Source organism: Callorhinchus milii, unplaced genomic scaffold (assembly GCF_018977255.1).
Source record: "Callorhinchus milii isolate IMCB2004 unplaced genomic scaffold, IMCB_Cmil_1.0 Scaffold5, whole genome shotgun sequence".
Classification (NCBI taxonomy): Eukaryota; Metazoa; Chordata; class Chondrichthyes; order Chimaeriformes; family Callorhinchidae; genus Callorhinchus; species Callorhinchus milii.
In genome coordinates this window covers 55,203,376-55,316,138 of record NW_024704746.1, presented here as the reverse complement: position 1 = coordinate 55,316,138, position 112,763 = coordinate 55,203,376, and the positions used below count along the sequence as shown (strand labels likewise).

Here is a 112,763-nt window from a genome sequence, read left to right as displayed (position 1 = left end):
GCATCATCTTTAGAACACAGAGAGGACTCTGGCAGTGTTTCTCACTTCCTAAAATGAATTAAATCAATGTTGTTGGGTTCCAAGTTATGGTATTGCTTCAGGTCATTGATTGGTGAAAAAAACTCACTAAGTGCAAATTTCATGGTTTATTCTTTCTGATGTGCCAGATAGGATAAGATTGTGTGTGGTGTCCTTCATCATGGACCCGGAACGTTGACCCACTTTTTTTTCTCGATAGATGCTGCCTGAGCTGCTGAGTGTTCCCAGTGACCTCTGCTTTTGTTTCTGGATTATTTTGCTATGTTGGGTTACTCAGTCTCCTGCATTTCAGAATTATGTATTGTAAAAATGTATGCCGTAGTGTGTCAGTCTGGTTCAGTTGGTAGCCTTCTCACTTCAAAGTCAGAAGGTTGTGGATTCAAGCCACACATAGGTACTCATAGGGTCTGAGCTGACACTCCAATGCAGGGAGGGGGTGCTGTTCTGATAAGACATTAAACTGAGACCCCCATCTGCTTGTGCAGGTGGAAGTTCCCTTGGCACTGTTCGAAAAGTAAACAGAGTTTCTTTTGTAGTCCTGGCCCAAATAAAATCGGTCATTCACTTCATGGCTGATCGTGAAACATTGCTGTGCACACATTGTCTGCCATCTTTGCCACAAACCACACACAGTTACTGAACTTTATAGTATATTCTGTGAACCACTTAGGGACATCTTTCCAATGTGAAAGAACACTATTTGCTGCACTGTGAACTTATCCGGCAAGCTTACCTCCCAATTTTTAATTAACATAACAGTAATTGTATTGTGTGGGTGTACAACAACAACAACTTGCACTTATATAGCGCCCTCCACGCCGGGCGGTGTCTCAGAACGCTTAACAATGGTGGAGGCCAAGGCCAAGCCAGGGAAAGGGGGAAGGTGACCGTAGGCGCAGTCAAAAAGGAAGGTCTTCAGGTGGGACCTGAAGATGGGGAAGGAGGAGGTGAGGCGAAAGGGTTGACGGAGGAAGTTCCAAAGTTTCAGGGCATAGTGATAGTGGCTGAAGGCACAGCTGCCAATGATGGAGCGGAGGATTCGGGGGCCACAGAGAAGGCTGGATCCAGGAGAGCAGGAACAGCGGGTATTGCTGGGGGGAGAGAGGAGGTTAGAGAGATGGGGGTTGCCAAGGAATGGAGGGATTTAAAGACTAGAGTGAGCATGTTGAATCCTCTCTGTGGCAGGGAGCCAGTGAAGATTGGCAAGGACTGGAGAAATTGGGGCATGTAGTTTGATGCAGGTGAGAATGTGGGCAATGGAGTTTTGAATGAGCTGGATTTAGTGAATAGTGGAGGAGGGGAGACCGGCGAGGAGGGAGTTAGAGTAGTTCAACCGAATGGTGACAAAGGCATGGATAAGGGTTTCGGCAGTTTTGGGGGTGAGGTATTGTCAGAGAAGGGCAATGTGGCGGAGGTGGAAGATAGCGGTGCTGGTCAGGGACTGGATATGGAGGAGGAAGGAGAACCGGGGATCTAACCTGACGCTTAAGTGTAATAAGAGGGATGGGAAAGAACATGAAGGTGAGAACAAAGATGTTGCATAAAGGTGAGGCAGAAATTGGAAAAAAGAATGAAGTAGAGTGAATGTGTAAAGGAGGGGAAAATGGCAAGAATAGGAAACAGATGTAGAAGAGATTGAAAAACGGGAATGAGATAAAAGTATAGCAAGTTTAGTAATTTATTTTGATTCGCTTGCATAAAATAGAACCAGAATTTATATATAACTGAGTTAACAACTTCTGCAAAATAGATATAACAACAACTTGTATATATATATATATATAGCACCCCTCACACAGGGTAACGCCCAGAGTGCTTGACAGTGGCGGAGCAGGACTCCAAGCTGGGGGCAGGTTTGCGTAGGCACAGTTGAAGAGGAAGGTCTTTAGGCATGACCTGAAAATGGGGAAGGAGTGGGCAAGGTGGAGGGACAGAGGAAGGGTGTTCCAGAGTTTTGGAGTTCAATGGCGGAAAGTGGCTGGAATGAAGGGCATGAGGGACAAGCAGTAGACAGGAGCAGACTGAACGGAGGCAGTGGGTAGTGGGCTGGGAAGTTAGCAGGTCAAAGAGGTAGGGAGGTGCCAGAGCACAAAGGGATTTAAAGACAAGTGGTCAGGGACTGAATGTGAGGTCAGAACTGATGCCTAGGTTGCACAGTGGTTCGGTGAATCTTGAAATTGATCCATTTGATAATAGGGAGCCAGTGAAGCCTGGCTAGAACTAGTGTGATGGGGGTACGGGGGTGCAGATGGCGGAGTTTTGAATTTTGGATTAACTGGATTTTGTGGATAGTGGAGCTGGGGAGACCGGCAAGGAAGGTATTTGAATATCCGAGGCAGGAGGTGACGAACGCATGGACGAGTGTTTTGGATACATTTGGAGTAAGGTACGGTCAGAAGCAGGCAATGTGGCGGAGGTGGAGGAAAACGGTCCTGGTCAGGGACCGGATATGAGGTATAGAAGTAAGCTATGAGTCGAACCTGACACCTAGGCTGCGTACTGGTTCGGTGAATCTGAGAAATAGGACGGGGAGGTTGAGGAGGTCAGAGCCGCAGGATAGAAGACGTTGATGGAATCCAAGGAATATGGCTTCCGTCTCGTCAATATTTAGCAGCACACACACAATCTTAACCACATATCTTATCTGGCATTTCAGAAAGAATAATGGCAGTTATCTGAATAGGAACTTCATTGTTCCATATAGTCACTGATATTTCCAAATAGTTATTATTCATGAAATAACTATTACTTTTGGTTTGGCTTTGTTTCAATGACAACAGTGTTTTAAAATCCAAATATCTGGTGCCAAATATGAGGTTTTTTCATTTATCATCCACTCTATGGGAACAGTGAGAAATCATGGTTAAAATGACTAAGACATCTGAAGTTTAAATTGCAGCTTTAACATGAAAGCAATGATGCAAGATAAAAGGCCAAAAAATGTTTGGTTATTTTAATTTTTTTGTTAACTTTGCAATGACAGGGTTTAAATAATATCTGGTGCACATAATTATTGAGAACTGAAGTGTGGTCCTCACCTTCAAAGCCCTCCATGACCTTGCTGCCCCCTACCTGTGTGACCTTCTAATCCCCTATCAACCTGCCTGCTCCCTCCACTCAGTGGGCTCTGGGCTGATTCACATCCCCACCTCACCCACCCCACCATTGGCCTTCTCCCACTCTGCCCCCACCCTCTGGAACTCCATCCCGCAGTCCTTCCTCCTTGCCCCACCCTTACCTTCTTGAAGTCCCATCTTAAGGCCTTTCTCTTCGACCATGGTTCGGTCACCCTCCTTCCCCCCTGGCATTGCACCCTCCCTGATCTCGCTCCCCAGCTCGGGTCCGAAACACTGGTTTTCCAGCACCTTGGGATGTCCTCCCGACATGAAATCGCTATACAAATGTAATTTTGTTGTTGTTGTAAGAGCTTCAATTTATTGTCAATCAGGACCCCAGGCTCTTTTCAATTTCCTTATATATTATTTTCCTTCCATTCAAATAATAGTCCCTTCCTGGATTTTTGATCCCCATGTAAAGTACTTTACATTTCTCCACATTGAATTTTATCTGAACCAATATGCTTAATTGCCAAGTATGCTCAAATCCTCCTGTAACCTACCTTGTTCAGCTTTGTGATCTACCACCTTCATCAATCATAGAAACATACAGCACATTCAGTGTCTGTGCCGGCTCTTTGAAAAGTGCTACCCAATTCAATCCCACTCCGCTGCTTTTTCCCCATGGCCCTGCAAACTTGTCCTCCCCAAATAATTATCTATTAGCTTAGTGTCATCTACAAACTTAGCCAATGTGCTTGTGACTCCTAGTTCCAGATCATGTATAAAAATATTAAACAAAAGAGGTCCCCAAACAGACCCTTGTGGAACTCCATTGGCAACATGAACTTTCAGTACCAGCCTTCTTTACTTTCAGTACCAGCCTCTCAAGAGGAACTGTATCAAAAGCCTTCCTGAAATCCAGATATACAACATCCACAGCCTTGAAAAGGTTTCAACTTTATTCAGATTCACAGCCTAGGTTTCTCTCTCCCTGTCCTCAATTCTCCCTGTCCTCAATTCTCCCTGGCCTGAAGGCTCCCTGGCCTCAATTCTCCCTGGCCTCAATTCTCCCTGGGCTTTTAACCCTCCAGGTGTTTGCCATTAATTTCCATATAGACTGGGAGAAGCAGAATAGCTCAAGTAGGCAAGGCAACAAATTTCTAGAATGTATTCAATACAGTTTTTTGGAACAATATGTTTTAAAACCAACAAGGGAACATGCCATACTAGATTTGGTGATGAGTAACAAACCAGAATTAGTTTACAATCTGACAGTAAGGGAATATCTTGCAAATAATGACCATAATATGATTGAATTTGATATAAGGGAGAAGGGAGAATCACAAATCAAAATTTTAAATAAAAATTAGGCAAACTTTGAAGGGATGAGAAATTAACTACAGTAAGTTGGGCTGAACTGTTAATGGGTAAACCACAGACAAACAGTGGAAAGTATTCAAATAAGTATTTGGTATAATACAAAACCAGTACATATCCCTAAAACACAAAAGCTTCACTTGTATACTTCAACAACCATGGTTGATAAATGAAATAAGAGTCAGCATCAAGCTAAAAGAAAAGGCTTACACAAATGCAAGAAAAAGTGAAAATCCAGCAGACTGGGGAACTTATAAAAAGCAACAAAGAGATGCAAAGAGACGAATAAGAGGTGCAAAAAGGGAATATGAGAAAAAACTTGCAAGCAATATAAAGGGCAACATTAAAAGTTGTTTTAAATATATTAAAATAAATATATTAAACAAAAGGGAACATGTCCCATTAAACACGGATATTGGTGAGACCTACCTTTTTCACAGCAGAGGAAGAGGACAAAATACCAGCAGTACAAGAGAACCTAAAAATAAGCCAAAGAGAAATACTGAATGGAGTTAATATAAATTAAACAACAACTTGGATTTATATAGCGCCCTCCACGCCGGACGGCATCTCAGAGCGCTTCACAGTAACGGATCCCGGGGCCGAGCCAGGAGGAGGGGAAGGAATGTGTCCAAATCGTGGTCGAAAAGAAAGGTCTTCAGCCAAGACCTGAAAATAGGAAGAGAATGAAAAAATGGTAATGGAAAAATTAATGGGACTAAAGATAAACAAATCTCCAGGATCTGATAGATTCCATCCCAGACTACCAAAAGATATAGGGAAGGAAATTGCAGATATATTAGTCATAATTTTTCAAATGTCACTCCATTATCTAAGAAGGGAAGGATGGAAATATTAGGTGACTACAGACCTGTCAGCTTAACTTCAGTTGTGGGGAAGTTACTGGAATCTCTCATCAGAGACAGAGTGACTGAGCACTTGGACAAGTCTGAGCTAATCAAAGAGAGTCAGCATGAATTTGTGACGGATAGGTCATGTCTGATGAATGTAATTACATTTTTTGAGGAGGTCAATAACATGGTGGATAAGAGAGTGCTATGGATGTCATCTACATGGACTTTCAGAAGGCATTTGATAAGCTTCTGCACAAGAGGTTATTAGCAAGAGTGAAAGCGAATGGAATTAGAACCTTGTAACATGGCTTGATAATTGATTGGGAGGCAGGAAACAGAGAGTAGGGATAAAGGGAACAACAACAACTTGCATTTGTATAGCGCCCTTCAGGCAAGGTAGCGTCCCGGAACGTTCTCTGATTGGCGGGATCCGACAAGTGGTGTTTCCCAGCTGTCTGTACTGGGGCCTCAACTTTTCACCACATATATATATATAAATGGATGAAGGAATAGTTTTGTACAAAAATTTTCAGATGCCTCAACGTTAGGAGGCACAGTAAATGTGCAGATGTGAACAGAAAGTTACAAAGGGACTTAGGTAGATTAAGTGAGTGGGCAAAACTGTGGCAGATAGAATTCAATGTGGGGAAGTGTGAGGTCATCTACTATGGATCCAAAAATAACCAAACAGAATATTTTCTAAATGGTGAGAAACTAAGAACTGTGGAGAAGCAAAGGGTTTTGGGGCCCACATACACAAATCATTAAAAACAAACTCAAAGGTGCAACACATTATCCGAAAGGCAAATGAGATGTTGGCTTTTATCTCAGGGGGACTGGAATATAAAGGATAGGAAATGATGCTTTAACTAGTTAAAGCCTTGGTCAGACCCCATCTGGAGTGCTGTGTTCAGTTTTGGGCACTGCATCTCAGGAAGGATATATTGGCTCTGGAGGGGGTGCAACACAGATTCACAGAATGATACCAGGGCTTAAAGGGTTAAATTGTGAGGATGAATAAACTTGGTTTCTATTCCCTTAATAACATAGTAGTACTTGCATTTGATATAGCACCTTATCACATCTTTGAGATGTCTCAAAGCGCTTCATAGAATATACTTGAGTTTAGAAGATTGAGGGGCGATTGAAGTGAGTTTTCTAAAATACTAAAGGGATTCGATAGGGTAGATATAGAGAAACTATTTCTTCTGGTGGGGGAATCCAGAACAAGGGGGCATAATCTTAAAAATAGAGCCACACCATTTAGGAGTGAAATTAGAAGACAGTTTCTCACCCAAAGGGTACTGGATATCTTGCTGTGGATGCTGGATCCATTAACATTGGGTAATTGGAGTTGAAGTACAGATCAGTCATAATCTTATAGAATGGTGGAATAGGCTTGATGTTCCATTAGATCTTCTTGATCACCGATTTACCCCTAACTACATTCATCCGTTTTACATCCAAACTTAAACAGCATTGCTGCCTGTTCAATTGGGCATTACAGATTCAATTGTACTATTCTGGCCAACAATTGCCCAAATAGAATTGATCATTCACTTCACAGCTTTTGTGTGTCATTGCAAATTGGCTGATTCACCTACAAAATTCACACTCACCACACTCTACAGTAGATTCTGTGAAGTTCCTTCAGATAATGTCCAAATGAGAAAGACACAATATTAAAAATGTAAGTTTGTATTCTCTCCAGAAATAGGTAAACAGGATGCACTTTGGCAGAGAAAGTGTGCATTTCATTCCAGGCATAAAAAATTCCATGTGTAGGTGGTATACATATTTGGAACTCTCAATTTGGTTTGAATATTCGTAAGCATCGTGATGTGTTTCATAGTGTGTCCTTTGTTGTCACATAACCAGAAACACAGAATTCCATAAAGTATTGCAACACGAACAGAGGATATTCACCCCTGTGTCATTTTTTATACTCCACAAGCTCTATGCCCCCTTCCCATTTATCTGTTCGTTGTGCATGCTCCAACAGAAACCAAATGTTTGTTACAATTAGTTTTCACAAGTCTGTAGCAAATAAAAGCTATCCTTTCAATAGAATCAGGCTGTATAAAAACATCATTTTGCATTAGCACTGTGACTGCTTTTAATTGAAAGTTGTCGAGTCTCTATATGTATTTATATTTAAAACTTCCATCAATCAACAGCAGAGACTTGTCACTCCTGGAAGGCTGTTTTGAAAAAGCTTCTTGAGGTGAACAGGAAGGTGGTCACTCTCATTGGGGATTTTTTTCATACTAAAAAACAAATAAGGACTTTGAAGCTGGAAGGAATTTGTATGGTACATTGAGATCAAAGGCCTTCATAGAAGTGCAGGTAAACTTCTAAAATGGTTTCACTGGTAAAGCTCCAGGCCTGAGAGAATAATAATAATAATCCTTGCATTTGAAAAATAGCGCTTTGAGACGTCGAGAAGACTAGGTTTAAAATGTTATTCTAATTTAAGGGGCACTCTAGGTTTAACATTTTATTCCAATTGAATCTATAAATGATACAGTAGAAACAGTAGAAACATACCATGTGAAGCCACACCAACAATCTATTATTACATCAACTTCTATTTTTTTCAACACAGGTTCTTTAAAAATGCAATACCCGTGTACAATATTTCTAATAAACATTTTTTTACATTCAGAATTTGCTTTCTCGCTTATCCCAAAAGCATTGACGGAAACGGCTTTGAATGGCAGCACCGGTAAGTATATATTTTTGCTTCTTACTTAGAAGCTTGATTTTTAGATCATAGTACTGGATTTTTGTAATTTGTTGTACCTATCATGTTAATGGCTCTCAGTACTGAGGAATGAAAAACATTTCTATTCTGGTGAGTCGTCCACAAACCATCAGACTCCCAGACAAGTGTTATGCAGCCAAATGCAGAGTAGAACTCAATCTAATATTCCCTTAACATCATCACAGAATCTTTTGAATGAAAAAGTTCCTTCAGTCCATCCGATCTCATATTTCCAGAACACCCTGCATAAGAGATACATCACATGATCAAGCTGCTTTTTAAATGAGAAGCTAATTTTTAAATGCTTTAACACAACCTCAAAAGAACACACACTGCTGCTTCATGGTGACTTAGTTTTTCTCACACCAGCTATACTTTCACCATTTCTGAGTTCCGAGTGACTAGGTTGAGTTTGGTTAAACATATTTCACACACGAACCGTACAGTCAGTAGAGCCTAATTTTCATTTCATCAATCAGGTGTACCAAACCCCAGGTCTCAGAGAGAAGGAACAATGTCCTGACCTAATGCAACCTCTCCACATCTCCCCGACACTTGAATAACTAAATGTAACATTAGAGTCTTCTTACAATTTTCCCCTCTTATCTTGAAAATACTAACTTGTTGCTGGGATATAGGCTTGTGGGTGCCTATTGCCCTCTGGTACCTTGTTTTTATGAATATTATACTTTCAGAAATTTTGAGATAATACCAAAATTGGACTTTCTGATTTTTTTTCAGTGTCTTGTAGCACATGGGGAAGAGGAGCATACAGGACATTTCACGATCGGTTCTACCACTTTACCTCAAACTGCAACTATGTTCTGAGCCGCCAATGCAAAGGTGGCGCAGACTTTAACATACAAATCCGCCGAGACACAAATGGCAACTTGGAACACATGTCGATCACTATAGAAGGTGTTCTTGTTATTGTTGAAGACTTGAAAATTACAGTTCAAAATGCAAAGTAAGTTTTGCTCTCATTTGCTATTTGATTTCAGCTTCAAACCATTTAGCGAACATTTCAGCATATCTAGGGTTAACATTAAATATTAAGGTAACTATTTTTATTGGATTACAAAATGAATCATGGGATGAAAAATGTGTTATATGGGATACAATAAGTGTTACCAGTAATAATTATCACACCAACTAAAATTAGGCTCAAGCTAATGTAGTGTTTGGGATCCACAAAATACCAATGTGTTCTTTGGGGAAGCTCACTAACAGGGTTGACCTTGCAATCACAAGGCCGGCTGGCTCACTGCCCACCCAACGGCTGATTTCCACTGTGAAAGAAAAAATAGCTGACTTCTGTGTCATCACGTCCTGTGAGACATCCTCTTAATAATAATAATAATAATCGTTGCGTTTGATATAGTCTTCCAGACGTCTCAAAGCGCTTCACAGAATATGCTCTAAAGTGAATTGACTGTATATTTGTGGGTGAAATGCGCCAGCCAATTGCACACAGCAGTGTCCCACAAACTTTATTATTGTTTTTTTTTCTTGACATAAAAGGCACTATTTCAAATGCAAAACTTTACTTGCTGAGGTCAATAGAAGCTGTCACCCCAGATAAGATTGACTAATTTAGCAGATACTGGGCATGGAATCTAATGGGGCTTTCCTTGTGTGCCCCTGCTGAGAAAACATTAATTTTATTTGAATTTCCTTAATTCAGTTGAGGATAGCTTTTAACATTTGTCTATTTTCATAGAGTACAACTGCCTTATTATGACAAGGTGATCATAATACACAAATATGGAGTTTACACCCGGCTTTCCAACATATATGTACTCTGTCTCTGATCTGGAACAATAAAGATGCATTGTCGGTAAGTTGTTTTTAAATATTCCTTTTTATTCTGTTTTAATCTTGTTTGAGTGCATATTGCAAATCAGGTGAACGGAGAACTTGTGGCTACTGAGGTTAAGACCATAAAAGCATTTCAATGGGAATTAGATGAACATTTGAAGAGGAAGGACAAAGAATTAGCATTGGAATATTTAGCTCGAGTGTAAGAGCTGGCACTAGCATAGGTTTGTGGGTGCCTATTGCCCTCTGGTACCTTGTTTAACAACAACAACTTGGATTTACATAGCGCCCTCCACGCCGGACGGCGTCTCAGAGCGCTTTACAGTTCAGGATCCTCAACCCAGGGGGAGGGGTGGGAAGGTGACCAAAGGCGCGGTCGAAAAGAAAGGTCTTCAGCAGAGACCTGAAAATGGGAAGGGAGGGAGCGAGACAAAGGGAGTGAGAAACGCAGTTCCAGATCCTCGGGGCATAGTGGCTGAAGGGTGGAGTGGAGGACTCGGGGGATAAAGAGGAGGCCAGACCCGGAGGAACGAAGGCAATGGGTACTGTTTTGAGGAGAGAGGAGGTCAGAGAGGTAGGGGGGTGCAGAGGAGTGCAGGGACTTGAATACGAGGGTGAGGATCTTGAAATCGATCCTCTCTGGGATAGGGAGCCAGTGCAGTCTGGCAAGGACTGGGGTGATTGGGGTGCGCATTTTGTGCGGGTGAGAATGCGGGCAGCAGAGTTCTGAATGAGTTGGATTTTATGGATGGTAGTGGATGGGAGATTGGTGAAGAGGGCGTTAGAGTAGTCCAGCCGAGAGGTGACAAAAGCATGGACAAGAGTTTCAGGGGCTTTTGGGGAGAGGTATTGGTGGAGACGGGTGATGCGTTGGAGGCGGAAGAAAGCGGTGCTGGTGAGGGACCAGATGTGGGGGAGGAAGGATAATTGGAGGTCAAACCTGATGCCTAGATTGCGTACAGGTTCGGAGAGTTTTAGGGGGAGGTCGGGTAGGTGGAGGAGGTGAGAACTGTGAGATTTTAAATGTTGCCGAGAGCCGAAGATTATGGCTGTCAACGTTGAGCTGAAGGAAGTTTGCGCTCATCCAGCCCCTGAGATCTGTCAGGCAGGCTGACAGAACATCAGGAGACTGGGGGTCGCAAAGAGAGGTGGAAAAGTAGAGTTGGATGTCATCTGCATACATGTGGAAATGTACGCCATGTCTGCGGATGACATCCCCAAGAGGGAGCATGTAGATCAGAAAGAGGGGGCCAAGGGCGTTTGAAGATGAGAGGACCTTTGTGAGGGTCTCAGGGAATAGTCTTTTCGAAGGGCGGTAGAGGATGGTTGAGGGCTTGGTGGAGGAGAGAAGGATGTGAGAGGAGAAGGAGATGAAAAAGTGGTCTACTCGCATTTTTGAATTGATCCTCCTTACTTGCCATGAGTCTCTTTCAAATGAGATAGGACCCTCAGTATCACATGCTTCAATACTTGTGGTGATAGCTAAACTGGTGGATGGAATTGGCATCCAGAGCAGGGATGGCTAACTTGCGGCCCACATGAATATTTTACGCATGCGTAATGCCTGCATGGGGCGCAAATTGGCCATTCTTGATCTAGACTAGTATCGCCCCAATGGTGACCGTAAATAGTATAACAATGAGAACAAGGGAATACCTGAAAAGGAAAAATGCCATCACCTGGGGAATTAGAAAGAATTCATAGGTCGGAACTCTACCTCTTGTTAAGATGTGTGCAATTGTGTTGTCTCTGTCACTTTGAGAATTAATCTGTAGAACTGCCCCTTGCTTTTAATACTCTTCTAAAATTTCCTAAAAGATTAAGAGGTGTCTTAAAGAAAGAGTTAAAATCACAATGGTCAAAGACTATTACTGCTGCATCCATAGTCTCTGGTCTGTGAAGGAGAGGTCATGGGAGTTCATGTGGAGGATGTAGCTAGCTCATACCATTACTGACTGACCATATGAATTGTGGTCATGTACTTGAGCGAATGATCCGCATGCTGGAGAATGATTGTATGAGTTTGGAATCTATTGTGGGACTGGGACAGAACCATATCTGAGAATGTTTTATCACTTTTGCAGTGTTTTACTAGAGGAATGGATTATTGATTTTTATCTGGTAACCCGACTCGTTATCACAAAAGAAACAGGAATTGGCATATATTTGAGTAAGAACATGACTGACACAGTTAATAAATGGTTTTCTGCATGTAGAAGCTAGACTTTTGGGGGTTTAAAAGATGGAAGTTTAACTAATTTCTGTGAAGAAAGGTCTGGAGGAAAGCCAGTCCACAGACTTAGTGCAAAATCTTCCCAGAGAAGGTAATTGATCACTACCCACCCTCTGTGCTAGTTACTACTTCATTATGTTATCATAATATCAAATTGTTGTTACTGTACTATACTTGACTGTAATTTCAATTGAGATTCTGTTATGTATGTTTGTTAACATTTATGTTTAAAGAAAAAAAATTGAAACCATGACTGCCATGTCTTATTGTCTCACAAGAAGCGCTTTGGGACGTCCTCCTGACGTGAAAAGCGCTATATCAAATGCAAGAATTATTATTATAAGAAAGGCTTTTCAAGGTGGAGTCACATTTTTTGACCTTAGCATTTTGAAAAAGTCCCACCAACTCTATTGTTCCCAAAGCATTTACCAAATCAATATTTGCTTTGTTGTATAGGTAAATCAAATCATGAAATGTCAAAATATGATTGAAAGGTATATAGAAAATAAATATCTATTGTCTGAAGGCATATTTTATGCTTTTCATAAATATCACTGCATACACCTATATGGGCAGAAATGCTCATTCTGCCTATTTGCTTACATTTCAGAAGGTTTCACCTATTTCATTTAAAGATATAATGCAAATTTCTACACCAAGAGGACACAGATTCTAGATATGGACATTTTGGTCGGGTGTCTGACACACCATCACCATCCTTAAGAGTATCCAAACCTAGCTAAGATTTTCATGCATCGCACTTACACATGGAAATCCCAGAGATAGATTGTTGGAATGGAATACGCACTCTCTCCCTGGAGGGGTGCATCCTGCTGACCTAATTCTGGAAAGTTTCAGGTGCAGGTTGGCAAGAGCCATGGCTTGGGCACACCAGAGTGTATGGTAAGGTACTGCTGGAGCCTAACCAGGTAAAACTGCAGAGCTTGCCATTGAATTTGCTGTCCAGCAAGCTTTCCCCATCTTATCCAGCTAGGACCACCCTACCCGCAGGCTTGCAGGGTTAAAAGTGGGATGATTTCCTGCCCCCAGTGACTGATCTGCTCTTCCAAGTGCTGCCAATGAGCTAGCATTTTCCTGTGCTGTTGTCAGCAGTGCTCTGGAATACTGTGGATCCACCTGGCTCAGTAACTGAATAATCAAGACAGCCACAGAGGGCTGGCTTGACATTGATATTCTGTTGCCAGGCATGTCACACTGGAGCCAGTTCAGCTCTAAGGAGATCCCGCTTACCTCCCCCCAAGGAGGATAGTCACTAGTTGGTCGTTCAACATCCAACCAGGTTTGAGCCCTCACTAGCTGGATGGTAGGTAGAAAGAACTCCCTTTGAACTCCCGGTGGGCAACACATCTCAACATGAAATACGTGAGGGCATTGCCAACATCTGCTGCTGAGGCATACATCCTTTCCCATTGACAATGTTTCCATGAATTGGAGATGCAGAGTTTAAGCTGCAGCTACTTGGCTCTCTGGATTTCATGAGCCAGTTTAATTAGGTACTGTCCCATTCATTTTGATGTTAAATCAGTCTCCATTTTTTCTTACCAAGACAATAGTTTCTTCCCAATTGTTTTGACCCCGCATCCAATTACGGAGGTTTCTCTCTTTGTCTGAGGCATGGAGGCTCAGTACTTGTTCTTTATCTTTTCCTAATCTGCAGTCTATCTTTTACTATGATAGCAACTTTGTCTCCTTGATAGTATGCTGCTTTTGCTGGAGTATCTACTCTCCCATTCCCTTGAACACGTTCTTCCCAATTTCCAGTGTCCATTTGTGTGCCATACTTGAATTAATAGCTTTGTTTGAGAGGAAGCGGACATTTTGTAGGGCAATGCGAATAGGGGCACTGGTGGAGGAGGGTGCAGGAAGGAGGAGTTTGGGTAGCAAGGCAACTGTAGAGTTTGAGGTAGGGTAATAGAGTGGGGAAGGTTGTAGATATGGATGAAGAAAGAGGGGATTTACCTTCCGGAGGTGGGCCTTGCAGAGGCAATGGGGCAGTTGGGATGGCTGCTCTGGGACAAACATCAAAGAGTGCTGCAATACACCTGGCAGAGGATGCCCAGGCTAGGGCAGAGCGAGGCATTAGGCAGAGGTGGGAGAAGAATTGAGTGGGAGTAATGAGTGGTGGGTGGATGGAAGCATGGGTATTTTGGGAGGGTCCAGGTCAGGGGCAGCAGCCTAAACGCACACGCTGAAACGAGGAGCAAAGAGATCAGTGGGGCATGGTCAGGCTGCAGGCATGGAGGGCTAAAGGAGACAGTGCAGAGGGGAGAGAGAGGGAATGCTACTCAGCTTTACAACAACAACAAGATTACATTTGTATAGCACCTTTCACGTTGGGAGGACGTTCCAAGGTGCTGGCTTCATTTATTAAGTTAGACAAAGGCCCAATCTAATAAATAATTTAGAGATAATAATCCTTGCATTTGATGTAGCGTCTTATCACTTCATCAAGATGTCTGAAAGCGCTTCCAGGGATATGCTGTAAAGTGTCAATACATATTTTGATCATGTTACTCCTAATTTCTCCTCACCTCCGCTCTGTTTCTTTTAACAACTATTTTAAATCGGTATCCTCGGGTTACTGACCCACCCGCCAGTGGAAATAGTTTCTCCTTGTTCATCTTATCGAATCCCCTCATAATTTTGAAAACATCTATTAAGTCTCCTCTTAACCTTCTCTGCTCCAAGGAGAATAATCCTAGCTTCTCTAGGCTCTCCTCATAACTGAAGTCCCTCATTCCTGGTATCATCCCGGTAAATTTCCTTTGCACCCTCTCCAATGCCTTGACATCCTTCCTAAAATGTGGTGCCCAGAACCGAACGCAGTACTCTAGCTGAGGCCTAACCAGGTATACAACAATGTATTTGTTCTGTCCCCGAACTATCTCCTAATTGAAGGCTTCCCATTACATGTTAGCTGTTTTAGCTGCCAATCTATCTTTCCAGTCCACCTTGGCTAGGTCCCTTTTAAACTCATTGAAACTAGCCCTCTTCCAGTTGAGTATCTTCACCTTTGATTGCTCTTTGTCCCTTTCCATAAGTGCTCTAAACCTAATAATGTTGTCCAGATGCTCTCCTACTGAAACCTGCTCCACTTGCCCCACTTCATTCCCCAGAACTAGATCCAGCACTGCTTCTTTCCTTGTTGGGCTGGAAACATACTGATCCAGAAAATTATCCTGCACACATTTCAAGAATCATTCCTCCTCTACACTGTTATTTTGCCAGTCTATGTTAGGATAATTGAAGTCCCCCATTATCATTATTCTATTGGTTTTGCATCTTTCTGAAATCTGCTTGCAGATTTGTTCATCTATCTCCTTCCCACTATTTGGTGGTCTATAGTAGACACATAACAGAGTAACAGCTTCTTTGGCGGGCTCCTTAATTCTAACCAAATAGATTCTGTTTTTGGACCCTCTAGCACATCCAGAGCCGTAACTGTGTCTTTAATCAATATTGCCACCTTCCTCTTTTTCCTTCCCTATCCCTCCTGTATACATTGCAGCCAGGAATATTCAGCTCCCATTCCTGCCCTTGTTTGAGCCAGGTCTCTGTTATTGCCACTACATCATAACCCCATGTGGCAACTTGAGCCTGAGCTCACCAATCCTATTTGTCACACGCCGTGCACTTACACACACGCACCCCAAGACCGACTGAGTCTGCTCTGCTTTCTTCCCCATCTAATCCCTCCCTTTTCTGGACTACTCCTTATTACATTGCTATTCATCTCTCCGAGCCCTCTATGCAACTTATTTCTCCTATCTGATTCTACACCCTGATTCCCTTCCCCCCTCAATATTAGTTTAAACCTTTCCCCAGTACTGGTTAGCATTCCTGCGTGGACATTGTCTTCAACCCTGGCACCAGGGAGGCAACATACCATTTGAGAGTCACATTTTTGGTGCAGAAACGTCTATCTACTCCTTTCACCATTGTGTCCGCAATGACAATTGCATTGACACTCTTGCCTGTATCCCCCTGTACACCCATTTGCTTTTGACTTCTCTCCCCAGAAGTGTCATCATCACCAGTGTTCAGTACAGAGAACCAGTTGGTGAGTGCTACGATCTCAGGGGATTTCTGCACTGCCCATTCCCTCTTCCTACCGTGCTGGGCTGTCACACACTCACTCTCCTCGTAAACCCTCTGTGGCTGTGGGGTGACCACCTCCTGAAACATTCGATTCATGAACTCTTCAGTATCCCGTAAGCTCCTTGGTGACACCAGCCTCTCCTCGAGCTCAAAAATCCTGAGCTCAAGCTTGAGGCACCTCCTACGCATGTTTGTCCAGGGCACACAAAGCATCCTGGAGTTCCCACATGGCACACATTGTGCATGCAGGGTCTCAGCTGCCCTGCCATATCACCTGACATATTTTATATTATTTTAATATAACTATAACCTATTTCATAATGAAGCACTTCTTTCCCCCGCTGCACCAAATACCCACTCTCACCAAATTCCTTAACAGAATTTTCATACTGTTCCACCTCATTCGGTTCTTTCCTCCCGCTGCTGGGCTCTCTGCTCAAGTAAAGGAAGAAATCGAGAGGATACAGAGACGGACAACCAGAATGTTTGAGGGAATGGACTATGAGGAGACACTAAGTAAATAGGGCTTGTTCACGTTGGAACAAAGTAAGTAGGAAGCTTCAGCTCAAACAAAGCTCTCACTATCCATGACTGGATGAGCACATTGATCTTCTTGGGCTCACAGAAACCTGGTTGTCCCAGGTGAAAATAGAAACCTCATGCCCCTAACTGAAGCCTCCCCGCTCGGTTACACATTCTACAACACCACCCGATTTAATCAATGTGGCAGTGGGGTTGCCCTCATCTTCCAAACCTCCCTCAATTTATCCCATGTTCCTCTGGTTCCTCCCTCTCCTTTGTACCATCCCTCCCTTTTCTCTTTGAAAAACCTCATGGTCAACCACACCCCAAACCACCTGGCTCATTCCTCTTGGACATCACATCTTTCCTCTCATCCCTCTGCTTCTGCACCAAATGCCTGTTCATAATGGCCAATGTCAACCTTCACCTTACCTCCTCTTTACCCCATCTCTTTAGATTTTGTGCCCCCCCCCTTAGACATCAACCTCCACATAAACTCCCAACCCATTACCATGGCCACCCCTCAATCTTGTCATTACCCATAACCTTGACACCTCCAAGCTCTGAATCACGGACAAGACCATATACAACCTTTTCCCCCCATTCCTGACCATTGAGGAGTCCTGTAGTTCAATGGTTAGAGCACTTGCCTTGCAAGAAAGAGACCTGGGTTCAACTTCTGGCGAAATGTTGGGCAAGTTTCAATTCCACGTGCCTCAGTTTACAATAACAACAACAAAATTATATTTGTAAAGCGCCTTTCACGTTGGGAGGATCTCCCAAGGTGCTGGACCACCAGAGTTACCTAGCAGTAACAACAACAACAACAAGACTACATTTGTATAGCGCCTCGCACGTTGGGAAGATGTCCCAAGGCGCTGGACAGTGTACAGCATTTCAGACCTGATCTGGGGTCAGGGGGGGAGAAGGGAGGGGAGGGAAAGGGGGATGGCTAATGGCATGGTCGAAGAGGAGGGCTTTGAGGTGGAACTTGAGATAGGTTAAGGAGGGGGCGAGGCGGAGTGACTGGGGAATGGAATTCCAGAGGTTGGGGGCAGAGTGGCTGAAAGCTCTCCCACCAATGGTGGGGCGGGTGGGTCGGGGGACGTGGAGCAGGCCGAAGCCGGCTGAGCTGAGAGAATGAGTGGGTTGGTAGGGGGTAGGAGGTCACAGAGGTAGGGTGGGGTGAGGCCACGGAGGGTATTGTATGTGAGTTGTAGTGTGCAACCATGGAGGTTGATGTTGCCAGATCCTGAGGTGCAGAGGCACTGGCGTGACCCAATCAGGAGGGCCTCAGTTTTGTTCACATTCAACTGTAGGAAATTTGCCCTCATCCAGGACAGGACAGCAGTGGTCCTGGAATTAAGGGTGGAGCAGAAAGATAGAGTTGGGTGGCATCTGCATACATCTGCCTGAAGCAACATTCCTGTACAGGGAGGTATGACTTAGCATGAGGCTAAACTGCAATCCATTAAACAAAGGGTACAGCTTTTAACACCCTTTCTCCTGGTTATGTTGACATACATGACTAGTGGGCAATATTAATAAAGAATTACTTAACTTGCAGAATTGATGAATGAAAAGCAATCTTGTAGAATTGGAGAAATCAGTAGAATCTTTGCCTAGCTTATTGTTTCCATGTATTAATTGTAGAATATGTGGTTCTATCCCACTTGTAGGAAAATCTGAGATATGGAAAATTCAATAGCTATTAACTGGATGAATTAATCATAATTGTGCTGCTAGATTTAGTGCCTTCATTTAAAATTCCTTTTATTTTGAAGTTCTGTAATTCAATGCAATAGATTCCAAAACAGGTTCAGCTACATTCAAAGAAAATCTTCAACCCAAAGTGAGAATGTAGAAACATCATGAATCATGGAACAAGACAATGGCATTCTGCCCATGAAGCTCATTCTTTCCAAAGTCAATGTACTTTACCTCATCTATTTATTCTAGGTAATCAAAGTGCTGAAGAAATACACCCTGATCTTCAAAGTTAACCTGCATAAGAGCACAATACAACATACTTTTTACAAACAGCCTGTCAATATCCCTGATTTTCAAAGATAAATAGCTTTGTTAAAGGCGAATCATGTCTAATAAACTTGAGTTTTTTGATGAAGTAATGGAGAGGGTGGATGAAGGTAAGTGCAGTTGAGGTAGTTTATATGGATTTTCAAAAGGTGTTTGATAAAGTGAATAATAATAATAAGTTAAAGGGACAGTGGCAGCATGGAAACAGAATTGGCTGGGATACAGAAAGCAGAGAGTGGTGGTGAACAGTTGTTTTTCTGACTGGAGGGAAGTGTGTAGTGTTGTCCCTAGTATTGGGACCATTGTTCTTTTTGATCTAAATAAATGGCCTGGACTTGAGTATAAGTTTGCAGATAATACTAAGCTAGGAAACATAGCAAATGGTAAGGAGGATAGTAGCAGACTGCAAGAGGATATAGACACACTGGTGAAATGGGCAGACACATGGCAGATGAAGTTTAATGTGGAGAAATGCAAAGTGATTCATTTTGGGAGGAAGAATGAGGAGAGGCAATATAAGCTGATGGTACAACCTTAGGGAGGGTAAAGGAACAGAGAGACCTCGGGGTTCATATAGTAAATCTTTGAAGGTGGCAGGACAGGTAGATAAAGTTGTTAAAAAAAGATTACGGGATATTGGCTTTATAAATAGGGGCATAGAAAATAAAAGTCAGGTAGTTACGATAAACCTTTATAAAACACTGGTTAGGCCTCAACTAGAGTAATGTGTTCAGTTCTGGGCACCACACCTTAGGAAGGATGATAAGGCATTGGAGAGGGTGCAAAAGAGATTTACTAGTATGGTACCAGGAATGAAGGACTTCAGTTATGAGGAGAGGCTAGAGAAATTAGGATTACTCTCCTTGGAGCAGATAAGGTTATGAAGAGACTTAATAGAAGTATTCAAAATTATGAGGAGAATCAATAGGGTTAACTAGGTGAATCTATTTCAACTGGTGGGTGGGTCTAAAACCCAAGGACACCAAGTTAAAAGAAACAGAGGGGAGGTGAGGAGAATTTTTTTTCAAGAGCGAGTTGTTCAGATCTGGAATGCATTGCCTGAAAGGATGGTGGAAGCCGATTCAATGACAACTTTTAAGAGAGAAGTAGATAATTATTTGGGGAGGACAAGTTTGCAGGGCTATAGGGAGAGAGCGGGGAGTGGGATTGAATTGGATAGCTCTTTTCAAAGAGCCAGCACAGACACAATGAGCTGAATGACCTCCTTCTCTGCTGTATAATTCTTTGATTCTATGACATGTTTGGCAAAGAAATATCAGAATCAAGCTAACCCTCTATGAAATTCTTGATAATCCAGTTCCTGAGCCAGTGGGACCTCAGTACTCCAGGTCACTACTGATGACAACAGCCTGGTTCATCAGCAGGACTTGGAAAGGCAGATCAATCGTGCTCCTGTTTATCCTGCAAGCCAAAGCACTAACGAGTAGGGTGGTCTTAGCTGGACAAGGAGATTGAATGCTTGCCAGACAGTGCTTTCAATGGCAAGCTGTGTAGTTTTAGTTGGTTAGAAACCAACCCAATGCATTCTCTGGGGTTCCCAAGCCTTGAGTCTTGTCAACCTGCACCTAATACTCTCAGGAACTAAGTAAACAAGATGCTTCCTTCCAGGGTGTGCAATCTATCTCTGGAATTTCTACGTCTATGTGGGATCCATGGAACTCTGTTTGATTTGGATACTCTTAAGCATGGTGATGGGTTTCCGCATGTGTTAGATACCTGGCTGATCAAATAAATGTTAAAACAGAGGAGGCATGGAAATATCTTGTACAGAGAGCTCTACAGGATACATACCTGGGCTAATCACTGGCACATAAAGTTCAATACAGCTAAATGCAAGTAAGTACAAATGGGTGGCAGTGTTTGTTTCCTTTTTCATGCACAAGAAGCCAGCCAGTCCACATCAGAAGCCAAATTTGATCCAACATTTAGTAACCATATGTCCACAAGATAACCTCATTATAAGTGAATTCACACATAATAATGCGCGTTATAACTAGAGTTGTCCTGTATTTCTGAAAGGATGAGATTAAATCTTCTGAAGGGCCTTCTTCATCCCAACTTCACTTGAACCACAAAAGGTGGCAATCCAAATAAGGGGTTACAATTGATTTTAACGTTAAAGACAGCGAGTAAGACAGCAGCACCAGAAACTCTGAAAGTAGCTGACATTTTGGGAGACTGAAGAAAGCTCTACCTTCCTCATTTCATGGGACACTGGCACAAGTACTGGGACAGGAAGGAGCTTTACTGCTGGGGTGGGCTACACCTGAACCAGGCTGGGACCAAGGTCCTAGTGGAAAGGATAAATAGGACTGTAGAAAGGGCTTTAAACCAGTAAAGGGATGGGGGGGGAGGTAGACTTAACAATAAACTAAAGATAAGAATAAGACGGGATAAGAACAAAGTCAGAGTATAAAAAGTGCTTAAAAAAACATAAATAGAAGAAAAAGGGTTATGGGAAGTAAACACAAAAAGTATGACAAGACAAAAAGTGTGAGAAAAACACCGTCAGGCCATATGGGCAGAGTAAGGCCAGTTACCTGAGTAAGTGTTCTGAACACAAATGTACATAGCATAAGAAATAAAACAAGTGAGTTAGAAGCACAAATTCAGCTTTGTAGTAGCCATAAGAGAGACCTGGCTACAAGCTGGGCATGACTGAGTGCTAAATATTCCAGACTATAAGATCTTTAGAAAGGACAGGGAAATTGGGAAAGTAGGAGGAGCAATATTGATAAAAGACACAATTACAGCAATAGAAGAAGGATTTTAGTAAGGGTTTTTAGGCTGTAAACACTATGGGTAGAATTTCGCCCACAAATATATACTCAATTCACTTTACAGTCTATTCTGTGAAGCGCTTTAGACGTCTAGAAGACCTGAAAAGCACTATATTAAATGCAAGGATTATTATTATTAAGGAACAGCAAAGGAGGCAAGACTCTGGTATGAGTTGTCTACAGGCCTCCAGATAGTAGAGATGTGGTGGTAGTGGGAGGGGAAATGTATAAATACAGAGATCATGGAAGCATGCAGCAAAAACAAAATGGTTATAAAAGGAGATTTTAATTTTCACATAGACTGTGAAGAAAAAGTGGAAATCCAGCGGAATGGGAGACTTATAAAAAGCAACAAAGAAAATAATAAGAGGTGCAAAAAGGCAATATGAGAAAAAACTTGTAAGAGATATCAAGGGGAACACTAAAAGTCCTTATAAATATATTAAGAGAAAGAGAGTGGTAAAGGGGAATGTGGGCCCGTGAACAACAGATGCAGGTGAGTCTATCATGGACAATAAGGAAATGGACGGCTTGTTGAATGAATGCTTCCGTTTTTATAGTAGAGGAAGAGGACGAAATACTAGGCGTACAAGGGAACCTAATAATTAGCCCATAAGATTCTACATATAGATGATACAACTTAAAGGGGGTGAAGGAAAAGAGAGACCTGAGGGTTCATATAAGTAAATCTTTGAAGGTGGCAGGACAGGTAGATAAAGCTGTTTATAAAGCCTAGTATACCATATGTTTTTTTAATAGGGGCATAGAATACAAAAGTCAGGAAGTTATGATGAACCTCTATAAAAAAGGCCTCAGCTAGAGTACTGGGTTCAGTTCTGAGCACCATACTTCAGGAAGAATATTAAGGCATTGGAGAGGGTGCAACGGAGATTTACCTGGATGATACCTGGAATGAGGAACTGCAGTTATCAGGAGAAGCTAGAGAAACTAGGATTATGCTCCTTCGAACATAAAAAGTTAAGAGGAGACTTAATAGACGTTTCCAAAATTATGAGGGATGAACAAGGAGAAACTATTTCCACTGGCGGCTGGGTCAGTAACCCAAGGACACCGATTTAAAATAATTACTAAAAGAAACAGAGGAGAGGAGTTGAGGAGAAATTTTTTCATACAGCGAGTTTTTCGGTTCTGGAATACATTGCCTGAAAGGGTGGTGGAAGCCGATTCGATAACAATGTTTAAGAGAGAAGTAGATAATTATTTGGGGAGGACAAGTTTGCAGTCTATGGGGAAAGATCAGGGGAGTGGGATTGAATTGGATAGATCTTTTCAAAGAGTCGGCATGGACACAATGGGCCAAATTACCTCCTTCTGTGTTGTATAATTCTATGATTCTAAGACGAAGATAAATACTAAATGGATTTAATATACATTAAAAAATGGTAATGGGAGAAAATAATGGGACTAAAGATAGATAAATTTCCAGGACCTGATGTATTCCATTCCAGGGTTTTAAGGGAAGTAGGGGAGGGAATTGCAGATGCATTTGTCATAATTTTCCAAAGCTCTCTATATTCAGAAATGGTGCCCTTGGATTGGAAAATTGCAAATGTCGCTCCATTATTTAATAAGGGAGGGAGTGAGAAACCAGGTAACTACAGATCTGTCAGCTTAACTTCATGTGGGGAAGTTACTGGAATCTCTCATCAGAGACAGAGTGACTGAGTATTTGGATAACTATGAGCTAATCAAAAAGAGTCAGCACGGATTTGTGAAGGGTAGGTCATGTCCGACGAATCTAATTGAATTTTTTGAGCAGGTCACTAACATTGTGGATAAGAGAGTGTCTATGGATGCCATCTGCATGGACTTTCAGAAGGGAATTGATAAGATTCTGCACAAGAGGTTATTAGCAAAAATAAAAGTGCATGGAATCAGTGGTAATCTTTCAATGTGATTTGGGAATTGGTTGGGAGACAGGACAGAGAGAGTCGGGATAAAGGGAACATTCTCCAATTGGCAGGACATGGCACATGGTGTTTCCCAGGGGTCTGTACTGGAGCCTCAGCTTTTCACCTTACATATATATATCTCTATAAATATATGAGTTGGATGAAGGAATAGAGTTTTAAATCAAAATTTGCAGATTATACAGTTAGGAGGCACAGTAAATTGTGTAGATTGGAGAAGTAGGTTACAAAGAGATTTAGATAGATTAAGTGAGTGGGCAAAACTGTGGCAGATGGAATTCAATGTATGGAAGTCTGAGGTCATCCACAATAGATCCAATAATGGCAAAAACACAATATTTTTTCAATGGTGAGAAACCAAGAACTGTGGAGGAGCAAATAGATTTGGGTGTCCATGTACACAAATCACTTAAAAACAAGCTCACAGGTACAAAAAGTTATCCAAAAGGCTAATGGAAATTTGGCCTTTATCTCAAGGGGACTGGAATATAAAGGAGAGGACATTATGTTTCAATTGTTTAGAGCCTTGGTCAGACCCCATCTGGAGTGCTGTGTTCAGTTTTGGGCACCTCATCTCAGGAAGGATATATTGGCTCTGGAGGGGGTGCAACGCAGTTTCATCAGGGTTAAATTATGAGAACGAGTTGTTTAAACTTGGTCTCTATTCCCTTGAGTTCAGAAGGTTGAGGGGTTATCTGATTGAGGTTTTAAAAATAAGAAAAGGATTCGAAAGGGTAAATATAGATAAACTATTTCCTTTGGTTGGGGAATCCAGAACAAAATGGGCATAATCTTAAAATTAGAGCTAGGCCATTTAGAAGTGAAACTGGAGGCAGGTTTTCACCGAAAGGGAAATCTGGATCTCTCCCGCAAAAGGCTGTGGATGTGGGAGCCATTCAAATCTTCAAGAGCGATGTGGATAGATATTTGTTAGTTAAGGATTTCAAGGGATATGGGGCAAGGAGGAGAGGTAATTCGAGTTGAGGTATAGATCAGCCACTATCTTATAGAATGACAGAACAGGCTCGAGGGGCTGAATGGCCTACTGCTGTTCCTATGTTTTGTTAATTGTCAATTTACTCTTAAAGGAGTAGCCAACTTGCATTTGAATTAGTTTTCATGCTACTGCTACCAAAGGGAAAATTAAAGCCAGGAATCAGATCTGTCTGATCTGCAATCCCCACATTGCAGGCCAACATGATTGACCTGTGCGGATATTATTCATAAGTAACTTCCAAGCAACTTCAATTGGCTTCATTATTTGTGCTGGACCTGTGGGATCTGTGGAGTGGATTCCATGCCCATCCCCCCCACCACAACCTCCCACCTTCCCGCATCCCCCAGCTTCAGTTTAAAGTAGTAATATAAACAGAAGGCTGAAAGCAAATGAGTCAAGTTTGACAGGATTTTTAAACTGCACAAAGTGCTGAGCTGCAGAACCTCAGCAAGAAGCCAAGCTCTCCCTCTGGTGGCATATTACAAACATGAATATTAATATTTTAGTCTGCAATAGTTTCTATGCATGCAGAAGGGTCAATGGAATGCTTTAATATATTTACTTGACTATCTTAATTCACTTGTATTTATCTGTTTTTTTGTGTATTAAAAATATTAGTAAAGTTTCCCAAAGAATTAATGAATATTTTTATCCCTTTGCATTGAATCAAATTTGAGATGTATGAACGACGTAATAAGGCGCTATACCAAATGCAAGGATTACTTTATTAACATTTGTTAAAGGCAAAAGGATGTTATTGAATTGTCATCTAATCTTAAATGTTATAAAAGCAGAAATTGGATAGTTATTATATCTCTTAATTATTCGCAGCCAGTTATTCCCGGTTTCTGTTTTAAAGCTACAAGTTAGTACCAACGTGAAGGCAGATATTTTGTGTAAAACTTCACTATTGTAACTTCATGTAGTTCTGCTTCAGTGACTATAAATGGAAATACAATTTAATGCTCTGCAAACAGCACAAAAAGGGAAATATTCTACCCATGATTTTAAATTATGATCTATAAAAGCATTAGGATTAAATGTGGGATGCAAATATGTGAGTTAGTGCTAGTGTTAGCTTATTCCTAAAATGCATAAGGTGAAAACAAGCAAATATACTTGTTTTATTTTAAAAGTGAGGTTTCCTCCTTTGCATTAATATAGTTTTCACCATGAATATGGAGCCATTCACCTTCAAAATACATAGTCACACTACTTTACTGTACCTGTGAAGCACTATGAGAAATTTCAATGAAGTGATAGGGCACTTTTGCTGCAAGGATTATTATATCTGTTGAGGCAACTGCAACCTTTGCTCATTTACCTTGGTATCCCCAGCATAACTAATAAAAATATCTGTCTTACTGGGCACCATTCAACAACCAAACTAGCCAGTGCTGGTCTAACAGGCCTTCTCAAGAATGATCAGCCACCTGTTATTATGCCCTTTGAGATGAAATAGCACTAGTGGAAGGTTGGATCTCCCTTTCTTAGAAGGTGCTGGGGACAGATGGGGCTACTCCTAAGAACCTATCCTGAATACCACGGTAACCAGGTGCATTAATGACTTGCCTTCATTGGAGAAGTCAGTGAGTTGCCCAGAACTAGCAAATGAAATACAACAACAACTTGCATTTATACAGCGCCCTTCACACGTTTGCGCCCAGAGCGTTTGACAGTGGCGGATCTGACAACGAGCCAGAGGAAGAGGGAGAGTAAGAGGGGAGGTGACCAAAAGCACGATCATTAGGTGGGATTTGAAGGTGAGGAGCGAGGGGGCAAAGCGGAGGGATGGAGGGAGAGAGCTCCAGAGTTTCGGGGAATAGTGGTTGAAGGCACGGCTACCGATGGTGGAATGGAGGGCACGAGGGACGAACAGGAGGCCAGAGCCTGCTGAGCAGAGGCAGCGGATGGTGGAGTGAGTGGTAAGCAAGTCGAATAGGTAGGGAGGTGTGTGGAGGGTGGGGGCTGATGTTGTGGGTTCTGATGTCTGTTCAGTGGTGTGTTGGGCATTGCCAGAGGTGGCATTCTTCGGATAAGAAGTTAAACTGAGTCTGCCTGTTGATAGAGATGTTAAAGATCTCATGGCACAATTCCCTGCAGCTTAATGGTTAGACCACACGCCTCGTAAGCGAGATGACCTGAGGTTGATTCCTGGGCAGGGCGAAACTTTGGGCAACTTTCCTAACGCCACACACTTCTCTTTACTTAGCAGTAAGTAGGAACCTGGTGGTTAGTCGATTGGCGGATCGCTTTTCTGGGGGTAATGACCTCTTTAAAAAAAATTGGTCACTTAATCCATGACCGTTTCTGGGACGCTGCTGTGCGCAATTAACTGCCGGGATTCACCCACAAACTATATAATCTACTCAGTATATTCTGTGAAGCGCTTTTTAAAAAAAATCCTCTGCACCCACCCTAGGGCTCGCATCAGGGAACACCATGTTCCTATTGGGTTGGCTGCCCCAGCCCCAGCCTATGGGCTAATGTCGTCCACCTGACCGCTCCCTCCCCCCTCCTCCCTCCCCCCAAACCCTCCCCCCTCGGCATCTCTCCCGCTCTGTCCTCCTCTCTCTCCGTACCCCTTGCCTTCTATCCTCACTTGACCCTCCCACAACCTCCCTCTGTTCCAGCCTGGGAATCCTCCGCCGGGCTCACCGTGGAACTCGGCGTTGGCTGTCCAGCAGCAGCCACACCGACTGCCCCATTCCCCACCACTCTCGCCAGCCACCCCAGACACAGACCCAGGGTGCCAACCTCTCCTCCCTCATCCCCATCCCCCCCACCTCTGCTTCACAACCTGGACCCTCTCCCTCCCCACACACCCTTCTGTCAACCACTCCCTCCACATCGGACTACAAAAAGTCCACTCCCTCTGTAATAAGGCCCTGGTCATCATCGATCTCATCCTTGATGAGAGCGTTGGCATCATGGCCTTAACTGAAACCTGGCTCACCCCAAGTGACACCTTCCCCCTCACGGAGGCCACACCACCCGGCTACACCTCCCACCACCTAACGGCCGTGGCAGAGGTGTAGCCCTTATCTCAAGGACACCACTTGCCCTATCCCCCTACTCCTCTGGCTCTTTCCCCTCTTTTGAGCACCTCACCTTCTCCCACCCCTCCCATCTCTCACTCAAAATCCTCCTCCTCTACCGGCCCCCTAAAACCTCTCCCACCTTCATCTCCGACACTTCTAACCTCCTAATATCTCTCTGCCTCTGCTCTGATCGTCTCATCATCCTGGGCGACTTCAACCTGCACTTCACCCCCTCCTGCTCTACCTCCTCGGACTTCTCCTCTCTCCTCTCTTCGCTCAACTTTTCCCTCCACATCAACTCCGCCACTCATGTTCATGGCCACCCACTCGACTTGGTGATCACCCGGGACCTCAGTGTCTCGGATGTCACCATTACCGATAAGGCCATCTCCGATCACACTTAATCTCCTTCACCACCTCCACCCCTCTCCCTACCTCCACCAGACCCACCACCATCTTCTACCGCCCCTGGAAGAAATTACCCCCACAATCTCTAACCGCTGCCTTGGAGTCCTCTGAACTCCTCTCCCTCTGGCCTTCATCCTTCACCGAACCCTCTTTTGCTCTCACCCTCCTCCACAACACCCTCTCCTCCACACTCAACACTCTTGCCCCCATCACCTCCCATACTGTCTCCTACTCTCGCTCCTCCCCCTAGTTCACCACCCACCTCCGTTCATTGAAGAGCCAGGTGCGGGCCGTTGAACGCACCTGCCTCAAATCTGGCCTAACGGTCCACCGACAAATCTGGCTGGACCTCCTCAAAACCTACCGCTCCACTCTAGCCTCGGCCAAGTCGTCCTTCTACTCCAGGATAATCCTGGAGGCGAAGAACAACCCCAGGCTTCTGTTCTCCACCACATCCCGACTCCTCCGTCCCCCCCGCCACCCCGCGCAGGTCATCTCCTCCAACCTTCACTGCGAGGAGATGCTGGATTTCCTTGAATCCAAAATCAAGGGAATCCGCTCCGCGATCACTGCCCCTCCAACTTCCACCCACCACCCCTTCCATCCCACACTCCGAATCCTACGCATCCTCCCCTACACACCTTCGAACCCGTTTCCCCGCCCTCTGTCACCAACCTCATCCTGTCCTTGAAACCCACCACCTGCTCCCTGGCCCCCATCCCCACTCCACTCCTTATCTCTCAGCTCCACCTCCTTGCCCCACTTCTCACAGACACCATTAACCTGTCCCTCTCCTCTGGCTCTGTTCCCATTCCCCTCAAAACTGCCACCATCACTCCAATACTGAAAAAACCCTCCCTTGATGCATCGCAGCTATCAAGCTACCAGCCCATCTCCAAACTCCCCTTCCTGTCCAAGGTTCTTGAAAGAGTCGTCGCCTCCCAGTTGCGCTCTTTCCTCTCCACCCATTCACTTTTTGAACCCCTCCAGTCGGGTTTCCGTGCTGCCCATAGCACGGAAACTGCCCTGGTCAAGGTCACCAATGACATCTTGACCATCTGCGACCAGGGCTCCCTCTGCCTCCTCGTCCTCCTCGACCTATCGGCAGCATTCGATACGGTCGACCACTCTATCCTCCTCCACCGCTTGTCCTCCCACCTCAACCTTCAACGCCCTGTCCTTGAGTGGTTTAGGTCATACCTCTCCCACCGTCTTCATTTTGTCTCCGCTAATGGCTTTACCTCCACCCCCCGCATTTTCTCGTGTGGTGTCCCTCAGGGCTCTGTCCTCGGTCCCCTCCTCTTCACCCTCTATATGCTCCCCCTTGGTGACATCATCCGCAGACATGGGGTTAACTTCCACATGTATGCGGATGACACCCAACTCTACCTTTCCTCTTCTACCCTCAACTCCACGACCACCGATGTCCTGACAGCTGCCTGTCCGACATCGAGTCCTGGACGAGAGACAACTTTCTTCAGCTCAACGTGCGCAAAACTGAGGCCCTCCTGATTGGCTCACGTCAGCACCTCCGCACCTCAGGGGCTGACAGCATCCAAGGCTGCACTCTCCACCTCTCAAAGCCAGTCAGGAACATTGGCGTTCTGTTCAACCCTGAGCTGTCCTTTCTCCCTCATATTCACGCCACAACTGGCACCGCCTTCCACCACCTCCGGAACATCGCCAGACTACGGCACTACCTCACCCCTCACGCTGCTGAAACTCTGGTCCACGCCTTTATCACCTCAAGGCTGGACTATGGGAACTCTCTCCTCGCCGGCCTTCCCGGCACCTCCCTCCACAAGCTGCAGGTCATTCAGAACTCTGCAGCTCGTGTACTGTCCCGCACCAGGCTTCGGACCACATCACTCCCACCCTCGCTCGCCTCCACTGGCTCCCCATCCCCCAGAGGATCAAATTCAAGATCCTCATCCTCACCTACAAGGCCATTCACGGCCTCGCTCCCTCCTACCTCTCTGACCTACTATCCCCCTACTTACCTGCCCGTACCCTCCGTTCCTCTGGCTCCGGTCTGCTCCACATCCCCCGCCCTAACCGCCCTACCATCGGTGGCCGGGCCTTCAGCCTCTCAGCCCCTAGGCTCTGGAACTCTATCCCCCAGTGCCTTCGCCTTGCCTCCTCCCTTTCCTCCTTCAAGGCCGGTCTCAAGACCTTTCTCTTCAACCGTGCCTTCACCTCCCCTCTTGACTCTCTACCCCCTCCTCGCTCCCTCCCTTCCCTCCCCTCTCTCTGACCATTTCCCCCCAAGGCTCGGGTCCCGACCCAACTGTCCAGTGCCTTGGGACGTCCTCCCGACGTGAAAGGCGCTCTATAAATGCAATCTTGTTGTGTTGTTGTCTCAAAGAAATGATAACAACAACTGCATTTATATTGCACCCTTCACGCTGGATGGCATCTGAGCTCTTAACAGTAGCAGACCCCGATGCCAAGCCAACGGGAGAGGAAGGTGACCGTAGGTATGGATGAAGAGGAAGGTCTTCAAGAGCAAACAGAAATGGGGAGAGAAGGGGCAAGGTAAAGGGATTGAGGGAGAGAGTTTCACAGCTTCAGCCTCTCTGCCCCACACTCTGGAACTCCATCCCACGATCCCTTCACCTCACTTCCTCCCTTGCCTCCTTCAAGGCTAGTCTCAAGACCCTTCTTTTCGACCGTGCCTTTGGTCTTCCTCCCACCTCTCTGCCTTCCCTCACCCCTACACCACCCCTCCCCCATGCTCAGACCCCGACACCTGACTGTTCAGTGGTTTGGGATGTCCTCCTGACATGAAAGGCCCTCTATAAATGTAATTTTATTGTTGTTGTTGTTGCAGTGGCTGAAAGCATGGCTGCCGATGGTGGGCAGAGGGTCCAGGGAACCAGGAGGAGGCCGGAGCCAGTCGAGCAGAGGCAGTGAGTGGGTAGTTGTGTCGGGAGAGAACAGGTTAGAGAGACAGTGGGGTGCCAGGGCATGAAGGGATTTAAATACAAGAGTCAGGATGTTGAAATCGATCCATTCTGTGATGGAGCCAATGGAGCTTGTCAAGGACTGGGGTAATGGAGGGTCGGAGTTTAGTGCTGGTGAGAATGCGGGCGGTGGAGTTTTGAATTAGTTAAATTTTGTGAATGTTGGAGCAAGGGAGACCAGCGAGGATACCATTCGAGTAGTCGAGGCGGGAGGTGACGAAGGTGTGGACCAGGGTTTCAATAGCTTTTGGAGCGAGATAAGAATGGGAGCGATCAATGAGGTGGAGGTGCAGGTCCTGGCCAGGGACCGGTGTGCAGTATGAAGAATAGCTGGGGATCGGGTTCAGTGAGTGTCAGGGAGAGATCGGGACGAGTGAAGAGGTCTGAACTGTAGTGTGAAGAGGTCTGAACTACAGGATTAGGCGCTATATCAAATGCAAGGATTATTATTATACTCAAAAAGAGAAGGGAGTTTCTACCAGTGTTCTAGCCTACAATCCATCCAGATAAAATTGATCATTCACTTCATTGCTGTGTGTGTGGGGGACATTGCTGTGCACAAATTGGTTGTGTGTTTGACCACAAAATACACAATCATGCCACTTTACAGTATATTCTGTGAAGCATTTTGAGATGTCCTCCCCATGTGAGAGGTGTTAAATTAAATGTAAGGGTCATCATTTCTACTGCTTTTAGATATCCAATTGTTTCCATTCCAAATCAAGGGTGTGTTAGTAGCTTCTTTATTTGTCAATCCAAGCTCTCAATAATCCACCACATCCTTTGTCCCACTCTCAGTACTCAGTACTTCTGTACTTCCTGCCGTTTTTCCTTTTGTGTTCATTGTCAATTTACTCTTAAAAGAGTATCCAACATATCATGCCTCCCAGGTCTCTTTCAAAGCCCCTTGCCAAGTTGTATCCCATCCATTAATTAAATTGCACAAACAAAGTTAATCTTCAAAATGGTCTCAGTTCAACCAATTTCATTAAACATTTGCTGAAAAAATACGGCTTTAAAAAAGCTTTCCATATAATTTGCTTTCCATATGAGACGAATATCTTAAAAAGAGTCAGCTACAGAGTCAGCTTCATGGGACAGAAATGATTGCTCTTGAGGGAGCTGGCACAAACACGATTAGATGAAGGCCATCTATATCATAGATTTTTATGGTTCTCTGTCACTAATTCCCATCACTAATTCATGTGGCACTATCTTACTACAAAACATTATCAACGTAGACTGAATCATGTCCTAAATGATTTTTCAACATATCACTGATTCAGCAGGGTGACAATATCAACTTTTAACATTAAAATGAGAAAGGTTGTGTTTGTTTTTCCAGATTTAATACAGAAATTTGATTTCTATCCAGAATAACATTATTGATGCAATAATTAAATTAATATGATCAATGAAAAAATGTAACTCCCATGTAACTCCTCAAATTATAGTGTAACATTTCAATGGATTATAATCTTGACACAGTACTTTAGGGTAGAGTTAGCTCAAGATTTCTAAATGCATTTTCAATAAACTTATAATAACAAAAAAAAGCCTTTCTATGCTTCTTTACTACAGCAGGAGAAAAAAGTATGCAGTATAATTCCTCATAAATCAGCCTTTTGGGATATAAAATACTTCTCCACATCCAAATGCCTGAGGGTGACATTTTCTGTTTTAATTGGAAGTATCTGAGGTGTGTCTTTACTTGTTGTGCATCGTCTCGTAAGTCATACGTTTCTTAAATGCTTAGCAAAGACAAGGTAGGTAGTCAGAATTATATCGTAAAATGTGTAAATTAAAATGCATATAACTGTAAACATATCCGACAGTGGTTTTGTTTTATTTGTGCTTTACTTTGTGATCAACTTATACTAGTTCGGATTTGTTTTAATGCTTTATAGATTTTACACAAGACACTGATTTTTTACAACTTGAACTGAAACAGTTATTTTTGCAATATTTTCTTCACAAAAGTAGTATTAAACTTCAATTATTTATCTGTTACAAATATTCTTGTAAATGTGGATTATAGCTAAGATTACTATTCCAATTTTAGAGGTAGGTTAACAGTAAAATCTGGGTATTCCTTCAGACCTTTGTTTAACATATCAAGCATGTAAAAGTACCAAGAGCATTATACCGTTGAATGTCTATGACCTTTATTCAAATTAATTTGCAATAATAATTCAACAAAAGGTTTGTAGCGGAGAGTTTCAAATTCAAATTAATGTGGCTCCTAATTCATAAACTACTTTAGTGTGAGTATAATGAAAATTGTTAATTTTTTTCTTTGTTTAGAATAAAATATGCTTTTCTTATTATATAAGTATATATAGGGGGAAAGGGGGTAATATATTTTTTGAAGAAAACAAGTCAATATTAGAGCTTTTCTCACAGATCCTGTGTTGGATTTGATATAGTGTCTTACCTTATCTCTAAAATGTCTCACGGCACTTTACAACACTTCCCGAGTGTGGTGACTGCAGATTTAGAGTGCTGTAGGTATTTGTACTTAAACATAACCACTAAAAAATTACAAATGTGATGATGATGATAATAATAGTGATATTCCTTACATTTGGTATAATGCATTTCATATCAAGAGCATGTCTTAAAGCTCTTTGCAGGATAGACTGTGAAGTGATTGTGTGTTTATATCAGTGAATTATCAAGATAGCAATCTGGATAAACAATTGCCTCAGTATGAACGAAAGGGAGGAAAGTATCCATGGATTTCACTCCTTACTGCAATCCAGTAATCTCTGCTGGCAGAGCACCTGCATACCACCTTCAGAAGAAGATTAAAGAAGATTTAACCTTAGATTAGACCTCTGTTGCGCAGTACCAATAGTTAATGTCTACATCAAATTTCTTTAAATGTTGGTTGAGCAGGCTTGGAGTTCTTCAGGCAAGATGTATGCTTCACATGTAATGGTACGATTCAAAATTGGAACACATAACAGTTTAGGACAATAAGGTGCTTTATAACTTTGTTCAATGTGAAACTGAGCTACACCGACCAAGACGGTGCCAGGTTAAATTTCCATGTTACTGCATTTTTCACCTAATTATGTGCACAAATGTTTCTCCTTAGGTGGTCTTAACAACAAATATGTCCAAAAGATCTAAATGTGCCCAGAAACAGGCTTCAGTGTAATAGATGAGTGGCAGTTGAAAGATTATATCAATAAGAAATCTAACAAAGTATAGTTTAACATTACATTTTTTGAAAAGTATCAAAATAAAGTCTACTCAATAAAAAATAAAATAAAATTAAAAAAGCAAAAGTAAAATGTCATCTTGTTTGGTACAGATAAATAAGGAATTCAACTAAAAGTGAAAGCTCTAAATTTATTTTAAAAAAGTCCTGGGGACTGAGTATATAATAATAATTATCGTTGCATTTGATATAGCATCTTATCACGTCTTCAAGACGTCTGAAAGCGCTTTACAGGAAATACTGTAAAGTGGATTGTCTATATTTGTGGGCGAAATTTGGCAGCCAACTTGCGCACAGCAGTGTCCCACAAACAGTTATGGATTGAAGTGACCAATTTATTATTATTTTTCTTGAGGGATTATTATTAGGCATGTGGAGTAAGGAAACTTGCCTAAGGTTTCGCTCTGCCGGGAATCGAACCCAGGTCTCTCGTTTGAGAGGCGAGTGTATTTGTGGGTGAACAAATGTGAGCATAAATCAGAACTACACCCGAGGGAAAGTATTTCTCTCCTACTATTAATGAAACAACTCAGATGTGATTGCAATCAGAACTTGTTCTGAATTAATGTGCTTTAGTGAAGTAACATTCACAACTCTATAGAACATTCCCAGTTACCCTGGTAAAATTATTACCAACTACCAGAAGGAAAAGAAGTTGGGAGTTNAAAAAGATAGCATGAGATATTTGGCATTTATCAGTTGTTCTCATCTTTTATGAAGTCTCTATAATGAGTCTCTATGTCAGGCTCTGCCCCTGCATGAGGAGTGCAAGTTGTTGATATCCTGAAACATAAAATATGGTTTGCAGTGTGTTCTAAACCCATGACTTGAGTAAGAAATTGGGCTGTTTTCAATCATTCTGTTCACACTCTCTGAAACTCCATCCCAGAATCCCTCTGCCTTTGCTCCTCCCTCCGTACCTTCAATATCAATAATTTTAGCCATGATTTCTCCCTCCTTCATTCCCCTCCCAGTTCAGGCTGTGTGAAATACTTTGAAACAGTAGGAAATTGTTAATAATTGTTGTTATTAATAAACATTTGAGGCAGAAGCATATAAGAGAATATAAGGGAAAGGGTAGAATTGGGATTAGAGAAATTAGCTCCAGTGGATGAACTAGAATCAATATAGCTCGATGGGCCAAGTGGACTCTTCAGACACTGAATTTTAATTTCATTCCATCATTAAAAGTTTTGATTTCCAGTAAGGTTGTGACTGTTTTAAAATGAGGCTCACTGGACAGGACACAACACAGGAAGACTTTTTATTAGAAACTGAGGATTCTCATCAACAACTTTACTGAGAATTTTATGTTATGTGTTTATTAGGATAATTATTATTTTACATAAAATAGCAGTTTGTATACACTGTGCACAACATTATTCACTGATTATTATTATTAACACAGTTCATGGTGCTGCAGAATTTTTTTATCTGCAAAATTGTTGGCCAGGTAATGGGAAAAAGTTGTTTCTCTTTTCAAATATTGGATTTTTAATGTCTACTTAAAAAGGGAGATGGGACCTTGTTGAATGTCTCATACAATGGACGGTACCTCCCACAATTCAATGTTCTCCAACCTACAGTGTCATCCTAGAATGTGATTCCTGATGTGGAGTTTCAACTCTCAACCTCTCACGAGGAGGCGACTAATTGAGCCAGACTGACACGCTGATTGGAGTCCAAAAAGGGCACAGATTGGATATTTCTTACACAAATCATGTTGTTATGGTTTTGAAAAAATATGATTATGATTTTATGTTTTCATTTCAGAAAAGGTATCATTAGGCCTAAACATATAGAAAGGAATGAAACCGCAGTTTGTCACCTTACTTGGTGAGTATAGACAAACCCAATGCCTCATTAATCAGAAAAATACATGAAGCATATTTGGAAAGTTAACAGAGAGCAAAAGGAAGAGGGAGAAAGAAAAGTAAAAGAAAGAGAAATGTCTTCATTTGGAAAAGAGTATAAAAAAGACACATTTTAGTGTCTTTACATTAGAAAAACAGCCAACCTGATGGAGTCCTGTAGCTCAGTGGTTAGAGCACTCGCTTTGCAAGTGAGAGACCTGAGTTCAATTCCAGGCAGAGGGCGAAACCTTGGGCAAGTTTCCTTACTCCACACAGAGCCTAATAATAATCCCTCCAAAATCAAAAACAATAATAAATTGGTCATTTTCAATCTATGACTGTTTGTGGGACATTGCTGTGCGCAATTGGCTGCCGCGTTCGCCCACAAATATACAGTCAATTCACTTTACAGTGTGTTCTGTGAAGCGCTTTGGGACGTCCTCCCGACGTGAAAAGCGCTATATCAAATGCAAGGATTATTATTATTATTAAGAGAGGTCAGGATGTCTAGTCAAGTTTAACTGTTACAAAAACAGTGATTGCTGGGAATACTCAGCAGGTCAGGCAGCATCTATGGAGAAAGGTATGTGGGTCAAAGTTTCGGGTCCATGACCCTTCATCAAAACCCAAGCATAACTGTTGATTGGTAATCAATAAAGTAAAATATTGCTTTACAGGATTCCCAGTAACATGTACTCCAATGAAGAAGGAATTCTAAAATGCCCAAGGAAAGACTGCATATATATATATATATAGGAATATATATATATAATAAAATTATATTGTAAGTGTGGAAATAAGATGAAGCTCGTTCAGTGGGTTATGCTATAATGCCCTCAATTCCTATCCCACTTTGTCCCAGCTTGTTGATTAGTAATAATAATAGTCCCATTGAATTTGGAGAAAGGCATTGCTCATGACTAAAAATGTCTGAAAAATATTCGATGGTTATGTTACCACCAAAAGTTAATTGAGTAGTTTACATGACTGTGGTTGTAATTAAATAAGAGATTCTCACCAAAATGTCTGACATTTTTTCTCTCTCTATTACCTTGTAGGAGATTTGTTCAGTCTTGTGTTGACAATGTTGTTATCTTGAACAGCAATCATGTTTGACAAGTTCAGCCAAGCTAAGGAAGAACTCTGTCAATGGATTGTTTAGTTAAGCCCTCACTTGCTTGGTGAAACATGTCCTTATTCAGAGTAGCTTTGTAATAATAACTGATAGGAAAATCCCTCTAAATGGAAACCATTTATTTGCAGTTGAGTTTCAGTCTTCTTAACCATTTATCAAGTGTTAGAGTAATTTAATGGAATGTAGATAACACTAAAATAAACCCAATAAGTCAGCAAGTATTAGCAACATCAAGTTCAAGATCCTCGTCCACACTTATAAGGCCTCAATGATCTTGTTCCTCCCCATCTCTACAACCTACTAAACCTTAACCAACTTAACCATTCCCTCCACTCAGCAGGCTCCATGTGCCCCAGCTTGCCCACTCGACCTTCGGTGGTCTAGCCTTCATCCTTTCTGCCCCACCCTCTGGAACTCCATCCCGGAAACCCTTCACTTCATCCTCATAATAATAATAATAATCCTTGCATTTGATATAGCGCCTTATCACATCTTTGAGATGGCTGAAAGTGCTTCAAAGAATACACTGCAAAGTGAATTGACTGTATATTTTGTGGGCGAAACGTGGCAGCCAATTGCACACAGCAGTGTCCCACAAACAGTTGTGGATTGAATAATAATAATAATAACCCTTGCATTTGATATAACGCTTTTCACGTCTTCTTGATGTCTCAAAGCGTTTCACAGAATATGCTGTAAAGTGAATTGACTGTATATTTTTGGGCGAAATTCGGCAGCCAATTGCGCACAGCAGTGTCCCACAAACAGTCGTGGATTGAAAATGACCAATTTATTATTGTTTTTTGTTTTGAAGGGATTATTATTAGGCGTGTGGAGTAAGGAAACTTGCCCAAGGTTTCGTCCTGCCTGGAATTGTACCCAGGTGTCTCGCTTGCAAGGCGACCGCTCTAACCACTGAGCTACAGGACTCCAAATTATTCTCGTTTTTTTATTATTTATTTTTTGAAGGGATTATTACCCCCAGAAAAATGATCCACCAATCGACTAACAACCGGGATCCTACTTACTCAGTAAGTAAACAGAGTCATTTGGAGTAAGGAACCTTGCCTAATAATTCACCCTGCCCAGGAATTAAATCTGGATCCTTTTGCTTGTGAGGCGAGTGCTCTAACTCATACATTGCAAGACTCCACATAGATTACAGGACTCTTACTTGCCTCTTCCTCTTTGAGTATGCCTTCTATTATCTTCCCACCCCCACCCTGTGCCCTCCACTGCTCTTGATAGCAACCCCCAGTACTGGTGCAAACCCTTCAATGACCAGCACTTTGTGAAAGGTATAGTATAAATGCAATTTATTTTTGTTGTTTTTATTTATTTTTATTTAGATTGGAAAAAACTATCTCCATGAAGGATAAATAAGATGAAAAAGGATACAAATGTATTCTATTTGTGTAACATTTCAGAGAACTCAGAATTTGACAAATTGTTGAATTCAGTATTAACTTTCAAGCTTGTTTTTTTGCAAGTCTTAAAAGAACTTGCAGAAAAAAAGGCTTCAAAATTAAGATTGTATTAAAGAATTTACCAAATTCTAGCACTCTAAAATGTCACATAAACAGAGTAAATCCAGACTCAGGTCAAATTTCTCCCTAAGGATGCTGCACTACTGTGGTACAATAGGCCCAGTATATTCCCCAGTATATGTGACAGATCTGATTTCTGGCTTTAATTTTCCCTTTGGTTGCAGCAGCATGAAAACTAATCCAAATTCAAATGCAAGTAAGTTATTAGTGTTGGATACTCCTTTAAGAGTAAATTGACAATTAACAAAACATAGAAACAGGAATAGGCTATTCAGCCCCTCGAGGCTGTTCCACCATTTTATAAAATCATGGCTGATCTGTACCTCAACTCCAGTTACCCGGCCTTGCCCCATATCCCTTAATACCCTGACCTTGAAAATGTGAATGGATCCAGCATCCACAACCTTTTGGGGGAGAGAGTTCCAGATTTCCACTACCCTTTGAGTGAAAAACTGCCTCCCGAATTCACTCCTAAATGGCCTAGCTCTAGTTTTAAGATTATCCCCTTGTTCTGGATTCCCCAATCAGAGGAAATAGTTTCTCTGTAGCTACCCTATCAAATCCCTTTATTATTTTTAAAACTTCAATCAGATCACAACTCAACGTGCTAAACTCAAAGGAATAGAGACTAAGTTTAAACAACCCGTCCTCATAATATAAGCCTTTAATCCCTGGTATCATTCTGGTGAATCTGTGCTGACCTCCCTCCAGAGCTAATATACTTACTGAGGTGTGGTGTCCAAACCTGAACATGGTACTCCAGGTAGGGGTCCGACCAAGGCTCTATACAGTTGAAGCATCATTTCCTCTCCTTCATATTGCAGCTCCCTTGAGATAAAGACCAACATAAATCAATTAACCAATCAATAAATCAATAAATGCATGCCTGCTTTTTTGATAAATTTTGCACATGTGAGCTTGTTTTTTATGGGATTTGTGTACATGGACATCCAAATCCCTTTGATCCTCCACTGTTCTTATTTTCTTCCCATTTAGAAAATATTCTGTTTTGCTATTTTTGGATCCATAGTGGATGACCTCACACTTCCCCACATTGAATTCCATCTGCCACAGTTTTGCCCACTGACTTTATCTATCTAAGTCCCTTTGTATCTCCCTGATAAGAGATTCCAGGAACTTCCCCATAACTGAAGTTAAGCTGACATTTCTGTAGCTACCTGATTTCTCCCTTGTTAAATAATGGAGTGACATTTGCAATTCTCCAATCCAAGGGCCAATAAGAAGGGCAGGAAGTACAAAAGGACACTGGGCATGGGACAAAGTGTATGGCTTATGGTGGGAGGAGTATTGCGTGTTTGGATTGACAAATAAAGAAGCTTATTAGCACACCCTTGAGTTGGATTGAGTGATGTTGCAATTAGTGTTAAATTGTTGTAAAGGAACCATTTCTCTGAAGCATGCTATAAAACTCAATTTAACTCAGGAAAGTTTAAATATCTCCATTTTCAGACTTCTGTCTGAGATTTTGTTAGGAAAGGGTGTCTGAACTGTCTTATCAGTAAATAAAAAACTCCTGTGATTTTTATTTGTGATTTATATAGTGCACTGAAGGAGCAGGGCACCTGCTAAAATGAACCTTTTAAAATCAAAACTTACAGATAAGAACCATCTTTCTTCTCCAAAATCCTGAACATAAATATATACCTTTCCTACTCTTCTCTGTGGGTTTTCATCTACTCGCCCCAGTTGCCATGCATTATGCAATAGGTATATCTGATGTATTTTAAGAGATTTCATTTATGAAGCAATGTTACATACAGGAAGGGAGCCTCAATCACAACCAGCCCAAATTATGGCTGACACATACTATCAACAAGCCTGTAGCTTTCCAGCCATCTTTTATTCTGAAACAAAATTGCACACAAATAAATTAAATAAATAAATATCTATTCATTTAACTAGGTTGGTAATTACAAGTAAGCTTGCATAAGTTGTATTATTCGTGACCATAACATTTAATATGACTTAATATGAATTATGAGGTACAGGCAAAATCACATAAATCGTATCAGCTGAATTAATACCACTTACACAAGTTAAGAATCTCTTTTGTGACATAACGGGACAAGAGCTCGCTTTGCGCACTTGTTCGAAGGCAGCGCGAAGTTTGCATGCAGTACTTCATCAACAAAAACAAACTTGCATTTATATAACACCCCTCATGCAGGGTAGCGTTCCAGACCACTTAAGCAGCAGGTAAGTGCAATGCAGTGACAAGTCAAGACCTTGTTTGCTGCATTAGTTTCATAAGCAGCACTTCAATGTGGCTGATAAGTTTAGATGCGGCGATATGAATTCGGAGATGGTTTGCATAGGATTTAGAATTATTTGGGACTAAGAAACCGCCATGACTTAGTCGTTTATCTGACCACTAAAATACACTATTGCAAAGAATTCTAAGTGATTTTTGGTAGGAAAATGAATGGGACATGGGTTCATGTACAATTTAGGTTAGGTGATTCTATGACTTAAGATGACGTAACAATAACAATAAAATTACATTTGTATAGCCCCTTTCACGTCGGGAGGACATTCCAAGGTATGTTTGCTTGTAATTGGGCCTTGCTGTAGTGTCTCTCAATAATAAGAATTTAGTAATTAATTGGGCCTTGCTGTATTGTTCCTCAATAATGAGGATTTTGATGCTTCTCAATATTTCTAAATGGATGTTTCTGGTGCTTATTCAAGTAAGAAATGTCTCTCCTGGGGAATGAAACTTTAAACATTGGTTGTCAGTTATAAGCATCAAGATAAAGAGCATCAAGAGCATCAAGGTATGAGGTCAGGTAAACACAGGTTAACTGCAGAATGGTTATTTCAAATGTAATGCAACAACCTGCTGCAAAGATATGAATTTTCCATTCGCTTTACAGTCATTTTTATTCTTAATCCAGCTATTAAAAAAAAATGATGGGCTCTCCCTCGCTATAACTAGGAACAGAGTTGACACTGCCCTATCTCATTTCTCTTTGGACCCTCACAGCCACCAGAGAAGCATTTCATTTCAAGATTCAAACTCAGATAAAACTTAAAGTGATAGTGTTTGACTCATTGTTCCAACTTCCCCTCAATGTGCTCGTCACTAAACGATCAAGAATAATTACAAGGATGTTACACTTCTTTTATTCTAATATGTCTTGTATGTTCTGCAGTCCTGATAAACTTTGCACATGCTCAAGATGACTGCAACACCGGTCCCTGTTACCCTCCTCTTGGAGACTTACTTGTGGGTCGAAGCAATAAGTTATCTGCTTCTTCAACCTGTGGTATGAATGGACCTGAACAATACTGCATCATTGGACATTTACAGGTCAGTAAAAGCTTCTCGAAAATATTTAGCACAAGCAAAACATACAAAATATATGCTATTCCTTACAGATCACAAAAAGTGTATTTTCTTAAGCTCTTCATTTTAATAGAACTTATTGAATCCTTATGCCACTACTGCCTAAATTCTAGGCTGATTTCTGAACACTATTGCAAGTTATTATAAAAGCATGGAGAAAATGCCAACCATTCTTCAACAATCCCTATTTTGCATGTTACCAAAGCAGAAGGTATTTATGCATGTTCAAAGTCCTCCAATTTTCTCCCTAAATTCCTCTTATGCTATATACATGATAGAACATGTTATGATAGAAAGGCATCTGTACTGCTAAATAGTTCAAGTCAATAGGCATCTGTAGTGCTGTTGAGATGGGTCATTATCAGGCAAGCTATGACACGTTATAGAGCATAAAAATGTTAAATATCAATAAGTATCCAGTTTATTCAGAACTCTGCCGCTCACATACTGACCTGGATCAAACTCTGTCCCCACATCTCACCAGTTCTGGCCAGGCTCCACTGGCTCCCCATCACTGAACAGATTGACTTCAAGATCCTCACACTCGTGTTCAAATCCCTTCACTCCCTAGCATCTCCCTACTTCTCCGATCTCCTCACTACCCAATCCATTACCTAACATCTCCACTTAACTGCCACCGGCCTCCTGCTCGTCCCTCGCACACTCCGCCCTACCATCAGAGGTCGCACTTTCAGCCACTACACCCTGAAACTCTGAACACTTACCCTCAATCCCTCTGCCTTGCCCTTCTCTCCCCTTTTTCAAGTCCCGCCTGAAAACCTTCCTCTTCGAATGTGCTTACAGCCACCTCCCCCACACCCCGGCTCAGAGTCAGGCTCCACAACTGTTAAGCGCTCTGATATGCACCCCGGCTCAGAGTCAGGCTCCACAACTGTTAAGCGCTCTGATATGCTATCCTGCGTGGAGGGCCCTATATAAATGCCAACTGTTGTTGTAAGAGTCAGAGTTTTTCGTACTTTTAGAAAATTACATGGCATTTCAAGAAATAAAGGATTTGTGAATATATTTCAAAAACAAGTCTCTATAGCCTACTATTAATGGTAAAGGTTGACAGAAAGGCTAAGTAACAAATTCTTCAGTACATGTTTAAACTAATATGAAAGACATTTGTACAATAGACATAACAGAAAGGTTTCATTATTTATGCACATTTATGCATGATTGTTCATGTTTGCTTATTATTACATGATCACGCATATAGTTCAGATGAAGAATGCCCTTTGACCCACCTGATCTCACCTTTCCAGAATACCCACCATACCATCCTCCCATCACCACATCAAGCTCTTTTTTTATAAAGATTTCAACATCTTGACCTGAACCACCCTTCGTGGGAAATCGCTCCAGTCATTAATTACCCCCTGGGTAAAGAAAAACTTCTTGGTATCTGTCCTGAAGTTGCTCTTTGCAACTCAAGAGCATGTCCTCTTGTTCTACCGTCTTGGTGCATCCTATAGTATTATTCTGGGGTTACTCCTTTGACCCAATTAAAATATTGTACATCTCTGTAAGGTCCCCTTTCATCTCTCAAGTCTAAAGAGCTCTAGCTTGTCTAATCGTTGCTCATAGCTCATTCCCCTTCCCTCCTCAGCTTACCCCTCCATCTTGGGTTTCCAGTCAGCTTTGTGATCCTTCTGACAAGTCGGAATGTATAATATCAATGTAATTGTTGTTATTCAGTCAAACAGTATTCAGTTCACAAGCACAGATTTGTGATAAATTTACATCGGTATATGAAAATTCTTACCAACTGTTGCAAAGCAAAATTGGAATATTTTGTTATTAAATAAATATTTAATAAATAAATATTTTGTTATTAAATAAATAGCATGTTAGTGTTCCAGTTACCAGCAATATGACAATAATCTCCATATTACACCAGTATTATGGGAAGCATAATCTTACAATAATATAAGTAATGAAGCTCTTTCTGATAGTCAGTAGGTAAATTTCTCCAAAACTTTCACAAAAAGAATTATTCAGCAGTCAACCCCGAAAGTTTTATTTAGGAAACTATTCAATTTATCTGGTATTCACAAAATGTTGCAAGCACCCTGCACAGATTTCACGGAATATAATGTATCCTTGCATTTGATATAGGGCTTTTCACGACTTCTAGACTTCTCAAAGCACAGAATATACTGTAAAGTGAATTGACTGTATATTTGTGGGTGAAACACGGCAGCCAATTGCGAAAAGCAATGTCCCACAAACAGTCATGAGTGACTAAATTATTATTTTATTTATATATTTTATGAATACAAGAAACTTAATATTTCACAATCACCTTAGGTATTCGTAATGAACTGATCCAGTGATAATTGCTAGGAACATTGTCTTTGTGGTTAGTCTTGCAATATAGTAATTGACTAATTGCCAAACCATCCAGCGCAATGAATTTTTCAGGTCTTGGGTTATAGCTTTTTCCTGTAACATTCCCCAAAAAGATGGCGCAAATTCTGAATAAGTCATTATTTTAGTCTTCATTTTTAAAGCCCATTTTCTGTAGGTTCTGTTTTGAACAATTGTGCAAAATTTGCGCATGTTAATATCCTACAAAAACTAGCTTCAAAATTAAGACTGAAATTAAAAAAGTCCATAATTAATACACTCTAAAATGTTAAGAAAATAATTTAAATCTGAGTCTAGAGAAAAATTTATTTTTCTCTCTTGAAGTTTACCAACAAAATAAATTGTAGTTTAAATGGTAAGATTTAATAATTTTTAGGTGCAATATTAAGATTTCAACATATTTCATTTTGAGGATTTCATAGATATTTAAAGAATGAAATTTACATTGCTTACCTCTAAGATGACTGAAACTGTAGCAAAATGTAAATCGAAATTCCATGTGGTTCTAGATTTGCTCCATCAACATAACATTTCACAGCAACCTGAATTTGACAAATTTATAAATACAGGCTTTATCTTTGAACCTGTTTATAATAATAAAAATAATTCTTGCATTTGATATAGAGCCTTCTCACATTTTCGAGATGTCTCAAAGCACTTCACTGAATATACTGCAAAGTGGATTGATTGTATATTTTGTGGGCGAAACATGGGCAGCCAATCTATAAGTTCTTTTAAGCAAGTGGGCTTCAAAATTAAAACTGGATTCAACAATTTGCCAAATTCTGCACATTATGAAATGCAATGTTAATACCTCTAATGTCATGTTAGTTTATCCAAAACTTGTGAAAAGCTGAGGAATGACTCCTCTTTCTCAAAAAAAAACAGGATGAACAGAAGTGCTTCATTTGTGATTCAAGGTTGCCTTACAATCCCATCAGCTCCACCTACAGCCATTTGATTGAAAATGTCATCACAGCTTTTGCACCTGACCGGAAGAAGAAATGGTGGCAATCAGCAAATGGTACGTTCAGGGGGAAAGCAGCACAGATGCTGAATGACAGGGGGACGTAGCCTTTAAATCAGAACAAAACCCATTAGAAATAGAGTCAGGAAGCATTCCTTCACATAGTGGCTTGTGAAGTGGTCCGAGACACTATCTTGCATGAAGGGTGCTATAACAACAAGTTTTGCCCCAGAAAGCTGTCAATAGGAATGTTTAAACGAGCTCTGGATAGATACTTGAGAAGTATAAATTTTAAAGGGTATGACAAAAGGGGAATTTGATTAAAATATCTGCCAAAATCTAATAAATTGGTGTAACAGTTTGTTGAATGGCCACCTCCTGATTAGGTTTTCCTTTGTTCCCAACTACAGTATTAGCTAATAGAATGCTAAACTCTGCCATTTAAAGCACAATATTGCAACACATGCCTTCATTGTTTAAAAGAATACTGCTAAACTAAAACTTCTATCCATTATAGAACAGAACTTTCTGGTAATTTCCTATTATTTTACTGATTATTTCTGTGGACGATAGATTTTAAATATTTAGTTTGCACCTAGTCTCCATGTGTTTAGACCAATCCCAATATTAAGCCCTGTTTTCCCACATCCCCAAACAACCCTAAATTCAACCTCTCCTCCCTACAAACATTCCAGGTTCCAGTCACTCATTCCTTCTAATCGATTAGCCCTCTTATCCCTCCTCACTCCTATGCCATCTCTCCTGATTCTATGTAGTGGACGGTCTCCCAGCCATTAAGAACTTTTTTACATATTCACAGAATCATAGAATCGGGCCATTCGGCCCATCGAGTTTGTGCCGGCTCTTTGAATAGAGCAATTAATGTCAATCCCACTCCCCAGCCCTTTCCCCACAATCCTCTAAACCCATCCTCCTCAAATACCCATCCACAGTGTTTTTTAAAGTAGTTATTGAATCGGCCTCCACCACCCTTTCAGGCAATGCGTTCCGGATTCGAACAACTCGCTGCATGAAAACATTTCTTCTCACCTCCCCTCTGATTCTTTTGGAGACTATTTTGAATCTGTGACCTCGAGTCACCAACACACCCACCAGTGGAAACAGTTTTTCCCTTTCTAACCTATCAAATCGCCTCATGATTTTGAAGACCTCTATTAGGTTTCCTCGTAACCTTCTCTGCTCCAATGAGAATAATGCTAACCTCACTAGCCTTTCCTCATAATGAAGGTCCCTCATTCCTGGTACCATCCTCGTAAATTTCCTCTGCACCCTTTCCAATGCCTTAACATCCTTCCTGTAGTGTGGTGCCCAGAACTGGACGCAGTATTCTAACTGAGGCCTAACCAGTGTTTTATATGGGTTAATCATAACCTCCTGACTCTTGTACTCTATGCCCCTATTTATAAAGCCTAGTATCCCATATGCCCTTTTGACAGCTTTCCTGCCACCTTCAAGGATTCATTTACCTGAACCCCCAGGTCTCTCTGTTCTTTTATCCCCCTTACGATTGTATTATCTAGTATTGTATTATATTGCCTCCCCTCATTCTTTCTACCAAAATGCATTATCTCGTATTTCTCCACATTGAAATTCATCTGCCATGTGTCTGCCCATTTTACCACTCTGTCTATGTCTTCCTGCAGTTGGCTGCTATCCTTCTCACTGTTTAATACCCTACCTAACTTTGTGTCGTCCACAAACTTGGAAATGGTACTTGCTATACCCAAGTCCACATCATTTATATATATTAAGAAGAGCAGTGGTCCTAATACCGATCCCTGGGGGACACCACTGTACACTTCCCTTCAGTCAGAAAAGCAGACGTTCACCACAACTCTCTGCTTTCTGTCTCCCAACCAGTTCTGGATCCATACTGCCACTGTCCCTTTTATACCATGAGCTTCTATCTTTCTTACAACTCTTTCATGTGGCACCTTGTCAAATGCCTTTTGAAAGTCCATATAAACTACATCAACTGCACTACCTTTATCCACCCTCTCCGTTACCTCATCGAAAATTCTATTAGATTTGTTAGACAAGATTTGCCTTCAACAAATCCATGTTGGCTGTCCCTAATTAATCCATATTCTTCTAAATGAAGATTTATTCTGTCCCGGATTATAGTCTCCAGGAATTTCCCCACTACTGATGTCAGGCTGACTGGCCTGTAGTTCCCAGGTTTGTCCTTCTGTCCCTTTTTGTACAGGGGAGTCACATTGGCCACTCTCCAGTCCTCTGGCACCACTCCTGTGTCCAACGAAGATTGAAAAATTGTAGCCAAAGCTTCCGCTATTTGTACCCGTGCCTCCCATAGTAAACTTGGCTGCATCCCGTCCGGACCGGGCGACTTATCTTCCTTCAGTGCAGTCAACCTTTTCAGTACTTCCTCTCTGTTTATACTTATCCTATCCATTTCACTCTACGCTCTCCTCCAATACTGCAGCATTTGGTGCATCTACTTCTTTTGTGAAGATAGATGCAAAGTATTCATTCAGCACATCAGCCATGCCCTCTGCCTCCACAATAAGATTTCCCCCTTGGTCCTTAATTGGCCCCACCTTTACTATTACTACAGATATTTTACACTCTAAATTTGAACAGTTTATTAAAACTAGCAAATCTTTCTCATTAACAAGCCAATATGCAATAGAGGAATTTGGAGTCATGTTTCAAGAGTTCAAGCTTGTGTGTTGTGAGCTGCTACCAATGGTATTGTACCAAACTCATCTCGCAGAATACTTTTCAAACACATGAATTTCTTTGTTGTTGTAGGTATGAATAAAGTCAGCATTCAGTTGGACTTGGATGCACTTTTTCAATTCAGCCACCTTATTCTTTCCTTCAAGGTAACAATTTAAAGTCTTGATGAATAAAGTTATAATCCACTGAAAAATAGCAATTAGTCTTTCAAATACTATTGTGTTAAGTCTTGTTTATTTTGACTCATTGAATGGAAAAATTCACCGGTTGGTAAAGTTACTGATCTTGACACCATGTGCTCATCGTGATTTCTACAGTGATTTCTCCAAGTAAGAAACCCCTTTAATTTAGGCACAGCAACTGGTTTACAAACCCATTGTCTGATTAGCGACTGACATTTCAGAATTGAAGGAAATTTATATTATTCAGATTATAAAAATCAAAATGATGAGAAACACAGTAGGAATGGTACTGACTCGGTAACCCAGAGGTCATAGCAGTTGTGTAATGATTTGAGAAACTGGTTATTTGAGCCAACATTGAAAAATAGCAAAACCGAAGTGATGCATTTATGTACTTCAGGGAAAAGAAATTTGCAATCCTTACCTAGCCTCCATGTGACTCCAGTCCCATATGATATGGTTGAGTCTCAAAATGCTCATCTAAAACACACTCAGATCTTGTAATTGCTGTGAAAAGGCAGCTGTTTAAAGAGACTGACAACCACTTTCTCAAGGCAATCGGGAGTAGTAAAATGCCAGCATGATGCCAGTCAAAATGGCCATATCCTGCAACAGAGTAAAAAATAATGTACCATATTGAACTGTAATATTGGCACTTCTTCAGTTCAAAATATATTGAATGTTTGCTGATGTTGCTGTTTGTTATGCGGTTTGCACATTGTTTTATGCTTGTAATATGCTATCTGCCATTGTGATCATAGAATCATAGAATTATACAACACAGAAGGAGGCCATTCAGCCCATCGTGTAGGTGCCGGCTCTTAGAAAGAGCTGTCTAAATTAGTCCCACTTCCCCACTCTCTCCCCATAGCCCTGCAAATTGTCCTTCCCAAATATCTATCTAGATACAAGGCGGTGTAAGATACAAAGTCTTTTTTTTCACATAAACACCAAACCAAATATACTAACCACCCTCTACGTAAAGTACTGCACACCATAGGGTGGATTTATTTTACAACAACAACAAGATTCCATTTATAAAGCGCCTTTCACGTCAGGAGGACGTCCCAAGGCGCTGCACAGTTGGGTCAGGACCCGAGCAGGGGGGAAATGGTCAGGGTGAGGGGAGGGAAGGGAGGGAGCAAGGAGGGGGGAAATGGTCAGGGTGAGGGGAGGGAAGGGAGGGAGCGAGGAGGGGGAAGAGAGTCGAGAGGGGAGCTGAAGGCTCGGTCAAAGAGAAAGGTTTTGAGACCGGCCTTGAAGGAGGAAAGGGAGGAGGCGGCGAAGGCACTGGGGGATGGAGTTCCAGAGCCTCGGGGCTGAGAGGCTGAAGGCCCGACCACCGATGGTAGGGCGATTGGGGCGGGGGATGTGGAGCAGACCAGAGCCAGAGGAACGGAGGGTACGGGCAGGTAGGTAGGGGGATAGTAGGTCAGAGAGGTAGGAGGGAGCGAGGCCGTGGATGGCCTTATAGGTGAGGATGAGGATCTTGAAATCAATCCTCTGGGGGATGGGGAGCCAGTGGAGGCGAGCGAGGGTGGGAGTGATGTGGTCCCGAAGCCTGGTGCGGGACAGTACACGAGCTGCAGAGTTCTGAATGACCTGCAGCTTGTGGAGGGAGGTGCCGGGAAGGCCGGCGAGGAGAGAGTTCCCATAGTCCAGCCTTGAGGTGACAAAGGCGTGGACCAGAGTTTCAGCAGCGTGAGGGGTGAGGTAGTGCCGTAGTCTGACGATGTTCCGGAGGTGATGGAAGGCGGTGCCAGTTGTGGTGCGGATGTGAGGGAGAAAGGACAGCTCAGTCCATGTATTTCTCAAATGTAAAACATTTCTGTTGTTTTCTAGTTAAATTAATAATAATAATAATAATAATCCTTGCATTTGATGTAACGTGAAATTCCTCTGACATATGTTACAATAGCTTATAATCATGTTATAATCATGGGTGTTCAATGTGATAAATTAAACAGTCCATGTTTAAGCACTACAATTTTGACAATCTGATTAACTAAAACATTTCTAAGACATGTGAACTCCAGAACAACAAGCATACTAAAAAGAGAAAGATAAATAAATAGGTAGCTACTCAATTGATTCTACTCTGGCAGAGGTGAGGCTGACAATGATGGACTTGCCTGATCCACAGTATGCAAATCAAGATAATTCTGTTTTCTGGCCAAGCTCCTTTGCATGGGTGAAATCTGTCTAAAAGCCAACACAGCAGTTTCGGTGTATACTCTATAGGAGGAATATCCTTATTCATTTGAGGAGTGAACACAGCCTTCAGTGCAGTTTTCAATAAAAATTATTTGCAGATAATTTATAATTGTTTTCATATTTATGGTTGATTCTTTAAGATTATGTGTGCAAACAAGAACTGATCCCATTTTGACATGTCTAGCACATTGTTTTAGATTAATATTCACGATTCAGCTTGGGGCACAATCAAAATCAGGGCTGTGCTGATCTCTACTCCCCGTCCATTGTTATATCCTCAAAACAATACTGATCAACTTACATTGTCCTCAAGAGGAATATTCTTATCAGATTTTTTTTCCCCAGACATTCCGCCCTGCAGCAATGCTGGTTGAGAGATCCTCGGATTATGGTCACACGTGGAAAGTATTTCGATATTTTTCATTTGACTGTGGAGATTCCTTCCCAACTGTTCCCACTGGGCCTGCACAGAAAGTGGATGATGTAATATGTGACTCAAAGTACTCAGATCTTGAACCATCCACAGATGGAGAGGTACAACTTTAGATATTCTTCACTTATGGTCAAGTCCATGGCTAACAAAGTTTAGCAGGCAGGTACCATGGTGTTCCATTCACAGTTAATCTGTTTGTTATAGGTTCTCACTTGGGTTTTTGACTTTTGTGTCAAACAGTCAAGTCATTGGTTATTGTAAATCCACCAGTTTATATCAGCCGACAGGGATTTAATTCCCTGAATGTACAAATGCAGTTTGCATTCAAGGAAGGTCATGTATGTCAGTATAAAATATCCCAGAGTCACCAGCTTTTACTCAATGTTTAATGACACCAGTGGTGCCCCCACAAATCCCAGCTGAGGTCTGGCAATAAATAAAACAAAGCAAAATTCTGATTACAATAGTTTGGATAAGGAAGGCCCTTCAAGCCTGGGATCTCATCCCTTTGGAATAGCAACCCTACTACCATCCATCACTGCATCAAGCTGCAGTGTCCTGGCTTCAACCACCCTTCCTACCAACCTGTTCAAGAGCTGAGAAACAGTACACAGTCAACAGCATTCCTATATACATGTAGTCCAGCCTCTTACTGAACCTGAATTATTTGGCCCAAGTATCTTAGATTTAATGTTTAAGCTATTAGAAATATTATAAATATGATGGCATAGTTAGGAATTTAGATTGTATGTATTAGAACAAATAATATTTTATTTAAAATATTTGATTGCAGGTTGTTCTAAAAGCACTGGATCCAAATTTCCAAATCTACAATCCACACAGTCCTCAGATACAGGGTATGTATTTGCAGTATAGTATATTGGTGTAGACCCCCATTTTCAACTTTAAATTACTCCATGGTTTCACCCTACCCTACCTCAGCGACTCCCTCAAGTCCAACCAACCCAACCTGCTTCATGTGCCCTCTACCTGCTCTACCATCTGCAAACAGTTTCTCTTTAGATCCCCATTCTCTTTAACTCTATCATGGAGTCCCTCCGACTCCTCCCTCCCTTATCTCATTCAGGATCTATCTAAAGGATCTATCTCAAGGCTCCAGCCTGCTCCATGTCCCCCGACCCACCCGCCCCACCATCGGCGGGAGAGCCTTCAGCCATTCTGCCCCCAACCTCTGGAATTACATCTCCCAATCACTTTGCCTCGCCCCCTCCTTAGCCTCCTTCAAGTCCCATCTCAAAATCCTCCTCTTCAACCATCAATCACGCCCCCTTCCCCTCCCCTCCCTTCTCCCTCCCTGACCCCAGCTCGGGTCTGAAACGTTGTACATTGTCCAGTGCCTTGGGATGTCCTCCCGACATGAAAGGCGCTACACAAATGTAATCTTGTTGTTGTTGTTGTTGTTATCTCTTTTACCACAATTTTGGTCATCTTTCCCCTTTCCATCCTCCTTGGCTTCCACCCAGAGCTAGGGTGCCAAGCCAGTTTTGTTAAGTGCCTTCATATCCTGCCATGAAAGGCACTATGTAAATGTAAATTTGTATTGTATCCTGAATCAATGATTCCACTTTAATTTTCCCCCTAAACTTAACAGATCATCATTTTACAAGGGTTAAAGGAATTAATTTATTACAAACACCTCTCACATGAAGAAAGAACAATTGAAAGCATCCAATGTAGTCTACGTTTCATTCTTAATATTTTATCACATAAAATGCTGTATAAATAAATACTCAATGAATATTATTTTTTGATCAGCTGGGTAATCCGCCATATATGGAATTCTCAGTCTACTTTGAATACTCTTAAGTATGGCGATGGATTTCTGCATGCACCAGACACCTGGCTGACCAAAAACAACAACTTGCATTTGTATAGCACCTCTGTTGCAAGATAGTGTATGGTGGAGCTGGGGAGACCGGTGAAGAGGGCAATTGAATAATCGAAGCGGGAGGTGACAAATGCATGGATGAGTGTTTCAGCTGCATCTGGGTTAAGATATGGTTGGAGGCAGGCAATGTGGCAGAGGTAGAGCAAGGCGTTTCTGGTCAGAGACCAGATATGGGTAAAGAATGACAGCTATGAGTCAATCCTGACCCCTATGTTGTGCACTGGTTCGGTGAGTTTGAGGGATAGACCGGGGAGGTTGAGGTCAGAGCCACAGGACAGATGACATTGACGGGAGTCGAGGAGTATGGCTTTTGTCTTATCGACATTTAGTTGTATGACATTTGAGCTCATCTGGGTCCTGATGTTTGCCAGGTAAGTCGACAGAACATCGGCGGACCTGGAATCGCAGCTGCAGAAGTAGATTTGTGTGTCATCGGCATACATGTGGATGTTTACCCTGGGTCTGTGGATGTCATTGCCAAGAGGCAACATGTAGATGAGGAAGTGGAGAGGGCCAAGCATGGAGGCTTGGGGTACACCACAGGTGACTAGGTGGAGGCGGGAGGAGAAAACGTTTGAAGAAGCAAAGTGAAGACGGTTTATTTGGTCGGACTTGAAACAGGCAAGTGCGGTCCCACTAAGATGGATGAGGAAGGAGAGGCGGTAGGTGAGGATGGCATGGTCGACTATGATGTATGTAGCGGAGAGGTCTAGGAGGAGGCAGAGGGAGCCCTGGTTAAAGAGAGAGGACGTCATTTGTGACCTTGACAAGTGCCGTCTCTATGCTGTGGGCAGGGCGGAAACCAGAATGGAGGGGCTCGAGGAGAGAGTGGAAGGAGAGGTGAGAGCAAACACGACCAAAAAAAAGGAACTGTAGTATGAAGAATTTATTCATTGATAGCATTGCATTCAAAAGTGCTTTCGATTCATAGCCTTTCTAATTCAGAAAATATTAAATGTCTACTTTTGCCTACACAGTAAAGTCATTTTCTCGGAAAGTCCTTGGTAGCAGGCATTTCACTGTATCAGAGCCAGCTGAATGACCATCACTCTTAAATCTGGCTATAAATTGGTCAGTATAGTTTGAAATTACTACACTTCCACACTGATTAAAAGATTCTCCGATTAAAGGAAAATGCTGCATGATTTTTTGGAGGTGTGAGGTGCACTTAAAACTGACTGAGTGCTTTGCAAAACCACTTTTCTTACAATTAACTATTCCTTTAGCTAAAGAAGAATAAATGCTTGAGAATTATAAACACCGAGATGCACAGTTGTGGAATGTCATTAATTGGGTGGTAAGTAGAATTGAGCCTTTAACATTTTTTTTCTGAAGATAAGCAGGTTTCTGGTCCAAACTTGCACTGCATTGTGAAGTTTGGTCATTTTACTGCTGTACAATGTGGAATTACTATGACATTATACAATTATTAATTGCACGAAATAGAGCTACAAATTTTCTTCCATTCATATGTATCCATCAGAGCTTATAACTTTTACCAATCTTCGAATAAATTTCACCCAACTCCACACACTCGGAGATATACGTTTGCGAAAACGACAGACTGAAGAAAAATATTATTACGCTTTGTATGAAATGGTTATTCGAGGGAGCTGTTTTTGCAATGGACATGCCAGCCAATGTGTTCCTGTCAATAACATACGAGGTGACATCTTTAGTCAGCAGGGGATGGTGAGTAGAATGCTTTATGTAGGTGTGGAATAGTACATTCCTCAACTTCAATTTTATAATACTCTTTTAATATATTGAAGTGAAAAATTAATTGAAAGTGTTCAAAAACATGTAACTACACATATCATGCACCATAAGGTGCATACATATGTTTACAACACAAGTAGACAAACACCCATTGTGTAAAAAAAACTCATTATATAAGCAGAGACATCAGGAAATAATGGATAACAGATGAGCACTACAAATATATATATATATATATATATATATACATATATATGCTGGGTGATCTGGTTAGAATGTGCCTCAATTGAGCATGGGTTTGGACCCATGCCATACCCAATGTTAATCTTTGGTAATCCTGATTTCTGCACTGATAAACCAGCTTCGTTCATGAAAAATGACAAACTTTGGGGTCGTCAGGTTGCCGGTGAAATCACTTCCTGCATGTGCAAGAATATAAGCGTAGACTCATATAAGTGAACCCACGACATTACATACATGTAGTGAAGACGGATGTAATGCACAAGATGAACCCAGAGTTACAACAGAATTTCTCTGCATATGGTATATATGACGTATATTTATATAAAAAATACAGTGTATTTTCTAACACCAAATTGTTAACGGGACACTTAATCTTTGAATAAAAAAGTTACAGGAAGTAATTCAATAATCAAATCAATCTGCATTAAAAATGTTTCCATAGGTTCATGGGAAATGTGTTTGTCAGCATAATACTGAGGGTGTGAATTGCGAGCGATGTAAGAATGTGTTCAAAGATTCTCCTTGGCAACCAGCTGGAGGAGGCCAGGCACATGAATGCAGAAGTAAGCACTCATTGTAACACCATATTGGATTTTATTTCACTATATCCCATATTTTCTAACCATATCCCATATTCATGTCTCACACACCTTCATACATAAACATATGACATAATATGACATAAATATGTCATACGAAACCCTCATACACACCTTCATTACATCAAGGCTCGACTATGCAAATTCACTGCTTGTCGGCCTCCACAACTCCTCCCGCTACAGGCTGCAGTTCATCCAAAACTCTGCAGCCTGTGTCCTCTCCCGCACTAGTCTCCGCGACCCTATCACCCCCATCCTCACCCAACTCCACTGGCTTCCCATCACACAGAGCAGTTCAAAATCCTGGTTCTCATCTTCAAAGCCCTTGCTCCCCCCTACCTCTCTGACCTCCTAACCCCCTACCACCCTGTTCGCTCCCTCTGCTTAGGGGGCTACGGCCTGCTCCATGTCTCCCAGCTTGCTCACCACACTCTCGGTGGGTGGGCTTTCCACCACTTTGCACCCACCCTCTGGAACTCCATCCCACAGTCCCACCATCTCGTCCCCTCTTTCACCACCTTCAAGACCCACCTCAAGACCCTCCTCTTCGACTGTGCTTTCAATCTCTCTGCCCTCCAACCTCTCCCACCCTGACCCCCAGCTCGGGTTCATAACTCTGTCTGTCCAGCGCCTTGGGACATCCTCCCAACGTGAAAAGCACTATGCAAATGTAATTTTGTTGTTGTTCTCTTTGACCGTGCCTTCAGCTCCCCTCTCGACTCTCTTCCCCCTCCTCGCTCCCTCCCTTCCCTCCCCTCACCCTGACCATTTCCCCCTCCTTGCTCCCTCCCTTCCCTCACCCTGACCATTTCCCCCCTCCTCGCTCCCTCCCTTCCCTCCCCTCACCCTGACCATTTCCCCCCTGCTCGGGTCATGACCCAACTGTGCAGCGCCTTGGGACGTCCTCCTGACATGAAAGGCGCTTTATAAATGGAATCTTGTTGTTGTTGTTGTTGTTGGTGTTATGGCTGGTTTAGTTGGAGGCACGCTCACCTCTGAGTCAGAAGGATGTGGGATCAAGCCTCAGGATGGAATTTTGAGCTGATATTCTTGGCTGACACTCCATTGCAGTGCTGGGAAAGTGTTTAATCATCAGAGTTATGCTCTTTCGAATTAAATGTTAAACTGAGGCCCTGTTCAGATGGCTGTTAAAAATCCCATGACATAATTCAAAAAGAGAAGTTGCGTCCTCTGTCCTGGCCAGCAATCCTCGAGATAAAAATTGTTTACGGCTAATTACACGGAAAAAAGTAGTAGGACTTGTCACACCTGCACCTGCATGTGATTACAAACAGCAGCTTCTAAAGAGAACTGTACAGCAGTATAAAATGCTTAGAGAAAGAGTTTGTTTTACTCCTCTGATGTTAACATTTTTTTAAAGTTGTTTGAACAGGCAATATGTTAATTAAAGTCAATGAAAATTTTAAATTCATTTTCTGTTCCAGGATGTAACTGCAATGGCCACTCAGAAAGGTGCCATTTTGACATGGCAGTGTACTTGGCCAGTGGAAGGGTCAGTGGTGGGGTCTGTGAAGAGTGTCAGCACAATACAATGGGGCAACATTGTGAGCAGTGCAGGCCATTCTACTATCACGATCTTGGCAGATCACTTTCTGACCCAGCTACCTGTGTGTGTAGGTTTACTTTTTGTGTTACATTACCGGATTAACTAATGGGAGCTAAAAATATGAAATAACTTAAATATTAAGTTTAAAATTGAATAAATGTATAAAATTAAAAGGATTCAGGTGTTTGCAATTATAAAAGGATTCAATAGTATTTATAAAGTGTACAAAGAATGTACAGCAGAGGGAAACAAGCCATTGCTTTATTTCATTCCACAAAGCCTTGTAGAAACCTGTCAAAATAGTCTTTTGTGAATTTCCTAATGTAAATTCCATGCATTACAAGTGTATTCCTGAATTTCTTGAGATTGATAGGACTCAAGTGGCTTATTATTGCAGGTGCGTTGTTAGTGGTTAATATTTTTTTTGCAATGAACACTACCAAAATTATATCCCTTAGAAATTAAAGAATTGCAAGTTCCCACCAAAGCTCCGTGTTTTTTTAAAAAAATACACAGGTTTTTCTTCTGTGGTTTGGACAAACAATGTTGGGTGCATTGTAAGCTGAAAACCAAGATGAAGTATTGTAGCTCCAAGCAGACATTGTGAAGAAATATTCTGCTATAATAACTATTGCTATTCTCTAATCAACAGCATGTACCTGTGATCCTGAAGGCTCTTTGAGTAATGGATTGTGTGAAAGTCATTCAGACCCAATTCTTAATACAGTTGCTGGCCGTTGTATTTGTAAGAGAAATGTTGAAGGAACAAGATGTGATCAATGCAAGCCTGGTTACTTTGGACTGAGCGCTGTTGATCCTGAGGGATGTAAAGGTGTGTATCATTTTTTCTTTGAAACAAAGTTTGCTTTATTTTCCTATTATTTATTGGAAGAATGATGCTTTACCACTGCAGTTTTCCGATAAACACACACCGGATCCTCAGCTAACTCTGATCCTACCTCTTAAAAGCTAATTTTGATTATCAACAATTTACAGACACTCTTTCTTGTAAGATTTTTACAAAATGATAAATAGATAATTTGGAAGGCTGAAAAGTCATTCAATTTTGAAAGTGTACAAGAGCCGGTATCAATGATATTTTCCTTGAGTATCAGATATCACATTTCCTGACAGTTGGATTGTTATGATCAGCATATTTGCAGTCCTCCAGTTATATGATTTATTCTAATTAGCAATCTACATACATTTCCATCCTCTCATACATTGATACTTTATTCTTCAAATGTCTTCATATATAAATATGCCAGTATGTTGTTTTTCTTTACTCTAATGATATTCCAGTTATCTCTTTGTAATCACTCTTTTTCATCTACAACATCCTGATCAACCTTTTTCAGTATCTGTGTCACAATAACTTGATCCTTTACACCTACATTAGATGTTTGTTAAGTATTATTAAACCTGCCATCGTACAGACACAAGGTGCTAGAGATCTCTGACACATGGATAGCACAATCTCAGCAATAAGCCAAACCTAAGCAAATGATGTGAAAGTAACCTTACCAATAAATTAGCATTTGTGGTTTGCTCTCTCTCGTGGAAAATTTCAGAGTTCAGTATTATTGCCTGCAGGACAGGCCACTGTTGGCTCCAAGACAATGAAAATCAGTTCAAGCTTGTTCCCACATTCAAACCATTTATTTAAGAAATCACATAACATGATGAACTCACCAGTGCAGCACTGTCGGACCCAGATTTATACTGAGCCACACACGTGAGCCATAGCAGTAGAGAAGTGTTATACCAGAGAAGCATGTGTGAGTATCCAATTATATAAAGTACAACATGAATTAAAGACATACACAGCAACAGTGTAATCGTAGTGAGATCAGTACAACAGGGACATTGCATGCTTGTGTACAAGTCAAACAAGCATTTTCAAGTACTCAACGCTCAATTCAAACTTTCAGAATAATTCAACAATAATTTTTTAATTTTCAAATGTAACTTCATAAACAAATTATTGAAGTTTGCTCTTGCAAGTTGTTAGTATTTACCTGACACGCATTTATATGCAAAGAAATAGAGACATCATTGGGTGTGAGTTATATTCATTTTAAATATATGGAAATCAGTTTGTGGGAATTAGGTGTTTAATATATATATGTACGTCATTATATTATGACTCAAAAAACATGCATCAATTGAATATACAGTTTTGTTCGATTATTCAGAAGAGTATTATTTTAGATGACTATTTCAATTGAATATTCAAAAAGCCGGCCTAGAGAATTTTTTACCACATACATATAACAACAAGATTACATTTGTATAGAGCCTTTCACATTGGGAGGACATCCGTGTCTAAATAGCCATGCACATGTCTATAAGCAAATTGTAAGCACCAGTGAATGCAGTGAAAACATCCTATTCCAAGTCAATCTACAAGAACTTGCATCAACATTGTGCACTTCACATAGTAAAGTAATGACGGAGTGCTTCATAAGCATGGGGTTGGACTCCAAGCAAGGGAGGGAAGGGGCCATTACACATTCTAAAGACAGAAACAGGTTGAGATGGAATGGTAGGGGAATGAGTTCTAGAGATTAACAATGTAGGAACTGAAGGCTCAGCCATCAAAGGAAGCACAGAGAAGGAGAGAGATGCACAGCAAACCTGAGTTAGCCTCCCAAAGAGAAGATTCAAGAGATAAGGAGGTGCCAGAGTGCGGATGGATTTGTAGGTGAGGGTAAGGAATTAGGATATGAATACAAAAATAGACAGCAGACGTGTCAGTTGATCTACAAAAACAGTAACAGCAACTTACATTAAGTTACATTACATATAGCTCCCTTCCTGCGGGGAATGTCTTTTGAGCACTTAACAGCGGTGTGGTTTGACCCAGGGCTGGAAAGAGAAGAAAGGTGCCCAAAAACAGAGGAAAGTCTTCAGGTGTGATTTGAAAACGGGCAAAGAGGGGGCAAGCCAGGAAGTTCCAGAGATGGTAGTTAAAAGTACAGCCACCAATGCTGGAGAGAGACGAGGGACATGCAGAAGATCCAAGCCAGCTGAACAAAGGTGGGGGGTAGTGGAGTGGGATGTGAGCAGATCAGAGGTAAGGAGGTGCCAGGGCATGAAGTGATTTGAAAGTGAAAGCAAGAATCTTGAAATCCATTCTGCAACTGCAATCCAGTGGAGTCTGGTAAGAACTGGGTGATGGGGTGGATGACAATATGGGCAGCAGTTTTGAATAACTTCAACGTTGTTTATAGTGGAGCTAGGGAGACTGGTGAGGAGCGCATTGGATAAATCGAGACGGGAGGTGATGAAAGCATGGATGAGGGTTTCAGCAACATTTGAAATAAGAAAGGGGTGAAGGCAGGCATGGGTGGAAATAAAGGAAGGCAGACCTGGTCAGGGGCCAAATATGGGATAGGAGGGATAACTGGGGATTGATGCTGACACCAAGGATGCAAACAGGTTCGTGAGTCTGAGGGATAGGCAGAGAAAGTTAAAGAGTTCAGAATCGCAAGTGAGAAGACATTAACAGGAGCCAAGGAGGATGGGTTCCGTCTTGTGTACGTTCAGCTGCTGCACATTGGCACTCAATCAGGCCTTGATATCACACAACCCCCAGGCAGTCAGATCATTGGTAGGATTGGTATCCAGCATGCAGGGTCGGCTTAACCAACAAGTCAGGTAAGGCATGTCTTAAGGCCTTGAAGTCTGAGTGGCTCCCAAAGGTCTGAGGGGACCCCGGCTTTGATTGACGCCTCCACCTCCCAACTGCACCTTTCTCACCATCGCTCTGCACTGTGTGGCTGTGTAGAAAGAGGGAGGTGCGAGTCATACCTCCAGCTCCGCCCCACTTGCTGTCACTCACTGCGTTGCCTGGTACACCCACGTGAGTGACAGCAAGAGGGGTGGAGCTGGAGGTATCAGTCAGAAGGTACCTCAGATGGTCAGACCAGGTGAGAGGCAGCGTGGAGAGCACGAGCCGTGGTCCAGCACCGATACAGCTAAATAGCATTGAAAAAAGATTTTGATGCATACAGTGTTGATGAATTTGAATTCTGGATTTTATATCACATATTAAGTATTAGAAAACTGCGAGAAATGCTAAAGTATATGAAACAGAATCACTTGATGGAATCAACGTTTCCAAATGTGGCAGTTGTTTGTACATTAACAGTACCAGTGAACACTCGTTCTCACAGGAGTCTTATCAAAAACTCCCTCAGATCTACAATGATCAAGGATAGATTGAATGCACTTGCAATTCTATCTACTGAGCACGATTAGACAAGTACATTAGGTTTTGATCACGTTGTTTGAAACTATCTAGTCATGCAAGAAAGTATCTTAAAAAGATATTGTTGCATATTTTGCGTGCATAGTTCAAAGGGCCCCCAAGTGTGATCTGTTTTAGGGCCTCCCAATCCCTTAATCTGACCCTACTAGTATGAATTACAAGATATTGAGGAAGCAGACCAGCATTGAGTAGCTGAGATGTCAGATGGTGAATATTATGGAAATTGATTACAACAACAGCAAATTACTTTTGTATAGCACCTTTCACGTCAGGAAGCCATGCCAAGGCACTGGACAGTCAGGGATTTTGCACCCAAGCTGGTGTTTGGGGTCAGGAGGGGTGGGGGGGCAGTGGAGGGTAGGGCTATGACACAGACTGCAGAGTTCTGGATCATCTGCAGCCTGTGGAGGGAGGAGTTGGGAGGTCAACCAGCATGGAGTTTACATAGTCGAGCCTGGCTGTGATGAATGCGCGGATGAGGGTCTCGGCAGCCTGTGGTGAGAGATGGTAGCAGAGACGGGCAAAGTAGCAGAGGTGGGGAAAGGCGAAGCGGGTCATGGCACAAATGAGGGGGATAAAGGACAGTTGAGGGTCAAACAGAATGCCAAGGTTCCGTTTTTTCTCTGAGGTGTAGAGTGCATCCATGAAGGGTGATGCTGTCAGCATCTGAGGTATGGAGCCGCTGATGGGAGCCAAGCAGGAGGGCTTCGGTCTTGCTGACATTCAACTGGAGGAAGCTTGCTCTTATCCAGGATGTGATGTCGAACAGGCAGTCTGTGAGGTCAGCAGTGGTCCTCGACTCGAGGCTGGAGGCAGAGAGGTAAAGTTGGGTGTCATCTGCATACGTGTGGAAGTTGACCCCATGTCTATGGATGATATCACCAAGAGGGAGCATGTAAATGTTGAAAAGGAGGGGACCCAGAACAGAACGCTGAGGGATGCCTCACGTGACAGTGTGGGGGCTGGAGGAGAAGCCATTAGTGGAGACAAAGTGGAGATGGTAGGAGAGATAGAATTTGAATCACGCACAGGTCCGTGAAGGTTGAGCTGAGAGGAGAGGCGGTGGAGGAGGATAAATTGTCAACAGTGTCGAAAGCAGCAAAGAGGTCTAAGAGAACAAGGAGGCAGAGAGAGCCTTGGTTGCAGATGGACAGCACGTCATTAGTGACTTTGACAAGAGCTGCTTCCATGCTGTGGGCAGAAGCTAGGACGCAACAATTCAATCCAGGGCCTTGGAGAGGAAAGGGAGGTTGGAGGTGGGGCGATAGCTGGAGTGTAGGGATGGGTCCAGGGAAGGGTTTTTGAGGGTGCGGGTGATGACAGTTGTGTTAGAGAGGTGGAAATAGTGCCTGTGGATAAGGAGAGATTGATGATATTGGTTAAAAAAGAGGCCAGGAGGTGAAGCTGGAAGGTAACAAGAGTATTGAGGATGGTGTTGAGGGGGCAGGTGGTTGGGATCAGAAAGTATCTAGGCAATATTTTCCCTGGAAGTTTGAGTAGTAGGCTAAGATTAAGGATGAAGATAAAGTCAGTTTTCATTCACAAAATAAAAAAAAGGTTCAAATTTAGCACATTAAAATCCAGGATACATTTGGTGACTCAAATGGCCATCTGCCATTTTATTCTTATTATATTCTTAATCTTAAATGCGGGGTTCTATGGAAAGTAGGGGAAATGGCAGCATGGTGTAAATCAACTGGATCATCATGTCTACTCCACACAATTAAACTATAGTATTATATTTATGCTGTATTTCCACAATGTTCTTTGTCAATGTGTATTTTCTGTGCCTGAGAAAGTGCAATATCTATGAGGACAGCTGGGAACAGTTTGCTTCAAACTCCATCTTGTGGCTGCCCGGTAAAAAGTCATTCTATCACATGGAGACTTTTATTTTTGAAAAACATCATTTTGATTATTTGCTTCATTGTCTTTATGTAAAGTTTACTCAAATATGCACCTCCAGTGACTGTCTCACGCAGCAGGCTGCCGAGACGCTCATTCACACATTCATCACATCCAGGCTCGACAACCAAACTCCCTGCTTGTCGGCCCCCAATTCCTCCCTCCACAGGCTGCAGATCATCCAGAACTGTGTAGCCCAATGTGTTCTGCAGCACCAGGCTCCACTACCCTAACAACCCCATCCTCCACTGGCTCCACATGACTCAGAGGATACAGTTCAAGATCCTGGTCCTCACCTTCAAAGCCCTCCATGGCTTTGCTCCTCCCCAACCTCTGTGACTTACTAACCCCCTACCAATCTGTCCGCTCCCTCCACTCAGCGGGCTCCAGCCTGCTTCAAGTCCCCCACTTTGGTCGCCCCGCCATTGGTGTGTGAGCCTTCAGCCTCTCGGCCCCCACCCTCTGGACTCCATCCCACAGTCTCTCCGCCTCACCCCCTCCCTTGCCTCCTTCAAGACTCGTCTCAAGACCCTCCTTCAAACGTGCCTTTGTTGACTCTCCTACCCCTAACCTCCCCGCCCCCACCCTTCCTGATCACAACCACCGGTTCGGGTGTTGATCCCTGACTGTCTAGCGCCTTGGGACATCCTCCTGATGTGCAAGATGCTATACAAATGTAATTTTTGTTGATGTTAATGTTGTAAAAAAGGTAAGGTTCAAGAGAACGGTAGGAAGTTGTTTTCTGAAGTTTCCTGAGCCCATTAAAAAGGTTTTGTGCTCACCCACAAGATCACCCTTTAAACTAAGCAAGTGCATAAACATATTGCTCAAAACCAATACTGTTCTTAAATTCTAATCTCCATACAACTTGGTTTAATGTGAGATATCATGCACAAAAAAAACAAACTTTCATCAGTCATAGTACACAATAGTTTAATGACAGTAGCAATGCACTAAGCAGTTACAAGTGCATATCACATATCTGTTTCTATTCTATCTTGTATCTAGAAAACACCTCCAAAAGCACTTTTGTTTAAAACAAAACCGTCTTGTAGTCAATCTGCAATAATTTGAATGAATAACTCAAATATATGTGATATCAAAAGGCATTTGACAAAGTGCCACATAAGAGACTTATAAATAAAATAGAAACAAACCCATGGTATTACAGGGATTGTGGCAACATGGATCCAGAACTGGCCAGGAGACAGAAAGCAGGTAGTAAATGGTTGCTTTTCTGACTGGAGGGAGGTGTATAGTGTTGTCCTTCATGGGTTGGTATTGGGACCACTGCTCTTTCTGAACTATATTAATGATCCGGATTGGATATAGGGAGCACAATTTCCAAAAGTAATGGTGAGAAGGATAGCACCAGACTCCAAGAGGACTTAGACAGATTGGTAAAATGGGCAGAAACGTAGCAGATGAGGTTTAATGTGGAGAATTGTGAAGTGTTGCATTTTGGTAGGAAGAATGAGGAGAGGCAGTATAAGCTGATGGTACAATCTTAAAGGGAGCAAATGAACAGAGAGACCTGGGGGTCCACATAAACAAATCTCTGAAGGTGGCAGGACAGGTAGATACAGCTGTTAAAAAAGCATACGGGATACAAGGTTGTATAAATAGGGACATAGAATTCAAAAGCCAGGAGGTTATGTTGAATATTTATAAAATGCTGGTAAGGCCTCAGTTGGAGTACTGCGTTCAGTTCTGGGCACCACACTTTAGGAAAGATGTTAGGGCATTGGAGAGGGTGCAAAGGAGGTTTACCAGGATGGTACCAGGAATGAAGGACCTTAGTTATGAGGAGAGTTTAGCAAAACTAGGATTATTCTCCCTAGAGCAGAGAATATCAAGAGGAGATTTAATAGAGGTTTTCAAGATCATGAGAGGATTTAATAGGTTGAACCGGGAAAAACTGTTTCCACTGTCATGTGGGTCAGTAACCCGAGGACACCGATTTAAGTTAGTTGTTAAAAGATACAGAGGGGAGGTTAGGAACATTTTTTTCATCCAGAGAGTTGTTCGGATCTGCAATGCATTACCTAAAAGGGTAGTGGAAGTCGATTCAATAACAACTTTTAAGAGAGTAGATGGGTATTTGGGGAAGACAGGATTGCAGGGCTACAGATAGAAAGCAAGCCAGTGGGATTGAGTTGGATTGCTCTTTTAGGAGCTAGCTCAGACAGGATGGGCCAATTGGCCTCATTCTGTGCTGTCTGATTCTATGATTGTATGACTTATGTGTAGAATAAGTACCAGTTATAACTTTATTAGCATTTTGATACAGTTAGCATGTGACGGCCGACTAACTTTTACATTTTCCAGCTTGTCAGTGTGACTCTGGTGGCAGTGTGTTAGAACCATCAGCCTGTGACTCGGTTACCGGAGAATGCTTCTGCCAGCGATTTGTCACTGGACGTAACTGTGACCAATGCCTGGTATGTGCTAATATACTCTCCCTCTCCAAAGTTACATAGAATGCTACAGGATGGAAACAGGCCATTCGACCAGAGTCCATGCCAGTGTTTATACTCCATCTGAGTCCCCACCACTCCAAATCCCCTCTATTCCCTTCTCCATTATGTATTCCTTTGTCTGCATCAAGTCTTCAGCTTAAACTACAGCTTCCAGCAGTGAGTTCCACATTCTCACTACCCTCTGTGTAAAGAGGTTCCTCCTAAACTCCCTTTTACATTGGTTACTGGCAATCTTATATTTATATGCTTTTGATTTCTAATTTTACTTTCAATTTTTTTTCCAGCACAAAAAGAGTTAAATTAAACACTTATGGTTAATGGGCTCATTAATCCCAGAAATTATTTTAGAGGTTATTAAAATTATTAACTTTTTTCTATTTTGGAGGAGATCATGAAAAGGATAAAGTGGAATGACAGCAAACTGACATTACTATATCATCCTTTCATTTGTTGAATCGGTGTTTGACTCCAAACAGATCAGATATCAATATGCTGTCCCTTTCTAGTAGATTTTATTGTCTCACGTTTTAAGCAGTCTAAGCCATTTTCCTGCAGGCGTGAATGTGCTTATCATTCATTATTGGTATTTCCATTTATTTTAAGCTAATGTTCAGTTAATTATAAGTTGTTATACTCATTGCTGAGCATGGCTTCCCAGGCTCATGAGAAAAAACAGAAAAGAATAAACACAATATATTTTCAATTAGGACAATTAGGAAAGTTATTAACATTCTATAATGTTTTTTATAAAACTAGTTTACAATACTGATTCTAATGGTGTCCTTGTTACTGCATTTTGCTGCAGCCTAACTACTGGGGCCTTGGAAACACTGTGTATGGTTGTTCTCCCTGTGACTGTGATATTGGAGGGGCCTATGACAATTTGTAAGTATGACTACCAGCAGCACTTGTTTTATTGAACTGTCATTTAATATTCTTACTTCTGAAATTCATAATACAATCGGAGTTCAGAAGTGGTAAAAGAACATTGCTGAAATTAAGTTTACCGTGTTCTGCCTGAATACATGCACCTGGAATAATTTTCCATTGTTTTCCAATCCCCAAACTAGTGTAGCTTGGTGAACTGATGCCAAATCTCCACCATAGCCAATCTAAACCTGGCTACTAGGATTGATTTGCAGTGATTTTATTTCATTTTTTTTCTCTCTTTGCACTCCTCAGTGGGTCTTTCAAACAGCCCAGCCTGACTGGGAGCTTAGTCAGTGAGATGTCTCTATACCGGTGAAAGTACTTCTGTGAATCTGGGATTGTGAGGATGATGAAGTCTCTGCTTTGGTGTGGAACTGTTGCAGATGCTGAATAATTACCACTGTTGTACTGTAGAAATGTAGTACATATTACACTTCTGTCAGGATTTGCTGAGACTTCACATTCTTTGTGTATTTGCAGTTGTTCTTCATATGATGGACATTGTCGCTGTCTTCCTAACATTATTGGCCATCGATGTAATGAACCAGCTCACAGCTACTTCTTTGCTCCATTGGACTATTATTTGTACGAGGCTGAGCTTGCAGAGCAACTGGGAAATAGTGCTTCTCTGGTCTGTACTTCGTAAAAATCAGTTAAGAATATGTCACAAACATTGAGGAATCTAACTCACTACCTCAAACACATTTCATATGCTATAAATGTAGAACTGAAGTAATTTACTTAAAAGTCAGTAGTTAATATGGGTACAATTTATACACCAGTATCACTTACGATACCAATTTTACAATAAATGTAACACATATACCATTTAAAATTATTTTTAACATGTTGAATAGGCTACCTAGGGAGGCAATGGAGATAGATGATGCCAACAAATTTAAGAAGGAATTAGATAACTGTATAGAAAATAAATCAATTGAAGGGCATGGGTGATAGAGTAGGAAGGGATTATTTATTTTGTTGAATTATTTTAATTTAGCGATTCAAGATGCTGCCCCACTTGAAGGGCACTGTGTAAATGCCAGTTGTTGTTATTAATTTGGTATGAGTCAAATGAATAGCAATAGTGTTTTGCTACCTCCTAAACCCCTGTCATCCTACTCGCTTCCTCTGCTCAGCGGACTCCGGCCTACTTCATGTGTCCCACCTCGCTTGCCCCACTTTTGGCAGGTGAGCCTTCCACCACTCTGCCCCCACCCTCTGGAATTCCATCCAGCAGTCCCTCCGCCTTGCCGCCTCCCTTGCAACCTTCAAGACTGTGGAGTCCTGTAGCTCAGTGGTAAGAGCACTTGCCTCACAAGCGAGAGACCTGAGTTCGATTCCCGGCAGGGCGAAAGCTAGGGCAGGTTTCCTTACTCCACACGCCTGATAATAATCCCTCAAGAAAAAAATAATAATTTGGTCACTTCAATCCACGACTGTTTGTGGGACATTGCTGTACGCAATTGACTGCCGCGTTTTTGCCCACAAATATACAGTCAATTCTCTTTACAGTATATTCTGTGAAGCGCTTTGAAACATTGAGAAGACGTGAAAAGCGCTATATCAAATGGAAGGATTATTATTATTATTAAGACCCATCTCAAGACCCTTCTCTTCGACCATGCTTTCTATTTCCCTGCTTCCTGCCCTTCACCCTCCCCAATCACGACCCCCAGCTCGGGTCCAAGACGCTGTGAAAGGCGTTTTACAAATGTAATTTTAATGTTGTACTTTCCTATTTTTCTATCAAAATATCGACTTTGACTCCTGTAACAGTGTTTATTCACACTGTAGTGTAGCACTCCAGTTCTAATCTATAGTTGCTGTCAGCACTGCTGATTTATGAGATATGATCATTATATTTAGTGAGCATAGCACCCAGAAAGGTCACGCAGACTGCACATTGATTCAACAACTCACCAAATGATTAAGAAGCATCTGGAAGCAGGAGTTATTGCAGTACCAGGATATTAGACAATACTCCAGTTGTAATCTAAACGCAAATTATGTAAACACTTGTTTTCAGGTGTTAAACAATTTATTATTGATGCTTCCAATTTTATAATATTTTATAATTAGGCTTCTGGAGGAATTTTAAGATAACATGATTTCCATGAACCTACTTCACAGTTTTTCTGGTTAACTCTGTTTATTAATTTCTTTGTTTAATTTCGTGGGCTGATGAATCCTCCTCAATCTCCTAATTAATGCAATTTATTTTTGTTTTCAGATTCAAGCAACATCTCTGCCGAAGTGTGATGACTATTTACGCATACAGGGATATGATTTCAATGTGGAACATGGGAGACTTGTACTTCGCAGGATTTCTAAACGTAATATAAGACATCAAAGAAAGAGGGTATGAAATACACCAAAGCTTCTGTATCAATAAGGGGCTGATCATCATGGCAATATGATTGATTTCCAACAACTATACCCAATCTTCTCTCTATGGCATACTTTGAGCTCCTAATGTTCTTTCTCACACAGCAATTGGTGAACCCGGAATCCAGGGTGCAAATTGTTTCCAGGGAACGTGTTCCTGATAAACCTATGATGTGGACTGGCCTGGGATTTGCTCGTGTTCCTCATGGAGCAGGACTACAATTCATTGTTAACAACATTCCACATCCCATGAACTTTATAGCTGTCATTCGCTATGAGCCAGAGGTATGTCACTGTACAGAACTTGACATGAGCTCTGACAGAAGATGTTCTAGATCAAGATGTTACAATCTTAGACTTAGTGAGGCAGATTTGAGAGCCAAATGCCTTACTCCAGTTCTTATGTTTCTTTAATATAAACTACAAAGGAAGAAGTCCATTAGTTGCAGGTAACTTTTTTATATATAAGAATAAATATATATATGTAGTGAGATGAAATATTAACACAGTTTCCATGAGATTAGATTTAATCAAGCAACTAAAACACATGTTCTTTTTGCTCATTAATTTCATCCACCACTTTTATGCCCTCTTCCTACTCCTGATCGAATTGTACTAGTACTTCTAATGCCCAACTAGCCATTATTTATGAGTCAATACAGTGACTCCACTAGCATGGTTAGACCACTTGCCTCGCAAGCGAGAGGACCTGAATTTGATTCCCAGCAGGACAAAACGTTGTGCAAGTTTCCTTATTCCACACACCTGTTTTTCCCAGCAGTAAGTAGAAACCCGGCTGTTAGGTGGATTGTTTTTTCAGGGGTAATATTCCCTTTAAAAATTAATTAATTAATATTAATAATTTGGTCACTCAATCCACATCTGTTTGTGGGGCACTCCTGTGAACAATTGGCTGCCGTGTTTCACCCACAAAATATAAGGCGCTATAATATAAAATAATAATAATCCTTGCATTTGATGTAGTGCTTTTCACGTCTTCTCGACATCTCAAAGTGCTTCACAGAATAGAATGTAAAGTGAATTGACCGTATATTTGTGGGCAAAACGCGGCAGCCAATTGCGCACAACAGTGTCCCACAAACTTGGATTGAAAATGACCAATTTATTATTTTTTGTTTTGGAGGGATTATTATTGTTTGATATTAGCTATATCAAATGGAAAGATTATTATTATTCGCAGGCTGTTCATGAGAAAATAACTCAGCTGAGCTCTGTCTTGTCCTGCCACAACTTTGTATACTTATACCTCCAACATGCATCACTGAGAGATTAAGATGATTTTCCCCTTAACTTGCCCAGGTTTTAAGGTCAATTGTAGGTAGGACTGTCGTGCATCCCTGTTGTGATCAGCTGCCTCATCTCAGATGGGGAATTTACCCGAGACCTTCAGGTTTTTATGACTCACTCCCTCACTGAATAACCTTCAAGAGATTATTTATTAGTAGCACAAAAGGAGCCCTTGTTCATGTTTGAGGAGTAGTTGTTTGCTTTGTTGAAGGCAGAATTAATATTGCAATCCATGAATAACTGTAGTAATAGTTTGCATTTCTCTTTTCTCATATAGTCAACAGAAGATTGGACGGCTAGTATTAGAATTCAACCAGTAAATCAGCAAAGGGACAGTCAATGCAGAGATAACCTACTCTCACAGGAACTTTCTACAGTTTCCATGCCAGCCACCACCAGGTCAGAATCTATTACCATGAATGTATTATTCATGATACAGGTCAAAAATGTATGCTGAATTTTGTAGTTTTATTAACTTCTAAAGTGATAAAGTAACTATGACTTTCTTCAACTGAATCTTCTTGCACTATTGCACAAGCGAGGTCACCGCAATAACTATTTAGTCAGTGCATTGCAGACAAGATTGCATGGATATGTAGTTTTACATCATGTTAGCAGGTCTCCATCGAGTGAGTGTCTCATCCCATGCATTGTATGCCATATAAGATCTAGATGCAATATTAAGCAATGGAATGTTTCATGTCCTGTATCAAAGCCCCAAGGAATTAAATAACAACAACAAATTATATGTGTATAGGAACTTTCACATCGGGAGGATGTCACAAGGTGTGGGACAGTCAGGGATTTGGACCTGAGCAGGGGCTTGGGTTCAGCGGGGTGGAGAGCAGGAAGGGTAGGTGTGGGAGGGTGACCAAAGGCATAGACAAAGAGGAGGGTCTTGAGGCATGCCTCAACGGAGGGGGCAAGGCAAAGGGGCTATGGGATGGAGTTCCAAAGGATGGGGGCAGAGAGGCTGAAGGCTCAACCGCCGATGGTGGAGCGGGCCGGGTGGGGGACATGGAGCAGCCTGCTGAGCAGAGGGAGTGGACAGGTCGATATAACATTAGCAGGGCATGAAAGTTTAATTCCAAAACTATATCACCTACTGAACAAACATTATATACTTGCCTGAAATTACACTGCCAGAAACGAGCGGATCAATTTCTACTTGTGAGTGTATTTAGAATCGCAATAGCTATTTACAGAACCATTTGATAACAATCAATATTATAAAAAATCTTGCCCAGAATTTCAGGCATGCCAATCTTGATGTATATAATAAGTCTTGTATCTGTTGGTACTACAAGCCTCAACCTTTTGCAATATATCTCTGCATTGAGGTGTAGCAAAAACTATTGTACTACCACTACCATCCACAAAATCCAGATCATTCAAAACTCTGCCGCCCGCATTCTCACCCGCACCAAACTCCGCTCCCCGATCACCCCAGTCTTTGCCAGACTGCACTGGTTGCCTGTCTCAGAGAGGATTGACTTGAAGATCCTCGCCCTTGTATTCAAATCCCTCCATTCCTCTGCACCCTCTACCTTTCTGACCTCCTCTCTCCTCAAAACAGTACCTGTTGCCTTCGTTCCTCCGGGTCTGGCCTCCTCCTCGTCCCCCGAGTCCTACACTCCACCATCGGCGGACGTGCCTTCAGCCACTATGCCCCGAGGCTCTGGAACTGCCTTCCTCACTCCCTTCACCTCGCTCCCTCTCTTCCTATTTTCAGGTCTCTGCTGAAGACCTTTCTCTTCGACCGTGCCTTTGGTCACCTTCCCTCACCGACCCCTCTTTTCCTCTCTCCCTCCTCCACAATACCCTCTCCTCCACACTCGATACTCTTGCCCCCATCACTTCCCGCACTGTCTCCTACTCCCGCTCCTCCCCCTGGTACACCACCCACCTCCGCTCACTGAAAAGCCAGGTGCGGGCTGCTGAACGCACCTGTGTCAAATCTGGCCTAACGGTCCACCGACAAATCTGGCTGGACCTCCTCAAAATTTACCGCTCCACTCTAGCCTCGGCCAAGTCGTCCTTCTACTCCAGGATAATCCTGGAGGCGAAGAACAACCCCAGGCTACTGTTTTCCACCACAACCCGACTCCTCCGTCCCCCCCGCCACCCCGCGCAGGTCATCTCCTCCAACCTTCACTGCGAGGAGATGCTGGATTTCCTTGAATCCAAGATCAAGGGAATCCGCTCCGCGGTCACTTCCCCTCCAACTTCCACCCACCACCCACCCCTTCCCTCCCACACTCCGACTCCTACCCATCCTCCCCTACACACCTTCGTACCCGTTTCCCCACCCTCTGTCACTGAACTCATCCTATCCCTAAAACCAACCACCTGCTCCCTTGACCCCATCCCCACTCCACTCCTTATCTCCCAGCTCCACTTTCTTGCCCCACATATCACTGACATCATCAACCTGTCCCTCTCCTCTGGCTCTGTCCCCATTCCATTAAAAACTGCCATCATCACGCCCACCCTGAAAAAACCCTCCCTTGATGCGTCGCAGCTATCAAGCTACCGGCCCATCTCCAACCTCCCCTTTCTCTCCAAGGTCTTGGAAAGAGTTGTCGCCTCCCAACTGCGCTCTTTCCTTTCCACCCATTCTCTTTTCGAACCCCTTCAGTCAGGTTTCCGTGCTGCCCATAGCACAGAAACTGCCCTGGTCAAGGTCACCAATGATATCCTGACCATCTGTGACCAGGGCTCCCTCTGTCTCCTCGTCCTCCTCGACCTATCGGCAGCATTCGATACGGTCGACCACGCTATCCTACTCCACCGCTTGTCCTCCCACCTCAACCTTCAAGGCACTGTCCTTGAATGGTTTAGGTCGTACCTTTCTCACCGTCTTCACTTTGTCTCGACGAATGGCTTCTCCTCCACCCCCCGCACTGTCTCATGTGGTGTCCCTCAGGGCTCTGTCCTCGGTCCCCTCCTCTTCACCCTCTATATGCTCCCCCTTGGTGACATCATCCGCAGACATGGAGTTAACTTCCACATGTATGCGGATGACACCCAACTCTACCTTTCCTCCTCTACTCTCAACTCCACGACCACCGATGTCCTGACAGCCTGCCTGTCCGACATCGAGTCCTGGACGAGAGACAACTTTCTTCAGCTCAACGTGCGAAAAACCGAGGCCCTCCTGATTGGCTCACGTCAGCGCCTCCGCACCTCAGGCGCTGACACCATCAGCATCCAAGGCTGCACTCTCCACCTCTCAAAGCCAGTCAGGAACCTCGGCGTTTTGTTCGACCCTGAGCTGTCCTTTCTCCCTCACATCCGCACCACAACTGGCACCGCCTTCCATCACCTCCGGAACATCGCCAGACTACGGCATTACCTCACCCCTCACGCTGCTGAAACCCTGGTTCACGCCTTTGTCACCTCAAGGCTGGACTATGGGAACTCTCTCCTCGCCGGCCTTCCCGCCACCTCCCTCCACAAGCTGCAGGTCATTCAGAACTCTGCAGCTCGTGTACTGTCCCGCACCAGGCTTCGGGACCACATCACTCCCACCCTCGCTCGCCTCCACTGGCTCCCCATCCCCCAGAGGATTGATTTCAAGATCCTCATCCTCACCTACAAGGCCATTCACGGCCTTGCTCCCTCCTACCTCTCCGACCTACTATCCCCCTACCTACCTGCCCGTACCCTCCGTTCCTCTGGCTCCGGTCTGCTCCACGTCCCCCGCCCCAACCGCCCTACCATCGGTGGTCGGGCCTTCAGCCTCTCAGCCCCGAGGCTCTGGAACTCCATCCCCCAGTGCCTTCGCCTTGCTTCCTCCCTTTCCTCCTTCAAGGCCGGTCTCAAAACCTTTCTCTTTGACCGAGCCTTCAGCTCCCCTCTCGACTCTCTTCCCCCTCCTCGCTCCCTCCATTCCCTCCCCTCACTCTGACCATTTCCCCCCTGCTCGGGTCATGACCCAACTGTGCAGCGCCTTGGGACGTCCTCCTGACGTGAAAGGCGCTTTATAAATGGAATCTTGTTGTTGTTGTTGTTCCCCCCACTCCCCCTGGCTCAGCCCCGGGATCCGTTACTGTAAAGCGCTCAGAGACGCTGTCCAGCATGGAGGGCGCTATATAAATCCAAGTTGTTGTTATTGTTGTATCATAAAGAAAGCAATAGTAGATTTCTGATGTACAGCTAGCCGTCCTGAGCCAGCATTATAGCAATGGCTGCAGCTTTCATTTCTTTTGATAAAGTGGGAATCTTGAGGTGGGGACTCATAAGGTAAGAGAAGCCAGTCACAGGAAATTTGAATACTGTTCTACTCTTTGCCCTCAATAATATTATCAAACACTTCTAATTATATATGGCATATACTAAATGCAGAGCAAATTTCTCTACACTCTCCAAAAATATGCCTTCACCCTTTAATAGTAATCCTTGGATTTCCTACGATTTGATATAGTTCCTTATCACGTGTTCGAACCGTCTCAAAGCGCTTCACAGAATATACTGTAAAGTGATTTGACTGGATGTTTTGTGGGCGAAATACGGCAACCAATTGCCCACAGCAATGTCCCACAAACAGTCATGGATTGAGTGACCAAATTATTCTTTATTTATTTTGTTGAAGGGATTATTATCACCAGAAAAGCGATCCGCTAATCGACTAATAACCAGGTTCCTACTTACTGGCAGGTAAACAGAAGCATGTGGATTAAGGAAACTTACCCAACGTTTCGCCCTGCCTGGGAATTGAACCCAGGTCCTCTCACTTGCTCTAACCAGTACATTAAGGATATATTTACTGGATATCAAGAAAGTTGGCCTTGTTCTTTAACAATATGTATCAGCATAACTACATCAAGTGTACAGCAAGAAAGGTAGTCCCTCTCCTTAGTATTAACAGAGTTCCTTAATAATGAATATGATTTGCAAAAAGGGAGGTAACATTACTATAGGCCCTGCTGACTCTTGAAAATTCTGCTCTCATGTTCTCAACTTCTGGAATGGCATTCAATTAAACATCCCAGCAAATTGGACCGCATTGTCTTAATTTGTGCTGAATTACACGTTCTGCTGTAAGTCTAAACCTACGAAAAACTGTATTGAACCTTCTTGCATGGTCCATGGTTCTTCCCCCAGGTCCACTGCTGTCCTGACAGACTGCCTGTCGGACATCAAGTCCTGGATGAGGGCAAATTTCCTACAGTTGAATGTGAACAAGACTGAGGCCCTCCTGATTGGCTCACGCCAGCGCCTCAGCACCTCAGGCTCTGGCAGCATCAACCTCCATGGTTGCACACTACAACTCATCAAGCCAGTCAGGAACCTCGGTGTCTTGTTCAACAACAACAACAACAACAACAGCTTGGATTTATATAGCGCCCTCCACCCAGACGGCGTCTCAGAGCGCTTTACAGTTTAGGATCCCGGGACCGAGCCAGGGTGAGGGGGGGGAAAGGTGACCAAAGGAGCAGTGGAAAAGAAAGGTCTCCAGCAGAGCACATTGTTCAACCCTCAACTGTCTTTTCTTCCCCACATCCAAGTCATGACCCGCTCTGTCTTCCCTCACCTTCGTAACATCGCCCAACTCTGCCATTACCAGACCCCTCAGGCCGCTGAAACTCTTGTTCATGCCTTCATCACCTCCAGGCTCGACTATGCAAACGATCTGCTTGTCGGCCTTCCCAACTCCTCCTTCCACAGGCTGCAGATAATCCAGAACTCTGCAGCCCGTGTCCTCTCCCACACCAAACTCCGTGACCCCATTTCCCCCATTCTCACCCGATTCCATTGGCTCCCTATCCTTCAGAGGATCCAGTTCAAGATCCTGGTCCTCAAATACAAAGCCCTCCGTGGCCTCGCCCCACCCTACCTAACCCCCTACCAATCCACCTGCTCCCTCCGCTCAGCCGGCTCCAGCCTGCTCCACGTCCCTTAACCCACCCGCCCCAGCATTGGCATTAGAGCCTTCAGCCACTCTGCCCCCAACCTCTGGAATTCCATCCCCCAATCTCTCCGCCTCGGCCCCTCCTTAGCCTCTTTCAAGTCCCGCCTCAAAACCCTCCTCTTCGACCATGCCATCGGCTACCCCCCTTCCCCTCCCTTCTCCCTCCCCCCTCGACCCCAGCTCGGGTCTGAAATGCTGTACACTGTCCAGCCTCTTCGGACTTCCTCCCGATATGAAAGGCGCTATACAAATGTAATCTTGTTGTTGTTGTTGCATTGCACAAATCTTAGTGAAGCTCTTCCAATGTAAAAGGCGCTCTATCAGATGTACGGTAGACATTGCTCCAGTGTTCCTCACTATATTGAGTTCCATCACAAACAACTAATTAGCTGTCAATTTAACACACAAGGTCACACAAACGCATTATGATTGTGCCTGATACTTTTATATTAAATCTCTTGGGATACCGTATGGAAACGATGCTCCCAAAAACCGGGGATTGTATCCCGGCACCACTGTTGATTGGTGCTGTTCTCACTGAGCTGTGAATGACCTGTCAAGAAGAATTGTTGTGGACTGAGGTAGCAGCTTGTTGGCATCAGTTACAACAGGGCCATTACACCTTAGTGCTACAGAAACGGTCCCTTCATCCACCAGCCCATCAGGGAGAACAGCAGGCTTTGGAATATCTACTCTTTATTGGAAAATTAAATTGACTAGTAACCTACAACCTACAAAGAACAAAACTGTTGAAACAGGATTGCTTGGTCAAGCCAAACAATGAGTAGCCTTGTTACATAGATTCTAATGTAGTGATTTACAAAATTGTCTTTTGTTTTTGCATACGCAGAGTTGCAATTCCTAACGTTCGTTTTTGTCTGGAGCCTCAAGTGCGTTATTCAGTGGAAATTTACTTTAACCGTTCACCTACTCCAAACAGCCAGCCCAGCAGTCATATCCTGATTGATTCGGTAAGCACCAAGGCTTATGATGTAGAATACATTCAGTTTGTGATGTAATCACCTAGTGAAATTTAATATTGAAGAATTTAAATTCTCATCATATTGATCATAAAAGGGAAAATGCAATGAAAATATTTTTTGCAGGTGCTACTGTACAAATAGAAATGTGTACTTAAAAGAAATGAACATTTAAAAGGCAAAATACTGCAGATGCTGGAAATCTGAAATAAAAACAAAAGTCACTGGAAAACCTCAGCAGATCAGGCAGCATCTATGGAGAGAGGAAAGTGAGTTAACGTTTCAGGTCAATGACCTTTGTTAGAACTGTGCTGACAAAAGCTCATTGGCCTGAAACGTTAACTCACAATCCTCTTCATAGATACTGCCTGACCCACTGAGTGTTCCAGCGCCTTCTGTTTTTATATTAACTTTTAGAAAAAACTGCCTGAGTATTCCTATTTTGATTTAAATTATTTTTTGGCATCAGTATAAATCATATTCATAGTGGAGCAAATAGAGTTGATCTCACTCCAAAAGCACCCCTTTGAAGGTGATTTTAAGGGCATGGCCAAAAGTCAAGCTGATTGATGTCTCTCACAATGGATTTCTACTGCACTTTAAATTCACTCTAATAAGTGCAGCATAGATAGGACACAAGTGCAGCACAATGCAGTTGCAGTTCCTGAATGCTGTCACCAGATGTCGCAACGTTCTTTTTTTCTATATGTTATGATTTGTTTTATACAAAAGATACTTCAGATACCATATTATGTGCACTTTGTGTTTTGGATCATTATACATCATCAGCTGTCCCACTCATTTTACGTTTGCCTCAAGTGATGCTATAAAACATGAAAATAAATTACAGCAAAGGCTATATCAGCTCAAACTCATTAAGTACACTGACACTACATGAACATTAGCATTGGAGTTACAAATTTGATTATACTCAAACGAATAAACCAATTTTATTTGGACTCAAACTGGATTATGTATTAATCTGGTGAAACTCCATTAGTACCGCCAACATCACACTCTTGAATCTCCAAGGCTTGGCTCTCACCAACCTACACCTAACACTCTTTGGAATTGGATAAGCAGGCTGTATCGCTCCAGGGAGGGAAAGCATATTCCATTCCAGATGCAGAAAATTTCCATCTCATTCCATGCGTAGGTTGCATATATATGTGAAACACAGTCTGGTTTGGATTCTTTAAGCATGCTAAAAAAACTGTGACACTGTGACAATACTCTGGGCAGGGCTGTGCCACCACTGGGGGTGGGGCTGCGCCAATACTGTGGGTGGGGCTGTGCCAATACTGTGGGCGGGGTTGTGCCAATACTGTAGGTGGGGCTACTGTGAGAGGAGCAGCTCAGAACACGCTTGCGGAGTGCGGCGCAAACTGGAAATATATATCGCTCCACCCCGAGGCCCCTCTGTTGAGATTACCTATGTGTCTCTCCTTTGTATGTGTATCTGTGTGTGAATGTGTTTGTGTGAGAGTGGCTGTGTGTCTCTCTCTTTGTCTGTATGTCTCTGTGTATCTATGAGAGATCTGGGTTTGATTCCCAGCAGGGCAAAATGTGGGCAAGTTTCCTTACTCCACACGCCTCTATTTACCTAGCAGTATGTAGGAACCTAGTTTTTAGTCAAATGGCGGATCACCTTTCCAGAGGTAATAATTCCTTAAAAAAGATAATAAATTGATCACTTCAATCTACGACTGTTTGTGGGACACTGCTGTGCACAATTTAGCTGCCATGTTTCGCCCACAAAATATAGTCAATTCATTTTACAGTATATTCTGTGAAGCGCTTTGAGACGTCACAAAGACGTGATAAGGCTCTCTATCAAATGCAAGGATTGTTATTATGAACGTGTGCCTCTCTTTGTGTGGGTGTCTGTGAGTGTCTTTCTCTTCTGCGAGTGTGTGTCTCTTAAGTGTGTGTATGTATGTGTGTCTCCTTTCTCTGTCTGTGAGTGTGATTATGTCTCTGTGTCCATGAGTGTGTGTCTCTCTTCGTGTCTCTGTCTGTGAGTGGTGGCAGCCCTGAAAGGCAGGAGGTGGTGACCTTCTGGAGCCCGCAGTTAGGTCACTGGTGAGCAGTGCTGGTGTTTGGGGGATCTCCAGGCCTTCAAATGTAGTGCAGGGTGAAAACAGACCATTTCCCCTTCACTGGTGTCCCATCCCCCCCCCCCCCCGTCTAATTTGTCAATCCAGAACACAGTTTAACTTCAGTAACTCCTTTATTTCAACTATAGATTTCCACTCTCCTCAGCAGTTCCTGTGCCCAGAATCCTTTTATGCTACTTGCTTCTCATGGTCAAGGTCCAATTGTTGATTTAACCTTAAAGCAGCATTCCAATATATTTAGTTTTTTATCAATAAAGTAAAAAAATATAGGTTGGCAGTAAAATGTACCTCTCAACAACACCAATCAACTCCCCACAATTTTCCAGAAATTTTGTTAAATTTGCCCCACAATTGGGCATTTTTCTACCAGGGTTATAGGATTCCACATGTGTCAAAAATCTAGGTGGCCAAAATAAATAATTCTGATGTCAATTCACAAGGCTATGCATGAATCAACCTCCATCTTTGTTTGTTTGTTTGTATGTATGTGTGTGTGTGTGTGTGTGTGTGTGTGTGCGTGCGTGCGTGCGTGCGTGCGTGCGTGCTTGCTTGCTTGCTTGCTTGCTTGTTTGCTTGTTTGTTTGTTTGTTTGTATGTAATAAATATTTTTTCTCTTGTAATTAGCTGGGTCTGATTCCAAGCATCAGATCTTTGGAGAATCTCTGCACTGGAACAGAGCTAGATCAGTACAGACAGTACCAGTGTGTCGAGGTCGCCTCTGAAGCGGGTCCGCAGATTTTGCCAGATGTTTGTGAGAAACTGATAGTCAGTATGTCAGCTCAAATCCACAATGGAGCAATCCGTGAGTACGAGATTAATACTGAAACAGAAGACAGCACTATGGAAACAGTCCAGCCTACAACAACAACAAATTGATTTATGTAGCACCTTTCACGTCGAGCGGCCATCCAAAGCACTGGATTTTCACCCGAGCTGCGGGTTGGATCCTACAATGAAATGGTCAAACTGATATATTTTGACCCTTCTCCACTCTTAGTTTTCACACACTATGTTCTGTACGGTATATTAAAGGCGAGTGAGGCCATTTGGTCTCAAGTCTTTGCTAGTACAGATTTAATAACCAGCTGCTGCCAGACCTGAGTGGCTCTCCCTCAAGTTTTCCTGCCTCTGCTCATATGAAGAAGTTCCCAGTTTGATGTCTTCCCAGTTGGTCTGACAGAATCAGGAACTTACTAGGTGGGGAAAATACACCTTCAACCACACAATAGGCTCAGAGATTGTCTTAGAAGTAGACATCAGAGATCATTGAGACTTGTCATAAGGCATCATATTATCGTTATATTAGCACCAATACACTTGCCGGCTAAAGAGGCGATCCGTCTGATTGGCTTGCTCATGATGTTGAGATGTACAGAATCGGGCCCGAGCTGTCTTTAGATAGTTCGGGCCTAGACGTAGTTTTGAGGAAGTTAAGCTGTGTGGGGGACAATTTACATTCCCGGCTTGTGGAATGCGATTCGGGTTAATTCGGTTTAGTGGGGATGAGTGGGGATAACCCTGGTCACCAAAAGAAAAAAGTATACTTACAGAGAAACATCAACTCACTTTAATATTTTGCATTATTCATCTAACTAAGAGTTCAAAAATTAGAGGCCCAAATTTAAAACTCAGGAATAAAATGACAAATTCAGTTAGTTTGAATGACTCAATTACACAGTCAATAGTGTTTGTAAACAGTGATGTCTTGTTAACTGACTTCCTTACGTATGTCAATATAAGCTAGATGGCAGAATCTTAAAGGGGTTGAAGGAACAGAGAGACCTAGCGGTTCATATAAGTAAATCTTTGAAGGTGGCAGAACAGGTAGATAACAACAACAACAACAACAAGATTCCATTTATAAAGCGCCTTTCACGTCAGGAGGACGTCCCAAGGCGCTGCACAGTTGGGTCATGACCCGAGCAGGGGGGAAATGGTCAGGGTGAGGGGAGGGAAGGGAGGGAGCGAGGAGGGGGAAGAGAGTCGAGAGGGGAGCTCAAGGCACGGTCAAAGAGAAAGGTTTTGAGACCGGCCTTGAAGGAGGAAAGGGAGGAGGCGGCGAAGGCACTGGGGGATGGAGTTCCAGAGCCTAGGGGCTGAGAGGCTGAAGGCCCGACCACCGATGGTAGGGTGGTTGGGGTGGGGGACGTGGAGCAGACAGAGGAACGGAGGGTACGGGCAGGTAGGTAGGGGGATAGTAGGTTGGAGAGGTAGGAGGGAGCAAGGCCGTGAATGGCCTTGTAGGTGAGGATGAGGATCTTGAAATCAATCCTCTGGGGGATGGGGAGCCAGTGGAGGCGAGCGAGGGTGGGAGTGATGTGGTCCCGAAGCCTGGTGCGGGACAGTACACGAGCTGCAGAGTTCTGAATGACCTGCAGCTTGTGGAGGGAGGTGGCGGGAAGGCCGGCGAGGAGAGAGTTCCCATAGTCCAGCCTTGAGGTGACAAAGGCGTGAACCAGGGTTTCAGCAGCGTGAGGGGTGAGGTAATGGCGTAGTCTGGCGATGTTCCGGAGGTGATGGAAGGCGGTGCCAGTTGTGGTGCGGATGTGAGGGAGAAAGGACAGCTCAGGGTCGAACAAAACGCCGAGGTTCCTGACTGGCTTTGAGAGGTGGAGAGTGCAGCCTTGGATGCTGATGGTGTCAGCGCCTGAGGTGCGGAGGCGCTGACGTGAGCCAATCAGGAGGGCCTCGGTTTTTCGCACGTTGAGCTGAAGAAAGTTGTCTCTCGTCCAGGACTCGATGTCGGACAGGCAGGCTGTCAGGACATCGGTGGTCGTGGAGTTGAGAGTAGAGGAGGAAAGGTAGAGTTGGGTGTCATCCGCATACATGTGGAAGTTAACTCCATGTCTGCGGATGATGTCACCAAGGGGGAGCATATAGAGGGTGAAGAGGAGGGGACCAAGGACAGAGCCCTGAGGGACACCACATGAGACAGTGCGGGGGGTGGAGGAGAAGCCATTCGTCGAGACAAAGTGAAGACGGTGAGAAAGGTACGACCTAAACCATTCAAGGACAGTGCCTTGAAGGTTGAGGTGGGAGGACAAGCGGTGGAGTAGGATAGCGTGGTCGACCGTATCGAATGCTGCCGATAGGTCGAGGAGGACGAGGAGACAGAGGGAGCCCTGGTCACAGATGGTCAGGATATCATTGGTGACCTTGACCAGGGCAGTTTCTGTGCTATGGGCAGCACGGAAACCTGACTGAAGGGGTTCGAAAAGAGAATGGGTGGAAAGGAAAGAGCGCAGTTGGGAGGCGACAACTCTTTCCAAGACCTTGGAGAGAAAGGGGAGGTTGGAGATGGGCCGGTAGCTTGATAGCTGCGACGCATCAAGGGAGGGTTTTTTCAGGGTGGGCGTGATGATGGCAGTTTTTAATGGAATGGGGACAGAGCCAGAGGAGAGGGACAGGTTGATGATGTCAGTGATATGTGGGGCAAGAAAGTGGAGCTGGGAGATAAGGAGTGGAGTGGGGATGGGGTCAAGGGAGCAGGTGGTTGGTTTTAGGGATAGGATGAGTTCAGTGACAGAGGGTGGGGAAACGGGTACGAAGGTGTGTAGGGGAGGATGGGTAGGAGTCGGAGTGTGGGAGGGAAGGGGTGGGTGGTGGGTGGAAGTTGGAGGGGAAGTGACCGCGGAGCGGATTCCCTTGATCTTGGATTCAAGGAAATCCAGCATCTCCTCGCAGTGAAGGTTGGAGGAGATGACCTGCGCGGGGTGGCGGGGGGGACGGAGGAGTCGGGTTGTGGTGGAAAACAGTAGCCTGGGGTTGTTCTTCGCCTCCAGGATTATCCTGGAGTAGAAGGACGACTTGGCCGAGGCTAGAGTGGAGCGGTAAATTTTGAGGAGGTCCAGCCAGATTTGTCGGTGGACCGTTAGGCCAGATTTGACACAGGTGCGTTCAGCAGCCCGCACCTGGCTTTTCAGTGAGCGGAGGTGGGTGGTGTACCAGGGGGAGGAGCGGGAGTAGGAGACAGTGCGGGAAGTGATGGGGGCAAGAGTATCGAGCTGTTAAAAAAGCATACGGGATACTAGGCTTTATAAATAGGGGCATAGAATACAAAAGTCAGGAAGTTATGATGAACCTTTATAAAAGGTTCCAGGATTAGGCCTCAGCTACAGACTGTGTTCAGTTCTGGGCACCACACTTTAGGAAGGATGTCAAGGCATTGGAGAGGGTGCAAACGAGATTTACCAGGATGGTACGAGGAATGAGGGACTTCAGTTATCAGGAGAGGCCAGAGAAGCTCGGATTATTCTCCTTGGAGCAGAGAAGGTCAAGAGGAGTCTTAATAGAAGTTTTCAAAATTATGAGGGGATTCGATAGGGTGACCAAGGAGAAACTATTTCCACTGGCGGGTGGGTCGGTAACCCAAGGACACCGATTTAAAATAGTTGTTAAAAGAAACAGAGGGGAGGTGAGGAGAAACTGGATCTGGAATGCATTGCCTGGAAGGGTGGTAGAAGCCGATTTGATAACAGCTTTTAAGAGAGAAGTAGACAATTATTTGGGGAGGACAAGATTGCAGGGCTATGGGGAGAGAGTGGGGAAGTGAGATTGATTTGGATAGCTCTTTTCAAAGAGCCAGCACAGACACGATGGGCCGAATGGCCTCCTTCTGTGCTGTATAATTCTATGATTCTATGTTCCATGAAAATACAGTTTGCTCTGAGGGTTGATGCAGAGAGGGGATAAATGGCCACCACTTGCACTGTAAATGTTTATGATTCTATAATTCTAGCCTGCAACTGCAACCCGCAGGGCTCTGCCAGTCCCGTCTGCAGCAGGTTCGGTGGTCAATGCCAGTGCAAGCCTGGTGTGATCGGGCGATGCTGTGACACCTGTGTACCAGGATCGTACGGATTTGGCTCCAATGGCTGTTCATGTAAGTCACTCACTGTTAGAATAATAATAATAATCCTTGCATTTGAAAGAGTGCTTTTCACGTCTTCTAGACGTCTCAAAGCACTTCACAGAATATGCTGTAAAATGAATTGACTGTATATATTGTGGGCCAAATGTGGCAGCCAATTGCGCACAGCAGTGTTCACAAACAGCCGTGGATTGAAGTGACAAATTTTATTTTTTTTGTTCTTTTTCTTGAGGCATTATTGTCAGGTGTGTGGAGTAAGGAAACTTGCCCAATGTTTCTTGCTTGCGAGGCAAGTGCTTTAACTACTGAGCTACAGGACTCCTATGATAATTGAATGGAGCAAGTAACAAGTATTTAATACAATACTTGAATGGAACATGTATTTTTTCCCCTATTTTAATTTTATTAAAATAAAATGCATGGAGTTTTTTTATATGAAAAAAATTACTTTAATTACAAGAGCACTGTTCTTGTGGAAAGGTGTTTGGCAAATGACCATCCAGTTGTTGAAGATAAAGACAGCGTTGATGGGAACTGCATTCAAATTCATCATTGCCTCACTTGCACATGGCGTTTCCTGAAGGTGACACATGATATTCTTCTCTTTCCTAAAAAAAATTTCATCAAGACAACAACAAATTACATTTATATAGCCCTTTCATGTTCACGTTTCAAGGTGCTGGACAAATATGGATTGTTTGTGGGACACTGCTGTGCACAATTGGCTGTCGTGTTTTACCCACAAAATATACAGTCAATTCACTTTACAATATATTCTATGAAGCGCTTTGAGAGATCTCGAAGACGTAATAAGGCACGATATCAAATGAAAGCATTATTATATACTATATTATACATATATTTAGACCTGAGCTGGGGTTGTGATCAGGAGAGTTACCTCTTGGAGCTTTTTATCTTGTTGCTGCATCCAAGGGGAGAGAGTCACTTGCCAGTTGTATTGTATCGTAATCATGATTGTCTGAAAAAGGAACTAAGCTTATCACTGCAGTCCAATCCCTGTGATATGGCAAAACTACTCAATATTGCTTAAAGATTCCATGTGTTTGAATTGAGCTCATTATCTCTTGCCTAAAATTGCCTAAAATATACGGTATTATTTGGGGTTTGATAATTTCAACTAAAAGAAAAGATAATGGCTCCAAAATAGATTTTTGTCTCTTATGGCCACAATCTTCAGAGCAAGGATTGATTTGGCACATCATTTAAGACAACACACTTCTTTATTGCTCTTGAAAGCATCAGATGTTGAGTAGAAATCGATATTGAGTCCTATACCTCTAGGGAACGATTGTGGTCAGAGCCTTTTGAATTAAGCAGCAGCTTAGTTCTGTGATCTTTGACATGTCAGTTCAACCAGAGTAGTGTGGCATCAGTTTCCAAATGACATAATTCAGAATGTGGAAGAGCAAAGCGAGAGAAGGAAATCAGTATCGTACATAGAGTGTGCAGCCACCTCTTCAATAAGTGACATGCTTTCATTCACTTCAGTTAGATATGAGCACAACTTGTTTACTTTTCCCTTCTAGCCTGTGTCTGTAACCGTCAGGGAGCCTTAGATTCGATCTGCAATCAGCTGACAGGACAGTGTGATTGTCGTAGAGATGTCGTCGGTCGTGCCTGTGAGCAGTGTCGTCCTGGATATTACGGATTCCCCAGCTGTCGGTCATGTTGGTGTAATGGCTATTCCGAGCTGTGTGACTCTCAGACAGGAGTGTGTCAGAGCTGCCAAGCATTTACAACTGGATCTTACTGTGAGCGGTACGAAGCTGTAACAATTAATCTGCTTGATGTTTTGAAAATGATTAATAAAATACAGTAGATCATAGCCAGCAGGATTAATGTCCACTGTAGCTCATTATTTTGCTTTGGTTAGTGATCACATAGACTTGGATTTTAATCCTGCATTTCATCGTTACAGGTGTATTGATGGTTACTACGGTAACCCAGCTTTAAATGAACCCTGCCATCAATGTCAGTGTCCTGACGTTCCAAATAGTGGACAATATTTTGCTCATTCTTGTTATGAGGACCCCAGGACTCTACAGCTAGTTTGCAACTGCATTGAAGGCTATGCAGGTGGGAAAATCAGTCAATATGTGTTGCACCTAACAATGGTTGATATTATGACAGTAGTTAAGCTACTGTCAAAGCCATTTTTATAAGCGACGAAGAAGGCTGACATGGAAGATACGTGCAACACATTGCTTATGATCACTGGCTCACTAGCAGCTCTGGCTGACAGTCAGGCCCACAGACTTAGAGAGCTCCAACTTGAGGTTTACTGAAGCTTTTGTCAGCTGCTGTGCATAGCAGGATGGCTTGCTGAATCTGTTACCGCATTTACATAAAATTGTCTTATCCTGCGTTAATTGTACCTCCTTTGAGAAAAGAGACTTTCATTCCATCTTTTCAATTTGAGTAAATCCCAACTTTATTAATTTTGACCAGATGAAAAACTCTGTAGGAACAATATCAAGAACTGTGTATTAAAAATTCATCAAAGCACCAATGAATATCTTTACAATTGTAGCTTGACTTTTTTAAATGGTTCAAATATAGAACTGAAATATTTAATGACTTTCATCTTCTTCTCTTCAGGAATTCACTGTGACCAATGTCTCCCTGGATTTTATGGCACACCCACACGCCATGGAGATCAGTGTTTGCAGTGCAGCTGTAACGATAACATAGATGAAAGAGATCCTGAGGCCTGCAACCCTCAGACAGGAGAGTGTGTGAAATGCCTGTATAATACCTATGGACCAAACTGCCAGTTCTGTAAACCTGGGTACTATGGATCCGCTATCAACAAGGATTGTAGAGGTAAGAATGCAGAGGAGGTAACCCTTCAATTCAGCTGAACCACACTGTCACATCTGCTCCAAGTTGCACCCTAATATGTTTTAAAGGTAACTTCTGATCGAATTGAACTGACATTGAACTGAATGTCAGAAGGCTGTTCCATATAACTGTCACAAGTAGCCACTGTCAGAATTAGTGCAGTGAGAGCAGCAAAGTGTTAACGCAAGGGTTTGAACTATTAATTTCTCAGATGCAAGCAGGGATAGGAATTACCTTTTCACTTGTTAATCAGTGAATTTATTTACTCATCAGACTTGGTAATCTGCTCAAGTCACCAGACTCATCCTTGTTCTATAGATAGACGCAATAGATTGAGCTTTTTTTTCACTAGAGAAAGGATACTTAAGGGGGAACCTAATAGAAGTGCTTAAAATTATAAAATGCTTTGATAAGGTTAACTTAAGTAGACTCCACTGGTTGGGAAGTCATTAACCAAGAGACACATATATAATACAGCGACAGGGGTCGAAAAAAACGAATTTAGAAGGAACTACGTCAAGCAGAGGGTAGCGAGATTGTGGAACTCACTGTCTGAAGCAGTGGTTGAATCGGATCATATATCTGTTTTATAATTCATTCAAAAAAAATTGGTCACTTCAATCCACGACTGTCTGTGGGTCACTGCTTTGCGCAATTGGCTACTGCGTTTTGCCCACAAAATATGCAGTCACTTTACTTTACAGTATATTCTGTGAAGCGCTTTGAGACGTCTCGAAGACATGGTAAAGTGCTATATCAAATGCAAGGATTATTATTATTATAGATGCATTCAAGAGGAAGCTAGATCTTCACATGAGGAAGAGAGGAATAAAAGAGTATGGGAGTGAGTAAAGGAATGGGTGGAAACTCATGTGTGTAAACATGGGCATGGACTGGTTGGACTGAGTGGCCTATTTCTATGGTGTACATTCTTTGTAAATCTTGTTGCTTTTCAAACCAATACCGATCTGTACATGTGGAGATCATTTTAGGTCACTTCAAAGATCTATATAACGTAAATGGACTTCTAAGATTTGAATTTAGTGATCCACTTAATGTCTTAGTCATGAGGAGAGACTAACTGTGAGTGCAGTTAAATGTTCTAGAGAAACGTGTCCATCACTTTAATACTGTCTAGTCGAGTTTGAAACAACAACATCAAACAACTAGAGGGCTGTACAGTATTTCCAAACCTTTTGGTCGAATGACATATTAATCATGACTAATAAACAAAAAACATTGTTTCAGAATGTACTTGCTACGCATTTGGAGTTGAAAGGGAGCACTGTCTACCTGACGGTTTATGCATGTGCAACCAAGTGACAGGCCAGTGTCCATGCTTACCTTATGTCTTTGGAAACTACTGTGAACAATGTGCACCGAATTTCTGGAACCTGGGCAGTGGAAGAGGATGTCAGCCATGTTATTGTGACTCTAGGAATTCCATCAACACCCAGTGTGATCAGGCAAGATAGAATTACAATTCATCATAGAAATCTTTACATAGACCATTATTATTATATTATATTATGTAAATCAATCTAAAAGAAAAAAAGAAACTTTGATCAAGGGTAATTAATTTTAAGATGGCACAAGTGTTCAGAAAATAAGAAATTTACCCCAGCAGGGTAAATTGCTCTTTAATTTTTTTCAGTGGTATATATACTTAGTTTTAGGAGCTACTTAACTGTAGTGTGAGATACTGTGATTTACTTTCTTGTTATAAACCAAGTTACATGTATGGTTGTAGATTACTGGACAATGTCAATGCAAAGATGGCTATGGGGGAAAAACATGCTCCGAATGTCAGGACAACTTCTATGGAAACCCAAGGGGACAGTGCATTCGTGAGTATCTGATTCTGCCACAATATTCATTCACGGGCAGTTCAGTGGATTCTAGAAGCTGCAAAAACTCAACTAATGGAAAATATTGAAGCAAACTGTGCAACACAATTAATAACTTTTTTTTAGTTCTCATCCAATGACATGGTAGGTAAAGATACATAGGTGAACATCAGGAAATTGCAGGTTTGATGCCCAGTTTTAACTGAGTTCATGATCTAAGATGAGCAGATATTGAGGCAATAAAATTGGATGAGTACTAGTATTGACCTCTGCTGGAAAGTGAACTTTATGGTCATTGAACAAGCACAGGATCTGTCTCAATTGCTTCCAAAGTCAAATTGCCTTGTGATATTCACTTTCAAGGCTCTTACTCAAAGAATGATTATTTGGGCTCGGTACCAATGCACTGCCTACACCTGTGAAATCATACACCAGGAATCAATAAGTAGTTGTACATAACATAAGATTGGTAAAAAAAAACAGAAGTCGCTGGGATCACTCAGCAGGTCAGGCAGCATCTATGGAGAAAGGAAAATGAGTTAACATTTCGGGTCCGGGACCCTTTGTCAGAACTGGGGCATGTTGGGAGGGAGAGGCTTTTAAGGGCTAACAGAGAGGGAGGAGGCAGGACAAGGAGGACAAACAACAACAATAACACAATTTCATTTATAGAGCGCCTTTCACGTCGGGAGGACGTCCCCAAGGCGCTGGACAGTTGGGTCAGGACCCGAGCAGGGGGCAAATGGTCAGGGTGAGCGGAGGGAAGGGAGGGAGCGAGGAGGGGGGTAGAGAGTCGAGAGGGGAGCTGAAGGCATGGTCGAAGAGAAAGGTCTTGAGACTGGCCTTGAAGGAGGAAAGGGAGGAGGCAAGGCGAAGGCACTGGGGGATGGAGTTCCAGAGCCTAGGGGCTGAGAGGCTGAAGGCCCGGCCACCGATGGTAGGGCGGTTGGGGCGGGGGATGTGGAGCAGACCGGAGCCAGAGGAACGGAGGGTACGGGCAGGTACGTAGGGGGATAGTAGGTCGGAGAGGTAGGAGGGAGCAAGACCGTGAATGGCCTTGTAGGTGAGGATGAGGATCTTGAATTCGATCCTCTGCGGGATGGGGACAAAGGAGAAAACGGGATAGAGGACAGAGCATGATGGGTTAAAGCGGTGTTAATAATGCAAAACAAAGACGGGGCAGAGGTGGGGGGGTTGTAAATTGCAACAAAATAGGCAGGTCAGGGAGAGAAAAGGTGTGCCTGGGTCCCTGATGATGTGGTAATGATCACAGAAGAGGGGGAGGGGGAAGGTGAGCTGTTATGGTCTGAAATTGTTGAAGTTAATACTGAGGGCAGAGGGCTGTAAGGTCCCTAGCAGAAAAATGAGGTGCTGTTCCTCGAGCTTGCGCTGTGGGTCATTGGAACAGGGTAGGAGCCCGTGGTCAGAGTGTGAGTGGGAGGGAGAATTGAAGTGGCAAGAAACCGGAAGCTCAGGGTTGTGCTTGTGGACAGAATGAAGGTGTCCGGCAAATCGGTCACCCAATCTGAGTTTTGTCTTCCTAGTGTAGAGGACACAACATCGTGAGCAGTGAATGCAGTAAATTACATTGGTGGTAGTACATGTAAATCGCTGTCTCACTAGAAAACTGTGTTTGGGGCCCTGGACAGTGGTATGGGAGGAGGTGAAAGGGCAGGTATTGCATCTCCTGTGCTGGCATGGGAAGGTGCCGGGGGGACGAGAGCAATTGTTGGTGGTGATGGAGGAATGAACCAGGGAGTCACAGAGGGAACAGTCCCTTCGGAATGCTGAGGGGGGAGAGAAAGGTATGTTTAGTGGTTGGAAATACTGCAAAACAAAGGCAGGGGCAGGGGAAATACTGAAACAAAACAGGCAGACCAGAGAGAAAAGGTGTGTCTGGCACCAAGATAATATGGTAATGGTCACAGAAGAGGGGGAGGAGGAATGTGAGATGTTATGATCTAAAATTGTTGAAATCAATATTGAGACCAGAGGGCTGTAAGGTGCTGTTCCTCGAGCTTGCGCTGTGGTTCATCGGAACAGCGTAGGAAACCATGGATGGAGAGGTCAGAGATTTGTAGTTGCTTCGCCCCTGAAAATTAATAAAGGTTCATCCATACTGTTGTGTTCAAAAAACTTATTCAAGTCAGTTTCATTCAATGAGCACTTACTATTTCAGCATGTTTATTCAGAAAATTCTATAGAAACAGGCTCTTACTCCAAAAGGATATCCAAGCTAATCATAGTTCTTTGTACTTTTTTTAAGGACTTTTGATGGTAACATTTCAACAATTAGATGTAATGGAGACATAGGGGATGATCAGACAGGACTTTGATTAGCCGATGACTCAAGCTGCTGTACATTGTAACTTAGAGTGTACTTCTGAACACAAAGAATTCATTACCGCAGGTTGGGAAATATCCATAAAACATGATTTTAAAAAATACACAGTTTAGTTTGGATTACAATCTCTGAAATGCCATCATCTGGTAACACTGAGGGTACAAACAATAATAACAACAACAATTTGCATTCATATAGTGCCTTTTTCCTAAAGTGCTTGATGCTGCCCTGTGTATAAGCATTCATCACCATGATGGAAAAAAAATGTTATTTTGCTTGGTGGAAGGTGAAGTCAAACATGGAAACTTCCTTCCACACTGAATGGTGCTATTACCAACTGTGCCATCAAAAGAATTTATTTAGTTCAGCTTCTTGTCAATAAGAATCGTGAAATGGTAGCATATTGTTTCAATAACACTGAGCTGATAAAAAAAACTATGTGAACCATTTGCCATGCAAACATTTTAAAATTCTTTTTTTTAATGTTTTTTTGGTAGCTTGCAACTGCAGTTATGAAGGAACGGAAAGACCCATGTGTAACAAGATCACAGGTGCCTGTACCTGCCGAACAGGTGTAACAGGGCAGCACTGTAACAAATGTGACTGGGGTTACTGCAAGGAGTTCCCGACTTGCACCAAATGCCACCCTTGCTTCGAACCACTGGATAAAGAAATCTGCATACTTATTCCTGGAATGGAAAGGCTGGCCAACAAAACATACAGTGTTACTGATGGGAAATTAGCTTCTTCAATTGATGAACGGTTGAAAAGGCTTGAAGAAAACACTTCTGAAGTTGACAAAATAATAAATGGCTCAGTTACTTCCCTTGATACATTTGAAAGGACAAAGGATTATTTTGAACAAATAAGGTAACATTCACTGTGATCATTCATTATAGTGCTAAGTAGTTTGAAGTTTGTAAGTATATATATTTACACTTTGTGTATGCAATTGTCATTTTTTTAATATTTACTGCATTGTTAATTTCAATGGGAAAGAAAAATGAGGTCTGCAGAGATTAACTTGCTCTGATTAGAAAAAAGATTCAGAGGATTCAGGTCATTAAAACTATGAAAGTCAAAGATGTAAAGAACTATGTATTTGTCTTAGATCATAAGAGCAAGCATAGGTTTAAAATGAGTAGGAATAGAAATCAACAGATGTATACTCCACATAGATCAGTGAATATATTGAATAGACACCCAACAAAAGTAAAAGCTGCTTTTTCCATTCATGTGTTTCAACACTGGCTAAGTATATACTTGGGAATAGTATTAGAGGAAATAAGGATAGGTGTCACTGAACAAATAATCCACAATACACAAAGTTTATGTGGTGCTGGGGCCCAGTATAAAATGAAAGGGAAGAAGAGAATATTGCTTTTGGAGATCAGACTTGGAGGCCAGGGTAGAGGTGGAGCAGCTGCAAAATGAAAAAAACATGACGAATTCTGATTGACTGTTTCCATATGGAATTCGCATTCCCCAGTGACTGTTGCAATCACTGTTCCAATTATTAACAAAATCTGAAAGATCAGGGCAAAAGATCCACATTCTTGACCTCACTATCTCCTCTGATCTCAAATGGAATGTTCACATTTCCTCTAATGTTAAAGCTGCCTCCAAGAAGCTTTCCTTTTTTGTGCCAAACATTTCTTCTCCCCTCACCATTGTGAACCAAGATTGTTCAAGTCTGGAAAACTGGTCCCATATTTATGGAAGTTCTTTTAGCATTTCTAACATTCCATGATAGAATAAAAGACACAATTTGTTTGATAAATGATTATCTATCTTCCACTCTGTTTTTCTATTTTTTTACACTATTATATCTATTAATCTTTTGAGTTTCTCCACTTTATCCCTATCATACTCCCAATATACTGTCTGTCATACCTTCTCTTTGAATACTCATTATATTGAAATCGAAACTCATCACATTTCCTGCTCCAGCACATTCTTTCAAAAGACTTCAAGATCGTGGAACTTCTTGCCTCCCTCAATCATACCTTCCACCTATACTCTACAGTTGTTAAAAAATAAAGTTGGGCATCACCTAAGTAGCTTATTACTTGTTGACTTGTTTCTTTTTAATGTTTGATTTGATTTTTAATATTTGATCTAGGTTTCTAAATTTAAAGAAAAGAGTAAAGACATATTTTACCTGTGTAGTTTTGTCAAACCATAGATCAAATGCAATAATTATTATTATTATTTTTTATTATTCTTTTTCACCAATAGCTACTCTGATATAACGAACAAAGGTGTGATAGGTTGAATTCAAGTTCAGAAAATGCTTTAAATGACTTGTACATATATCCAACAACAAGACATTGTTTCCTTTATTAATACTGAAGTAATCCTGTCAATGACAGTGCCTTTTGTGAGGTGTTGAAAGTAAACAGCATAAAGTTATACTGTCAACTCATACCTCTTGGGTAGGGGCTCAAGTTAAAGGTAATTTAGAGTTTTCATACAAGCATCGCGCATTAATGATTCATATGCACTCTGTCCTGAATTTCTACTTATCCAACATTAGCTACGCAGCAGCACCGGCACAAAAAACACCTATCCCTCAGACTTAACGAACCAGTGAGCAACCTAGGAGTCAGGTTCAACCCACTGCTGTCCTTCCTTCCCCACATCCGGTTCCTGACAAGGAACACCTTCCTCCACCTCCACCACATTTCCTGCCCCAGACTATACCATACCCCAGACGCAGCTGAAACACTCATCCATGCGTTCATCACCTCCCTACTTGACTTCTCAAATGCTCTCTTTGCCAGTCTCCAAGACTCCACCATGCACAGGATCCAGCTGATTCAAAACTCCGCCACCCACATACTAACCCATTCTAAATTCCGTATCTTCATCACACCAGTTCTAGCCAAGCTCCACTGGCTCCTCATCACCGATATCAAGACCTTCACACTTGTTTTTGAAGTCACTTTATGCCCTGGCACCTCCCTACCTCTCTGACCTGCTTACCCCCCAACCCACAACCCGTTGCCTCCGCTCGACTGGCCTCCTGCGTGTCCCCCATGCCCTCTGTTCCACCTTCGGTGGTTGCCCTTTCAGCCATTATGCCCTGACACTCTGGAACACTTCCTCCATCCTTGCCTCTTCCTTCGCCATTTTCAGGTTGTGCTTGAAGAGCTTCCTATTCGACTGTGCTTACGGTCACCTCCCCCTCATCCCAGCTCGGAGTGGTGCTCCGCCACTGTCAAGTGCTCTGGAATGCTACCCTGCGTGAGGGGTGTTATATAAATGCAAGTTGTTGTATTTGACTGCCAGTAGTATTTTCAAGATTAGAAATGAATGAGCAGTGTTATACTGAATGTGTATATTTAGTGAGGTGTTCAAGATAACACATTAATAACACTGTTGTAGCAAAACTACAGGATTGTCTTCTGTGGTACTCATGAGAATGCATTTAAAACTTATTTTTTTTAGCACAATGAAAATGCAGGTCCAACCAAATCTGAATCTTACGAATGACACCAAAGCACTGAACAGAGTCATTAATGACCTCAACCATGAAGTTAACAAACTTACGAAGAACATAAGTGTCATCAAAAAGTATCATGAAATGACAGCCAGTGCAAATATTCAGGGTATGTGTAAAAGGAGAACCGATAAACCAAGATTAATATGATGCATATGAATGTATGATAATTATCGTTGGTTTAATTCTCCGCCCCAGCTCTGTACTCCTTATTGCCTCTGTCAAATGTTTCAAAACTATGCGTACCGTCAATATAAATGTTTTTGTTGTATGCCTTATGTCATCCCATGTCGCCCTATACTAAAATAACCTATTTTAGGACGAGCAATTTACAGTTGAAACAGAAATTTAAGAGTATTCAACATAAATGAACTCATCACTCCAGATTCTCATCAACTTACCATCACTATCTAGAGGCAGACATCGACAAAATTGGACAGAAAGGCAAATAATGAAACACTGGATGCTCTTTTCATCAGTAGAGTTGCTTTCATGAGAACTCCTCATGTATATATTCACCCCCAATTGTTCTTCCCCTCCAATTTTCTCCCTCTGCTCAAGTGCTGACCAACAATTCTCCAAATAAAATTGGTCAATTACTTCTTGGTTGTTTGTGGACAAATCAACTACCATGGTCACCTGCAAAAATATACAGTACACAGTGAAGTGCTTTGAGACATTTCAATGATATGAATAGGCATTATATCAAATGCAAGGATTATCATTGTAAATTATATCTAATATTTGGATTATAGCTAGTCAGAGGATAAGGAAAATAATTGTTTTACTTTTGTTGACAGGTGTATCTGACAGTATCAATAAATATTACCAAAATTCTAAAGCCTCTCAGGAGAAAGTAGATGGATCAAAAAGCGTGAATGATTCAAAATCTACACAAGAAACGACAGCTTCCTTGTTCGACAAAGTCCTGCTAAATGGCAGTAATAAAATTAATGAACTAAAGAAAAAGGTTGATCTTTTAGATCTGAGTTTAGTAAATAATAAGGTGAGTCCTGAAATTCAATAAGCTAAAATAGTTTTAATGTGGGTTATTTGACAAATACATTAGAATGAATATCATTCAGATCTATAATACAATGTGCATTGTGGATAAGTGCAAATGTAAGAAGTGTTTATTTTTAACTTAGAATGTGAAATTAAACATAGAAAACAAAAAATTGAACTTAACAAGCATCAAACATGTTTCCCCATGGAGAGTTGGAATGAATGCTCAGCAAAACAGTTGATTAATATGACTTTTTTAAAAATCTGTTCAAGGTTTATAACAATAGACATTTCCTTGCTGCAGAGAATGTCATCATTGGAATGCAGCCAATCAATTACCTTCAGGGATTTGGGAAATTCTAGTTTAGTTTACATATTTAAGTACTGATACTCAGGAGTAATACCATGCTTAACTGGAATAGACTGAATTTGTCTTATTCTCTTCAATGACCTGTCAGTCTAACAACGTAAATATTAAGTATTATACAATTAAATTATTTTCAATCACCTCTGTTGTAAATTCCTTTTTATATTCTCTTTTCTGTTGGGCTTATGCAGATTTGCGGAGTGCAAAGCAATTTGCCATGCCACAAAGACCTGTGTGGAGGAGCTTTATGTCGTGATGACTATGGAAACAGAAGATGTGGTGGCCCGTACTGCAATGGGGCTCTAACAGTGTCAAAAGATGCAAAAATCAAAGCTGAAGAAACAGATGATCAAATGAATAATCTCTTAAAACAATTGCAAGATACAATCAACCAGGTATTATTAACCACATAAGCCGTTTACACTGACATCCTGTGTTGCAGAAACATCCTGCATAACTCAAACACAATTGAAGCCAAGTAGTATCAAGTGGACATGGTACTAAAAAAGAAAATGAATCAGGGAACAGAGTTCTTGTCACTATTCACCCACAATGACCACTAGAATGTCAGGCTGTGATTCCCGTTCAAAATGTAACTTGTCTCCTCCATCAGCTTCATATGTTTGCTCCTCACAAAGATAACAGGTGGAAAAATTGAAAATGAATAAATAGCCTGTCTGTCATTTCAGAAACTGAGCGTTTGTTGTAACTATGATCTAAGACTAAATCCTGCCCAATATTGGATCAGGTTAAATAAACACAAACATGCATTCTATTTTTTCATGAGACACCCAACCTAATTATTTCTGTTTAAATTATTATTTTATGCACTTGCTCCTCCAAGCTTCAAATACATTATAATAATACTAATAATAATCCTTGCATTTGATATAGCGCTTATCACGTCTTCAAGACGTCTCAAAGCGCTTCACAGAATATACTGCAAAGTGAATTGACTATATTTTGTAGGTGAAAGTCAGCAGCCAATTGCACACAGCAGTGTCCCACAAACAGTCTTGGATTGAATGACCAAATTATTAATTATTACATTTTTTGAAGGAATTATTATTCCCGGAAAAGCGATCCACCAATCGACTAACAACTGGGTTCCTAATTACTGCTGGGTAAACAGAGGCATGTGGAGTAAGGAAACTTGCCCAACATTTCGCCCTGCTGGGAATCACTTGCTAGACGAATGCTGTGTCCAATTGTCAAACATGGACTTCCCTTTCCCTGCATTTAAATCAAAATGCATCACATTCCTACTCTAACTCTAAGTCATTCTGTATTAGCACATCAAGATTGTCAATTTCCTGACCGCAGTCTTCCTTTCCTCATTAATATACAGGATTTTCAATCACACATTTTACCATTTCTTCTTCACTTTCTTATGATCTTGGCCAATAGAAAAGTGAGACCGCAATATTTACACGGAATCCACTACAAACGACCCATGGCGTCACAAACCTATAAAACCCAGTGTACTCAGGCTCCCGGGACTGTAAGTGTCTCCTCTGTATATTTCTGTGTGAGAGTGTCTATGTGTCTCTCTCCTCTGTATGTCTCTGTGTGAGTGTGTCTGTGAGTGTGTCTCTCCTCTATATCTCTGTGTGTGTGTCTGTGTGTGACTCTCGCCTGTGTATGTTTCTGTGTGAGTGTGTCTGTGAGTATGTGTCTCTCTCATCTGTATGTCTCTGTATGAGTGTCTGTGTGTCTCTCTTTTCTCTGTATGTCTCTGTGTGAGAGTGACTGTGTTTCTCCGTCTTCTTTGTATGTCTAGGTGAGTGTGTCTCTCTCCCCTCTGTATGTCTCTGTGTGTGTCTCTGTGTGTCTCTCTCTCCTCTGTTTGTCTCTGTGTGAGTGTATCTGTGTCTCCCTCTCTTCAGTATGTCTCTATGTTAATGTGTCTGTGTCTCTCTCTCCTCTGTATGTCTCTGTGTAAGTGTATCTGTGTGTGTCCTCTCCTCTGTATTGGTGGCCCTCTGTGTATGTGAGTATCTGTGTCTTTGTTTCTCTCTTTCTCCTCTTAATGTCTCTGTGTGAATGTGTCTGTGCGTCTTTCTCCTCTGTATGTCTCTGCGTGAGTGTGCCTGTGTGTTTCTCTCTTCTCTGTATGTCCCCGTGTGGGTGTGTCTGTGTGTCTCTCTCTCCTCTGTATGTCTATATGAGTGTGTGTCTCTCTCCTCTGTATGTCTCTGTGTGAGTGTGTCTGTGTGTTGCTCTCTCCTCTGTATTTCCCCGTGTGAGTGTGCTTGTGTGTGTCTCTCTCTCCTCTGTATGTCACTGTTTGATTGTGTCTGTGTGTCTCTATGTCTTTTGTATGTCTCTGTGTGGGTCTGTATGTGTGTGTCTCTCTCATCTGTATGTCTCTGCTTGAGGGTGTCTGGGTGTCTATTTTGCTTCTGTATGTCTCTGTGAGTAGTCTCTCCTCTGTATGTCTCTGCATGAGTGTGTCTGCGTGTCTATCTTTACTCTGTATGTCTCTGTGTGACTGTGTGTCTCCCTCTCCTCTGTATCTCCATGTGAGTGTGTCTCTCTCTGTATGTCTCTATGTGTCTGTGTGTCTCTCTCTTCTCTGTATGTCTCTGTGTGAGTGTGTCTGTATGTGTCTCTCTCCTCTGTATGTGTGGCTCTCTGTGTCTGTGAGTATCTGTGTATCTGTGTGTCAATCTCGCTTCTGTATGTCTCTGTGAGGGTATTTCCCTCTCCTGTGTATGTCTCTGTGTGAGTGTGTCTGTGAGTATGTATCTCTCTCCTCTGTATGTCTCTGAAAGAGTGTGTCTGTGTGTCTCTCTTTTCTCTGTATGTCTCTGTGTGAGAGTGACTGTGGGTTTCTCCCTCTCCTCTGTACGTCTATGTGAGTGTGTCTCTTTCTCCTCTATATGTGTCTGTGTATCTCTCTTCTGTAAGTTTCTGTGAGTGTGTATGTGTGTCTCTCTCTCCTCCATATGTCTGTGTGAGTGTATGTGTGTGTCTCCCTCTCTGTGTGCATGTGTCTGTGTTTCTCTCGCCTCTGTATGTCTCTGTGAGTGTGTTTCTCTCTCCTCTGTATGTCTCTGTGTGAGTGTCTGTATGTGTCTCTCTCCTCTGTATGTGTGGCTCTCTGTGTCTGTGAGTATCTGTGTATCTGTGTGTCAATCTCGCTTCTGTGTGTCTCTGTGAGTGTGCCTCTCTCTCTGTATGTTTCTGCATGAGTGTGTCTTTGTGTCTGTCTTTTCTCTGTATGTCTCAGTGTGAGTGTGACTGTGTGTCTCTCTCTCCTCTGTATGTCTCTGTTTGAGTGTGTATGTGTGTCTCTCTCTCCTCTGTATGTCTCAGTGTGAGTGTGACTGTGTGTCTCTCTCTCCTCTGTATGTCTCTGTTTGAGTGTGTATGTGTGTCTCTCTCTCCTCTGTATGTCTCTATGTGAGTGTGTCTGTGTGTTTCTCTCTCCTCTGTATGTCTCTGTGTGAGTGTGTCTGCGTGTCTCTCTCCTCTGTACGTGTGTCTCCCTGTGTCTGTGAGTAGCTGTGTCTTTGTGTCTCTCTCTCCTCTGTGTCTCTCTTTCTCCTCTCTATGTCTCTGTGTGAATGTGCCTGTGTCTCTCTCTCCTCTGTATGTCTCTGCGTGAGTATGTCTGTGTGTGTCTCCCTCTCCTCTGTATGTCTACGTGAGTGTGTCTCTCCCTCCTCTGTATATCTCTGTGTGAGGTCTGTGTGTGTCTCTCTCTCCTCTGTATGTCTCTGTGTGAGCATATCTGTGTCTCCCTCTCTTCAGTATGTCTCTATGTTAATGTGTCTTTGTGTCTCTCTCCACTGTATGTCTCTGTGTGAGTGTGGCTGTGTGTTTCTCTCTCCTCTGTATGTCCCTGTATGAGTGTGTCTGTGTGTCTCTCCTCTGTATGTCACTGTTTGAGTGTGTCTTTGTGTCTCTATCTCCTCTGTATGTCCTTATGTGAGTGCGCCTATATGTGGCTCTCTCTCCTCCGTATGTCTCTGTGTGGGTGTGTATGTGTGTGTCTCTTTCATCTGTATGTCTCTGCATGAGTGTGTCTGTGTGTCTCCCTCTCCTCTGTATCTCTGTGAGTGTGTCTCTCTCTGTATGTCTCTATGTGTCTGTGTGTCTCTCTCTTCTCTGTATGTCTGTTTGAGTGTGTATGTGTGTTTCTCTCTCCTCTGTATGTCTCTGTGTGAGTGTGTCTGTATGTGTCTCTCTCCTCTGTATGTGTGGATCTCTGTGTCTGTGAGTATCTGTGTATCAATCTCGCTTCGGTATGTCTCTGTGAGGGTATCTCCCTCTTCTGTGTATGTCTCTGTGTGAGTGTGTCTGTGAGTATGTTTCTCTCTCCTCTGTATGTCTCTGTATGAGTGTGTCTGTGTGTCTCTCTTTTCTCTGTATGTCTCTGTGTGAGAGTGACTGTATGTTTCTCCCTCTCCTCTGTACGTCTATGTGAGTGTGTCTCTCTCTTCTGTATGTCTCTATGTGTCTGTGTATCTCTCTCTTCTCTGTATGTTTCTGTCTGAGTGTGTATATGTGTCTCTCTCCTCCGTATGTCTGTGTGAGTGTGTCTGTGTGTGTCTCCCTCTCCTCTGTATGTCTGTGTGAGTGTGTCTTGTGTGTCTCTCTCCTCTCTATATGCATTGTGTCTGTGTTTCTCTCGCCTCTGCATGTCTCTGTGAGTCTGTATGTCTTTGTGTAAGTATGTATGTGAGTGTCTCTCTCTCTCTCTCCTCTGTATGTCTCAGTGTGAGTGTGACTGTGTGTCTCTCTCTCCTCTGTATGTCTCTGTTTGAGTGTGTCTGTGTGTCTCTCTCTCCTTGGTATGTCTGTATGTGAGTGTGTCTGTGTGTTTCTCTCTCCTCTCTATGTCTCTGTGTGAGTGTGTCTGCGTGTGTCTCTCTCCTCTGTATGTGTGGCTCTTTGTGTCTGTGAGTAGATGTGTGTCTTTGTGTCTCTCTCTCCTCTCTATGTCTCTATGTGAATGTGCCTGTGTCTCTCTCTCCTTTGTGTCTCTCTCGCCTCTTAATGTCTCTATGTGAGTGTGTGTGTCTCTCTCTCCTCTGTATGTCTCTGTGTGAGTGTGTCTCTATCCTCTGTATGTCTGTGTGCGAGTGTGTGTCTTTCTCTTGTTCGTCTTTCTCTCTCCTCTATATCTCTATGTGAGTGTGTTTATGTGTGTCTATCTCATCAGTGTGTCTCTGTGTGAGTGTGTCTGTGTGTCTCTCTCCTCTGTATTCTCTGTGAGTGTGTCTCTCTCTCCTCTGTATGTCTCTGTGTGAGTGTGTCTGTGTGTCTCCTCTGTATGTCTCTGCATGAGTTTGTCTGTATGAATGTGTCTGTGTGTGTCTCCCTTTCTCCTGTATGTCTCCATGTGAGTGTGTCTGTTTGGCTCTCTCCTCTGCATGTCTCTGTGAGTGTGTCTCTCTCTGCTCCGTATGTCTCTGTGTGAGTGTGTCTGTATGTGTCTCTCTCCTCTGTATGTGTGGCTCTCTGTGTCTGTGAGTTTCTATGTCTGATAGTGAGTCTCTTTTTGTGTTTGTGACTGTATGTCTGTGAGTGTGTCTTTCTCTGTTTCTTTGTCTGTGAGCGGTGGCTGCCCTGAGAGGCAGGATTTGATGACCTCCTGGCTCCCGCAGTTAGGTCACTGGCGAGCAGTGCTGGTGTTTGTCAGATCTCCAAGCCTTCAAATCTGCTTCGGGGTTGAAACGGACAATTCAGCCCTTTGCGCCTGCGCTGGTGTCTCCACGCACTCCACCACCGCATCCCCCGAGTTGGCCCTCAATTTTGTTAAAGGAAGCATTTTTTTTGCAACTATCTAACGTGTTTATTATCAATAATAAAGTGAAATAATATTAATAATCCTTGCATTTGATATAATACCTTATCACATCTTCGAGACGTCTCAAAGCGCTTCACAGAATATACTGTGAAGTGAATTGACTGTATATTTTGTGGACAAAACACGGCAGCAATTTTCACACAGCAGAGTCCCACAAACAGTCGTGGATTGAATGACCAAATTATTTTATTTTTTGAAGGGATTATCCACAAAAAACTGATCCGCCAATTGACTAACAAACAGGTTCCTAATTGCTGCTAGGTGAAAGAGGTGTGTAGAGTAAGGAAACTTGCCCATCATTTCGCCGGGCAAAGCAAAACATTGGGCAAGTTTCCTTACTCCAAATGCCTCTGTTCTTTTATTTCCGCAGATTGATTCTGTCAGGAAAGTGACACAAGAAAGCAAGGACAAGGCAACCAGATTATCAGATAAAATAACTGAGATGAAGAATCGACTCAAAAAGGACAAAGAACAAATGAAAACTGTCATCCAAAAAGTGAAAGATTTTCTCACCGGTATTTAATCAGTTTTCCTATACTTTAGCAATGTCATATCCAGGAAGGCAACTTGTATATTTTAGTATAATGTAGAACAGGGTGGTCACGCCTCCCTCCATTTCATCTGGCTCACCCACTCCCTCCATGACCCATAAAGGTTATGTTTCTGGAAGGGAAACACAAAATTGCTTTTGCATCCGCGGAGGTTTCTCAAATCCAGCCCTCAGCAGCCAACAGATTGGATCCTATATAAAGGAGAAGACATATGAAAGCCTCACTTGAACAGAGAGCCCAGCAGCGTGAGGAGGGAACGGAGTGAGGTGAACAAAGTCAGAATTTGGTGAGAGTGGGAATTCAGTGCAGAGGGGGAAAGGTGCAGAATTATAAAATATGTAAGTTATATTAAAATAATATAAAACAAGTCTGGGAATATGGCAGGGCACACACTAGTTGCATGCACATTGTGTGCCATGTGGGAACTCCAGGATGCTTTGTGTGCCCTGGACAAACACATGTATAAAAAGCGCCACCGGCTGCTCGAAATTGAGCTCAGAGTTTCTGAGCTCGAGATCTGCGTGTATGTTTCTGTGTGAGCTCGAGGAGAGGCTGGTGTCACTATATAGCATATGGGAGGCTGTAGAGTTCATGGATCGAATGTTTCAGGAGGTGGTCACCCCACAGCTACAGAGGGTTCAGAAGGAGAGTGAGTGGGTGACCATCCGGCATGGTAGGAAGAGGGGACGGGCAGTGCAGAAATCCCCTAAGAGTTAGGCACTCACAAACCGGTTCTCTGTACTGAATACTGGTTAGGGTGATGACACCTCTGGGGAGGGGAGTCAAAAGCAAATGGATGCACAGGAAGAGTGTCAATGCAACTGTCATTGCGGACACAATGGTGAAAGGAATAGACAGGCGTTTCTGCAATCAAAGACGTGACTGGTATGGTATGTTGCCTCCCTGGTGCCAGGGTTGAAGACATCTTGTGCAAAACATTCTACAGGGGGAAGGGGAACATCCAGAAGACGGCACTGGAAAGGGACAATATGCTAGACAGTTAGAGGGTCCACAAACAGAATCTATTTGGTTAGCGTTAAGGATCAGAAAAGGAGCTGTTACTTTGTTAGGTGTCTACTATAGACCAACAAATAGTGGGAAGGAGATAGACGAGCAAGCAGATTTCAGAAAGAGTAGTGATAATGGAGGACTTCAATTATCCTAACACAGACTAGCAAAATAACAGTGTAAAGGCAAGGAGGGGGAAGGATTCCTGAAATGTGTGCAGGATAATTTCTGGATCAGTATGTTTCCAGCCCAATCGGAAGGAAGCAGTGCTGAATCAACAGTGTAAAACAACAGTGTAAAGGCAAGGAGGGGGAAGGATTCCTGAAATGTGAGCAGGATAATTTCTGTATCAGTATGTTTCCAGCCCAACTCGGAAGGAAGCAGTGCTGAATCTAGTTCTGGGGATTGAAATGGGGCAAATGGAGCAGGTTTCAGTAGGAGAGCATTTGTACAACGGTGATCACAACATCATCAGGTTTAGAGTACTTATGGAAAGGGACAAGGAGCAATCAAAGGTGAAGATACTCAACTGGAAGAGGGCTAACTTCAGTGAGTGTAAAAGCAACCTAGCCAAGGTGGACTGGAAAGATTGGCAGGTAAAACAGCTAATGAGCAATGGGAAGCCTTCAAGGAGGAGATAGTTTGGGGACAGAACTAATACATTCCCACAAAGGGGAAAGGTAGGGCATCCAAACCTCCCTGGATGAATAAGGAAATTGGGATTCAAATAAAACAGAAAAGATGGCCCATGCTTGGGCCCCGACACCTGACTGTTTAGCGCTTTGGGAAGTCCACCCGACGTGAAAGGCGCGCTATAAATGTAATTTTGTTGCTGTTGTTATGATAAATGTCAAGTCCAAAATACAGATGATAATCAAATAGAATATAGAAAGTACAGAGGAGAACTGAAAAAGGAAATAAGAGGGGCAAAGAGATTATATGCAAAAGGATTAGCAGGTAATATAGAAACCCTAAGATATTTTATAAGCGCATAAAGAATAAAAGGTTAGTCAAAGGTAAGGTGGGTCCAATTAGGGACCAAAGAGGAAATCTTCCTGTAGTGGCAGAGGCCATGGCTGACGTACTGAATGAGTACTTTGCATCTGTTTTCACAAAAGAAGACTTAGCCAATGTCACAGTATCGGAGGAGAGGGTAGAGAAATTGGATAAGATGAGAATAAACCGATAGGAGGTACTAAAAAGGTTGTCGGAGCTCAAGATAGATAAATCACCCAGTCAGGACGGGCTGCATCCTAGGTTACTGAGGGAAGTAAGGGTGGAAATAACGGAGGCTCTGGCCACAATCTTTCAATCCTTCTTGGACACCGGGGCGGTGCCAGAGGACTGGAGGGTTGCAAATGTTACTCCCCTGTACAAAAAGGGGCAGAAGGATAAACCCGGGAACTACAGGTCAGTCAGCCTAACATCAGTAGTGGGGAAACTTCTAAAGACTATAATTCGGGACAAAATAAATTTTCACTTAGAAAAATATGGGTTAATAAAGGACAGTCAACATGGATTTGATAAAGACAAATCACGTCTAACAAACCTGATAAAGGCATTGGGGAGTGTGCAAAAGAGATTTACCAGGATGGTACCAAGAATGAGGGACTTCAGTTATCAGGAGAGGCTAGAGAAGCTCGGATTAATCTCCATGGAGCAGAGAATGTTTTTTAAAACAGCGAGTTGTTCGGATCTGGAATGCATTGCTTGAAAGGGCGATGGAAGCCGATTCGATAAAAGCTTTTAAGAGAGAAGTAGATGATTATTTGGGGAGAACAAGTTTGCAGAGCTATGGGGAGAGAACGGGGAGTGGGATTGATTTGGATAGCTCTTTTTAAAGAACCGGCACAGACACGATGGGCCGAACGGTCTCCTTCTGTGTTGTATAATTGTACGATTCTATGATCATCCTGATGTAGAATATAACATTAAATGAGTACTGTAGCGGACACTGGGATTTGCAGCAAAGCAGATCAACTTGTAACGGATGTTAATTCAGCGTCCCGTCTACTTCGCCAGATATACACTAAAGATCCCATGACCCTATTCAAAAAGATAAGCAAGTTTCTCCCAGTGTCCTTTTCAACAATATCCCACATAAAATTGGTTGTTCGCTTCATAACAGGTTTTGGGACCTCCGCATGTGTTGGTCTTAATTGTGGAAATAGTTAATTATATCAAAAATAGGATTTCCAACAAAATTATCCTTTTTGGGACTATAAGTAGCAAGCAGATGGACACTTTATTTCAAAAAGGACAATTTTCCTCAGATGTTCTGAGAAATATGTCTTTGACTCTTCTGAACTCTGTCTAGATGTGAAACCGAAAATTCCACCTGATCTTAGTCTGTAAAACATTTTGCCTTAAAATTTAAAATGAATTATGGAAACCAATTTTCTAGAATTCTTAAAAAGAAACCAGTTTTCAAATACAGACTGAATTTAAGAATTTTCCACAATTGTGCACAATTTTAAATTTTAAGACAAAGTGACCTTAAAAGGCAATGTATTCCTGGTTTATGATATTCTTTTTTTCTCACTTTGTGTTTTTTTCTATTTCCTTCAATTAAAGCTGACAATGTTCATCCTGAAGACATTAAGAAGATTGCAAACTATGTTCTTTCTCTCTCGTTGCCCATCAGTGCTAAAGAAGTGGAGAACAAAGGGAAGGAGATCCAGAAAATTCTTTCAGAAATCCAAGATGTCGACAAAGAAATAGAAAAATTAAATCAACGCTCCGGAGAAGCAAAGGATCTTCTGAAAAGTGCAAAGAAAGCTGAGTGTGTAGAGCTTTATATTTCATTCATAAGTGGCTTGATATATTAATAGTCTTATATTTCAATATTCTGGGTTTCTCCTTATTATCTTTTTAACTGTATTGCTGCAATACAATTAGCTACTTTATAAATCATTGAACTGGATTTTAATAAATTAAAAACATTCCTTTACTAAAAGCAACCCATATCCTTATTTCAAATTTGCAGTACCAGAAATTTTAGGACTCAATAAAATCTACTTTAAGTGCTCTGAGACGCTATCCTGCGTGGAGGGCGCTGTATAAGCACAAGTTGTTGTTGTTACTTTCCAAACAAACTATACCTATTCTATATTCAAATAAAATAATCACAACATTTTAATCATGCTTCATAGCTTGTTTACAAGATTAAAATACCAAAATCTACCCTTTATATCTGTTCTGTTTCCATGCAGAATATTTTTTCATCCACATGGAGTAAGACATAAGAAATACAGCATAAGATTGTATTTGAATATCAGAAATAATTCCTATACACAAACTTGTAAACCGTGGGTCGCTTAATGATACGATTTATTAGCACTATTGTTAACTGGTGATATATTACTTCTCTAGCCTTGCCTCTATCTGAGTGTAAGATTTTATATTAATAGCAAGCATACATGAAACACTGAATACATTAATAGTTTTATGTTGTATTAACAAGAGATCTGTCTGTTAAATCTGTCTGATACTATCTTTTATGTGTGAATTATTAGAAATGCAGCTAAAGAAATCCCAGACACAATTGAAATCGAGAATAATCTGAACAAAATCAAGCAAGTTCAAAGATCCACTGAAGATAAAATAAAGACGATCAAACTTGATATGAACAATGCCCAGGATAGGATCTCAAAGGTAAGAGATATTAAAATCTGTGAGGGGGACATTTGTCTTTTCTTTACCTATATATTAGGGTATTATTTATTATACTTTAGACAGTAGTCAGAAAGCCCTTTAGCCCATTTGATTTTGTCCTTTCAGAGTATACACCCTACAGACATTCCCATTACAAGAACTATGTGTTTCTTGAATGAGTCCAATATATAGCTTTCTGGGTGGTTTATACTTTATTTCTGAAAGGGAAACACAAAGTATTGCTTTTGCTGCCCTATTTCTCAAATAGGATATCCTGCCCTCAGCAGCCAAATGGTTGAATCACCCTTATGTACAATATAACATTAGATGAATACTGTAGTGGACGCTGGGGAGTCATGGAAGATGTAGTCAATGCTACCCATAGTTGGTAATAAAGCAGATCAACTTTTAACGATGTTAAACCAACGTCCCATCTACCTCGTCAGATAGACACTAAAGTGCGAAGAGGTCTCTGACTTCTTTGCCTCAGAGATTGAAAACTTCCACTTGGCTGCATCATCCTCGCCCCACTCCATGTCCTCTTCCACCCCACCCAGACCATCCACATCGCCTTCTCCCTCCACCACGGCTCCTACAACTCCCCCTCCTTACACTCCTTTGCCCCCATTTCTCCCTCCTCCCTCCCAACCACAATCATCCGCATGAAGTTCACCACCTGCTGCCTCGATCCCCCCTCCACCCAGCTGCGAGTCACTCAACTCCCCCTCCTCTCCCCACTGCTGGCTGACACAGTCAACCAGGCTCTCTCCTCAGGCTCTGTTCCACTCCCCCTGAAAATTACTGTCATCACGTCCCTCCTCAAAGAACCCACCCTCGATCCCTCCAATCTCTCACACTACCATCCCATCTCCAACCTTCCCTTCCTCGCTAAAGTTCTGGAATGCATTGTTGCAGGTCAAATTCAGTCACATCTCTCCCTCCACTACCTCCTCGAACCATTGCAGGCTGGTTTTCACCCTGCCCACAGCACAGAGACAGTTCTTAAGATGAACTCAGAGATGACAGCAACCAAAGTGGTTTCTGTCATCAATGCTGATCATCATCAAAATTCTGAAATGAACATGGTAACTCTAGGGTAGCAATTTATTATAAAATAAATAAGGATTGCAGTAGGAGAGAAAATGAAATAGCATAACTTCCAGCAACCTCACACCCAATGCAAACATTCTTTTCACAGATACTTGAGGCACAAATCAATTACAGTCAGTTAACAACTTACATTAAATAAGTGTAGGGTCTTCTTTAACCATAAGAGCTAGCTTTATGTTCCAAAAATAAGAATGTGTTCTGAAATATGGAATTACATCCTGATCAGTAAAAAAGTGACGATTTCATTTTTCCTTCCAAAAAAATCGCTAGAGATCCTACAAAAACTCGGTGTTTAGATTGATCTGCTGCGGATTTGCAAATGTTCTTTTTGTCATTTAGTTTAAATATTTAAATATTCAGCTTCTTATTTTGTTTGTTTTTTTCTTCTTCCTGACAGCTTGATGAGAAAACAAAGCCATTTGCAGACAATTTCATGACCTTGATGAACAGCCTATCTTGGTTAAATAACAAGACTATGGAACTGAAAAATAAGACTGAGCTGAATCGAGTGCTTGCTGAAAATGCAAAAAAAGTAGCTGATATAGCAACAAGCAGCGCTGAGGAAGCTGACAAAGTAACACCTTTCATATTTTCAAACGTACATAATAATAAGCAATATGATGCAAACACAAAAGTTCTCAGGATAGGTCAAGGTTTCAGATGCTGAATTACATAGGATCACATGGATTGTTACAACATAGAAACAGGTCATTTAGCCCAACTAGCCTGTGCCCGTGTTTATACTCCATATGAGCCTTCAACCCTCCTAATTCGCTCTCCCATACCCCTCTATTCCCTTTTCTCTCATGTATGCATCATGTTTTCTCTTATTTACTTTGCAGTTTTTTTGCTTCAACTACAGCTTCAGCCAGTGAGTTCTATGATCTAACCATCTCGCGTTCGCACCATCTTGCATTCGCACCATCTCGCGTTCGCACCATCTCTCATGTTCTCACCATCTTGCATTCTCATGTTGTCTCTGGAACTCCGTTCCGAGGCCACTGCAACATGCTCTCTTTCCCCCCTCCCCTTTCAAAACATACCTATTTGACCATGCTTTCAGGCATCTTTCCCTTTCTCAACCCCTTTGGCTCCCACCCTCAAATCCAGTGTCGAGCTAGAATTGTCAAAGTTTTGTATGTTTTTCCCATGTGAAAGGTGCTATACCTTTCATATTGGAAGGTACATTATACTGTGTCCTCTGAGTGGTATTTTATTTGCTGCTGAGTACATGAAATATTACTCTCTAAATTCTAAGCTTCTATTTTGACTCAACAGCAATTTTTGTTCCAAAAGCCCTTATAACTTCTATTCAAGCTTCATGACATAAAATTATTTGGATTGTATGTGGCAATAAGTATATTGTTGTGATATTTTGGTAATTTTCTTCTCACCACCTCTCTGGTTGCAAAATACGGACACCATGCGGGTTATTCTCCCCATTGATATTACTGTAGAATGGGGATGAATTGCACTATAAGTTTTTACAATGCAGCAGCTCCTACAAACATGCTCCCAAATAATCTCAACTCTTTGGAAGGCTGGGAGGGGCAGTAATCTAAATGGATCTCATAATGAGATTATCTGACTTTGGGCAACAATTTCAATTAAAATGTTTCTTTTGAATCTTTAATAACTTTTGCAAAATGTATTGTCAGTTCATCCAGATTGAAAGTCTTCATGAAAAGATATAAACGTTACTGCACAAAGTCAGTCCTATGTTGTTTTTTTTCTCGATTGAAACAGGTTTGTCTTTAAGTGAAAAGGACTTTTCTTTATTCAAGGTTATGATTTGCTGTTATAGGAATTTGAAAAATTGAATGATGCTTATGACAATTTAAAGAAACTAAAACTTCAGGAAGTTCCAGTTGATGCGAAACAAAAAGCACAGAAATTACAGGAAGAGGCTTCTGATATGGCAAAAGATCTTGAAGAGAAACTAAAGAGAATAACTCGTAAGTCTCTATGAAAATATTTGTTTCCACCATAGCTTTCTTAACAACAGTTTCAAAGTATTCAGATAAACTCAGGAACACAAGCAGAATTTAGGGCATAAAAACAGAAGTATCTGGAAATATTCATTAGGTCAGGCAACATCTATGGAGAGAGAAAAGTGAGGCAACGTTTCAAGTCGATGACCGTTCTGACAAAAGGTCATCGACCTGAAACATTAACTCACTTTCCTCGCTCCATAGATGCTGCCTGACCTGCTGAGTGTTCCCAGAGACTTCTGATTTTATTTCAGATTTCTAGCATCTGTAGTATTTTGTTTTTTGTTTAGAATTTAGGACAATTTGCTTAAAACTGTCAAAGATTAGCATACCAATGAACTGGGGCTTGAAAACAAATTGCAAATACGTGTTTGGTGACTTCATAATTGAATTAAAAATAATATAAAACTGATTTGAAAATGCAATACTCAGCAGATTTTGTTAAAAGGTTAAAACTCCTTCAGTTTATTAGCTAAGATAAATCAAGTGCTATTTGTTTAACTTTAATTAAAATACTTCAACACAATAATTTTTAAAAAATTAAACAGCAAACAGCAAGAGAAGAAAGGACATAATTGAATAATGCTGTAATCTGAAGGTGAGGACAATTCATTTTGGGAAATATTATTAATTACCTAATATTAACATTGAGGCTTCTCTAATAATTACAGGACTGGAGAAGAGTTTACAAGATGGAAATAAGGAAATAGAAGAGAAGTCAAAACGATTGGGTGAACTTGAAAAAATGGTGATAGAAATCAAAATGTTCATTGACAACTTCTCAAAGACTTGTTAGATACAACAAAAATGTAACTGTTATTAACATTGTTCAATCTTTTCAACCTACATTTTACACAAATAGATATGAAATGTATAGAACTCTCAATTTCTTTGAAATAATTTTATGTCTTGCTGCAGCATCTACAATCAAAGCCCAGGAACATTATGAACTGGGAATAATAATAATAAATATTCTTGCAATTGGTATAACACCTTTCATGTCAAGGATGTGTTTCACAGGATTTACTATAATGCATAATTATTATTATATATCATTTCAAATTTACAGAATTTACATACAAGCAAGGATTATGAGAAAAAAATGTGAATGTTCTGTTATGTAATTTTGTAAATAATTTAAACTGGTACAATGAGAAGTGTATAGTAAGAAAATACAATTTAGCATATCAAAACCATGTTCATTTGTTCTGTCATGGACACTTCTCAAGTTAGTTATGCTTTGATTACATTCAAAGTTTGGCAACAAATTGCTGTGGTTTACTTCCAAATGTCAAGTATAAATGGAACCTGAGACAACATAAATCGTACTTGAATCCTTCTCCCAACATCACCTGCAGAAGTTGAATCCTTCTCCCAACATCAGCTGCAGAAGTTGAATTCTTCTCCCAACATCAGCTGCAGAAGTTGCAGTGCGACTTGGACCCATGCAGTACCTGCTCAGTGAGACTCATTCGCTGGTGGTGGCAATAAATCCATAGGCATATATCAACTATAAGAGTTATTTTCTCTGAATATCATGGTGGCCAATTACACTCAAATTATGAACATCTAAACTCTGAGTCCTTCAGCCACATTAATAATGTAGTAACTGCACAACACAGTACTTGTCTGGCTCGGACTGCCTCACCCATTAAGTCTTTGGCTTAATTCAGAGTCAACTCAGAGCCAGTTCAGCCCCAGGGAAACCCACTTCCCTCCGTCCCTCCAGAGGATAATTGTATGGTACTCGTTCTTTCAACCTTGGAAAGTTAAATGATGCACAGAAACTTTAACAAGAACAACTTGCAAGCGCTCCTCATATAGGGTAGCATTCCAGAGCAGTTAACAGTGGCATGGTTTAAGAGAAAACTCTTCAGGCGCGACTCAAAGATGGGGAAGGAAGCGGTAATTTAGAGGGATAGATAGAGATTCAGGGCGTAGTGCCTAAAAGCGTGGCCACCAATGGTGGAACGAATGGCCACCGAGGGTGGGACATGCTGGAGGCTGGAGCCAGTCGAGCGGTTGTGGGTTGGGAAGTAAGTAGGTTGGACCGGTAGGGAGATGCCAGGGCATGAAGGGATTTCAAGACGAGTGTGAGTATCTTGAAATTGATCTGTTCGACGATAGAGAGCCAGTGGAGACTGGCTAGAACTGGTGTGATGGGGGTACAGTGTTCAGTACAGGAAGTATGTGAGCAGCAGAGTTATGGATCAGCTGCATCTTGTGGATGCTGGAGCTGGGGAGATTGTTGAGGGCATTTGAGCAGTCAATGCGGAAGGTGACGAACACATGGACGGGTGTTTCGGCTGTGTCTTGGGTAAGGTATAGTTGGAGCCAGGCAATGAGGTGGAGGAAGGGACCGGATGTGGGGAAGGAAGGACAGCTGTGGATCAAACCTGAAGCCTAGGTTACGCCCCAGTTTAGTAAATCTGAGGGATAGGCCAGGGAGGTAGAGGTCAGAGCCACAGGATAGAAGATGTGACGGAGTCAAGGAGTATGGCTTCCGTCTTGTTAACATTTA

General features: G+C 42.3%; 1 protein-coding gene across 1 annotated transcript; it reads left to right on the top strand.

Annotated features, from left to right (window-relative positions):
* The first annotated feature begins 41,407 nt into the window (after positions 1 to 41,407).
* lamb4 (laminin, beta 4) lies at positions 41,408 to 111,096 on the top strand. The gene is made up of 34 exons (XM_042335441.1): positions 41,408 to 41,432; positions 41,898 to 42,055; positions 45,353 to 45,488; positions 48,225 to 48,298; positions 50,894 to 51,082; positions 51,775 to 51,838; positions 54,374 to 54,582; positions 55,295 to 55,415; positions 56,897 to 57,085; positions 57,671 to 57,850; positions 65,525 to 65,637; positions 66,482 to 66,561; positions 67,087 to 67,237; positions 68,840 to 68,968; positions 69,100 to 69,279; positions 70,580 to 70,701; positions 77,067 to 77,187; positions 79,938 to 80,115; positions 84,052 to 84,195; positions 85,731 to 85,962; positions 86,123 to 86,280; positions 86,803 to 87,027; positions 88,294 to 88,511; positions 88,796 to 88,892; positions 91,734 to 92,106; positions 94,687 to 94,847; positions 95,539 to 95,744; positions 96,302 to 96,505; positions 102,299 to 102,443; positions 106,062 to 106,269; positions 107,003 to 107,141; positions 108,649 to 108,825; positions 110,056 to 110,206; positions 110,914 to 111,096. Exons 1-34 carry the CDS (start codon positions 41,408 to 41,410, stop codon positions 111,036 to 111,038), a joined length of 5,382 nt encoding a protein of 1,793 aa, XP_042191375.1. The 3' UTR covers positions 111,039 to 111,096.
* The last annotated feature ends 1,667 nt before the right edge of the window (positions 111,097 to 112,763 follow it).

What these genes read in the sequence shown, in the direction of transcription:
- lamb4 (XM_042335441.1), top strand. Translation starts at nt 41,408, where the DNA reads ATGGATGTTTCTGGTGCTTATTCAA. An exon ending in CCAGGCACATGAATGCAGAA is followed by an intron (nt 55,416 to 56,896) that starts GTAAGCACTCAT and finishes TTTCTGTTCCAG; the next exon opens with GATGTAACTGCAATGGCCAC. An exon ending in CCCAGGATAGGATCTCAAAG is followed by an intron (nt 107,142 to 108,648) that starts GTAAGAGATATT and finishes TCTTCCTGACAG; the next exon opens with CTTGATGAGAAAACAAAGCC.